Raw genomic sequence first — 121,896 nt, forward strand, 5'->3', positions numbered from 1 at the left:
GCAGCTGCACCCTCTTCCCAGCCAACCTGCCCCATATGCTCCAAGAGCTCCGAGCTGCCTTCAGCAGGGTGAAGACTTTCTTTGTGAGTATGATGCCCTCCTGTCCATCCTTCCTTCCTGAACCAGGCATTCTGCTAGAGCTGTAGGGACCCTCCTTCTTGCTCACCTCCATCCCCAGCATCTATTTCCCCAAACTTAAATTCTTAAGAGAGTCCCAAGTCAAGCCATGGGTTCAGTGAGTTAAGCTAAGCCAGGGTGATGCAGCAAATACTCAGGAAAAGCTGCCTAGAAGGTAAACGTACTCTCTCCTGTGCTCAGAAACTTTCTACAAGATTCTCTTGGAGCTTGGTATTTCCTTGGCTGGGAGAAATCCTGTAGGGTCTGATTGGATATGAAGACGTTCCCCATACCCTAAGCAGGGAAATGTAAATTGCCTCAGCTTAGAGGGCTTCCAGAACCTGAAAGACTCATGGTCTGGGGAAGCGCCATACAGGGGAAAACCTGCCTTAGGAAATGCTTCCCACTCCCAGAGACTTTCCAAGGCTGCAGCTGGATGTGGGCAGCAGGGAGAAAGAAAAGCACAGAGCCCCGGAGGGTTGACATGGGGGTCCTTCACGCATGATATGGCTCTGCAGAAAGAAGACCAGGACCGAGTCAAGCTTCTGCCTTGGCTTCAAAATCGGCCAGATTTTTAAAATCACTTGATCCCAAGAGGGAGGACCTGGTTTAACTAAGGGTCCCAGCCACGTTGAATGTCCTATTTTGAAAAGTCTCCTTGCCATTTTTGGGCCAGGACTGCATTGATTAAAAATCAAAAACTCTATAAATAAAAGGACATCAGAAAGACATTCATTTCAGGTATTTCTCCAAACTTCAAGCTCATTCTCCTTGTGTTCTTTACAGCAAATGAAGGACGAGCTGGACAACATGTTGTTGAATGGGTCCTTGCTGGAGGACTTTAAGGTGAGAGCCAGGGTGGGGAGTGGGGAGCGCAGCGTGACTAAGAGAAGGGAGGCTCTGCCGCAAGCCTGCGTCGTCGCTTTGAAAAGGAGAAGTGAGAAGATCTTAACTCAGCACGTAGCCAGCAGCCGAGGGTTACAAAGGGCTCAGTCCTAGGGGGAGGCGGCTGGTTAAGAAAGATCCCTGGGGACAAAGCTGTCCTCTCAAGCTAGCCCAGCAGCTCTGCCTCCCAGTCACCACCCCCTCTGGCTTCTGCCCTTAGGGTTACCTGGGTTGCCAAGCCTTGTCGGAGATGATCCAGTTTTACCTCGAGGAGGTGATGCCCCAGGCTGAGAACCACGGCCCAGACATCAAGGTGCACGTGAACTCTCTGGGGGAAAAGCTGAAGACCCTGAGGCTGAGGCTGCGGCAATGTGTGAGTAGGAGACCAGTCCTTTCCCTGGCAGCTCCTCTGTTCTTCCCGAAACACCATCTCCTAACACGATTCACACCAGAGACACACACCAGGCTGGCAGGAGCACTCTCGGGAAGGCGCTGGAGTTCCATCTTTTACTCATTTCTCTCTATGCAGGGGGTGGGGTGGCTGCTAGGCATTTACATGTGAAGATTTGCAACCAGCTTTCCTGTTATTTGTGAGTCATTTGTGGGTTATTAACTATTCCTCTCTCTCTTCATGAAAGGGGCCCAGAGCTTCAGTCAGGGCTCCCTTGTCCCTTTAGACCTAGGCCCTGGCACTGGCAGGAGGGGCCAGGAGGTGGGGGTCCTGGGAACAGGAAATGCTACTTACCTCTTATTCTCAATTTTTTGAAAGCAGAGCTCTAAGTGGGGCCCAACTGACTGACAGGTTTCCCCTAGTATTTAGAAGGTCCAGGGAGCTACTCACCCCCAGGCCATTATCTATGAATAATTCCCCAGGATAATTTATTTCTCCAATTAAAATGATGCCCTGGTTTCCTTTATTCTCTCACTGATACAGGGACATCGGTTGGTCTCTATCTGTGGGACAGGACAATGCAAAGCACTTGGTCTGCATGGCTGAGACTGTGTCTCTGTTCCTCAGGGACTTAGAAATGGCCCTAGTGGCTGGGACTGAAGGAGAGGGACAGGACAGAGAAGCAGGAAAGGACAGAATGTCTGGCTCAGCACTCTGGTCAGCACTGTGGGGTTCCGGCAGAGGAGGGTGGGGAGCTCCAAGACCTGGGTTTTCATGCAAGCCTTGCAAACATCTCAGAGTGGCTTCTAGAGAAACATATTTCATCTCCCTGGGCTGTTTCTTCTGTCTTGGAGGGAAGGATGAGGTAGGGCTCAGTTCTCCCCAGGAGCTATGTGGGGTGGGCATTCAAGATGAGTCTGGCCCCTTCTTCATGCTACCAGCTTGTCTCCCAAGTGCTACGGACACGGGAACTGGGAGCCAGTGTCGTGAACACTTTCTCTTTCCTTCCACAGCATCGCTTTCTGCCCTGTGAAAATAAGAGCAAGGCAGTGGAGCAGGTGAAGAGTGCCTTTAGTAAGGTGAGCTTGGATGGTGGCAGGGAGGGTTGGGGACCATGACCTCTGCCCGCTGCCCAAGGGGCGGAGGTTGGCAGGTGCTAAGCAGCCCGGTCCTTCGTTCGGAAGGAGTGTGGGAACTCGACAAATGGTGTGACCTCCTCAGCCAGCGAGGAGCCGCCGCCTTGGTTATATTTGTTTTCTGTGAAGTGTCTTTGGGGGTTTCTAAATGACTGCTCCCCGCCTTTGCAGGCCTGTGGGTTAGGCCAGCCAGTCAGGCTGTGAACACAGTGAGCTGGGTGCTGGGGAGAGTGACAAAGGAAACAGAAAGTAGCTTGTTGGGAATCTAGGCTGAAGCCACACGTGCAGGAAGCTGACACGTGAATGTGCACATACAAACACACCCAGGTGTTCAGCCCGGACTCCCTAAAACTCAGACCAGGGCAGGAGACAGAATCTCACTCACCTGCAGTTGGTCCATGCTCACTTCTCATCTGCCATTCACACCTCTCAAAGTGCCTGAGAATGTCAGCTCTCAAACCAAATGGGGTTTCACGCTTCCCACTGTCCGTGAACTCTTACACCCTGTTTCCCAAAAGCCATGTGGCCTATGTCCTCTTCGTGGGCTGGGGACAGCCACTGGGCAGGGTTCCAACATCAAGAAGCATTAAGCCTCTGACAGTAGGCCGGAGCAGCAGGGCAGGGCCGGCTCCATCCATTGGTGGGGGAGCATAAACATAAAAAAGGGCTCCCTTCTCTCCTTCTCTCCTGTCTTGCTTTCAAAGTGGTTCCTCTAATGTCTTTTCATCAAATTCTGAATAAGCATCATGTGAGCACATGACCTTTAAAATTGTTGAAAAGGCACCATTTTGAAGACGGTGCTTTGCAAAGTGAATGTTCCTCTTGCTACCCACTAGCCATGCTTCAGGTCAATGCACAGCCTTTCCCAAGGCAGCTGGGTATATCCTCAGGTTCCCAGGGTCCATCCTTCACCTCCCGACATGAGGGAGCAGGCGCAGCTTCTGGGTCCCAAGGTCATGCCTATCCAAGTGGGGAACCCACTTACTCGCTCAGATGGGGTTTTCACTAAACATTTCTTGTCTCTCTACACAGCTCCAAGGGAAAGGTGTCTACAAAGCCATGAGTGAGTTTGACATCTTCATCAACTACATAGAAGCCTATATGACGATGAAGATGAAAAACTGAAACACCCTAGGGAACAAAGCATCCAGGACAGCAACTCTACTAGACTCCAGGATGTAAATTGGAGATCTCCCAAATCTGATCCAGGGTTCTAGGAGAGCCCAACCAGCTCCTTGGAAAAACCTGTCATACCTCTCTCCTAGACTATTTATTACCCCTGATACCTCAACTCCCATTTCTATTTATTTACTGAGCTTCTCTGTGAACTATTTAGAAAGAAGCCCAATATTATAATTTTTTTCAATATTTATTATTTTCACCTATGTTTAAGCTGTTTCCATAGGGCGACTCCCTATGGTATTCGACTGTTTTAAGAGAAATTGTAAGTTATATAAGGAAAAAAAATGTTTTTTGGGGAGCCAACTGAAGCTTCCTTTCCAGGCCTGACCACACTTTATAGCTGTTGAGCTGTCTTTCCTGACCTCCTTCTAACTTCTCCTGTCCCTGGGCCTGGGGCTCCCAGAGTGTCGCAAAGACTCTCTCCCTCTTAGGAAAAGAAACTAGGGAGCCCCCTTGAGAATTAATAGTCCAGTGGCTCAGAGGGATTCTCCTGACCTCACTCCCCTACTGCTTCATGCTTGAAAGCTGTGGCCAGCTTGTTATTTATAACAACCTAAAGTTGGTTCTAATAGAACTCAGTTTTAACTAGAAGCAATTCAATTCCTCTGGGAATGTTACATTGTTTGTCTGTCTTCATAGCAGATTTTAATTTTGAATAAATAAATGGGTCTTATTAAAATCATGTTATGGTGTCAGTTGACTTCTGACTAAAATTATTCCCTCAAAGTTTTCAAGATAGCAGAGAGTAGATGAATGAATTCTTCATTCCAGAGAAAGCAAGCCAGCTAACCTCTCCCAGAGAGAGAGAAGCAAATCTGATCAGGAGAAAAAGCTATGCTCACTTCAAAAGCCAAGAGCCAAGACCACTGTAGTCTTCCCATAAACTCAATCCTTTAAGGAATTATCCTTAAATCCTTAAAGATCATGCTGATTTTCAAGGCTGAGGATGAGATTCTGTACATACCAAAATTAGAAAGACAGGCAAAGGAAGTTTTTTAGTGTTTTTTTGTTTCTTCAAGCTCCAAAGGTCCGGGGGTGAATACTAATTTGCCTGAATTATGAGGATTAAGACAAAGCGCTAACATGGCTCCACGAACTAGGAGATGGTCCCAGTGCACACAGTTAGTTGTTATCAGTATTCGCCACTAAAAACTCCTCCCAAATCCTCCTTGACCTGAGATGAGGGAGGCAACAGGTTGGACCCAATCAAGTAGAATGTAAGCAATTAGCCCACTTGATAGGATACCCAAGGATTCAAGTGCTGCTGCTCCTTCTATTTCCTCCTTGAGCCACCAGACAAATGTGAGACCGGCTTCTGACTGCGGTCTGCTGGGAGTGGCTGGGGAAGCCCTACTCAAAGCCCCGTGACTTGGAGGAGAGAGGAGGAAAGAAGGGCTGAGTAAACACTGATCCCCTCACACTCTGCCCAGGCAGCCCTGGTCGGGGGGAGGGTGGGAGCCGACCAGCTGTGGCCAGTTTTTCAGTAAGACCTGACTCACTTCGGTTAAAGTAACCATAGGAAGGAAGTGGGAAGCATCAAAGCTGAAATTCTGAGATGAAAGGTTAGGGTTAAGAATGGAGGCTAGCAAAAGACGAGGAGAGAAGAGTGAGGCTGTCTAGTCCCTCAGCCTGGAAGGTTTAGGCAGTTAAGGCTCTCTGCCAGGCAATGCACACTAACTTAAGTTTGAGGTTGGCACTGCATGTGAGGGAAGTGGGTATCTGAAACCAATAGAGACAGAAACTCACCTGGAGAAGCCACACAGCTGATAAGATGTTGACAGCACCACAATTTATTGGGCACTTATTTTGAGCTAGTCAGTACTAGATATATATGTATCAGGCATGCTGTATGGTATTATTGTTGCTATTTTCTATAAGAGGAAACCAATGCTCAGAAATGTTGGTATGGCTTGGCCACATGGGTAATGTGGAAAATGGAGAACTGAGAATAGCATAAACCGCCTTTTGCTTTGTATTAATTATCTGTTGCTGCCTCCAAAATTTAGCAGCTTACAACAACAAACATTTATTATCTCACAGTTTCTATAGGTCAGGAATCTGGGAGTGACAACTAGGGTCTGACTCAGGGTCTCTAATGAGGTTGCAGTCAACATGACAGCCAGGGCTGCAATCACTTGAAGGCTTGACTGCGGCTGGACAATTCACATCTGAGATGGCGCACTCACACAGCTGTGGGTAGGAGGCCTCAGTTCCTCACTGGCTATTGGCAGGGGTCCTTGGTTTCTCACTACATGGGCCTTTCCACAGGGCTTCTCGAGTGTCTTCACAACACAGCAGCTGTCCTCCCCAGAGCCAGTGATCTGAAAGAGAGCTAGGAGGAAGTCATGGTGTCTTTTAGGCCTAATCTCAGAAATCTTACAACATCACCTCTGCCACACTCTATTTGTCAGAAGTGAGTTGGTAAGTGTAGCCCATATTCAAAGAGAGAGGAATTAGATTCCACCTTTTGAAAGGAGGAGTATCAAAGAATTTGTGGACATATTTCTAAACGACTACACCCTTCTAAGAATTTAGAAGAAATAGCTCAGTGCTGGAATGGCGCATCAAGCTCCTGGGTTGGTAGGGGAAGGGGAAGAGTTGCGTAAGCATCCAGTGTGCATAGAGGGGTCAGTATCATGGACACTGCCCTCCTTCAGTCCTCTCTCTTTTGGCTCAGTCTAACATATTTACTTCTCTGTGCCTGTTTCTCGTTTGGAAAACTAACAAAAATTCTTTCCCAGGTGTTATGGACTGAATGTTTGTGTCTCCTCAAAATTCCTAACCCCCAATGGGATGGTATTTGGAGATGGGGCCTTTGGGAGGTAATTAGAGTTAGATGAGGTCATGAGGGTAGGGCCTTCGTGGTGGGATTAGTGCTTTTATAAGAAGAGACACCAGAAAGCTTGATCTCTCTTTCTCTCCACAAGCACATAGCAAGATGGTGGCACCTACAAGCCAAGAGAAGAGTCCTCATAATGAAACCTATCTTGGTGGCACCATGATCTTGAACTTGCAGCCTCCAGAATGGTGAGAAATAAATTTCTCTTGTTTAAGCCACCCAGTCTATGTATTTTGTTATGTCAGCGTGAGCTGCCTAAACGCACCAGGTTTGATATAAGGGTCAAATGAAATGTCAGATATGAAGGTATATATGTGTTCTGGATAGGAAGTATAGAGGTGAGGTTTAGATGGGGATGTTTTTCTTTTTCCCCAACAAGCCTTTACTCTCTAAGAAGAGCAATCACCTCATCTCCCCCCATATCCATCTGTCCTCGTACACCAGAGTTTGGATAACAGTAGAGAATGAAAATTTCTGTCTGTGGTCCCAGCTGCTGAGGGTGAGGAGGGTGGGACTGATGAGACAAGCTCCAAAAGTCTGTGATGACAATGTGGTCACCCTATCTAGACACTGACAGAAATCAGACAGATAAAAAGCAAACAGGTCCTTCCACCTTGGGAATGAGGCACAATCTGGAAGGAAGGGGATGAGATCAGAGATGGAAAGAAAGAGGAAAGAGGAGAACAGGCTTGACGGCAGATGCTGCCCATTCTGTGCAGGCTTCCCCCTCCAGACGCTTGTATGAGTGGGTTTAATTGTGGAACATAGGGACCAGTTTTAGGCCTGGGGTAATTTCAGAAAAAGCAGACATAACACTCCAAGGAAATAGGAGCTGGATCATAGGAATATACACTCAGAATTAAAAATGGCAGGAAGATCTTTGAACTTTCATAACCTGCAGAACTGGCTACAGAATGAACCAGCCAACTCTGTCTATTTCCCAGGTGACATATGTGTTTCATTATTTGAGACTCCTTTTACGCACTAACTCATTTGATGACTTTGGAAATTTTACTTACCCCATCTGGGTCTCGGTTTCCTCAATAATAAAATAAGGAAGCAGGTCTGAATCAATGGTCTCCAACTGGGGCCACTAGATTCATGTGGGTTCTTGAAGGCACTCATGGCAGGGAGAGGACTGTCTGAACAATTTCCAAAATTTGAAAAAGCCTAATGAAATTGTACATTTGCCACCCCCACCTTCCATATGTCTGCACAGGCTCATTAAAAACCACATCCAAGTGCTTGGCTGGAGTAACAACCACTGTGTGTAGAAAGGCAGGTTGCCTCATGCTGATCAGAAGCTCTATTTGGTAGTCATCTATTATATCTTTGATTAATAAAATCAGAAAATGAAATTATTTCCTTAAAAATTTTTTAACCAGTCAAAATATTTTAAAATAGAAAATCTCTGGGGAAAATTAATAGCAGCAGTCCTTTGTGGTCAAAAGCTTCAAAACCACTAAATTAGATGACCTCTAAGTTCTCTTCAAGCCCATAGTTCCTAATTCTAGTATCTGATTCCTTAGTCAGCCAGGCCCATTCCCACTTGAACCCTCCTCCGGGAGACATTCCTGTGTCTACAGAGTCTGCACTGGTAATTTTCCAGACGGCTTCCCAGTCGTCTGTGTATCACCCACAGCTCCCCTCTCCCAGCAAGTTTGAGCAGCCACAGAACCTTGAGCTTCCAGAAGCCTCCTTGAGACTCCGGCTGGAGGACACATGTAGGAGATGAAAGACCTGAGGAAAAGTCGCACAGCTCACCTCTCACTCCACAGCACAGGGCTGGCCAGCACAGCCTCTGGAGTCTGCTGAGCCTTGGCTCGAAGTCGCATGACCTCGAGTCATCACCTACCTCAGGATTCTCTGTAACATGGAGAGAACAATCCTGCCTTCAAGGTGTTGTCGTTGTAAGACATAGAAGTATGAATACATCCAAAACACAGAGCAAATACTTCATAAAAGCAGCTCTTTCCCTTAGACATTTGGAAAAATGCTCCTGTGGGACCAGATGTTCAGATCAACACTAACACTATGAAAAACAGCTGGACAAGCTTGCATGCCAGCCACTAGACCTGGACCTTTCCTTATAACACCTTCCGCCTCCCTACCTACCATTTCTGGGTGGAAAGAGAAAATGGACCATCCTGCACGTGAGAAGGAAAGAAGGAAGTAATAGTTTTTTGAGCACCTGAAGTTGGTCCCAGAAATATTTGGCTTGGTGAAGTAAAAAAATACATATATGAATGACAGGCACTAGAGTTGCATAAGTTCAGTGAACTGCTTAACAAAGATGCCTAATCGCCATTCAGGGCAATAATGGTTACACATAACGTTAAATTAGATTAGATTAACTATGTAGAAAGCTTTATTTGATTGCAACACTGGGCTTTGTTCACATGTGCTCATTATCCATCATTGTTGCTTATCTACTAACAACCTGAAAAATGAGACTGCCTACTACCCTGCCTTTTCCCTTACCATTATTCAATAGAAATATATATTTTCCAAGATCAAGAAGCCATTGCATAGAAGAGCCTATAGTTTGTCCAATAATCAACCCAGAATCTCATGCCTATTTGAAGAAGCCTTCCTGGAATATTTGGAGGAGGGGGATATTATTTCCCCAACCGGACCCTAGCGTACCTCTCCACCAGGGGCTGAATTAGTAACTGGTTAGTATGCAGCATAAATAGCTAATCTAGTCTCCTTACAAAATAACCTCTACATTCGTATCCGACCCAAATCAAAATAGAGGCAGACGGGCTTCTCCTTGGCCTTTGCCCTAAATCAGAGTTTTTATGAGATGCACATTTATTCACTCAGAACCTACTATGCTCTAGGAACATATGCTCTATGTTGGGTGCTGGGGAAAAGCTGTGAAAAAGACCGACATGGTCCCCACCTTCATGGGTGTAAAAGCTAGCGGCAGAAACAGACATTACAAAGTTAACTACACAATTTTATTATAAGTGTGATAACAACTAAATAGAAGTCGGAGCTTTTAACAGGGCAACTAAGCAAAACTCAGGGTTAGGGGAAGGTTCCCTGACAGGGTGACATGAAGGGTGTGTGGGAGCTGCCCAAATGAAGAGAGTGGTGGTGAGAACCTTAGGCAGAGAGAGCCGCGTATTTAAAGACCCCTTAGAACAGGGCATGATTTCACTCATATGTGGAAGGTAAACCAACACACGCACAGATAGAACTGTTTGGTGGTTACCAGGGGCTGGGGGGTGGGGAGTGGGCACAAGGGGTAGAGGGATGCACTTATGTGGTGACTGATAAACAATAATGTACAACAAAAATTTCACAATAAAAAAAAAAAAGAGTATACATAAAGACGCCTTAGGGGGCCGGCCCGGTGGCATAGTGGTTAAGTTTGCACGCTCCACGTCGGCAGCCTGGGGCTCACTGGTTCGGATCCCGGGCATGGACCTATGCACTGCTCATCAAGCCATGCTGTGGCAGGCGTCCCATATAAAGTAGAGGAAGATGGGCACAGATGTTAGCCCAGAGCCGATCTTCCTCAGGAAAAGAGGAAGATTGGCAACAGAAGTTAGCTCAGGGCTAATCTTCCTCACCAAAAAAAAAGCTAAAGATTCCTTAGAACTGCAAAGAATGGGAGGAGGGGGGTCTCTGAAGCAAGGGTACATTTGTCCTGATACTAATTTGTGCTGATAGCTGGACCCTGGGCCTCTCCAGGACCCTCTGCTTCTCCATCCCTTCTCACGCTCTGAGGCCCCGAAGTAGGAAGGAAATTAAACTGCTTCAGGAACTAAAAAGTAAAGCACAACAAGGGAGGGACATTGTGTGTGAGGGAGAGAGATTTAAAATGAGCTTAAAGAAATGGGTAGGGGTAAAAATTTTAGACTTTAACCTAAAAGCAAAGGGAAGCCATTGAAGGCTATTAAGTAGAGAGGAAAATATACATCTTCTGAATGAGAACACTTAGGGGCTATTTGCTTCCACTCCAGACAACAGAAAATTGTAGTCTGTACTAGGTGGTAACAAACACGAATTGAGAGAAGTGCAAGTGTTCAGAGAGTCAGCGACTACATAAATGAGAGTGCTGACAGCAGGCCGAGATGAACTTCAGATTTCTGGCCTGAGCAACTGGGTGGAGAAGAAGCAGGTTTGGAGGGGAAGGTGATACATTCTACAATGGCCTCACGGAGTTGGAGGTGCCTCTGAAACTTTGAGCAAATATGACACGAAGTGCGTGTTGTTGCTATCGAGATGGTACATGAAATCACAGGAGTGGAGAAAATCACCCAGTGAAAGAGTGTACAGTGAGAAGAGAGGAGAGCCCAGAACCAAGCCCGGGAGAACTCCGATATTTATAAGTCAGAGCAGGAGAAGCTGAGAAAGGATTTGTAAAGAGCGGCCTGAGTGGTAAAATGAAATACCAGGAGAGAGTGGCATCCCTGAGGAAAGGAAAGAAATTATTTCAAGGAAGAGGGAGTGGTCAATTGGATCAAATGCTATTGGGAACTTAAGTAAGATCAAGACAAAAGAGCCTCTACTGAATATAGCAAGTGGGGGCACTGGTGACTTTATCAAGAAAAGTGCAGGGGAGTCGCTGGAGATGGGAGATAGATGGAGTTATGCACTAAATGATAGGTGAAAATGTGGGATGACAAGAGTGGACAACTCTTTCAAGATGCTGGGCCAATAGAGGAGGAAAAGAAGATAGAGGGGTGAGATGGGAGAACCGGTGAAGACAGGCTCCTCAGAAAGCAGAAGTGGGTAGGATGCAGGTAGAGGAAAGGACACCCTTTGAAAGGAGGAGGAACACCTCCATTGAATAAGAACAGGAAGGAAGTAGGGACAGTGGGTTCAGAAGCAACTTGGCTTGAAGATTTGTTGGCAGGAAGTTGAGGTTGCTTCCATCAGGTGGTTTCTATTTTCTCTTAAAAGAGTGAATAATGAGGAGAGAACTCAAGGAGGTTTGAGGAGAGAAACAAAGGCTTGAAATGATGTTTGCAGAAATGTGGAAAGCAAACAACTCTAGAGAAACATGGTAGATTTCTAGGCAGTGTCGAGCCCAGTTGAGGTAGGTGATCACAAATTGAAGAGGTCTGCCAGATTGTATAATTTTTCTCAGGATTCTTTTGGCTGCCTGGGATGAACATATAGAAGGCAGAATTGTTTTGCCCCATGAGTATACCAAAAGGACAAGGGGGAGAGGAAGTTGAGAGTATAGGTAAGAGCCTGATTGGAAAGAGTGACCCAAGATTCAAAGTTGAATAATGAGGGAAGCAAAGACAAGAGAGAGCTGATACAAAGTGATAATGTAGATGAGCCAATGGACTGGAGGTTCTGATGAGATCAAGGAACAGTTGTGGTGGTAGGATCTGAATCATCAAGGAGAACAGGCATTGGCCAAAGACTGGAAAGACTGAGTGAAGAGATTCTGGAGGTGCGGCAGTTCTGAGGAATGACAAAGTCCAGGCTATAACCGTTAGAGCAGATGGCTGAGTAAAGGCAGAGGAAAAGGTCATTGGAAGTATGGAGGTCATGGAATTGAAAAGCCGCATTTCGGATTAGTCATCCACAAGGGCACTGAAGTCCGTCAGGCCCATGGCAGTAGAAGGCAGGTCAACAGAAGGCAGTGCAGGAAGAGTATGAGATAGGTGCTCAAATCGTTTGTGAAGGAAAGGGAGGGGTAGAGGATGTTTGAGTGTCCTAGAGCTTCTGGTGGATTCTAATTTCCACACGTAGAGTTCTCAGAGTGGAGACACGATATGCTGGACAAGTGATCATTTTAGATTTTCTAAATCTTAGAGGACAACAGATCTAGATTTCTTGGGAAGATTGCCTAATATAGACTCCTTGGAATTTCCTAATAAATAAAAGGACCTATATATTTATAAATATACCTACCAGATTGAAGTCATTTTTACGTCAGAAAAATAACAACTGTCCAAGTATTAACCACACGCAACTCTAGAGTCACTCAAATCAAGAAGTTTATTTTTTTTTTTGCCAAGATGAATCATCATCCAATGACACATCCAGTTGGAAACCTCCAGCAAATCCCCAAACACAGATCCGTCGTCTGGTGTGCAGGTTCTTTATCCCTGAGTCTGTTCCGTCTCACATATTACCATGTGCTCAATCTCCTTCCTGCGGAGCAGGAAAGTAGAAAATAACCACCAAGCAAGGGTTTCCAAAGTATAATATAAATCTTTTGATGAGAATAGAAGTCCCTGTGAAAACAGCCATGCAAAATCTAACCCCTGCTTCTGATGTTTGGCTCAACATTACAACCAGTAATTCCTCCACCCTCATCTCAGCTGAGGCATCCGAGCATCAAACTTCCTGAGTTGCAGCCTGAGGGGGAGGTTGGAGGCAGAAATCTGTCTAAATCAGTGCTGCTCAGTGTGGCCTGAAGACCAGTGCTGGTCCATGAACTGTGTGTTGCTAGTCTGCGGCAAGGGGAGTACAGAAATGAAAAGTAAGTGTTTAGAAAACTTGATAGCGGGCCGGCCCCGTGGCTTAGCGGTTAGGTTCGCACGCTCTGCTGCTGGCGGCCCAGGTTCGGATCCTGGGCGCGCACCAACGCACGGCTTCTCCGGCCATGCTGAGGCCGCGTCCCACATACAGCAACTAGAAGGATGTGCAACTATGACATACAACTACCTACTGGGGCTTTGGGGGAAATAAATAAATAAATAAATAAATAAATAAATAAATAAATAAATAAATAAAAAGAAAACTTGATAGCAATTTGACAGAGTATTTTTTTGTTTGTTAGACTGAATCATTGAAAATAGGGTTTGTATTTTGTATATCTTTATAATTTTCTTCATTTAATTTTCCTAATAGTTCTTTTTATTATATTTTATAAAAATACTGAGCCAGGGGGCCGGCCGTGGTGTAGTGGTTAAGTTTGCACGCTCCGCTTCTGGCGGTCCGGGGTTCGCAGGTTCAGATCCCAGGCGCAGACCTACGGACTGCTTACCAAGCCACGCTGTGGCGTGCATCCCACATAAAGTAGAGGAGGATGGGCACAGATGTTAGCCCAGGGCCAATCTTCCTCAGCAGAAAAGAGGAGGATTGGCAACTGGTGTTAGCTCAGGGCTAATCTTCCTCACACACAGACACAAAAATAATGCTAATCCATAATGGATGGGAATTTTTTTGAAATTTGGTTCTTAGCCAAAGATAGTTTGAGAAGCATGGTTCTAAATCACGCTCCCTGGCTTATTCCTAGACTCATGGAAACTCCAAGTTGGAAGAAAGAGTTAGTGAGATATAAATGGTAGAAATACATATGTTGTTCTTAGACTAACCCAATTTCAAATCCCCCTTCTACCACTTACTGTTGGCCTTGGGTAAATTACGTAATTTCAATTCCTTATCTGAAGGTAGGGATAATAGTCCTTGACTTGCAGATTTGAGATGAGGATTACATGGGATACTGTGCTACTGGCCTAGCACAATTCCAGGCCCACAGTGAGGACTGTGAATTGCCTTAAAGAGCATCCAGTTGAACCCACAACCTATTGCTCCAGTGAGAATCTCAGGCCCCACCAATGAACCAACCACAGGTACCCTAGCATAGGCAGCATATCCTGACAAGGACCTCCAGTTCAGGCAAGGTGCAGGGTACTGGTCAGGTCATCGCTCCCCATGTCTCCATCATACCTAAAGAACTTAGCAGCCTAACTAGGAAGGAAATGCGGTCGCCACTGTTGGCTGCATTCTCCCCTTCCCTCAGGATAAAGAACCTGATTTTGTTCAGGCACCAGGCATCCATGTGCTTCAGGAGAGCTGGGCCCTTCCCATGGCAATTCCGTTTTCCCGGTCCAGTGACTGACTTAGGAATGGGTTTGTGACGGACCCTGGTCAGTGAGACGTGAGGAGAGGTTGGCTGAGGGATAAATAGGAAATTTTTTTCTTACTCTTAAAAGCAAGGAAACTAGGCCTTTTTCTGCCTCTGGTTGTTGTCCACATTTGAAGCCTGGAATTGCTAAAGCCTTGAGATCATGAAGGGACTCAGCCTAACAGGATAAATCCACAGGTGGAAAATAACAAACAGAGTAATGGAAAGAACTAGGTCCTTGATGACTTTGTTAAACTCATGTTAAACCAATCCTAGATCAGAATTATTTCAGAATTTTCAATATGTGAGGTAATTTTCCTTTTGACTAAGTCACTGTTAATTGGTTTTAGGTTACTTAAAGCCAAAAGTATGTACAAATAATATATATGCATTCTCGGGTTGTAAACAGTCAGACAGTTTCAATCTTGGGGCTTCCCCTACTCCCTTCTTCCTTCTGAGCAGCTAAGTCACCTCTGACTCATCCACTGAACCCCAAGTATTGGAGGGAGTTCAGGATAGACAAAGAATTCATTCCCTTTCGCCACAGGGCATGACTCCTGAGTTTCAGCAAATTCTCAGGCCAGCCCCCACCCTATCTTCCTCACTGGTTTCATCTAAGGAAACCAGAGCTCTGCAGAGCGAAGCGCAGACTCGGATGCTGCAAATGAAAGGCGTGCGGAGCACCTGCTTACGTATCTGGCCCACGTCTGCCTTTCTCACAGGGCTCCACCATCTCGTCCCCTCCTCCTGAGGTGGACTCTCCTCTACAGCTCTTTCCCATCCTCTAAGGCCCTTTTCAAACTCCTCATCTACTGGGAAGCCTTCTACCACAATGGAAGACCACACTCTTATCTCCACTCGTTGACCAGACCACTCTTCCACACATTAGACAACTGATGATATTCTGAAAGGTTCTGCCTTCTGATTATTTCCTACAAGCTGACATTGTCCTTCAAATATGACTGTGCATCCCTGACTGTGCAGTCCTATATCTCCAATAGCGTCAGGCACAGAGAAGGCATTAAATAAATGTTTGAGTTCAACTAAAAAGAAAACGTTCCCTACAGTCATAAAATCACAGATGTTTTGAGTCAGACCCGCAAAGGCTCTCTTGTCCAACTGCTGCCCACAATAATCCTACCAGATGGGCCTCTACTTACACTTCAATGTTTGCAAAGAAGCAGAACTCATTACTTTGTGTGCCACCTGTTTCATTCCTGGGCAGCTCTCATTACGGGAAAGTTCTTTCAGTTTTATTATCAGGCCCAAATTTGTTTCCCTATTAACATGCCTTCAATTGTTTTACTTACACTTTCTGGGATAAAATAGGATACATATATTCCATTTTCACATGATAGCCCTTCAAATATTGAAGGCAGCTATTATATCTGTTCTGTCTTAATTTCTTCAAGCTATCTTCGGTTACTTAAACTATTTTGTAAAGGTATGGTTTCCTGAATCTTTTCCAGTCCCACATTTTTTCTTGTATGTACTCACTAAAAGAGTCATTTCTCTCTTAAACCTCATTTATTAATTCAACAGATATTGATTGAGTTCTTACTATGTGCCAGGCACACAGCAGAGAATCAGAGTAGAGCTTACAGTCCAGGAGGGAAGACAATTAAACAATGACAGTGAGGAACAAAGTGTCCCTGGTCACTGCATTGCACAACTTCAGGGGCTCTGTTCACACATAATACAATAAAAATTTCACCCTTTGGAGTTATGCAATGTGGTCGAGTTGTCACTGATGGTAACGAGCAAACTGTGGATCAAGAAAGGCCTCCCTAGAAGAAAGGACACTTGAACTGAGACCGGAAATATGAGTATCAGTTAATTAGGCAAAGAGAGAAAAGAACAGTGTGCTGGGCTGAGGGGACAGCAGGTATAACGATGTGGAGGAGAAGGGGGAGGGTGTGAGAGTAAGAGGAGGAAATAGAGAGAAATGAGTCCTGGGAAGTAAGCAGGAATCAGGCCATACAGTTTCTATTGGGCCATTTAGGGAGGTTGACTCATATCCTAAAGAGGGTGGGAATCCATTGAAGGGAATTAAGCAGGGAAGTAACATGATCATATTTGCATTCTGGCTGCTGTGTGGAAAGTGGATTAGAGGAGAATAAGACCAGAGGCTGGGAGACCAATTCAAAACCTGTTACAGTAATCCAAGCCAAAAAAAATCAGACAGTGGCCTGAACGAAGGTAGCAGCAGTGGAAATAAAAAGGAAATTACACAGACATATTTGTGCAATAGTTCAGACATAGTGTCAGTTAGATTTGATGGATGCCTGGATGTGGAGAGTGAAGAAAAGAGAGAAAGCAAGGATGTCAGACAAATGGGCAAACAGTGATGCCCTCCACTGAGACTAGAAACCCTGGAGAAGGCCTAGGTTTAAAAACAGGAGGAAGATGAAGAGCCCAATGTTGGGTATATTCAGTTGGGATATTTGAAGATATCTAAGTGGAAATGTCTAATTGGATTTCAGGAGACATCGCCACAAGATTCCAGAGTCATCAGTATAAAAATGGTAACTGAAATCACAGGAGAGGATGTCAACTCACTCAGAAAGAACATGTAGAATGAGAAGAGAAGGTTTAAAGTGCTGAGGAATACAATCGTTTAACGGGTGTGCTGAGGAAGAAGTATCAGCAATGGAGACCAAGGAGAAACAGCCAGAAAGATAACAGGAAAAATGGAGTATGATGCATGGAATCCAAGGGATTAGGAAGAGCAAAGTCCTGCCGAGAGTCCACTGGACGTGCCTGCTGAGGTGGGTTAGGACTTTCACCTCCTTCTCCGGGATTATCCACCATGATGCAGCCTCACCACATCATGCAGATCCTTTAACAGCAGCTGCACCAAACTGTTGGCCATGCTAGGTGTCATGGGTTTAATTGGGTCTCCCTGAAAGATATGTTCAAGTTCTAACCCCCTGGTACCTCTGAATGTGATCTTATTTGAAAATAGGGTCTGCCTAGTTGTAATCAAGTTAAGATAAGGTTATCCTGGAGCAATGACTCCAATGACTGTGTGTTCTTACAACAAAAGGGAAATTTGGATACAGAGACATAGACGCAGAGGGAAGATGGCCAGGTGAAGACGGCGGCAGAATTGGAGTTATGTGGCCACAAACCAAGGAACTCCAAAGATTGCTGTCAACCACCAGAAACTAGAAGAGGCAAGGAAGAGTCTTCCCTAGAGTCTTCAGAATGAGCATAGCCCTGCTGACACCTTGATTTTGAACTTCTAGCCCCCAGAACTTGAGAGAATACATTTCTGTTGTTTTAAGCCGCTCAGTTTGTGGTAGTTTTTTACTGTAGCCCTAGGAAACTAATACCCTGGGGTCAGCTAAAATCCCACGTCTTTTTTATTTGAACTATGACCAAGTTATCTCATTCTCATTCTGCATTGTACAATGAAGTTTTTTAAATTAAATTTACAATTTATGCTCATCCATGTCTGCTTTAGTCTTAGGTACTCGGGGCAATCAACATAACTTTTGATAAACTTGGCTTCTATACCTTTGTCCAGGTTGACAGAACATTAAACACGTTGGGTGAAGGCCATAGCACATCAGATATCAATCAAGGCCCTTCTCCCAGCTAGAAGTAATCGAGTTATATCTTATCCACAAATTGATCACATAAAACTTTCTCAGATGCCTTGATGGAATCCAGATACATCAAGTCTACCAAAAGTCCGTATCTACCAGTCCAGTGACCATATGAAACAAGTAGATTGTCTAGACCAGAATGACCCTGAATCTGCCCTCTCCACTCAAGACAGGCACCGTGCAAAATCATCTGTTCATTTTGTTGAGTGAACCTGAATTTCTCTACCCTAGACAATCTGACCTACTGACTATGCTACTTGTTCTGTCCTGCTTTAGCTTTTAGATTTGAGGTACGTTGTCTCCCAGGCCTGACTTTGAGGCTCCTCTGCACCCACACTTACAGTCTCCTCCTGATTCAGCCATCTCCCTAAGCACAATTCCGACAAGTGGCTTTCACAGCCTTAAAGGTGGGACCTAAACAGTGACACTTTACTGGATCCTGGTGACTGTTGCCCTCTCTTCTACTTGCTTGGACACCACTGGTTTAATAATCTGCATTCCACTCCACTCCTCAGGTAGAGAGGAGCAGCGGGGAGCCTTTCACGCAGACGCTGGGAGAGAGTGGGAGACTGAGAAAGAAGAGGCATGCATATCAGGAACAACATACGTCACAGGAGCTGAAGCTGGCTCAGTAGGAGATGGGACAAATGAAACTCCACGTTTACTGCCAGAAACCAAAGTTTTGTGTGAAATCTTGAATTCATAGAGAAGAGGAAGGGAGGGTGGGGAAGCTCCTAACCTACATCTCCCTTGGGATTTGGTGGCCCCATGACTGAGGTGTGTTTGACGGCTGATTTCGTTGTACCGTGTTCTTCCCTTCTCTCCTTTCTCTTACTGTTTCATAACACATGATAACCCCCTCCTCCCTTCCCTCTTTTTTCCAGGGGAAAATACTAAGAATAAATAAAGTCATATTAATACTGTGATGCAAACAAATAATCCGTCATTCCAGAATCACAGCATCGTTATTCCTGTATCCTGAATCAAATGGCTTTGCTAGCCACAATTTCTTTGCTAGATAAGGAGTCAGCACCTTCTTTCAAGCCAGCAAGAGAAACACCGAATGGTTTCTTTTCAGATTTCCCAAAAGTTACTTAGGATATTGGGTTAATTAGACAGAAATGATCAGAACTAGAGAGTCAGCTTTATCATAGAGTATGTTAGTTAAGGTAAGACTAGCTGCTGTAATAGATAAATCCTGAAACCTCAGTGACTTAACACAATGGAAGTTTATTTCTCACTCATGGAAGGAAGGTGTGTGGAGGGGAAATGCAGGCGAGACTCCTGCTCCTGCAGCCACTCAGCTGCCGGAAGCCCTGTCTGTGTCATAGTCACCCCTCAGAGACAGGATGGACCCCTACACCCAAAATATAGTTCAGATGTCGAGAATGATGATGTCTCCGCACACACCAAGAAGGCGTGGAGAGGTTTAACTCAAATAATGAGGCTTTCTGGGGGGAGCAGGGCAGCTTCCCAGGCAGGTCCAAAAATGGCTTGAGAGAGAGAGAGCAAGAAGGGGTAACTGGCTTGGGGTTTTATGAGAGTTAGGTGTTGGGGCTTGGGAAAGGATTCCCAGGCACAGGCTTAGATTACATAGTTTGAACTTCTTGCCTATGCCAAAGGAGAGCACACTCAAGCTTTCTTATCAGTTTGGTAAGGCAGAAGAAGAAAGGGGAGTAGTGGGCTTGAAAGCTGTCAGCAAACATCAAAAATGGAGTCAAACTCCTAATTAGACTTTGCTGTCCTCGACACGTGGCTTTCCTAGCTGTCCTGGATGTCAGCACGCAGCCAGAAGATAAGGAAAATGGAGGACCATCAGGGGGTTTCAATAGGCCAGGCCCAGGGACGGCGGGTATATCCCTTCCACCCACATTCCAGTGATTAGAACCCAGTCACCGAGGGGCTGGAAAATGTAGGCCCTGGCTGGGTAGTCACTTCCCGGAAACAACTACGAAGGGGTCAGGAATCTTCAGTGTACAGCTGGCCTTTTCTGCCGCAGTGGAACACAAGCAGCAATGGATCTAAGTTTTGTGGGGCCCAAAGCTTGAATAATTTGGAGACTGTCTTTAAGAAAAAATAAATTAAAAGTTACAGATACCAAATTAGAAAAGGGTCCATGCAAGTCAGGGCTCTGAGCTGAAGCCTCCTGAGCTTCATGGTAAAGGCCTCCCACCGAGTCATCCCAGGACGACTCCAGGGGGGCCACCACTCCACCCTTCAGGGTCACCGAGGACAAGCGTGTGGCTTCTGACATGGCTACAGAACTTCTTCCTGAGAGGGAGTAAACTCTGGGATTGGTGACTTAAGCTACAGAGTTCATGGAACTCTAGTCTAGAAACCTATGAAAACAATAGCAAATGTGTTATGAGAGTTGGGAAAAATTATATTGTTATATATTTTCTGTCAGTGAAAACAGAAAAAAATTCTACCTCTTTGCAACCACAATACCCAAAGAAATTACATCCCCTTGGTTTTTGTTATATACGTTGCTATTCAGTGGTCTAGGGCAGGGGTATTTTTAAGTAAAAGGTTCATAGAGGTGAAGCATGAAAAATGTTATTTGGTGTTCTTTGAGAAACACCAGAATCCCTTCATAGGCCTCCAGCCCTGAGGCTGTGTGATTCCGGGATGCCCCAGAATGTCCATTGCTCAACCTGCTCTCTGATGTGCCTGGGTGGGGGTATATAAGACAAACCAGAGGAGCTAGGACCCCATGTGAATTGTGATACCCCACTTTCCCTGTAGGCCATGGTGGGTCTGTGGCCCAGCGTTGCCCTCAGAATGGCTCATCTGAGCAGCAGTCAGACACGGCCTGGATAATAGGAGGGCTTCGGCTCCTGGGTAAGAGCTCTTGGGGCACATACTCCTCTCCTTTCCCATTTTTATTTTCTTTTTTCCTTGATTTTCTTATTTATTTTTATTCAGCTATGTTTTACCACATTAAATACAATTTTGGAAGCTTCTATTTGGGGAAAAGTGGCATAAAAATAAAATACTAAACAGAAATAAAAAAATAAAGTGAAATAACAACCAAAAATTTGTTTCGATGATGATGATGTCATCATCAAATGATGTCACTGCTGAGTCTAGACAGAAGCTAGGTCATTAAAAGGACTTCTCAGGGCATCTTTTTAGTCCTTAGCTTCATCCATCTACTCATCTGATATTTACTGAGCATCCTCTATGTGTTGGCTTTCTGACAGGTGACATGGTCCTTGAGTGTCATCATGTACATTCTGTAAGTGTGCCGAGAAGGGACGGGGAGGGAGCCACCGGGGCTGGGCTGGGGTGGGAGGTGGCCTGTACTTCTCCAGGACAAGAGGAAGAGGCAAAGTTTAGCATTGCCCTCTGGATGGGGGATTCCCTGGGAATCCCCTGCTCACAATGCCCTAGCTAAGTGGTGGGTACAAACTAGCTACTGGGCAGGAAAATGTGTCGTTTAGACACTTGGTAGATTGGATTCCTGGGCCCTGTCCTTGACTTTGTGTATGGTGCCTGAATCAACAAGTCCCAATTTCTCTGTGACCTGGACAAGAAGAAGCCTGTTTCTCACTCTGTTCCTGGTGCAGGGCCCCCAAATAACACCAGCTCTGTCCCTCTCTTCCTGCTTCCTCTCGGCTCAGGCTGTGTGGGTATCCCCCCTTCTATTCCAACCATGGCCTTGCCATCTCTCCGGGCATGAAGAGTCGCATCCGGATGGGCCAGTATGAGTTTCCCAACCCGGAATGGTCAGAAGTATCAGAGGAAGGTAATGAGCCCACATGAGCACGCGCGCGCGCGTGTGTGTGTGTGTGTGTGTGTGTGTGTGGACGCATGTGTCCCTGTGGGCATCCGTCTCACGTGGGAGATGTACTGTGCCTACATCTGCTGGGTATGTCCTGCCTGTGTGAAGGGCCTGCTGCAGGCCCAGGGGCATGAGGCTGTGTAGGGCCTACCAAGTGGTATAGCCATAATGGTCCTCAGGGCCAGCTCCTTAGGCAATCTGCCCCCGTGTGACCCCCGTTGGAACCTGGCTTCTCCCGGAATACTGTGGGAGGGAACAGGAGAGGAGAGCGGCCCCTGAGCTGTCTCTGTCCCCTGCCCCACCCCCACAGTGAAGATGCTCATCCGGAACCTGCTGAAAACAGAGCCCACTCAGAGAATGACCATCACGGAGTTCATGAACCACCCCTGGATCATGGTAAGCCTGGCGGGCTGGAGAGACCCGGCTCCGTGGGACTATCCCTCAGGACAAGGGCTTAGCCAGGGCTCTGCCCAGCCCCAGGCTTCACTTGGACCCCTTTTCTCTCCCCTCAGCAATCCACGAAGGTCCCTCAAACCCCACTGCACACCAGCCGGGTCCTGAAGGAGGACAAGGAGTGGTGGGAGGATGTCAAGGTGAGGGGAGCCCCTGGCACGGAGGGCTCGGGGAGGCAGCTCACGGGGCCGCCCAGCTGTGCGTGGTGCTGGCCGGGAGGGTTTGCTGCTGCATCCTCTCCCACAGGGAACGTCTGTTACACAGGAACGGCGACTCTGAGCCCCTTTCCGACCAGGTTGTGGGCGGAGGATTCTGTGTTCCTGTCTAAACGCGGCCATGGCTGTTTCCTACCATCCCTCTACTCCCTGGGTCTCTAGAGGGGCCTGAAAGGCCACCTGGTGCCACCTCCTCATATGGCAGATGAGGAAACCGAGGCTCAGAGAGGAGGAGTGACCTGTTGAAGGTCACGCAGGTAGCAACTGGCTGGGGCCGCCAGAATCCAGGTCTCCTGACTCCTAGCCCAGTGCCTCCAAGAGTTCACCTTACTCCAAAGGCAAAGTGTTTCGGCCTGCACCCCTGGGCTGCACAAGTCCGTGGGCGATCTGTCTGCGGCAGCCCCTGCCCGATCCTGAGACGTCGGGTTGAGGACTAAGATGGGTTGGAATGGTTGGCGCGGTTACTGCCACAGGCCCCACGGAGGGCAGGACAAGAGGAAACGGGACAGCAGCAAGAGGGGCTGGGGTTTGCCAGAGGGAGGGCTTCCCCTCTCTCAGGGAAGCAGGAGCTCTCTCGAGTGACAGGAGAGCGCAGAGTATTGGGGTGCCAGCTAACCTCCTCCAGGAGGCCTTCCTGGGTCTCACAGACCTCAGGGGATGGCTCCTGGCCTGAGCACGTGCTGCTGTCTCTGCCACACCCTTTGGCACTTCCTCATACAGCACCTGGTGTTCTCCGTGAAACTGTCAAGTCAGGGAGGCGGGGCACCATCTCGTGTACCTTCATTCTCTGCGAAGAGCACTGGATGCTACTAGGCGCCTGCCAACACTCAACAAATATTTGAGGGCCTACTGTGTGCCGGGTGCTGGGGATGCGTCAGCGAATAAAGCAGACACAAGTTCCTGCTTTTGTGCAGCGTACAGCCCAGTCATTATAAGTAAGTTACACAGACTGTTAAAGGTGATCAGATCTATGGGGCAAAAAAATAACTAGGGTAACTTTGTGTAGGTACATTATACTTCAGTAAAAAAGATTTCTAAAAATAAAGCCATGAAGGGGAATAGAGAGTGCCCAGAGTGAGGACTCAGAGGTGGGAGGAAGATTGCAGTTTTAAATAGTGCGATAAGGGTAGGCGTCACTGAAAAAGTGACACATGAACAAAACTTAAAGGAAATGAGCAGTGCAGATAGCTGAAGGAGGAGCGTTCCCTCTGGGGGACCTGGGGCGGGGGCACACAATGCCCTACACTGTGCCCTCCCAGCCCTTCAGGTCCGTGAATGCTATGGGCCCCTACACTGTGGCTTGGCCGCTGACGAGGGGTCTTGAACCTCTATGAGCACTTTCACTGCCTTCTCTTTGCCTTTGGGAGGTGTTCCAAGTAAGCTGTCAACTACTGAATATTAGGGTCCTGTACTACACAAGATTGTTACAATTGTGTAACAATGATTAGCTACACTGTGATACACTGATTAGCTATTTAATTCTCACAAAAACACTATGATGAAGATGCTCTTCTGTCGCTATTTTACTGATGGAAAATTGAGGCTTACAGAAGGTGAGGGCCTTGAACTGGCCAGCAGAAGAGCCAGAACGTGATCCAGATCTGCAGGTGGCCAGGGTTCCAGCCTGCACACACCACACAGCCTCTCCTCCACTGCCCACGCCACGTGTTCTTTGGTGGGGAGAACCCGGTTCTAAAACCCAGACCAGACACAGCTGCTCTCACATTTCCTCCCAACCAGCCCTGATCCCTGCAGCCTCCTTCACTGGGATATAATCCAGTGGTTTTCTTTGCCAAATTCTTACAAGAGAAGAGAACAATACCCCAAAGTCAGGGGCCTGATTAATTCTGGCAACTGTGGGAGGGGAGGGATGGGGACGCATTCTTAGAACAGGGCCAAGCTGGGGCTGGCAGCCTCCTCTTTCAGCTCATTCTGGAGACCACGTGCATGAGAGTTTTGAGAGAAACCCTGTGACTCACTCTCACTTCTCACGGCCCCTGTTTCACTGGAAGGTGCACTGTCTTCCCATCATCCTCCCTTGGCCTCCAACTCTGCCCAGCTACCAACGCCCCCCCCAGTGACCCACCCAGCTACTTACACTGCCTCTCAGCAAGTCCCTCTCCCTGCACGGGTGGGGTCCTCTCTGCTGGGCTGAAAAGCCAAAAATCCAGTGGCCTGAGCATCCCTGGAGCAGATCCTGCAGCAACCTCCTTTCTCACCCAGAGCCTCACAGTGCTCATCACCCTCACCCAGCAGAGAGCGACCCGGCCAGCCCAGGCTCCCGCAGGGACAATTATCGCCATCACACAAGGGCACGTGTGAGGGGCCCTGTGAGGGGCAGGGCAGTGGGAGACAGAAGACTTGTGAGAAAACCAAGCAGGGAAGGAGCAGGAAGCATGTCTTGATTTTTAAACCCAAACTCTCCTTTCTAGTTAAATCAACCTGTTCACACTGGTACAATAAGACTACCCACTGTGAAAATGATAATAGTGAGTGCTGACTGTGTGCCAGGCATTATGCTCAAGCTTTTACAGGATTTCTCACTTGTTCCTAGTAACAGCCCTATGAGGTGGGTGATATTATTGTGTTAGTCTGGGTCCTCTGAGAAGCAAATGCCAGAATAGGATTGAACGTGCAAGGATTTTATTAGAGGAAATGTCTTGATGAGAGAAAACGGAGGGAGCCATGTAGGCAGGGAGAGTCGCCAGACCTTGTCTGACCCCATTGAATGAGGATGGAAGACAAGGGCGGGTACAAGCGTCCTAGACTACTGTGCAGCCTAAGGAAGGTTCCGAAGAGTCGCCCAGGAGCCCTCGGGCCAAAGTCAGTAGTCACTGAGTCCTGGCTCCCCCAGGAACCACGTGCCTTAGCATCCCTGCTGTGCCCAAGCCCTGCTGGAGCAGGCAGAGAGAAGCCTGGCTTCAACCCAGATGCAGCAATGGATTTCAGAGCACAGCAGCTGGGGCCCTTGGATGATGACACAGTAATTGGAGGTCTATGAGGAACATTCTCATAATTAGTAATTATTACTATAAATATTATTATTAATTATTATGGGGTGCCACAATTATTATCCCCATTGTACTGGTTGATAAACTGAGGCTCAGGAGGTCAAGTCACCTGCCCATGGTTTGAACCCAGTGTACTGTAACTCCAAAGCTTTCTCTTGTGCAGGGTGCATCTGAGCTATTGACCACCACATCACAAGCCTGATTCCTCAGACTCAGTAATCAGCAGAGGGCTGGCATACAATCAGTGTCCCATCAAGGGTTCTTGGGGTAATGCGGTTGAGCTCCTGAATAGTAAGAAAAAGTGCTTGCAAGTCTCCTGTGTCCCCCACAACACCTAGGACTCTGAGCCAAAGCCACTTCCTCCACCACGCGCCTTTCTCTCACCAAGGGAGATCCCTCCCCTAACCTCCCGGCTTGGCACTCTGGGAAGCGTCTCACAGCTCCTGCAGTCGCCTGAGGTCAGGCACCTGCACACCTCATCTCCTTGGTGTTCCTCCCAGGGGCACTCACTCCCCAATCTGAGAAGCAGGTCAGGTAACCTGCTTGAGATCAAACACCAGTAGGAAGCTGAACAAGGCTGAACCCCAGATTTGTCTTTGAGCCGTTCTGCCTACACACCCAAAATATATGCAAATACCCATAATTGGGTGAACAGAGCCGCTGATGTGGGGAGAGGAAGGAATCCCCTTGTTCCCTCTAGATCTGATTTTTCCAGTCGCCCACGATGTGGCCAAGGGTATCCATCCATCAGTTTTGAGAAGTGCTTCAGACGCCCTCTTCGTCTCAGCTGACTTATCCAGTCTTCGGATTGCCCCCCTGCTGACAGAAATGGTTTCATGGACCTCTCATTCAGAAAGCAATATGCAAAGCGCATTCATTCATAAATTGATACTGGCTTTTTGGCAGTGCCTACCAAAACCTACAATGTATATACACTCTGATCTAGCTATTTCACTTCTAGTAATCTATCCCACAGAAATCCCTACCCATGTGCCCAAAGATATCGTACATGATGTTTGCAGAATTTATACTAATAGTAAAAAAAACGGAAACAAACAAAATGCGCTTCAATAGCAGACAGTTAAATTATGGCACATCCATACTACAGAATACTCTGTAGCTGTAAAAAAGAGCACGCTGGTTCTACGAGTTCAGTCATGGATGCTAAGACATGCTAAACTAAAAAAGCAAGTTGCACGGGTATGAAAAAGTTCTGGAGATTGGTTGCACAACAATGTGAATATACTTAACACTAATGAACTCTATACTTAAAAATGGTTAAGATGGTGAAACTTGATGTCATGTGTACTTCACCACAATTTTTTTAAAAAGCAAGTTGCAGAATATGCCCAACGAATCCATTTATACTTTAAAACCTTCAAACAAATTCCTCACCTGTGTTTATAAGCATACATGTATGTGGAAAAATTAACAGAAATTTTTTGCAAGGCTGGATAAAATCAAAATAAAATCCCACTTTAAAAGAAGTTATTTCTGGAGAGGCAGCTGGCGACACTCTGTATGTGTATGTAATGATACATGTATCTAACTTCCCCCCTCCCCCAAAGCCCCAGTAGATAGTCGTATGTCATAGCTGCACATCCTTCTAGTTGCTGTATGTGGGACGCGGCCTCAGCATGGCCGGAGAAGCAGTGCGTTGGTGCGCACCTGGGATCCGAACCCGGGCCGCCAGTAGTGGAGCGTGCGCACCCAACCGCTAAGCCACGGGGCCGGCCCTGTATCTAACTTCCTTGATGTCTGAGTTACTGAAATCACACGTGTTCACTGTTCTTTTGATGCACTTGTCCATCCAACGGGTACTGAGCACCCACACTGTGTCCGCTGCCATTTTCAGGACCTGGAACAAGCAGGTCAGACTGGATTTCTCGTCTACCCTCTTCCTCGCCGCCCGGCTCAGAGAATGGCCTGCCCTTCGCCTCCTGCCCTCGTCCCCACTGGGGTGGGGTTAGCGGTTAGAGTCTCACCATGAGGACCATTTCCTCAGCACAGGTTTCTGAGCAGAAAAGGAGACGGCTGAGTGCCAGAAAACCCCAGGCTCCTCTAGGTCTTACTACGAACACCAGAGATCTGCCTGCACCACAGGCTCCACTCACAGCCAACCAAGGTCTTGGTCTCAGACTCAGAGGAGATCGTGGTTTCTTTGAAAAATAAACCTCTGACTGGTGAATTCAGAACCACAGGTCTCCTAACCAGAGGGTGAGGGCAGGGAGTACTCAGCTCGTTCCTCACAGTCCCGCAGGCTCTAGCTATTTGAGGAACAAGACACCCGCAGCTGCCAGGACTGAGGAAGGACCGAGATCACGTTTCACATGGCTTCAGACAGCAGCGCCTGAACTCCAGACCGGCCTGGCCTGGGCCAGAGCCACCCTGACCGGGGCTCATTTGCATAACCTTTGCGGACAACTTTGCACTTCAGGGCCCCAGGAACACTGCTGCCCTAGGATCAGAGAGGTTAAGACCAGTATTTGGTCACACAGGGCCTGAGGAACAGAAACAAAACCCAGGGAGGAGGAGACGACTCATGAAGGGAGGGGGATGGCAAAGGGGGAAAGCCAGTCCGATATTTCACTTGCAAATCCTGGCAGGGGTGTCAGATGGGGTAGGAAACTTGACTGTCCCTTAGAGCAAGAAAGTCATGCAAACGAGTACATTTGCGTGGCAGCCCTGGCCCCTAAAAATGACTTACCACATCCAGGTTCCGTGCCCCTCAGCAGCAGCCCCACCTGAGGTACTGCAGGCTTGACAGCCAAGACTTCCTGGCCAGAGGCTCTGGGTAGTCACTTCCCTTCAGAGCAAGAATTCTTCCCTCCAGAGGGTGGATGTACATTCCAAGGTAACCCCAGGTCTGAGATGTCGGTGTGTGAAAAATACAGAGTGTGGAAGCTTAAATACATTAAAATTTGTACTTCATACAGGGAAGCTCCTAAGGGCTTCACGTTGAACATATTGACGAGCGGTGTGAGGACTGTGACGAGTAGGGGTAAGAAACACCGGCAAAGAGCTATGGCTTTTCAGCGACACTCACAGGGGAGAGGAGCAGGGAGGCCCTTAACAACCATTCACCCCAACTTTCCAGGACGATGCCTTTCAATTTCACGCAATGTGAGACTGTTCTATAATGATTTCCAAACTGTATAACTAAAAATGATCTCAGTTTAAGGTATAACTTTGTAAGGCTTCTTTAAAAATGAATGGCGGGGGGGTTCCTGCCAGGTGGCGTAGTGGTTAAGTGTGCGCGCTCCGCTTCTGGCGGCCCGGGGTTCGCAGGTTCAGATCTCGGGCGCAGACCTACGCACCGCTTATCAAGCCATGCTGTGGCGGCATCCCATATAGAGGAAGATGGGCACGGATGCTAACCCAGGGCTGATCTTCCTCAGCAAAAAAAAAAGACGAATGAATTGAAAATGGGGGGGGTGGGGAATAATCCCTGTCAGGCCATGTTCCCAAATTTTGGTTGTGGGGAAGCAAGCACGGTGAACAAGGGGAATCCATGTTGGAGGGGGTGACAAGAAAATGGACAGAAAACACCGAGGAGGCCCCCACTGGGGGTAAATCAGGTTTCCCATGGACAGACCAATGGGGTCGAAGGTCCAGCTGAAGCGATGAGCAGACAGCAGTTCAGACCAGAGACAGAAGGGTGAACCTAGACTCAAAGAAACCATCTGGCTCTTGCAGAAACCATGCAGAAATCTGTTGGGAAATCTCCACCATGCTGTTCCCTCATTTTCTCCCATCAAAATTGCCCTTGAGAGCCAGCTCCAAGGCTCCTCAGGAGGCGCTCCTGATCTCTGCCAGAATAGCCCCACCCTCCATATCTGCTCCATCCCTGCTTTATGAAAGCCCTGGTCCTCCCCACCTTCTGTCATGTTAATGTCTGGCTACTCCTCCAGACGGAGCCCCAGGAGGGCTACACTCCCTTCTTTTCCCTCTGTGTCTCCCCAGAGCCCGAGCACTGGGCACTGCAGAGTGGGTGCTCAAGATGAGCCGAATCCAAACGTGGCATTTTTATTCTTAGAGAGGGGCTGAAAGTCTTAAAGAGCAGCTGGGGAGAAGGAGGCCAAAGCACTAAGTGAGGGCCTATCGTTGCACACCCTGAATAGTGCTTCCCACCTCTCACAGTCCCGGCCTGGCCGCCTACTCCTCACATGCTTGCATGGGGGAGGACCGACATCAGCCCCAGCAAGGATGGACAGGAGGGTTCGTCCAACAAGGATCCAGGGTCCAGGATCTTCTGGCCTCACTCATCAGTCCAGTCTCAAAACCTCTAGGGCCCTAAGCAGCTGCCCTCAGGCACCTGGGCTTGCACGACACACGCTCACCATGCTCACCATCTGCAGCAGTTCCCAATGGATCAATTCAGACCACAATGTACACGCCCAGGCCTGTGGACGCAGAAGGAGGAAAGACACGGCCTCTCACGGTTGCAGAGCATTTTCTATCTCGCTAACTAGGCACTGGGTCTTACACTTGGTTTTTCCCAAAGCCATGATGCGTGTACTAAGTGCCTGGGTATTCGGTGAGTTAGTACGTGGGGTGGTCTCATGAGTGCAAGGAGACATAGACGAATCCACCAAAAGGCCCGCCAGAGCTGGAGCCTTCTGTCCCTTGCAAAGAGTGGCTACTCCACACTCCCCTGGGGTGGCTGGAGCCCCTAAATGTGGGCTTCAAGAGACGGAGCCAGGAAGGGGCTGTGTTCCGGGGCTGAAGGTGCAGAGGCTGCCCCCCAAAGCCGCCTCCACCCCCACTCTGGCCACCTGGAGAGTGCACACAGGTTTGTTTACATTCCCCGGGGGTGCGACAGCCACTTTCCCCAGCCTCACCAACCCCACCCTCCTCCCTTGAATAACTGAATTTCCTTCACACCTTGAGCAGGTCTGACCTACCCACTCTACCCACTCGTCGTTCACAGCCCTCCGCATTTCCTGCATTTCCTGTCTCCAACCCAGTCAAACGAAAACCCCAAATTTACTGTTATTGTTTACCAACCCAACTGCCTCCTCACCCCAGGGCACAGAGACACACCCTCAAGCTGAGGGCAGGAGCCGGCACCCAGCCTAGACCACTGACCCCCCCCTCCACACCCGGGTCTCCCTGTGCCCTCCTGGCAGGGCAGCCCACCATGGGGTGGGACTCTGATAGCAATAAAGGCCACCTGGCACCTAGCATCTTACAAGGCATTTAAATCCATGATCTATTGAACTCCTCACAATAGCTACAGGGCACAGGACTGTCACCCCCATTTCACAGAAAAGGAAACTCAGCTCTACTCAGCGCATGGGAATCCAGCTTGTCTCCCCTCTTGGCTCCCCCCCCCCCCCCCGCTTCCTTATCAAGAGGACTTTGGTGGTTTTTTTTTTAAGGAGCTCCAAACTTGGAAGGCAGAGAGCAGGTCAGACTCGCCTCTGCTTAGTTGTCAGGCCTTGGGAGAGTCATTTTATTTCTCTGAGGCCAAGTTTCCTCCTAGGAAGCAACTGGAGACTAGACTGACTACCCAGAGGGCTTTTATGACGGTGAAGAGACCAAGGGGATAACCCAGCACAGTATCGGTGCTTAGTAGGTGCCCGTAAGCACTCTTTACATCTCACACCGCTTGCGGGCGTTCAAGAATCACATCCTGTCACCTCTTGCACCCATGCAAGCTAGCATCTGCCTTTAGGTACAAAAGTTCCATCACCAGCCCATCTGGGAGTTTAGCAGAAGGAGGTTAAATTCTCCCTTGAGACAGGGAATCACAGGGCCATGCCAGCATGGAAGGTCAGGGGCATGGGGAAGAGTGGAAAGGCCTGGCAAGAACTGCTCACCAAGCTGGGCCCTCCTGGCCCTTCACCCCAGCCATCTTCCCTGAAAGCCAACTCCAGGCCGGATCCTCCCTGGCCGCAAAGGCACTCTGAGCTGGGCTGACCCAGACAGAGGACGAAGCAAAACACCAGTGTCAACACGTGGGGCAAGCTGATGAGAAGGCCGAGGGACAGACCTCAGCGGCAGAGCAGTGGCCCAACGATGCCCACACCCCAATCCCTGGACCCGTGAACATGTTCCCTTACATGGCAAAAGGGACTCTGCAGATGGGCTTACAGTGAAGGACCTCCTGGGTCATCTAGCTAGGCCCCATCTAATCACATGGGTCCTTAACAGCATACTCCTTCCTTCCTGGCCAGGTCAGAGGGATGTGACAAGAGAGGAAGGATCAGAGACACGCCATGTCCTGGCTTTGAAGATGGAGGAAGAGGGCCACTTTCTAGAAGTTGGAAAAGGCAAGGCAGTGGAATCTCCTAGAGCCTCCAAAAAGGAATACAGCTCTGCTGAGACCTTCATTTTAGCCAGTGAGACCCTATCAGAATTCTAACCTATAGAACTGTAAGATGTTAAATTTGTGCTGTTTTAAGCCACAAAACGTATTATGGCAGCAAGAGAAAACTAATACAGCCTCCAAAGACAGCGGACCACTGACAACTTCCCTCTCCCCTCCCACCCCAACCTCTTACCCAGGTTCTTATCACTTCTGAACCTTTGTAAATGCAGACAACATAACTGGATTTCTCTGAAAGCAAAACCTCATGCTGCTTCTTTTCAGCAGCGGTTTCTGGAGAGACGGATAGGGTTTCAGGATAGGAACCAACCACAGCAATCCACTCAGGAGGTATGAAGCAGAGGTCAGGGGGCCACAGGGCCACCCTGCCTGTGCCCCAGAGCCTGAATGGTGGAGCCGTGACCGGCTGATGACTGAGGGGATAGCAGGCCTCTCCTCCAGACAGGAGGCCCAGTCTGAGGATTGAGAACACCCAGGCCTTGGGATCCTGAGTTCTCGTCCAAACCAATTAGCTGTGTGACTTCCAGCACATTCCTTCACCGTCTCCATCGGTTTCCTCACTCATAAACCAGGGATAACCATCCTGCCTTGCCTCCCCCCCCCCCACCCCCGGCAGCTCTGAGGATCATGTGAGAAATTATTTAGGATGCACTACTTTTCCTTCTGACTGGGAGGGGGAGGAATGGGGTCAGGAGACCAATTCCTACTTTAGGCTCTACTGAAAACCTGTTCATTATGTATGATCTCAAACATCCCACCTTGGGCCTCAGTCTTTTCATCTGTGAATTGAACGGGTCACATGAACCCTGAGGCCTCTTCCAGGTCTGATGTAGAGAATTTTGGTTTCTGCCTGACTCCCATCGCCCCCTCCTGGAACTTTCAGGAACTACACCAGCTTGCTCCCCTGGTCTTGCTCCCAGGATTTGAACCAAATCACCACCTCCCTCTTCTCCCCAGACCCTCACACCAGCCGGCCCCTCCAGGCTGAGGGTGCCAGAGCCCAGCCGTGGCTAACAGGTCACAGAATCACATGCCAAGAAGCAGCTTGGCCCGATGCAGCATTTGGCAGAAGCACATGGGCTCCCCAGCCCTGTTGGTGCCCGCGCCCGGTCTGAGGAGAGCAGCATTCCCGCCCCACACCAGACGTGACCTGGCCAGGCCCTCCACAGGACAGGCACTGGCTCCCGCTCGCCTCTCCCCTCCCATGACACCCGGACTCTGCCCTCCCAATACATAAAACCACTCTCCACGTGTGGGAAGAGGAGAGGTGGGGATTGAGGAGCTGAGCCCGAGGAAGAAAGAGAAAGAAAACCTTTCAACTATTAAATCTGTTTAGTAAAGACAATTTCGCTTATACAAAACAACAACAGTTTACAACAATCTGAGTGCTGGACGCACCATCAGAGGCGGGAGGCGCCACAGGCATCGGAGCCCTTCCCCCACACCCAGAGAGGAGTACCCCCTGCCCCTGAGGGAGGTGAAAGCTGAAGCGTTACTGCCGCCCCCTGGCCCAAAGGGAGCAAGGCACAGAGGACATCCGCCCCTGCTGCTCCTCACTAACACTGGGGGGGCCCTCACCAACCCACCCTCCCCTCACTGGCCTGGACACATGAAGCTGAGTTGTGTGGGGTGGGGTGAAGTGGCTGGCAGGGAGGAGGCAGAGTCAGGACATCTTTGGTGCGAAGACTCCCCCACCCACCCACAGGCCACACGATGGCGATTGCGGGAGGACCACAGAAGTGGTGCTGCCTTTGCCCACAAGGGGCAGCTGGCCGATGCCCCCAGAGCCCAGAAGAGACACTTGAAATGCAGAAGCTTTGTGTCACTTATTATAAACTGGCCAGGCTCCCAGACGTGAGCTGAGAGGAGGCCTGTTGAGAAATGGCTAAAAACATAAGAACAATAAACAAGAATGGGTTAATAACCGGAGGAAGGGGAGGTAGAGAGGTTACTGTAGGTCAGCGCCTCAGTGGACTCGGACCAGCACTAAACAGGGAGTAGGGGTCCTAGGGGTGGGGGGGTCCAGTCTTCCTGATTGTTGTGCCAGTGCCTAAGTCACTCCTCTCCACCCCCTGGAACCAGCGAACAGAGGCAGGCCATGGAGGGCCTGGCTCAGAATCTGGACGGGCTTCCCAGGCACTTTGGCAGGCCCAACACGGGCAGGGCAAGCCCAAGGAGGGAGAAGGTTCTTGAACCATAGCAGGGCCCCCTCCATCTACAGCCAACCCTGCCTGCCCCTGACCCCTCAAATGCACAGTCCCAGGTACAGATCCAAGCACACGTGCACGGGCATACGTACACACACACTCACACTCACTCCTATCCATCTGACACACTGGTGATGTCTGAGGGCTCCAGTTGAGGAGGTGGGCGGCACCCTGGCGCCAGCCCTTCACGGCCTTGAGCTCCCGGAATGCCTCAGCCAGCGGGGACCTCAGGCTGTAGTGGGAAAACAGAGAGGGCAGATGGGACAACACAGGGACGCTCCCTTTAACAGCTTCCACAAATACCCTTTGACAAACCCCAAACCCTTGCAGTGTTCCAAGAGGAAAGGGCTTGCGGGAGAGGAGGAGAGGTGGGGGAAAGAACGATAAAAGAAGTTTCATAGAAATTCTAAGTCAAATTACTGATAAAATTGCAAAATGAGCACAGGTTCAAGAGCATCATGCTCCCTTCTCTCCACGCCCTCCCACCAGCCAGCCTCTCCCTCTCTGGGGTGGCCAGAACCAAAGGCAGAATTCAGCCACTGATGAGGTTCCAGGCTCCATGCAGCCAAGGAGTAGAGGAGGTGGAAGTGGACAGTTCTGTGTCTCTTCATTTAAAAAACATATTCAGGTCAAGAGTTATTGCTTGTCCTCCAGCGGAGCAGGACGGCTCAGCGGCTCAGTGAGCGAGGGCCGCGGCCTCCAGGGCCCGAGCTTTCTTCCGCCTCTTCAGAAGCAGTGGGTTGGACGCATCTTCAATCTTTTTTATCTTGATCTGCTCGTAGTCCACACGCATTGTGGCCAAGGCACTGGTCATCTCCTCCTGGGGGCGGGGCGGTGGCACCGAGAGAGACGTGAGACAAGAGCCACAAATGCGGGCAGGACAAGGGGAGGAGAATGGAGCAGAGAGAGGAGGACAGGCTGGTCAGTGGGTCCAGGGCTGAGGGCAGCCTCGGGCCGGCCCAAAGGCACCACCGCCGCTCTCCGAGGGCCTCCAGCCACCCCACAGGAAGGCAGCAAGAGCACTGGGCCAGGAGGCAGGAGACCTGGGTTCTGGCGGCCCCAGCCAGTCGCTACCTGCGTGACCTTGAACAGGTCACTCCTCCTCTCTGAGCCTCGGTTTCCTCATCTGCCATATGAGGAGGTGGCACCAGGTGGCCTTTCAGGCCCCTCTAGAGACCCAGGGAGTAGAGGGATGGTAGGAAACAGCCATGGCCGAGTTTAGACAGGAACACAGAATCCTCCGCCCACAACCTGGTCGGAAAGGGGCTCAGAGTCGCCGTTCCTGTGTAACAGACGTCCCCTGTGGGAGAGGATGCAGCAGCAAACCCTCCCGGCCAGCACCACGCACAGCTGGGCGGCCCCGTGAGCTGCCTCCCCGAGCCCTCCGTGCCAGGGGCTCCCCTCACCTTGACATCCTCCCACCGCTCCTTGTCCTCCTTCAGGACCCGGCTGGTGTGCAGTGGGGTTTGAGGGACCTTCGTGGATTGCTGAGGGGAGAGAAAAGGGGTCCAAGTGAAGCCTGGGGCTGGGCAGAGCCCTGGCTAAGCCCTTGTCCTGAGGGATAGTCCCACGGAGCCGGGTCTCTCCAGCCCGCCAGGCTTACCATGATCCAGGGGTGGTTCATGAACTCCGTGATGGTCATTCTCTGAGTGGGCTCTGTTTTCAGCAGGTTCCGGATGAGCATCTTCACTGTGGGGGTGGGGCAGGGGACAGAGACAGCTCAGGGGCCGCTCTCCTCTCCTGTTCCCTCCCACAGTATTCCGGGAGAAGCCGGGTTCCAACGGGGGTCACACGGGGGCAGATTGCCTAAGGAGCTGGCCCTGAGGACCATTATGGCTATACCACTTGGTAGGCCCTACACAGCCTCATGCCCCTGGGCCTGCAGCAGGCCCTTCACACAGGCAGGACATACCCAGCAGATGTAGGCACAGTACATCTCCCACGTGAGACGGATGCCCACAGGGACACATGCGTCCACACACACACACGCGCGTGCTCATGTGGGCTCATTACCTTCCTCTGATACTTCTGACCATTCCGGGTTGGGAAACTCATACTGGCCCATCCGGATGCGACTCTTCATGCCCGGAGAGATGGCAAGGCCATGGTTGGAATAGAAGGGGGGATACCCACACAGCCTGAGCCGAGAGGAAGCAGGAAGAGAGGGACAGAGCTGGTGTTATTTGGGGGCCCTGCACCAGGAACAGAGTGAGAAACAGGCTTCTTCTTGTCCAGGTCACAGAGAAATTGGGACTTGTTGATTCAGGCACCATACACAAAGTCAAGGACAGGGCCCAGGAATCCAATCTACCAAGTGTCTAAACGACACATTTTCCTGCCCAGTAGCTAGTTTGTACCCACCACTTAGCTAGGGCATTGTGAGCAGGGGATTCCCAGGGAATCCCCCATCCAGAGGGCAATGCTAAACTTTGCCTCTTCCTCTTGTCCTGGAGAAGTACAGGCCACCTCCCACCCCAGCCCAGCCCAGCCCAGCCCTGGTGGCTCCCTTCCCGTCCCTCCCCGGCACACTCACAGGATGTACATGATGACACCCAAGGACCACATGTCACAGGACTTGTCATACTTCTCTGGGCCCAGCACCTCTGGAGCTGCAAACCAAAGGACAACAGCGATAGGCCTGGCCCTCAGGACACTGAGGTCGACCAGTTTCTCTGTGGACGACGCCCCCAACCTGACCCTTCACCAGCGTGATGGGACCGTATCTAGGGGTGGGAAGGGGAAGAGCCGTCACCCAGCCCTGGCGTTAGATGGAGGAGGTCGGATGGAGGAGAGCAGAAGACCCTCCTCTTGGAGCCCTAGGCCCGGAATCGTAAGATGAAACAACTCCTGAACTGCAAGAGCCTTGCAGACCCACAGTGTCCACTTAATCTGACCACCATGTTTGGAGGATTTATTCTGCGCCAATCAGCAGAGGCTCCAGAACCAAATCTAAGCCCCGGACTCCACTGGGAATCTGATACAGTGGTGGCTCTTAGGAAAGTGCACGTGTGCAGGAAATCCTGCCATGATCTCAGGCAGGTAATTTCCTATAATGCCGCAATCCCAGTTCAACTCTGACGAGCCCCATTTCTGGTCAGGTTGCATCAGAACCAGCCCAGAAAGGGCCAGAGGACATGACTTTCCTAGGACCTGTGCCTCTGAGACCTCCAAGAGGGGGTCTGAGAAAAGCTCAGGGGAAAGACAAGCCCCTGGGCCTCCTCTGGACTTACCCACATAGTACGGTGTATAACAAGGAGTGGTCAAAGAGTTGTGGCTGGTGGTTTCCTTGGCAAAGCCAAAATCCGTGAGTTTCAGAATGGCGTTAGGCCTTTTGGAGGTGTACAAGAGATTCTCAGGCTACAGAAAGAGAGACAGAGAAGTAACACCCTGCCGACGCTGCGAGGCTCTCAGAAATCAGAAGGGTAACGAGGCCTGCCTGCCTGCCTGCCTTCACCCATTCAACAATCACTTGTCCAGCACCTATGGTCTGCACACCGTGAGGAACATCAGCTATATATGACCAGCTCCCTGCCTTCGGAGAGCTTACAGAGTGCTTGGAGACAAGAGACGAACGCAGAGAACCAGCAACAAACACCACAGGGGACATGGAAACCAAAGGTGCGACAGAGAGGTGCTGACTGAGGAGGACCACAGGGCTGAGTGCGGCCACAGAAGGCTTCACTCCTGGGTTTGGTGGTGTGCCCAGAGGGCAGGCCCTGTGGGGCAGAGAATGGCACCCTGCCCCATGCTGCCTCAGGAACCAGGTGGCAAGGATGCAGAACAACTCCAGCAACCCCTCCTAGGGTGGCCATGACCCCGCCCCTCAGCCTTCTGCAGCACCTGTGGTTGGTGGGGGGTAGTAGTAAACAGCTGGCACCTTGACATCCCGATGAGCAATGTTGATTGAGTGCAAATACTGGATGGCCTCCCCAATGCTCTTCATGATTTCTGATGCTTCTGTAGAGAAGAGAGGTAGGAGTGGGGAAGAAAGTCACAAGATGTGTCATTAGGTTTGAAAACCCGATATACCAGCTCCCACGCCATGCAGCCTAAGGCTCCCTATATCCACCACCCACCCCGGGAACCAAGAAACAAGGGGCTCCCTGGCTCGGCTGAGGATGACAGCCCTGGCAGCGAGATGGAGGAGGCAGCAGGCCTCAGCATCTTTCACAGGGAGCAAGCATTGTAGAGGGACCCCTTCAGACATCCGCTGCCCTGCCTGCCCAAGGCCCGTCCCCACAACAGACCCTTTCTACCTCTTTCTGTGAAGGCTTGGTCTCCTCGGTCCTGGATTCGGCTAAAGAGTTCTCCACCATCCAAACTGAAACAAAGCCACAGTGAGATCTGGCGAGCACGGCATCCCGCCACCCCTCTCCACTGCGCCCAGAAGAATCAAGCATTGACACTTGAAGCTTCAGTCCAGGCCCGGGCAGTCCTCAGAAGGTAGGGGTCTGAGCATGGAGTGGGGACAGGCTGGGTCAGGAACAGAACAGGCGGGGTTGCTCACCACTCCATGACGATCAGCAGGCACTTCCTCCCCGCATACAGATTCTCATAGACATCCACGATGCGCACGATGTGAGGGCACTGCGAGGCCCGCCAGTGCAGCTCTACCTCACGGCGGGCCTTGGGGCAGTCCTGAAGCATCTACAAGGCAAACAGCCTCCTGTGTACCTGTGCTGTCTCTGCAGGGGGACCGCTGGCCACTGCCCCACGGGCCTAACCCGAGGCCCTGGCCCACGCACCCACGGACATCCCCACTGATACACTACCCGTCCCCACGACCGCTGGTCCTCCAACAGCCCCCTGGCATTTTCCCTGGCCTCTCCTCCTCCTAAATCCTGATTTAGAGCTTTGCAGCTCCCTGATCTGCTCTAAAAGAAACTCAAGATGACCTCTCATGGGGCCTTGACAGCTACACTGAGATCAGCCCTTGCCCATTCTGTCCAGCTGGGCCCTTCCCCAGCTAAGGGCATGAAGTCTATTCTAAGAAGGCAGGCAGCAGTTGGGCACTGGAAGACAAGGGGTAAAGGAGGCATGGAGAGAAAGAAAGACTGAGGAACACCAATACAACAATGAAAAGGGGCCTAGAGAGAGGAGAGATTCCAGAATCAACAAGAAAAGTTACTGCCAACATCCCTCAAACCCAGCACACCAAATCCAGAGCAACATTCTTTCTCTCTCTGAGGTTTACTTCATTCAACCAACACTTAGCCTCGGGAGTCAGCCCGATGTGTTTTGAATCCCAGTTCTTACCAGGTTTGCAACCTTGAGCAAGTTACTTAACTCACAGGCCATGCTCACGTCCCTTCCTCTTGCATGGACCAGGTGGCCAAGGGCATTAAAGGAGCCTGGATCCCTCACCAGCCTCAGGGGCTGAATCTTGACTAGTTCAAGCCAGCCTCATTAATTCCAGGCCTTTATTAGTGACTAGCTTGGGAACAAGCCGAAGACCCAACACTGGCCAAGGACTTGGTAGGAAGTCTGCTGAGAGCCCTCTTAAAGGAGCACAAGGACCCTGCATCATCTCTCCGGCATAGGGCACCATAAGGGGGACCTGCCTAGGAAGATAAACCAATGCAACCAGGAGAGGTGGCAACTACCTGGATCAAGCATCCTTCATGACCTCTTTTTAGTAAGATAATGATCCTTCCTTACTATTTAAACTGCTTTTAGTAGAATTTTTTGTTGCTCAGAGCCAAAGCATTTGATATATCCCTTTGTAAAATGGGGATAGATTTGTTGTGAGGATTAAACGAAACAATTCTGCAAAGCGCCTAGCAGCGTGTGGGGCACGTGCTCCATGACAGCAATTGTCACTTTCATTACAGAATGTCTGCTAAGGGCACGGCACAGATGTCAAAATAATTAAGACACAAACCCTGACAGACTTACATCTCCATGGGGAGTCAAGATGAGCCACTACAGTACAGTTAGAGAGGCGGAGTGCACGGGGGACGGTCAGGCTGAGAGGGAAATGACAGAAGAGAAGGCGTCCAGGCAGGGAACACGGCGGGAATCGGGGCACTGACTGCCAGGGAGTGGAGCTGGAGTTGGGGGGTGGGGGGCACAACAGGCAGGGCTGAGAGACCTGCTGGAGCGTGCATGACGCTCGGTAAGTAAGATCCGACGGCCAGGTGTGAGCCAGATTTCACAGAGGGCAGTGAAAGGCAAACACAGGAACTGCCAACAGTAAAACTACGTTCATTTATGCTCTGGTCCATGATGCTGGGCCTTTTCTACCTGTACAACAATTGCCATTTTACGGGACGAGGAAACAGACTCAGAGGAGCAGTGTGTGCAGGGCTGAGTTCCTGGGGAAAGGCAAAGCCAGGGCGGAATCCAGGCCTGGAGGTTTCCAAAGCCCGAGCCTTCTCCACGACACCACGCAGCGTGTAGACGAGGGTGGAGGCCGGGATTTGTCAATCTCGGACCACCAACTGCAGCCTGACTTTGCAGAGGCAATCCCCAAACTAGTGTCCAGATAATTCAGTCTCCTAGGGAGCAGACAGGAGGTGAGGGCCCCATGGGGTGACACTGCCACCTGGTGGCCATCTGAGGACACTGCACAGGTCCTGAGTTCTGCCACCTTCAACTTCATTCATTTGGATGGAGCAGGGAACAGGTTTAGGTGCCGGCCACTTTCATTTGCCTGTAATTCAACTCAACAAGCATGCGTTGAGCTCCTCCCACGGGCCACACATTGTGCTGGATGTCAAGAGCAAAGAGAAGAGTCCTGATCTGAAAGAACTCTGATGGGGAGGGGGAGCTGGGCACGCGGGGAGGCAGACACACAGAAAATGCTTATAACGCAGTGAGATAACCTGCTGAAGACTGAGAAGTTCAAAGGCTCAGGAGCAAAAGTTCTCAGAGCAGCCAAACAGGAGAGACCTCTACCACCCACTACAGGTACACAAGAACTAACGCCCAGAGGAAGGATCAAGGTTGTCAAATTTACTCAAACACAGTCAGGAGAGACTTGGGCCCAGGTCTGGAATGCGTCAATTTCTGGTTGCACAGCCTTGGAGAGGTTTACCTTTCTGAGCCTGCTGTGCATCTCTAAGCTGGGGGTATAATACCTGCCTGGCCTCCTCCGTCACAGAGCCACTGCAAGATCTAATGGAATAATACGTCTAAGAGTGCTTTGCTATCAGACAGGCACTCATCACTGTAAACCAGCAGCATACCTGCCGCAGCACAGGGGCCCTCTCCATCACCTCTGAGTTGAGGCTAGAGTGTGCTGATGTAGACAGTACAAGTCGCCAGCAACACTGTGGGCTGGATTTCTGTCTGCAGCCTGGTGACCACCACCTGGGAACCAGCTCCACGCTCTACCAAACCAGAGCTGTGCTAAGCGAGGGCGCACCGAGGCCTAAACCCAAGTGCATGCCCCTCGGGCCCTCCTGAGCTCAGAGCATGCACTCCAGGTTCTGCTCTCTCTGTCTTAGACATGCTCAAGTGTGTGGCATTAGGCAAAAGAGAATGTGCAGTCAGAAAGCCTGGGTTCACATATCACCTCCAGACTTACACTCGATTCTTCACCTGGTAGAGGAGCCAGATGGTCCTAGGACAACACACCTTGCCTTGGGAATCACACACAACTCGCATCCCAGTTCTGCACTTCCTCCCTTGTGTCAGGCAAGCCAATCTACCTTTCAGAAAAGGGTTTCCTCATCTGTAACACTGGGTTCGACTTAGCAAAATAAGTCAATTGGAAAGTGTAGTAGTTTTAAATTCTGAGAGAAACACAGTAAGAATTTCCCACGAAGACTGGTAATTGACATCCAGGCGCATGTTCATCAGAAATCCCTGAATGGATGTGAAAACCAGCCCAAGCAATGAAAGCAAGACCTTCAAACGAGTCAAGCGGGCAGGCTGGCCGACGTCATGGGGGCAGAGCCATGAAGAGCTAAAGAGGCTTTGCAGACAGCTGCGGGGTGCAGAAAGCCAGGAGAGGGGAAATCAAGAATGTGCTAATCTGGACTACAGGGCTAAGTAAAGAACAGCAGGGGAGGTGCCTGAGCTCCAAGCCAGAGAAGAGCCTGGGAAAGACAACAGGACTCCCAGGGTGCTGCCCGGCTACTAGCAGAGGTATGGCAGGTCCAATCAGAAGCCAAGAGGGCCGACAGGAAAGCCTCCCACCTCTCTGGCATGGACAAGGACAGTGGAGGCCAAAGGGCCAAAGGGCCTGGGACCACAGCCCTGAGGACTCGAGTGTGAAGGAAGGAGGGGCCTTGCACTGAAAAACCACAGGCCCTTAGACAAGGAACGTCTATAAGGGATTGTGAAATATTTTCAGCCCATGCTAAGCCTGGAATGGATACTGTGACTTGCCTGGGACCCCCATAGTTTGCATCTGAAATTCCCTTGCACCCTGGAAAAGGTTAATTGTTGCATGTGCTAGACTGCAATGTAATAGGGAAGGCCATTGACCAAGTGTGGCAGGGGCCAGGGGTCAGGCCACAGAGCCCACCGCCTGGGAGGGGACCTCTAGGGTTACAGTGGCAACGAGGGAGATGTAGGAGCTCTCCCAAAATACTGTTCCATGCCTCTGTCTTTGCCAGAAGCTGGAGGGAAAAAGAATGGTTCCCCCCTATCTCCCCGCACCAAACCTTCCATCATGGGGCCACATGAAAAGACTCAGGAGTAGTCAGCATCCTCAGCCTCGCTGAGCCAGAGAAAACAAAAGAAACAGAGCCCAGGGCCTGAGGCACTGCTCACCAGCAAGTCAGACATGAGGACGGTAGGGAAGGAACAGGGGCCCCGGGCCCCAAGGGATCGTCCCCTTCACAATCTCCACCACTTAACAGGGTGTGAACACAGGGATGTTTTTAATCCCTTTGTGACTCAGTTTCCTATCTTGTTAAATACCATGAAATGAGTTAATACATTCACAGTCTGTAAATTACTAACAACAGTGCCTGGCACACCGTAAGCACTGCATTAGTGTCTGCTATTGTTACTCTGCCCCCCCCACCCCTCATGTGTCAGGGTGCCACTGGGGTGGGTAGCTGGAATCCCGTTCACACTCATCTCATTTAAGGTGTTATTAATAGCTCTAGGCACTGAGTAAGGGGGACCCAGAGCACTGGGAGAGAAGCAGGATTTGGCATCCTAGCCCTGGGCTCCCCCTCCCCCTCCCTACACCACGTAAACTGGACAGCTGGGGGCGGGGGTGCATGCGTGTGAGAGAAGGAAGCCATCCCTTCCCAAGACTGATGCACTGCCAAGAATGATGCAAAAGTCTGAGTCAGGCTGAGTATGTTGCCGGTGGGGGGGGTGTGTTGTTAAACAAGACCTCCTCTGCACCGGCAGCAGGAGGTCAAGGAGAAGGCCATGTGTCATGCACCAACCCCCAACCTGTGGACCAGGCCTGCTCACTCCCCACCCTCTCCCCTCCCTGGCCACATGGAGGGGGTCAGATCTGGGTGCTTCACGGGGTGGAAACAAAAGAGGAAGACTGCTGCCAGGAGTCCCAGCAACCTCCTCAGCACAGAGCCAGCCAGCAGCAGGCAGCCAGGACCCGGGGAGCCCCTGCTCCTGGGAGCACTCGTGTTAAATGGGTGCTAAGTACTTCCCACACGGAACCCTCACACCTGCCCCGGGAGGAAGCATCCTATTTTATAAACGAAAAAACTCAGGCTCAGAGAACCCAAGCCATTAGTTCAAGGCCTTTCAGCCAGCTGTCTGTGGCAGGGCTGGAATTTGAACCCCATCCTCTTTCTCTCAAAGCCTCTTTTCTACCACCCCATCGTAAGGCAAAGGGTACAAAATCTGCCCAAGACTGTCCATGACATCAACAGCCAAAAATGGGGGCTGAAATGTACATCTGCCTTCAAGTACAAACCCCTTGATCTTGAAATTCCTCTTTTAGAATTTTACCCTAAGGTACTAGCCCTAGTGGAGCTTTAAGGAGATATATATTCCATCATCATTTACCTTAACTGGAAACGGCTAGCACACTGAATGCCCAGCAATAAGCAACAGAGACTGCTTCTTTTACAAGTGCATTTATCTATACAATCTGTAATTATTAAAATCATGTTTCAGAAGTTCCCATATTCAATGGGAAATGGATTCCTAAGTGCCCATTATATTCTCATGGGTGTCACCGTCAGTGGTGGCACTGTTTTTTTCTTTTGCAGCACACATCCCAATCTTAGATACTTTCTAATAAATAAATTTAAAGAAACTGATAGAAATGAAAAAGCAGGTTACAAAGCCTTATGTACAGCACAGTTCTATATGTATATTTATTTATATCTGTGTGTGTATGTATATAACAGGAAGGCCATTCATATTCAGTCAAATGTTAATAGTAATTATTACATCTGAGAGATAGGATTATAGGCAACAATTTTCTTTATTATATCTTTACTTTCTAGGTGATTTACAATTAGTGTATATACTTTTTAAAGAGGCAAAGAAGCTTAGCTCTCCAAGTGTTAATGGGAGGCTGTCATCCACATGCCCAGGCCCTGCAGCCAGGGAGCAGCGCCTTGGGGCTGCCGGGCAGCTCTGCCAGGGGCTCTACCAGGCGGCTCAGACACCCCAAGTCCCTGGACCAGGGGCTGCCCTCTTGGAGTTTTGAACAGGAAAGCAGCTCACGCCCAGGGGTGCCTACACCTCTCTCCCTAAGAAAGGGAGAAGATAAAGAGAAGTGTAGTGAAACCTGTTCACTCATTCTCTGTCCTGCTCCCGCTCCCTGGGCCTGACCCAGCCCTCCTCAGCTCCCCAGCTCCACGGAGGGTATCTGTGTCTGGCTCAAAGATCTTTGGACCTCTCCTTTTAGACTGAACCTGGGGACCTGGGCCCCCCACAGCCCTATACTAGCGAAAAAGAAAGGTGTGAGGAGCTCATGAGGCTGCAGGACCAGGACCCATGGGCCTTACGTCATTTCTTTTTTCTTTTTTTTTTTTTTTTGAGGAAGATGGGCCCTGAGCTAACATCTGCCAATCCTCCTCTTTTTTTTTTTTTTTTTTTTTGCTGAGGAAGACTGGCCCTGGGCTAACATCCATGCCCATCTTCCTCCACTTTATATGGGACGCCGCCACAGCATGGCTTGCCAAACAGTGCGTTGGTGCACGCCCAGGATACGAACCAGCGAACCCTGGGCCGCGCAGCGGAGCACGCGCACTTAACCACTTGCGCCACCGGGCCGGCCCCTACATCATTTCTTATCTCCGCGCAGTCCCTCCAAAGCCCCCATCCCTGGATCTGAGCCAGGGAGGGAAAGAGGGAGGAGACACAGCCCTGAACCTCACCCGCCCACACTGCCCAACTCAGCAGAAGCCTGGAGCGCCCAGTATATGCCACACGTTGGTTTGGAGGGTGCTGGCACACAGCAGACAACACGACAAATAATGCTGTGCCCCACGGAACTCACATTTTAATGCAGGAGGTACACAATAAACAAGTTTTCTTTTTAATTTTTAATTACACATTGTGGTTTGTGCTGCAAAGGAAATGAATAGGGTGCTGCTACAGAAGCAGCAACGGTGGTGAGGGAGACTCGCTCACCCCCAAATTACAGGGAGCTGCTTAAGGCTGGAGAGATGTGTCACATTTCTCCTTTCATCTAGCCCAGCTCGGGAACATAAGAGATGACAAGTAGATAAGTCTTGGTTGAAATGATGCCTTTCCTCTACATCTATGGGGGAAAAAAAGAGTATATCCTCCTTCTAGAAGCCCTGCAAAGCTCAGTGAGGAGAAACTGATGCTCCTCCCCTCAAAAATTAACCTAAACACAAAGCTCACAGCAGATTTTAAAAATCTTAGAAGGTAGTCAAAATAAAAGATATACAGAAGTACATCATCGGGGTCCCTCATGTTGGCGCACACATTCCTAAACATTTGGTTGGGGGGTAAATGCGCTTCTCTATTTGTTACTGACCTCCATTAATGTGCTGGGGAAAAATCCCCACCCAAAACAAAGCTAAAACTTACGATGGGGCATCCAGTACCAAAAGCCTTAAAACAACTATGCCACACTGCCCAGAAGATGAGCGTGACCTCCCCGTGGTCCCACCCTCGCTCTCCAGGACCTTCCCAGAGCAGCCACCAAGGACAGATGGTCCACAAAAAGCAAGAGGCTTAAATGTCACACTGTAAATGACAGATTTTTTTACAATATTTGCAACACATGATGGATAAAAGGCTAACTTAAGTCTGGCAAATCAACTGTAAAAGATTAACAGTCCAATACAAAAATGGCCAAAGAATAAGGATAGGCAGTTCAAAGAAACAGAAACACAGATGCCAAATGAAAGACGCTTGCTGCAACTCATTAAAAGAGAAATGTTTACAAAAACAATGACGATAATTTCACCAGAATGGCAAAACTGTTTTTAACGTTTGACCAAAAACAAAACAAAATAAAACTCTTAGGTTTACTGCAAAGATTTGGGGGAAAGGCACTCTCTCATACACTCAGTAGGGACAGAAATTAGTATATTTTGGGAGGAATTTGGCCATATCTATCAAAATTGTAAATGTTCAAACCTTGGATCCACTAATCACCCAGCGAGAAAATCACCCTGCAAATACATTTTAAGGACAAAAAAACTGGTAAGAACCTCAATGTGGACCACTAAGGAGCTGCTCCGAGAAACGGCAGCACACCCACACAGCAGAGCACTGCACAGCCTCGTGAAGGAGCGAGGGGGCTGCACCGCCGCTGCGGGAGAAGTGGGTGTTAACAGACGGGGAGGCAGACAAGGAATAGGCTGATACTCTGGCTTTCTCATTAAGGTTCTAGTTCTTGTTAATGACACTGCATTGCATTGCTTAAGTAACTTTTAAAGTATATTCACAAAGACAAGAAGCAAAACATTGATTAGTGGTGAATTATAAATGGTGGTAATATAGGTAACATTTTCTTCTTCTGTGTATTTTTTTAATTTCCAAAAATAAAAAGTACTGTATAGAATGTAAAATACAATGCCAGTTGGGTGGTGGTGGTGGTGGTGTTTTGTTTTTTAAGGCAGAGGGGAGAAGATATAAGGATTTGTGGATGCTTAAAATTTTCTGAAGGTATTTACCCAAAAAAAATGTTAACAGTGTTGACCACTAGGGACTAGAAACTAGAGAGAAGCTTGTATTTTTCCTATTTTTTTTTCTTTTCTTTTTCCTTTTCATTTTATATCTTTCTGCATCGTTTGGATCTTTACCATCTGCATGTATTTCTTTTTAAAAATTAAATTGACGGGTTTAGATTTTGAGGTGCGGTCTACCTCAGGTCTTACAATCCCTGGCCTGAGACACTAATACGTTATCCATGCCCCAAAAGCAAGCCGACCTTCCTGTTAGAGCGGGAGGTGAGTGGAGACAGGGGATCCCCCTGCGGCCGCAGGAGGAAGAAGGGCCTGGTGTAACTAAGTGTGAGGGTAACCCAGCTGATGTAAAGGCCTGGCATCTTCCTGGAGAATACAACCGACACATGGCAAGGAACAGGCCCCAAATCAGCACTGCTAACCACTTCTGACTTATATGGAAACAAGCGCTGCACACAGCAGGCTGTCAACCACTCTGGAGTCTTGGGTAGGAAACTGAAAGACTAAGGGACACAGATATTTGTTTCTTCCAGTAGAGGATTATGACTTCGAAAGAGAAAGAGGAATATTCACATATACCGCATCAGCCATGTGTCAGGTGCACTTTATATATAGGAAATATGCTACATTTAAGCCTCCTAACAGCCGTCTGGAATACAGGCAATTGCTGACTCCATTTACAGGTGTGGCAACCAAGGCCCGGAGAAGTAACTTGCCCAAGGCCAGGTGGCTAGAAAATGATAGAGCCAAAATTCAGACCCAATTCAGACTCTAACCTACAGGTTCCTTTTTTTTCCCACTACAAATGAGGCTTTGGCAAACCAACCCCAAGCTGCTGATATTAGTTTACTGTTGCCCTGTCTCCTTCCTCCTAAACGGCTTCCTCTCCTGCTCTGTTCACAGCTCTGCCCATTTATCTCTGCATCCACCAGGCCCAACAGAGAGCTGAGTGCAGCAGAGCTGCAACACAGACTTAGTGATTAAATAGGCAGATTGTATATTACAGCAACTCCACAGGCCGTGGCCTACAGCAAGATCCAAGGCATCTTCCCTGAGACACAGGCACACAGCGGTACAAGGAAACACACTAAACTCTCCAAGTTGGCTTTAAGCTAAAATTTGAGTGACAGGAAGAAAAAGGCCACGTTCTTTGTAGTATCTAGGTATGACTTTAAAAAATCCACAGAGATGGACAAATTATCAAGAGAAATGAAGATGGAAAGAGGTCAGGAACACTGCTTCTGGCCTGTGCAGCCTCCGTCAATTGACCCTGTACAGCTGACAAAGCACATTCAAACCGTCAACTGGAAGCGACAAATGCAATCTTACCCTCATCATCCCAGTTCAGTGGAATGAGATTCACGGCATGTACACCTTAATCAACAGATCTAAGGGAGGTGGAGGGAGCTGAGAGAAAGTGGAGGAAGAGAAGGGTCCTACAAACGAAGAGGGCAGTACACACACACACACACACTCTACCCCTGACAATTCCTCACAGACAGACAGACACACACACACACACACACACACTCCACCCTGACAATTCCTCACACCTAAGACTGGAGAACAGCCGGGTGAGGAGAGAAGGAAAAAGGAAGCAGAAGTATTATTGTGGTAACACATGGAAGAATACCCCGTCAGAGGCAGAAGAGATGAACCACTCTTTCCTACACAGTTAGCACAAATGGCCCAGACACAAGACAGAGCTCCAGCCACCGAACGTGAACTCGAGGACATCTGAGAGGGAGATGAAGTCTTTCTCTGCTAAGAGCAGGGCACCTGATAAACCCTTGTCTTACCTTACTAACGAGTTCACCTCTCACACAGCCGAAGATGCAAGAAAGGGAACTGCTACCCTGACCTCAATTGTGATCAGGAAGCAAAGTCTAGTGAATTATGTTAAAAAGAAAAAAAACCTTAGTTAGCAAAAACAATAATAACAACAAGAATACCACATTGGGAGGAAGTAACCTTGTCATTCATTTCAGAGTTCAAAGGAGGAAGAAAAAACCTGGGGACAAAAACAGTTGTTTAGCCTAGACTTCCAGAAAACCAATATTTAGACGTTGGGACAAAGCACCATATGAGCAGGGATCCCAAAAGGCAATCCATTTTGAAAGATAGGGCCTGGTCTCCAACAAGTGGATTCTGATCATCTAAAACACAATAATCCCCAAAAAAGAAACCAAGAGGAGGGAGCCACAGATGGTAAAGCCACAGATGATAAGGCCACAGCACAGGGAGCTCTCTGATGAGCTCAGACAGGAAAGGATGTGTCCAAAGACACGAACGACTGCCCATACCAAAAGAGAGGGGTGTGGGCTCATAAAGCAGAGTGAGCAGGGCTGGTGAGAATCCAAGAACTACTAGAAGCATGTCTTGAGCCTCTATGCAAAGCTGTAAGACGAACCAGGGAGGAAGTGGCCCCACAAGGGGACAGAGGAGCTAATCTACAAAAGTGACAGAGAGTGGGGGAACGTTCATCTCCAATACATTCCATCTCTTCTATCAAGGAGAATGCTCTTCAGGCTGGAACAAGCTAAACACTGACACGCACATACTTAAGGGAAACCTCAAATCCAAGCTGGACCAAGAACCAACTTACAATCACCCAAGGATTCTGAGTTAACAGATGCCGACCTTCTTCTATCACACCCCAGGATGCAGCAAGGATCTGCGGGTGTGATTCCAGAACCACGGACGGTGTTCATTCAGGGGCACGAGGAAGAGGAGACAGGCAATGCTCTGCTTCTTGGCAGCAGACACTCCCTCGGCACCCACTATGCTTCAGGCCTAGACTAAACACTTGGGGATTCAAGGAGTTCACAGGCCAGTCAAGGAAAAGAAACAACATGCAAACAGAATTAAGAAGGACTGCTTAACTTCACAGCTGTTTCTGGCAAAGCTCTAGAACAGATCATGATTGGACCATCACAATCCAGCCTGAGTTCCCTGAGAAGCCATGGCAAACTGGTCTCATTTCCTTTTTTAGCAGGTTACTCAATTATAGACCAAAGGAACGCCAGACGCAGGGGCCTTGACTTCTATAAAGTACAATATGGACAAAGTCTCCTGCCAGACCTTTGGGATGACAAAGCACTTTGATAATATGTGCAATTGTTATAAATGACCAATTATAAAGTGTTAATGGATCTGGGACAGGCTAAACAACCACCAAATTGAACCCACTGCTCCCTCTGGCTTGCTCCCCAGCCTCAGTAAATGACAATGACATCACCATCTAGCCAGGCCCCCAGATAGAAATCTTTTCTTTTTTTTTTTTTTGTGTGAGGAAGATCAGCCCTGAGCTAACATCCATGCCAATCCTCCTCTTTTTTGCTGAGAAAGACCGGCTCTGAGCTAACATCTACTGCCAATCCTCCTCCTTTTTTTTTTTTCTTTTTCCCCAAAGCCCCAGTAGATAGTTTTAGGTCATAGTTGCACATCCTTCTAGTTGCTGTATGTGGGACGCAGCCTCAGCATGGCCGGAGAAGCGGTGCATCGGTGCACGCCCGGGATCCAAACCCGGGCCACCAGTAGCGAAGCGCACGCGCTTAACCTAAGCCACGGGGCCGGCCCCCAGATACAAATCTTGAAGTAGTCGCCCTCAGCCTCTCTCCCTCCCTCCCCCACACAACCATTCTGACTTTGTTTAGAAAGATCTCCCCAATCCATCTTCCCTTTTCTATTGCTGCCACGTGCTCGGTTCCCTTCTCTCTTTCGTGCTTTCTAACTGGTTTCTAGAGGGCAGACTTAATCTGTTCCAATACATCCTGCGTCAACCCCTGAAACGCAAATCTGAACGGGACATTTTCTTCCTTAAATACGTCCATTGGCTATAGGATAAAACCCAAACTCCTGAACTTGGTCTTTCCTAGTTCCTACCCATAATATTGCTGCCCTCACCTCCCAACAGTCTCTATACCTAAGCTACACTGAACTTGTGTCCTCAAACAAGCACGCCTTGTCATGACTCCAGGTCTTTGCACCCTTCAAGCATCAGTGCAATGTCACCTCCTCTGTGAAGCCTCCCTGACATCAGCCCCTTTCCTCTCTGCTCCCACAAGACTCGTGTTAAACTCCTACTTTAGCACTCACTGGTGTTATTTACAAGACTGCTCCTCCTCCTGCTGTATAGACCTTGTGCCTCTTGGAGGCTGGGACCATATCTCATTCACCTTTTGATTCCAAATCCTGCACCCAATACATGGCATTATGGATGGACTCAATAAATATTTGCTTGTTGATTAAACCTAGAGAACACCTCCAAGTGACAAACCAAGGAATGCCATCTTTGGCTTTGCCTAGTATTTTACCAACAAGCTGGTTGAAGACACAGTAGACAGCAAGTTCATCAGACTTGCAAGGGACCAAAAATCGGGCATGTGCTAGTTAACAGACTTTTTAAAAGGTACAGTAGGTGAACATATGGCCAAAACTAATCCAAAACAAAGCCATAAGTTAGGGTTCAAAAAACCATCTACAATAGCCTGTGACAAAAGAGAGCTTTCTCAAGTCAGATCCACATATAATTAGAGCCTCGCACGATGAGTGCGAGCTAAGGCTCTGAAGCCAGGCTGCCTGCTGAGTCCCAGTTCCTCCAGTAACTAGATGTGGGACCCTGGAAGATTCCTAACCGTCTCAGACCTCCAGTTTCCTTCAGTGTAATACAGAGATGATAACAATACCTACCCCTAGGGTTGCTGTTTAGTTAATAAAAACAACGTATTTGCAATTAGGATTGTGCTTAGGTCAACAAACTCTACTATTATTCCTTTGCTGCTGCTGCTGCTGTTGCTAAAAGCTACTTCTAAGAGAAGAGAAGAGAAGCTGTAAAGCCCTGTGGTTGAAAACAAGGGCACGGGAATTAGACTGGCCAAGGTCAAACGCCAGCTCTAAACTCAGCAGCTGCCTGGCCTGAGGCAGTCAGTTCACTTTCTAATCTCCATTGTCTTCATCCATTAAATGGGTTATGACAGTATCTGTCACAGATAGTCACTCCAGCGTTATTCCAAATGGGAAAAAACTGGAGATAAACTAAATGTCCATTAATAAAAAAACTGGTCAAATATTATGGTACATCCAGAATGGTGCATAAAATAATACACAATTGTCAAAAGAATGAGGTAGATCTAGATATGCTGAGATCAAAATTTCTCCGAAAAAGATATTCTTCCATGAAAAAAGCAAGCTGCAGATTGATACACATAGCCTGATCCTATTTTTGTAAAATTTTTGAAAAAGCAAAAGAAATGCTGTGTGTGTGTGTGTATTCACCTACACTTTTGTAAATATAGACAGCCTTTGCTTTGCACTGGAACCATACAAATGACCATGAAAAGAATCTTAATCACCAACGGGGAAAATTAAAGATTGTTCCGTGACCTTTAGAATTTGTCAAAACATTAAAAACCCTCTTACTGTCAGTTATAAATGAATAGAGAAATTAAAAAATAGTAAAACTAATATTTATTTAGTACACTGTAATAAAAAATATTAGAGACACTGAGAATGAGTGTTTTATTTCTTGGTAAAACTTATCCAGTGTAGTTTGAACAGTGCTTGCCTTCTCTTTGTTTAGCACACAACATGAAGAAAGCATCTATTCTAAGCCTTCGTAAATTGCCATACTCCTTTCTAAGTTTGGATCAGTTTCCAAAACTTTATCCTTTGGCTGTCAATGTCGCAAAATACCTCCAAGAGGGCCTTCAATGAGAAGTTTTTTCCCCAGCGTCGCTTCCTCTGAACTTCTTCTTCCTTCTCATCACAACCACTTATGGCAGTGACTTTGCCCTCACTGAGTGCCTCCGGCTGCATACTAGAGTCGTGAATGGTGACAACGTCGACATTCCTACAATCAGCTATGTATTCTACAATTCCATTTATGTTCAGCTCGAATTTCACTTCCCACATTACCACTCTTCATTTCTTTGCTGAAATTTCATCTTTGTTGGCCAATTCCCTCTTTCAATTATCTGTTTTTGTAAAATGGTGTGAGTTTATCACCAGGAGACAAGGAGGCAACACAACTGCACACTTGCCTGTCTCTGTGTGAACTCAATAGCGGAGGGGCAGTGACCACCACCGACAGACTCTGAAAGAAAGGATGTGATTGGTCACTGACCATAACAAACATCTGCTATGTACACAGTGATGTGTGGACTGAAGAGCTGGTAGCAAAGTTTGCACTCTATGCAATCACTCAGAGTTAATATACTACGGCAACTGGAATTTGAGCCATGCTGTTGGGGGACTGGTGCTATTTAACTAAACTGTGGTAAGTGAGATTCATGCATATTCATGCAAAACAAGGACTGTCTGTACAAAGGACATACTAATATGCAAGTATATACACTAAAGAGTAACAGGGTTACCCTTCAGGAAGAGCTACATTATTTAAATTTTTTTCAGTGACTAAGTTCTATACCTTGGGAATGGTTCTCAGTTCTATACCTTGGGAATGGTTCTCAACCTGAGATGATTTTCCCTCACAGGGGACATCTGAAAATGTCTGGAGACACTCTTGATTGTCGCAGCTTGGGGGGCATGGCGAGGGTTGCAACTGGATCTTTTGGGTAGAGGCCAGTGATGCTGCTGATTCCTACAAAGCATAGGACAATCCCCCACAACAAAGAAGTATCTGGTCCAAAAGGTCAATAGTGCCAAAGCTGACAAACTCTGTTTTAAACCAAACAGCCTTTTTTGCTTGTTTGTTTGTTTGTTTGTTTGTTTGTTTTTGTGAGGAAGACTAGCCCTGAGCTAACATCCATGCCAATCCTCCTCTTTTTGCTGAGGAAGATTGGCCCTGGGCTAACATCCGTGCCCATCTTCCTCTACTTTATATGGGACACCACCACAGGATGGCCTGCCAAGTGGTGCGTCGGTGCACGCCTGGGATCCGAACCGGTGAACCCCGGGCCACGGAAGGGGAGCGCACGAACTTAACTACTACGCCACCCAGCCAGCCCCTAAACCAAATAGTTTTTATTATTTTTTTTATTTAATTTTATTTATTTATTTATTTCCCCCCCAAAGCCCCAGTAGATAGTCGTATGTCATAGCTGCACATCCTTTTAGTTGCCGTATGTGGGACGCGGCCTTAGCATGGCCGGAGAAGCGGTGCGTCGCTGCGCGCCCGGGATCCGAACCCGGGCCGCCAGCAGCGGAGCGCGCGCACTTAACCGCTAAGCCATGGGGCCGGTCCCCAAATAGTTTTTAATAAGTTCTTTTTAATAGTACCTTTTTCATAAAGTAGTGGCAAAGATTAAATGAGATGATGGCAAGTAGAAAGTACAAAATAACTGCTATTAACATCAGAGGCTCTAAATGACTTCGAGCTGAATGAGCATCTTAATACCACCTTAGATTAGCGGTATTTTTTACAAACATTAACTCATCCGATCCATTGCCGTGATGTGGCTGCCAGACAGTTAACATCACCTTGAGCTCAATGACAGATCAAGACAGGAGTCCAGATCTAACCACACTCTGCACTTCTCAGACCACATCTAGAATCCAGTACTCACTTCTGGGCAAGACATTTGATAAAGAGTATTAAAATCCCAAAGGATGATGCCCAGGATGTAAAAGGTCTGAGAACCATGTCACATGAGAAACGTTCAATAAACCATGAGAATTAGCCTGAAGAAGAGAAACCCTGAAGGCTCAGTTGAGGGACTGGATGCAGTAAGAGTCCTAAAATTCTATAGGGCTGTCACAGAGAGGAGGGCTAAATTAGACTTGTCCTATGTGGTTTCCCCAAGGCAGAAGTCACAATGAGCTGTCGCACAATAGTAGGGGCCTGTACAGTAGTGAGCTCCCTATCCCTGGAAACATTCAAGCAGAGGCTGCCAGGAGGGGTCTCAGGGGATTCCTACATTGAGTAGGAGAAGAATCTAGATGAGCAATAAGGCACTTGATAACACTCACAATCTCAGGTGCAGAATACAATGAGAGGGCAGGAACAAGATGTAACAGCCTCCTTTGACCCAGCAACCCCACTCCTGGGTATTGACCCAAGAGAAATGAAAACATTATGTCCACAAAAAGACTTGTGCAAGAATGTTTATAGGAGCTTTATTCATCATAGTCAAAAACTGGAAACACTCCAAATGTCCATCAATAGGAGAATGGATAACAAATTACATCATATCCATACAACAAAATATTATTCCGCATAAAAAGGAGCAAACTACCTGTACATAGCAAACTACAGGTAACCATGTGGATGAACCTCACATAAAAGAGTTCATACTGTTTATTTCATTTATATGACATTCCAGAACAGGCAAAACTAGTCTATGGCAAAAAAACATCAGAACTGTGACCGTCTGGGATGGAACACGAGGGAACTTACTAGGGTAATAGAAGTTTTTGTTCTATATCTTGACAGAGGTTTGAGTTGCATGGCGGGAAGCATTTATCAAAACTCATCAAATGAGGAAACCATGAACAAAACAAAAAGCCCACCAACTGGGAGAAAATATTTGCAAATCATTTATCCAACAAGGGGTTGACTGACCTCCAGAATATATAAAGAACTCATGCAACTCAACAACAAAAAAACTAACAATCCAATCAAAAAATGGGCAGAAGATATGAACAGACATTTATCCAAAGAAGACATACTGATGGCCAACAGACACATGAAATGATGTTCAACATCACTAATTATTAGGGAAATGCAAATCAAAACTACAATGAGATATCACCTTACACCAGTTAGAATGGCTATAATTACCAAGACAAAAAACAACAAATCTTGGAGAGGATGTAGAGAAAGGGGAACCCTCATACACTGCTGGTGGGAATGCAAACTAGTGCAGCCACCATGGAAAACAGTACAGGGATTTCTCAAAATATTAAAAATAGAAATACCATACAGGGCCGGCCCCGTGGCTTAGCGGTTAAGTGCGTGCGCTCCGCTACTGGCAGCCCGGGTTCGGATCCCGGGTGCGCACCGACGCACCGCTTCTCCGGCCATGCTGAGGCCGCGTCCCACATACAGCAACTAGAAGGATGTGCAACTATGATACACAACTGTCTACTGGGGCTTTGGGGAAAAAAAAAAAAAAGGAGGAGGATTGGCAATGGATGTTAGCTCAGAGCTGGTCTTCTTCAGCAAAAAAGAGGAAGATTAGCATGGATGTTAGCTCAGGGCTGATCTTCCTCACAGACAAAAAAAAAGAAATACCATACAATCCAGGTATCCCACTACTGGGTAGTTATCCAAAGAACTTGAAATCAATGATCCAAAGAGATTTATGCACCCCTATGTTCATTGCAGCATTATTCAGAATAACCAAGACGTGGAACCAACCCAAGTGCCCTTCTACAGATGAATCGATAAAGACGATGTGGTATATATAAACAATGGAATACTCAGCCCTAAAAAAGACAAAATCGTCCCATTTGCAACAACACGGATGGACCTTGAGGGTATGATGTTAAGCGAAATAAGCCAGACAAAGACAAACACTGTGTGATTTCACTCATATGTGGAAGATAAACAAATACATGGATAAAGAGAACAGATTAGTGGTTACCAGAGAGGAAGGGGGTTGGGGGGTTGGCAAAAGGGGTAAAAGGGCATATATGTATAGTGACAGACAAAAATTAGACCACTGGTGGTGAGCACAATGAAGTCTATTCAGAAATTGATAAATAATAATGCTATTCAGAAATTGACAAATAATAATGTACACCCGAAATTACACAATGTTATAAACCATTATGATCTCAATAAAATTACAAAAAAAAGGGGGGGGGAATAAATAAATAAAGAGAACAGGAGGAAACTTTCCAGGTGATGGATATGTTTATGGCATTGATTATGGTGATGGTTTCATGAGTGTATGCTTATCTCCAAACTCATCAAGTTGCATACAGTAAATATGTACAGCTTTTGTATGTCAATCATACCTCAACAAAGTGTTTTAAAAAAAAAAAAACTTATCAAATGATACACTTAAAATGTGTGCATTTCACTGTCATATAAATTTTACCGCCAAAAAACAAAACAAAATAAATGCATGAACAAATACTGAACTCTAATGTTTACGTGTGCTGAAACGTTTAGGGGTGAAGTGTACTATGTCTGCAATAAGATAGGCTGATAAATGGATAGAGATGGAAAGATGGAGAAAGACAGGAGGAAGGAAGTAGAGTAAACGTTAATGGTAGAATCTAGGTGGATGGGTATACGGGTGTTCACCGTGCAGTTTTCAAGTTTGCTGCATATCTGCAGTGTTTCATAATAAAAAGTGGGGGAGGGGGAGGAAGTAACAGCCAGTAGGGAGCACAAGGGAAAGAAGAGGTGGCTGGGGGTCACAGGAGGAGAGCCACAAGGGGAAGAAGCAGGTCTGACTGAGCCAACACAGGGGCCTCTCAAGGGCAGAACTGCAAATGTCCAGCTGGCCTGGAAACAGGCAATCTTAGCCAAGATGGAACACACGTGAGGTTGGTGTTCAGACCTTTGCTGTCGTAAGTTCTTGTTCCCATGGGACCAGCTCCGTCACTACCTGACTCTGAGATCCGGGACAAGTCCCTGCCCCTCTCTGGCCTTGGTACCTTCCCATGGACACTGAAGGGACCAGTTGAGAGGATCCTTAATGTGCTTTCCAGCTCTGACAGGCTACTATTCACTGCATCTGCGCAAACCACGTTTCCAACAGGAGCCAAAGAATGCAGAGATGCAGTTACAGCTTCAGCAAGCTCCCCCCAGTGTCCTACAGGCAAAAGGCAAGGAGCTTGCTGTCATTATCAATGTGTCCTCAAAGAACGGGACTGGGTACAATTAGCTTTCAACTGTGTGCATATGGATTATCCGCTTTGTAGATCAGCCACAGCAAACACCGAATCAATGAGGAGGAACAACCCGCCCTCAACATACAGCAGGTTTCTGGGACACAGAACATTATGGAAGCCCAAGAGAATTAAGGAGATACATCTGCTAGAGGAAAAATAATTCACTGATATTTTGAAAAGTCCAATTTCAATAATTTTAAGATTATCTACTCTACTATCCCCCTCCCCCACCCCCAATGGCATGGATAATTTAAACCTGATTGCACAGAAGACTGTCGGACCGTCTGTGGTATGATGCATCTGCTCTGTGGCTCTCCACCCCAAGGACACACGTCCCCGAGTTTACCAAGTGATTAGGAGGGTATGCCAGAAAGCTGAATGACCTGCTTCCAGTCCCAGTTCTACAATTAAGTTGCTGAGTACCTGCAGACAGTCACGCTCACTCTGTCCCCTCCTCTGTAAAATCTAAGATACACCCAGCCTACCTAAGGACTAAGGTTTCTTCCAACTCTAAATTCTTTGACATGATTCTCTCTTCCTAGGCAAGTAATATAACCTTAAAATTTATTTAATTTTTATATATTTTATAGCCCTTCTGTGTATAAGAGCACTTTTAAAGTCACAATCCAGGTGGAGCTGACATGATCCTGATTTTAGGCATGTGGAAACCAAGGTTCAGAGAGTTGAAGCGTTTGCCAAGGTTCCACAGCTGGCTGGTGACAGACCTAAGGCTCCAACCCGGGGCCCTGAGTGGACTACACGGATGCCCCAGAAAACACAGGAGACCCCAGGAACCATCCCAGATTTCAGTACCCACCATCAGCCCCTTCTTTCTCTGCCTTACCCACTCTGGTTTCCCTGGAAACCGGAGAGTCTAGAGCTTCTGGCCTCAGATCTCAAAGGGTGGGGGACATGTATGTGTTTCTCAAACCAAAGACCGTTACCTCACAAACCAAAAAAAACAACTTCTGGCAGGACTTCCTCCCATCATTCTCCTTGGGGGGGGGGGGACAGATGCTTAGAGGGCAAGACTGGGAAATGGGACCTGGGAGCCTGGAGGAAGTCTCTGGAGTGCCCAGGGGTCAGGGAAATCCCACTCCTCCCCTGGAATAACTGTGGCCAGTCACTGAGGGGAAATCTGGGATCTTCATCATGCAGAACAGGACACCCTGTCTAGGCCCAGATGTGCCACAGCTGTAAGTGGGGCCATGACAGGAAATGGAGACCCAACAAGGCTGGACCTGCAGGAGAGAGGAAAGCGAGACGTGCAGTGCCATCCCCTCCCCCAGCTCCATGCCCACTGGTACCAGGCTAGAATCACAAAGGTCTGATCAGGTGCAGATGGAAGGACAGGTGAAGGGAGAGCAACAGGCAGTGGCCGCAGGAATGGTGGCTCCGACACTGCCCTGCCTTCTAGCCTTCAGGGAGCGACGGCTTAGTCGCTCACTGCCAGGACGGGGAAAGAGCACATCTGAAGATTCTTCTGACAAATAAAGCCCCACCCTGGAGTAAGAAAGAATTTCCGTAATGACCAATTTGTCTAGAAGTGGCCTGAATGCGTTCCCAGCAGTGGTGATGCATCCCCAGCTGATGGGGGAGGAGGGAGTCATCCCTGCTCCTCTCCTACTCCTCCATCCTCCTCTACCCTTACTCAACACCCACCTCGAGTGAGCTCAGAGGTTCCTGGCAAGAGCTCGCCTCCCTCCAGGGGCCACAGCAAGTCCACGAGGGTCAGAGCTGCTGGTCCCTCCGGGGACGCTGCAGCTTGGGAGTCTGCCAACACACCCCCATTGGCGGCAGCAGCTAATACTCCTGCTTTGCTTCCCACACCAAAGGCTGGCCCCCCAGGCTTCCTGGTCAGGGGGAACTGAGGGGCGGCATCTGCCCTTTCTCCACTAACACGGGCACCAATCAGAGGGATGGATTTGCTCCTCCCCCATCTGAGTGACGCCAGGCCGCTGTAGCTGCAGCTGAGGAAAGGCCGGGAGAAGGCCAGAGGAGCTGGGAGGTGAAGGACACCTCATCCTAGTTCCTGAGGACAGACTAACTCCCCTCCCCTTGGGAAGGTCAAAAGAGGAAAGTAGCATTAAAAATATAATACATACATACAAACATACATACATACAAACAGGAAATCCTGGGCCGGCCTAAAGTACACTGAGGTCTACCCACACTGGACATGTACAATCCCCAGGAAGAGTGACTGATTCCCACCCACATTCCCATTTTTTCTGAGTTGCCAATTTCCTTAGAAATAACCACGGCCTCCTAGCAAAGCTGCACTAGGAGGGTGCCGAGGCCTGCAACAGGCTCCAGACTCCCTGGGCCCGGGTTTGTCCCAAGGGAAGAACGCAGTGAGGCCTCCCAGGCCTTTCTCAGGGAGCCAGCGACCCGGGGGACCAATCGTTCATATTCACCTCCCATCTCCAATGGTCTGAACACAATTCTAGCCAGGACTCTCGAATTTCAAAACTCCAGAAACTTTAGTAAATCCATTCCACAATTCTGAACTCTTCCTTAAATTTAAACCAAAATGCTGTCATCTCAGGTCCCCTGGGTAATGGAGAGCCAAGTGCCTTTTGGCCCCGGCCCACCACCCAGATGCCCTTTGGTTGGTAGAGAGGGGAGGAACATCCAGCCACCTGCTTCTGCCGGGCTGCCATCTCAAGGTTCTGCTCCATCTCCCCCACCAGAGAAGCAGAACTCAGAGAGGTAAGGGAGCTAGGTCTTGCTCCCCTCCACTTCCAGGCTTAGCAGGCAGCTGCCTCCGAATCACCAGCCCCTCCTTTCTCTGATCCCAAGGAGCTCTCAGCAGACTGGGCCTCAAGCAGGGGTGTCTGCTCACTGCTTGTTCACCCCCCATGCTACAAACTGCCACTTCCCAGGCATGACAGATGCAGCTGCTATTCAGTATGTTCCAGCCAGGACAAAAGCCTTCTCCAGAAGCACAAAGCCAGCAGGGATGGAGACAGGGCCAACTTCAATAGAAGCCACCTGCCGAGGGCCCTTCTCTGCCACACCCCCCGGCCCAAGCGCATGCGCACACACGCACACACAGACACACCTTTTTTAAACCTCTCAAACCTGTGTTAATCTAGAGTCAGGTGAATTTTTCTCTGAATCACTAGACAGTTCTCTCAGAGCAGGGAGACTGTACTGCCATCTCTCAAATAGTATTCTGTAGGATGTTAATCCGTGATAAGTAAAAAGAGGGTCCTCTCTATGTCAAAAGCACCAGGTTATACACAAACAGATTCTTTTACTACAGAACTTCTCAGAGACTTTAAAAATGTTAATGTGCACTGCAGAATGTTTCCCAGATTTATTTGATCACAGAGCATCTCAGGATTGGCGTTCCACCAACACATTCCAAGACTGTCTGGTGCTTGGAGAAACGGGTGGCTCTTTCCACAACATCCACCCAGTCCCCTGAACATAGCTCTTCTACCATTTGGAGGATAAAAGAAATACTTTGCTTACATGTTTCTCCCACAGTAAGCTTCCAGTGAGCAGATGAATGAACAGATTAATGAGTGTACACGCGTTTGTGGTATCTTCACCATTCAGTTCCACTGGTGATGAAGCTGCTACAAGGACTATTAGAACTTCATCAAAGAGACCGAACCTCTGCACACACTCAAGCCAACCCGGGCTGTGAATCATCTGTGCTTATGTCACCAAGGACAAGGGTTCGACCCCAGCTGAGCCAGCTGGTTTTATTCCCTTACCAAGTCTCCCCCCAGGCTGCCCCAATTGTTTTGCATTTGGCTATATGGGCGACTGGGTAACTGAACTCAATGTACACCTGTGGTCAGTGAGCAGTCACCACCATAAGTCTCCCACATGGCCTGGGTGAGCTCAGCCACCAATACCACCAATTCCAACAGAGAAACCTGAAAGGAACAGCAGGCTGACCGAGCCTGACCAGCAAGGGTTCTGACCCAACCCTCCTCCCATCATGGGCCACATATCAACCAACAGGTAACAATGAGTGACAGATACTCAGGGCATAAATCATCGACATTTCCCAGAAAGTCCAATATTTTCATACTCAACTACGTACCTCAGATTGTCTCTCAGATCTCAAAGTAGTCCCCCCTCAAAAAAATTGTTTGTCAGACAGACTTTTACTTTGGGTTGGACAACAGAGGCTGTGCACTCTGGGGTGAACGTGTGGAAAAGACCCCCTCAGCAGCCTGTCTGGTTTCCTGGCGTGAGCGTTCTGCTCCATTCACAATGAAGCGAGCTCTGACAGGGCGTTTCCCACTGACCTCTGCAGCTGAGCACAGAGGCAGGTGCCCCCAATGACAGGTTGCAGGGCACTCCCAAGCCCCCCACCCCTCACACAGGAAGCCTCTGCCTCTTGAGCAGCTGCTCTTGCTCTGAAGCCACGGACTGTTCCTGGCATGCATAGTTCTTAGAACGCCTTCAGTGGAGATGGAGATTGTGGTTACTATCTGGGCACCATCAAGAGGCTGGGGAATTCCTCCTGCTCTGGTTCTGACCTAGGAAGGGAGGAGGCCCTAATGTCTGCTCTCCCTCCCAACCCGTTAGCATCAGAAGAAAGCAAGATGAGATAACATGAGGCAGTACTGAACCGTCTCTGTTTATCACTGAATACAAAAGTGTGTGCTTTATCACGTTAGGAAAAAATCCAGAGTTTATTCCTACCCTATTTTTCCAAATTTCTCTTCTTGCCTACCTGGCAAAATTAACCCAATCTATAGAAACTGGGAGTGAAAGGGAACATTGACAGTTCCCTCTAGTGAAGCACCCCCATTCTCCAAGCAGCCCCAGGCCCAACCCAGAGAGTAGAAACACATAAGTTCCTCTCAGGCTCCTGCCAGCACCCCCCCCAGGCCTCCCCCCACACCCGGGACTCCCTCAAGGCCACAGAGAATTCTTTGGCTCCACCCATCATTCCCCTTATCTTCTCTAACTGGACAGGCTGTGTTTGGATGTAGCTGCTTCTGAAGCCGACACTTTAATTCTTGACTTTAAAAACTTTATTGTTTAAATACCAGTTTTGCCTCTGCAGCAGCCGAGGCTCCATGCCCTGCTTGTTAATTACCAGCTGCTAAACAGCACTTTTCTCGTCAGAGCTGATGAGGCCCAAGGCCCCTGGGGTAAGGATGCTGGTGCTGGGAAAGGGGCCCCAACCCCGCCATGGCAGGCTTATCACAAGCCATAAGAAGACAGATGGCAAGAAACAAACCCGCTTCTATGGGTATGTACTGCACCTCAGCTAAGTGTCTGGCCCTGTGCTTGCACTGGGGGGTAACAAAGAAGGAGACACAGTCCTTATCCTCAAGGAGGTCCGAGTCTAGCAGGGGAGCACATGGGACTGCCCTAATTCAAATTCACAGCAGTCATACATCTAGTATGAACTACCACTAGTACAGGGAGGGAGTACTCTGCCTGGAATTGGAGATAATGGGCAGGTAAAATCTAGGCCTCAAAGGATAAATACAACTCTACCAGGACTTAAAAGGATGAACAAATGGAAGACCCAAAAGAAGATATGGAAGCATAAGGATGCACTGCAGAGCGGGAAGGAGTCATCTCCTGGAAGAGTGAGTGTTTGTGTGCTGGGAGTGGGAGTAGAAAGGAAGGTCAAAGCCAGCTTGCTGCATGCCATGCTGAGGAGTTTGAACGTGACACTGCAGGCAAGGCGAGGCTACCAGACAGAAGTGATGTTTGTGGTTATATCTGACTGGGAATGGATAGCTGAGTCTCTCAATGCCTCTGAGGAAAACCAGATCAGTGCCCTCAAAAAACGAGTGTTAACCATGCGGAGAAACAGGGACTCTCTCCTACGGAGCAGTACCCGGAGAGGTAGAGGGGGCACGTGGTCCACACCAGCGGGAGAACCCCTGGGACTCTCCATTGTCAAGGTCCACTGAGATGTGGACCTTTCCTCAATCTCTCAGCAAGGCCTGACAATCCAAGGATCCTGGGAATAATGTCACATCTCTGCATCTCTCTAGAGCCCTTGGCAGGTCGAGCTCTCTGAAAATGTGCCATGACACTGGGTGGCAGGGGAGCACACCACAGCTGTGCTCAAGTATCTGCAAAAGACTGAGTTCAGAAGAAGAAACTGATGCATTCTGTCAGGCTCTGGAGAACACAACCAGCACCAAGGGATACTACAAGTTCAGGGAACCAAATTTTGGACTCAATAAACATTGACAGAAAAATGTTTTTAAAGGCAAGGTTTTCTTGAAAAGGTGTAAGCTCCCCCATCACTGGAGGAATTGAAGTATAGGTTCAATAGGTCAGCGGCTGCCAAACCCAGATAATTACCACAGATAAAAACAAACATTCTGAATACCACCTCTGTAGAGTCTTGGACTCAATAAGATACAAGGAGTGAGGCCCAGGAATCGGATTTTCAAATGTTACCCACAGGTAATTCTGATAATCAACTTGGTTTGGGAGCCACTGGGCTAGATGACCATCTGCTGAGATATAGTCCTAAACAGACAAATGAAATACTATTTAAGGTCCCCTTCTAAGTGATTACCTTCTCTTTACCCTCTTGCCTGGGCCTCAAAAGCTCTGCTGGTGCTTTTCCACAAATCCCCATCCAACTCAGATACATCTTTGCCAGGGTATAGAATGATTGCCTCAGAGTCCAACGTTGTCTGAGAGAATGTTCTGTGACGATGGAAGGTTCTCTATCTGCACTGCCCAATACGGTAGCCACTAGCTATGCGACTTTTGAGTACCTGAAATGTGGCTAGTGCTACAGAGGAACTAATTTTTAATTTTATCTAATTATTTAAGTTTAAATAGACGCATGTAGCTAGTGGCTATCGTATTGGACAGCACAGCTTCCTATGAAAGACGGCTTATGTATTCAGTGTGGGATTCAGCCAAACAAGCAAATTCTGACTCTACTCCCTCCATCAGTACCTGTCTGAGCTCATTTCTGGCCTGAAGAGACCTATGTGATAACAGGGAGATTCAATTCAAAGAAAACAGTGGGACAGGAGGAGCTCTGTGTGGGCTATACCAGAGACAACAGGTACAGAGACACAGAGCCCGAAAAAAAACTCGCACTCCTAAGGACTCTGCCCTTCTCTGCCCAAGAAAGCAATTAATACCAGCAGCACCAGCAGCCATCACCCCACCCACCCCACCCGGGCCTATTGGCTGCTGCCATTTCTCAGCTTCCTCAGAGCAAGCAGACCTCATTCTAAGGGATGACCTAGAACATCCCTTAGCTGACTAAAGCTGGAATCTCAAAGCTGGTTTGTACTGGAACTTTTTGCTATATTGGGGTACAGAAATCCAAGGAACATGAAATGAATCTCACCAAAAAAAGTTCCACTACTTTTCCAGACCTCAAAAGTTTTCATCAGGAAAATACATCATCTGCACACTTCCTAATACAACTGGATTCCTGCCCAGGTGCAGCACAAAGGCCGACTTCAAACCTGACCAAGGACTCCAGACTAACATGTGTGGTCTTCCAGCCTGGATTTCTACCTCCCACATTTCGGGCCCCTTTTCCCAGCATCTGTCTAGACACATGCTCTGAATCTACCAAAAAGGGTGGTTATCTGAACTGAGAAACAAGTATCACCTCAACCTTCAGGGATACCAAATGAACACGGCAGCCAGACGGGCCAAGTGGGTATCAGGAACCACCTGTCATATTTAAACAGTTCTCACTGTGGAGGAGAGGCCACCAGGCAACCTTCCAGGCCTGAGCTGGTGCAGCGAACCTCCGTCCTGGAGGGCAATCAAGATGCTTTCTCAGGGCTCCCTCAGCTCAAGTCATCAACTACTTCCTCTTTGGAGACATAGCTAGCTTGCTGCAGAGACACAGTCCCTCAGAGAAGAGGGACATTGGAAGGTATGGATGGGGAGAAAGGATGGAAGAAAGACCACATACGAAAAGCACTGTGGGGGCAGGGTGCTTAACTTGGTTGTGCAGGGGGCATAACCATCCAAGACTAGATACGTTTTCTGAAGTTTACTGGAAGATGCTTTTTTTCCCCTCTTCTTGATCTATAAAAAGAAAGAAAAAAACCAAAAAACATGTTGCAACTTCCTTCGTCACTGCACATGCTCAGGAAAAAACAGACCAGACCCATTGCTTCACTTTCCCATCTGCACTAACCGTCGGCTCCATCCTGAGCCCTGACTTCTGCTGCCCAGCTCCTGAGAGGCAGGAAGCAAAGATGGCCAGAGTTTGGGGGCACAGAGCCTCTCTGTCACCCTGCATGCCGGCTGCCCCCTCCTGAGAGGCTGAACACATGAAGGATGTGAGTCTTCAGAGCAAGAGAGAAACCCTGTGAGGGCTCAAAAGAGGATAAAAACAACCTCTGCCACAGCTTCAGCCCAGCCATTCCTTTTTCATTACCCCTCCCTCCCTGGCTCTAGGCGATGGTCAGTCAACCCCCAATCCCAAGCATTTCCTACTACCAGAAAGATCCCTGGGGAGGCATCGTCTCTTCCCCCCTCAGCCAAACAGAAGATGACTCAGTGAAGCTCCTCACACTACCTTAGAAACTCTCCCATCGGCCAAACTGGTGTCTGCACCATCCCCTGGGTATGTCACGGGTGTGAGTCCATGAAGGGTCCTCTGCCCATGCCAGGCAAAAGTGACCCCACCCCAGAACCCCCTCCCGCTTTGAGGGGCCCATCCTGTGTTTCTGTACCCTTTGTGGCCACTCTGTTGCCCTGACTCCACCACCTCCCTGAACCTCCTTCCTCGTGTATAAAACCAGGAATCAGACCACCCAGCCTACCTCTGTCTGAGAGGCGGTGCTTATTCAGAGAGTGTCCAGAGGGAACGCGTGTGAAAGGCCAGAATCCGAAGGGGGGGGGCAGTCTTTTTTCATTTTTATACACACATAAGCATTCACTCCTCCTCTAAACTGTAAGTTCCCAAAGGCAGGGCCCACATCTTATCATTGTAGCAACTTGCACAAAATAAGCATTCCATAAATGTTTAATGATAAAACATAAATTGCTAGGTCTAGTTGACCCAGAACTGAATTATAACGGAGTCGTGAAAGAACTACAAGAGACGCAGTACTGTGCACCCTGGAAGGAGCTGGAAGGAGCTAGCCCGCCCATCACTGACAGCCTCAGGGCTTTGCCCTTGTCCCTTCTGCCTGGCACCCCTCCTCCTCCAAATATTTCCACAGCTCACTCGAATGTCATCTTCACAGCGAAGCCTCCCCTGAGCCCCTATTTGAAAGTGCGACACCATACACACACACACACACACACCCCGGCCAGCACTCCAGGGCCTCCTCTTTATTCTCTCTTTGATACCTATCGCCATCTGATAAGCTGAACCATTTAATTATGTTTGTCTGTCTCCCCAGCTAGAATGTAAGCTCCAGGCAGGCAGGATATTTTTGTTGTCTGTTTTGTACACTGATGCATCCCCAGAGCCTACAACAATCCTTAGCACTTAGGAGGCGCTTAATAAATCACTGCTAACGAATGCCTTGTTCTGAACATGCTTGAATATGTTTCCTCTTCTGTAAAATGGACACTTGCACTTTGCAATATTAAGGATTCACAAAAGTGTAAGTAAACACCTACCTAACACAATGCCTGATACATAGTATCTGCTCAATAAAGATTTGGTATTAACCTGAGAAACCTTCACAGTGTTGCTGAGCTTTCAACAGTGATCTGAATGAGGCAAAAGACAGAAGATTGTGATATGGATCAAAGTCAACCTGCTGTTCTGATCTATCCTTAGGAAGGCTGCAAAAGTCATTCTTGGCACCGCTAATTAATTTTCTTGAGTAGTAAGTCGCTTTGAATCTCAGGGGGGTAGAAGGCACCCTAAGGCAAATCCTGCTTAGAAAGGCAGGAGTCTAGTCTAAGCTGCCAGAAAGAATCAACCTTCATTGTTCTAAATTCCTCTCATCTCTGATAGCAGAGATATTAAAGGGATCTAAACTCAAGAGGATGACCCCAGCTAGTCTCCCATTCTAGGCTCATCCTGCCATCTGGGCCTCCTGATGGCCTGTCAGCAGGGAAGACAGGAGGCAGGCACGGAGGAGAATAAATGTTTATAAACACTGGTTGAATGGCTGAATGAATAAAAATACTACAGCCAGGAGAAGGGTGAAAGAACACTGGCCTGCCGAAACTGAGGACAGGGAGGATGGCTCCCAGCCGCAGGCTCCCTGGAACCTGGGCTGACCACCTCTTTCTCAGCAGAGGCTATTTCCCAGCAGTGGGGCTGCAGCAACAGTAATGCAGGAGTCCTTCGAAAGTCTGAGCCCTTTGATGTACAAATGAGGAAACAGTGAGGCCTAGACAGGTCCCAGGACTTGTGGAGGACCACGCAGCCAGGTCTCAGATGCCAGTCCAGTTCTGCTTCCCCTGCAAATCTGTGGCATGGAGTTAAGTGGCCCCACGAGGTTCAAACCTCTGACCTCACTCCCCTCAACCTGGTGCCCAGTGCTGGTCCTCTTGCAACACACTGGAGCAAGGCCAGCAGACAGATCACCTGGGACTGCATCTGCGTGTCTCTGCCGTGTCTGGAGCTAACTAGAAGATGCCAAAAGCTGTAGGAAAGCTGGCAAGCTCCACACCTGTTCCTCCCTCAGTTAAAGTTCTCCAAGAGGCAGAAGGGTCATCTCCGTAGCAGACCAGGAAAAGGAGGCGCTCTGGGACAGGCAGCAGAAGAGGATAGGTGTCAGTGGGAAACTGTGGTCAGGGCCCTTACAAGAATGAGAACTCCGTTAGCAGAAACAGAAGGTGCCAGCTTGAGTCAGCAGATCCAAGTGGGTGGAGGGAAGAAATGCCCAGCAGACTGTTCTGAGCGTGGCTTTTTGGCAGACAGGAGGAACAACAGGGACAGACACTTAGGGGGACCTTCACTCTACCCCAGCTCAGTCTCAGACAGCCCAGCCCAATATTATCCCTCACCCAGAGCCACCCCTCAACCCTGGGGATCACCGGTAGTACATTATATTTATGTTAGGTAGCACCCACTATTATTCAGTTATCACATCTTTAGTAGGCAGCTAGGTATAATGCTAGGTATAATGCACAATGCCAAACACTCTATGAATTTTTTTTTAATGATGGCATATAGTCACTACATGGAAATAAGAGCATACAAAAATAATGAAGATGTAGGTCTTCAAGGAACTTACAATCCAATATCTAGAGGTGCACCTTGCCTCTAGTAATATATTTAAAATGTGAAATAAAAGGTAAGAGAGTCTTGGCAGGTTTGACAGGGAGGGACGGGGGAGACTCGCTTCTGGTATGAAAGGCTTCACGGAAGTAGCAGCAAATGTACAGGGTAGAACAGGCAGATCCAGATGGGGTGGGGCAGGGAGGCAAAAAAGACATGGATGGACAGATGGGATACAGACCACGGGCAAAGGTAGCGGGGGAGAATCCTATAAGAAAACAGCATATATAAACTACTTAAGCTGAAACATAGCATGCATTCAGCAAAAAAACAGATGGGTGTCAGACCTGAGAAGGATCTGGAAATCCCCTGTATTCTACAGGGAAAGGCCCAAGGAAGGTTTCAGCTGGGACGCTACACAATCAGAGCTGGGCTTCAGGCAGACTAATCCCCCACGCACTCCCCGGAATTGAGGGGCAAGACCTTCATTCCACGGCTGAGGGTCTCAGAGTCGGCCACATGTCTCTCCTGCCCTTCCCACCCCACCATCACTCTCTATTCCTTCCCTCTCCAATTACACCTCAAACCCAATTTTATGTTCTTTTAAAAAATCTAAGGCAAGGTAACCAAAACAAGTCCATGAAATCAGGTGAGTCTGGATGCAGACGAAGGGGCACTCACACCCCTCTCCCTCCTCTCTAAGACCACAGGTGATTAGAGAACTGCCAGGGGAGGGGACCCAGGGTCTGAAGTCCCTGAGAATCCACACAGGCTCCAGTGGAAGGGATATGATGCTTGTGAGCCTGGCAGCCAGAGGACACAAGGAAACTCGGCATTTCTGTAAACGTGCGAATTTACCAAGTTTTGTCTCCGTGGCCTTTGGCCTCTCAGAGATCTGGGTACCTGCAAGGAGAGAGGCAGGACAAAAGGCACAAGATGACCCCTTGTTACCCAGGCCAACACAGCAGAGCAGCCAGACTGCTGCAAGCTCCAGGCACAAGTGGTCTCTTCACCAGTCCACCTGCATTCCTAGGATGCTCTAAGTTCCACACATGCGGCCTCAATGCCCAGGGCTGCCCCTTTTCCTCCCCTCCTCATCCCCCGCCCTCTGAGCTCTGAAGAAATCAGGCATGACGAGCAATCTGCAGGTTCTTCACTTAGAGAGACTTCCCTTCACCAGCTCCTGTGTAGCCTGGCCTTTAGAATCCTACTACGCTTCCTCCAAGAATTACAGAAGCCAGGGAAGGAGGCCAGGATAAGGAGAGAAGAGGGAGGATATGGCTACTCCAAGGACAGGGGCTCCTTCTGTCAGAGTTAAAAATAAACTCTTAGCAATTTACACCCAACTCCTCCCCTCCAGGGGCCAATGGGCCTTGGCAGATAAATCTCTCCCTGCAGAGGAAGTGAGGCCCAAGCAGGACAGACGGGAGAAGGCATGGAGACGTGGCCCGGGTATGTACCTCCAGCTAAGACAGAGGGTCCCCAAGTCTTACCTCAGCTCCTATCACTCTCCCCCACACACTCCTTCTCCCAAACAGACCCTAATCCCAGAAAACAGACACAGAACCCTCCTGTGCCATGATGAGTACCAACACCTGTTCAAGGATTAGAACAATCAGAAAGAGAATGCTCAAGTCAAACTAAAGGAGACACTGCCCAGTATCTCCCAGTTAAGCAGGTATCCCAGCCACCTGAGCCCCTTTCCTCACCTTGCTCTATAGGTCTCCAGGATCCCTGGGCAGTAGGGGAAGAGGCCACCTCAACAGATCTCAAGGGACACAGATCGCCAATACCCCTGGCCCCCACAGTCAGGAGGTAGAAGAGACCCATGCTTTCTGTGGCACCCTGCAGGTGGCTGAGCTGGGAGGGCCAGAGGGGCCAGGGCCTGACTCAGGAAGGAGGCCCAAGAGCAGGGCTCAGTTATTCTTGGAAGCCAATGAGATGAGGTCACACTTTTGAATGTGGTAACCTGAAGCCCCACACTGCAGAGGTAGAGAGTATAGCTTAGCAGCAGGGCAGGAGTCCTAGAGCAGGTAACACGCTCAGTCACTGGCAGTCAGGGTGAGGGCCTAGGACAGCCTCACGCGGGACTCTCCTACTCATCCCCACATACCTTCTGGCAGGGAGGCCTGCTCAAGGGTGGAGCTCGGCGGAAGCCAGAGCTGGAGGCAACGGAGCAGAAAGCCCACCTCTGGTGAAGTTGTTCACCCTCCTCCGTGTCCCACCCTTTCACTGAGGGGGTAGAAGCAAGGCAGCTCCACAGAGTCTTTGCACACATGAATCTTGATACCTGGAGAAGCACCAGCCACAGCTCACTCCCAGCACTCAGAAAAGTGAGTTGGCCCAAACTACCCACCAAGCTCAGGCTGGAAGAGAAGGGGGCAAATGGGGACGGCATGAGTGAAAAGAAAACCAGTTCAGCAGCGTGGCAGGAAGACCTGGGACAGATATCAGGGCCTGGCTGGAGGGGACACTGCAGCAGTGTCAGGTTTATTTTTAGCTGTTGGGACAGAGGGGCTGAGTAACAGTTCTGGGCCCTGGGCGGGAGGCCAGGTTGCAAATGTCCAGTGTGGGCTAGGAGCCTTGTAACAATATGGATAATCAAAATGGCGGCAAAGTGATCAACTCAACCATCCGCCTGGGAAGGGCCAGGAGGGAAAGGAGCCAGCAGATGGACTGTCAGCAGGTCTCCTCTTAGGCCCCTCCCCTTCCCCCGGACTAGAGAGATTTCACCTTTGTTCAGGTTCAAAAGGAGAATCATCATAGAGCTAAGCCAAACAGAGAGAAGCAGACAGCTCCCTTTGTTCCCCTCATCTTCTCTGAGACAGAAAGGGCTTCCAAAGGTAGCCCTGTAGCTTCCGCTTTTGGACACCACTCTTCATCTCCCAGACAAGTCCTGGACGGACACTGGCCGTGGAGATGCTTGGAAATGTCTCCCAAGAGTAAGATGCCCTTTCATATGACCCTTTTGATCATCTCAGGTTCCTAGTGGAATAAACACACAGCTTGGCTGTTTTTGGAGGAGAACATCAGTTACAGACAGAGGTTGACCTTGGGACCATGTGCCAGCCTCCACCACCTGCTGGCTGGCACTCAAAAGTGTTTACTGGACTAGAGAATAAAGACCCTAAGAACTCTACACTGCCAGAGGCTGAGCACAACCTTATACCCCTTCCCACTGTGTCTCTTCTTCCTCTACCCAAATCTGATGTTCTGGCACACAAAACCCCACATGCAAAGCTCCAAGGCTAAAACCACTGCTTTAGCCTTAAATGGGCAGGAAGAAGAGAAAAGAGAACTGACATCACTAGGCATCCCCCTCTCCTCTTGCTTCCTTGGACTCCTGATATCCCTTCTTACCCAGTCCTATAGGTAAGAAGTGGTACCTGGATGTAAATCCTAATTTTCCCATCAGCTCTGGGAACCTGCCCTCAACTCTCACCTCAGAACAGCCCCGAGACCATACTATATCTTTGGGTGAATTAGAAGAAGGCACCCATTTGGATGGACTCAGCCACACACCAAGGCGAAGCCTGACAAGGCGAGAGTGGGCCAGATTGCAGCCTTCACTCCCACTCTCAGCCAGGTGCCCCTGTGCGGGGCACAGCCTGCACAATCCCAGCGGCCATGTTTGGACCCACAACTTCGAACAGGGAGGGAGTTTCAGATGGGGAAAATAAAGAATTCCCCATCTCTACCTTGAGCCACCACTACACTAAGATTCTTCTGATTTCAAGGAAAGAGTAGACAGACGTCATACTGAGTTACATAGCCCATCCTCTCTGCCAAGGTGCTGCATGGAACTCGTTCCAAGTCTTCACACAGGAGAGGAGCAGCTGGCCAGTGATGATTATTAATTAACTTGACACAGGCCGTCCTAGAGGCCAGCATTAAGCCCATCAAAGGGGCATCCAAGCTGGCCCAGATACTGCTGACGGTCAGACATGGAGCAAGTCAGCAAGCTATCCTGCCTGCCCTTGGCCTCCTGCCTGCAGCACCACCTTCCACCATCCCACACCAACAGCACTCAAGGAGCCACTGGCAGCCTGACCCTCTGACATGTGCACGGAGGCCTGGAAAGTTGAACTGACCTACTCAAGGTTACACAACTGGTTAGCAGGGCACAAGAACTAGACAATTTTTTTCTGCTTTCTAATCTAGCACATAACCCAGAGTAACAGGCTCATCTCTAAATACTTATATCCATACGTATCTTAAAATGCAAAATATCAGTATTCCCCCAAAGACTAGAAAAGGTACCAAATCTGACTTGGGTCACATACCTGGTGTACATTAAGCTGCCCAGTGGCATGGCTCCTTCTCTTTACTAATGTCCCTGTTTATAAGGTGACCCATGTAGAAGGAGTCCAGTGACAAGTTAGTGGAGCTCAGTTTTGCACTGCCAGGCCTACAATCCCAGTACTACTACCTCTAGCAACCAAAAAACCAAAGGAACTCACCAAGAGCAGGGCCCAAGGAACCAAGTCCCAAGGCATGGCTCTGATGCTGACACCAGGTAAGACCCTGGACGTACCACTGAACCTTTCTGGACTGGCCCAGATGTCAAGAAAGATGACTAAGGAGTGTCGTCAGTTCTAAGGCGCTATAAGACATGGTTCCCTTTACCACGGGGCCTTAAATCCTTACCAAGAGCAGCTGCAGCCCCTTCAAACACAAAGAACAACTCTGCTCTGCCTGCCCCTCCCTCCAGGACCCTGAAGCACCTGGAAAGGTGCAGTACAGGGAGGAGGGGAAAAAAGAGACCCCACATGACCCTTGGAAGGGCCTGAAGCAGAGGAAAGGGAGGCAGGAAAGTAAGAATTCTGTGCCACAGACATCAAACCACCAGGGAGAATCCTGGATCAGAGCTCAGCAGGGCCGATTGGGAATTATGAAAAGACTCAGATGCCGATGCCCTGTCCTTCCCCGCCATGGCTGACATTCATCCTGGCACAGACTCCACACACCCCTGGGCTCTGCGGGTGACAGGAGCTTTGGTCCGCTTCCCAACTCCAGGATTTGGCCAGGGATTAAGTTTGCCTCCAACAGTCCTGAAGTTTGGCCTCCTCCAGGCCTCTCCCTGAATCTCCTGCACCTGCTTCTTAAGTAAAATCATCAACTGATGATGGCCCAACTCCTCAGATCCCAAGCAGTCAAAACACCTTAATCATGAATCCCAATCCTTCATCCTCCTGAAAAGGAGTCCCTTCATTTCCCAGACACCCACCAATATCTGGTCCCAAGGCCTGGGGCTGCTTTTCTCCCTGCTTGTTTCAGCTACTGATTCCAGATCTTAACTGGTGATTATTTTCAAGCTCTATCAAAGCCCAGAATTCACAAGTGAAAAAGGACCATTAGCCGACCCAGCTTCGATCCTCCCTTAATGGATGTCAGGCGCCTGCTGCAGTAGACAGGGGCCAGGGCCCCAAGAGAGGGACAGGGTCTCTGAAACCAGAAGCTAGACCTTCCCTCAAAAAACCGCAAGCCCCAACCTCAGCAATCTGTAACCTTTCTTTATAACATCCTGTTAGTTTACATCATGCCCCTCAAACACTTTAAAACCTGCTTTTAATACGAAGACGGGTTAGGTTCAATTCTGAGCCACCAGCCCCGCCTGCTCCTTACCAACCTGATCACTCTCCCCTCAGCTCTAGCCAGGGCCACATCCTGCAGATCTGCTCATTCCTCAGAGGCCAAGCAATGACAGCCTCAGCTCCTTCAGGCCTCACAGATCTCCCTCTTTCAAAGCTCCTCTATTCCCAACCACATAATTTAACCCCTGGACCAGCAAATCCAGGAGAACTTTCTACAGGGACGAAAATGTTCTTCTGCACTGTTCGATTCAGTAGCCATTAGCCAAATGTAGCTACTGAACACTTGAAATGTGGCTAACATCTAATTTTTAAATTTAATTTAGTTTAATTTAATTAATTTTAACTTAAATAGCCATGCATGGGTACTGGCTACCATATTGGGCAGTGCAGCCCTAGACTACAACTGTTAATTTCACCTTCTCCAAATAAGTTTCTTGACCCTGAAAATTTTAAGGCCACTTTAAATGTCTGTACCCTCCATAGAACTAAGCATATGGCAGGATGTTCAGTGCACTGTTAACTATCTGTAATCACAGGATAGAAAAGAAGCTGGTTTGGTCAACAAAACTTTTCAATGATTCCATCCAGCAAACCCCCATGTGGGACACTGGCCCTCACCCAGCCACACTACCTATCTTGCTCCCCGACAGGAACACAGCATGAGGTGTGCTGGATAGGATGTCGCCTGTACTGTGGGGATGCGGGAGTGCTGGCATCTCCCTCTAACAGCCCAGACCAACCATGAGAGGTTCCGATCTTCTCCCCTTCAGAACACCAAAGGAAGCCACATCACAGTGACACTGAGTGACCTGGGGAGGGAGGACCGCTGGAGAAAGGAAAGGAGCAGAAATCACAGCACCCTGTTTTCTCTAATCCACGCCATGGAAAGATAAACAGAGATACGTTATGACAATATTCTATATTCTGTAAAGCAATAACGTGCTTCACTTAATCAGAGTCGCACAGCAGAGAGGGACAACCGTGCCAGCTTTAATTAAATTTGTTCAGCTAATACCTAAGAGTCACCATGATACAATGAAGCAGAAAGCAGCTGAGGAGCCCCAGGGGAACACAACCAACACTACACAAGTGGGTTGAGACCAGGCGTCCCTACCAAAGAATCAGTTCATAGAATTCTCATGTTCTTGTACAAAAAATAATAATAATAAATAAGAGTTCTACCAAACACTCCTTAAAAAGGAAAGGGGGTGGTAAAAAGCTTCTTACCACAGATTCAGAACTCATGGAGCTGCTGAGTTGGTTTACAACTGCCCCTCCGACTTCGGGGGTTATTGCTGGGGAGGTGATAAATACCCGCCCAGCACCCCTCGCCAACAGTCCAGGAGAGCCTGCAGCGAGGAGCTCCTCAGACTGGTGGAGCTCTGGAGCAGCAGCCAGGCCCAGGGCCGAGCCTGATGATACCACTGCAGGGAGAAGTGGAAGAGGCCTAAAAGCAGGCGCCAGGCGCCCTGGGTTCTAATCCTGGCTCTGCCAAGAGCATGGCCCTATTCCCTCAAGCAAGTCTTTGCTCTGGGCCTTGCTTTTCTCATCTGCAAAATGAGGGGGTTTGATGAGATGACCTCTAAAGTCCCTTCCAACTCTGACTGAAGTATGCGTATGACTCAGAGCTTAGCAAAAGCCGCCAGGAGAGATGGTGAGGTGAAGTCATAGCACCCACCAGAAGCATCAAAATGGTAGATCTCTCAGGTGGAGGGAGAGAAGCAGCAGGGTGAGTTGGGACTATTTTTTTAAGCACTGATTTCACTTAATAGGGCTAAGAAGTCACCAGACTACAGACAGGGAGCAGGGCATCTGGGCAGGCACCACCTCCCATCAACTCTCATCGCTGTGAAGCAGCAGACACCAGAGCCCCTGTCAGAGCACCTGCTGCAGCCCTACAGCTCTCTGCCCCAATCCCGAGGAATGGCCTATCACACTGTGTAGAAGAGAAGTCTCCGCCCTTTTTCTCCAGGCACCTTCTGGAGGGGGCAATCCATCCTACCCCAACACATCTTCCTCCCTCACTTTATAATCAAAACACTCCTGGTTTTGAAAATCATTTCACTACTCAGCACCTAAGGTTCAGTTAATCAAGATTCAAGATCTAGAAATCTCTTTGGCATATGTCTCTGGAACAGAATTCTGCGAACCAGATTCCCCTACAGCTGTAATTATATCTTAGCCAATATTTGGATATGGAAGGGCTGTTGACACTGCTGTCAGTCTCTGAATGCCTCATCCCTTCTTTCTTCCTCTATTATTAAGTTTTTACACAAAGATGTGTGGGAAATCTACAATTTAACAGTTGAGTCAACTTCTAAGATCTGGGAGCAGGCTAGGCTGCCTGTCAAAACAGACTCTGACTTCAATCTTCACCACTTTTAACCTGAGAAAGATAAACTATGAGTGTTATTTAAAATATGCTGGATTTTTCCCTTCAAAGCTATTCAAAGGGGGAAAATATCCAAACCCCTCTCCTATTAATTATAAAAGAAATCTGAATTGCCACCCAAAAGCATTTTAGAGGGTGTTATGTGTCTATTAAATAGAATAAGGAACAGTTGAGAGCTTTTGTCCTCAAGTCTTTATACAATATTCCAACTAGCCAAGAGAATGAGCAGCCAGTGTCCCCAAACTGCTGGTGGGTGAAGGCAGATGTGTCTCAGAGGGGATAGAAAATTCTCCTGGAAAGAATGTCTGTCACTTCTTCAATGGTACAGGTTAACTGTGGTCAAACAATATTCACTCAACTCCACTACCCAGAGTCAGAGCCAAGTCACACAACCACCTCCTCCCTGCCCCCAGTTATGAGTATGGAAAGAGTGGTCTAAGGCACAAATATGAAAGTGTTTAAGAAACTGATATATTTCTTTTCCAACGGTCCACACTGAACAACAACCAAACCCCAAAGCAACAGCTTATAGAAGAAACCAAAGAAATCTGACAGTGATGGGCTAGGTGAAAGCTCTCCCCCAAAAGGGAGGACGAAAGCAGCAAGAAAATAATTTTAGAGGCCTTAAAATCTGGAAATGGGACATGCATGCCCTCTACAACCCTGAAGTATCAGGGTTTTATTACATCTAATTATTATTCCAACAATTCCACCCATAACCCATATCTGAGTTTTGCATTAATAGCTGAAATACAGCTAGCAGTGGGGGTTGAGGGGGAAGAGAAAAATATAACACAGGAAGTATTTTTTTCCTCCTCCAATCATTAAGACACCTCGGGGGAAATAGGCGTGATGTGTCACTTTTAGAGATGTGGTTGGGTCTGAAACCCCTCTGAGGGGAAAACCTTTCTAATGACCCTGAGCACTGGGGACCCACATCTCTTCAGACCTCCAAGTCCATTCTGTTTAACTTCCGAAGTAGGTATTCTCACTTAAATCCCCATTCTTCCCCTACCACACCCCCTTAAAAAAAAAAGAGGTCGGGTTTCCCCAGCCCTAGGATAACGCTCCCTCCTACTGTCCGCCAATCGCTCATGTCCAGGACTCAAGTGGCCATCTCCGATTTGCGGAATCAGCACGGGGCCAAGCCGTGGTTTACACACCCGGTTTACAATGATCAATGGAGCTATGGAAACAGCAGACACCGCCGGAGCCTGCTGGCCTCCCATCTGGAGCCTCGCAGGCACTGAAGGTAGGAGGGGGCCTGCTCGCGGATCAAAAGCATCCCTCCCCGGCGCCGGGGGCGGTGTCCCCGCGGAATCTCCAGCCTTGCACCTCCCGGGCCGGCGCGCCCCAAGGCGGCACGGCCGCACTCGCGAGGCCCGGGGAAGTGAAATCACACATTCCGGCTCCCAAATAAGGAGCGAGACTAAATAAACCTCTGAGATCCGACTTCTCCAAACCAACCGACCAACCAGCTCAATGAGTAATGGGCCTTTTGTGCCCACAGAAAGAAAGGAAGGAGGCAGGAGAGGATGGGGAACCACAACCTCCGAAAATCACTTCCTTGAGCCGGGGTGAAATTAGCAGAAGTGGTCCCGGAGCCAACCGTTGCGACTCGGCTGGATCCCGCTCAAACCCCAAAATGGCAGAGTCCTCACGAGTCCTCCGAGTCCCCACCACTCACCCCGGAGGTGACCGGAAACCCGGCCTCGGCGCCGCGCTCTGCCGGGACCGACCTTCCCCGCCGCCCCCGCCCCGGCCGCGCACCTGGCACCCCCCGGCGCCCGGGACGGACGGCCCGCGCGGCCGCTGCTCCGCGCCCGAGGACAGGGTCGGCGCGGTCACGCCGCGCGGCCGTGCGCTCCGCCGCCCCAGAGCGCGGGGGGCCGTCCCCGGGAGCCCCCTCGGCCCGCCGGCACCTCCCCCGGCCCCCGGACTTACTTTTAGGGCGAATTTCTCCTGGGTCCTCTTGTTGAAGATCTGCAAAACTTTCCCGTTGATGCCCAGTCCCAGGACCTGGGTGGTGACCTTGTAGTCGTCGATGATGGCGTTCTTCTTGATCTGCAGAGTCGACTTGACGTGGAACTGGGGAAACTGCTGCGGGGGCTGCGGCGGCGGCTGGGCCGGGGGGTGAGGCTGGGCCGGGGCGGGGGGCTGCGGCGGCGGCGGCGGCGGCGGATTGGGGAACAGCACCGGCGGCGTCTGGCCTTGGGAGTTGGACAGCATGGTGCCGGGAGACGCGGGAGCAGAGGCGGGAGGGCCCGCGGCCGCCCCCTCCTCCGGCTCCGGACGGGGTCCCCGCCACCCCCCGCCCGGCTGCGAAGTTTGCTCCGGGCTGGAGCCGGCTTCCCCGCCCCGGCCCGGCTCCAGGCTCGGCGGGTCGCGAGGCTCCGTGGGTCCCGCCGCGCGCCGCTGGCGCCCACCGGCCCTGCGCCCTCCCTCCCACCCTCCCCCCGGGGGCCTGGCGCTCGGTGGAACGCGGGACGGCGGGGGCCCGGCCGGGGGGAAGCCGCCGCGCGACAATGTACCCAGCCCGGGGGCCGGCGGCCGCGTCACAGCCTCGTCTGCGTCCGGGGCCCGTCCTTAAAGGGGAGGGTCGGAGGGGCAGGGCTTGGGGAGGCGAGGCGGGGCCGGGAGGCGTGGGTGTGGGGGAGGGGCTGGCCTTAAAGGGGAGGACGCGAGGCGTCGGAAGCTGGAGGGCCGGGGCTGGAGGCTGGGGGCCGGGGGACGGGGAGTGGGGACCGAGAAATCCTAGTTCTTAACCAGCCACGCAAAGGAAGGGGGGAGGCGTATGAAAGTAGCTGCATAATTCAGATAGAGAATCCACTTTTCTCCAATTGTCTAGATCTTTTAGACAGCAACAGCCGAGTGGGAGAGGGAGTATATTTTGATGGAGTGGGATGACTAGTGAGGATGAGCTGGGCGAGACCTCTGGGCTGAGCTGTGCAGAGGTCATTCATCCAGTTAGAGGTGTGAGGCAAATATTAAATGTTCTCTTCGTTTGAACATTTTACTCTGAGTTTTGCATTTCTTTTCTCATAATTTTTTTTGTTTTTCAGTAAAGATTTATATTGTGTAACTATGAACAATTTAGTAATTATACCTTTGAACATTTTTTCATGTAAATTGGCTTTAAAAGGTTACCGAATGGGAAGAGGATGGATACTTGGAGACTGCGTGAATTCGCAGAGTCTTTACCACTGCCCAGCTGTGTCATCCTGCGCAAGCCCTGGCACCCCTCGCACAGTGGGAAGAACAGCAATACATTTTCACAGGGTTGTGGAGAGAATTAGATAAGAAGATGTAACAAAAGGGAAGGTCTAGGGAGTAGGTTCTGATTTCCAATATGGAAAAGTTAGTCCCTGAACCTACAGCCATTTGGAGAAGTGGATATTTTTAAAGAAGCCAAGTCCTAGTCAAGGTTAACCTCCTGTCTCCGGGGAAGATATCAAGGATCTAGCTGGGCCTATAGCGTTGCCCAGATCAGGGGAGGGGGACTAGGGAGGCCCTAAATATAAGCTGCCAGAGGGCCTCTATACACATTCTGGTGGGGTTTGGGGGTGATCATCAAATACATCCCTGCTGACCTCTTCCCTCCTCTAACTAATAGAGCAGTTGAGAAGTAAGACAAAGGAACCAGACAGCTGAAGACAAAACCTCAGCCTAATTTATTGATAAAGTGGTCTTAGAGAATGGGGCTTGACCTACGGCCACATGAGGCCCATAATGTGTCCTTTCAACACTCCAGCGTCCCCTTGTCCAGGGACACCCAGCTTAGAGGGAAGGAGAGAAGGGAACATCCTGAGGATGGGGGCCCCTAGGGACTGAGCCCAGGCTGGGAAGGAGTGAGGGTGGCATGAAAGGCAGGAGCTACCCTGCCAGCACAGTGCCTTCCCCGGTGGGCAGGCAGAGCTCACTCCATGGGCCGAGGAGAGAAACAGCTCCCCTCACACGGATACTCGTTCTTTTCAAGCAGAGTTAATTTAGTGTACACCTTGCCTGTGTACAAGGTGCCACACTGGGCCCTGCATGGTGGATGGCGTCAGTCTGCAGGGAAGAAGACAGATGGGTACAAGCAGGCAGTATCACAAGAGTGGCACAGACACAGGTCTGGGACCGCAGCTTCCTCCCGTGGTGGAGGATGGATGTGGTTAGACGGTTCCCCCATTCCCCTGACCCCTCAAAGAGAAAGAGACTGCCTAAGGCCACAAAGATGGAAAACACCTTTACCTCACCAGCTCTATAGTATTGCTGTCACCTCCCGGAGGCACATGCAGGAGACGTGAGGGACACAGGGATGTGGAGGTGGAAAGTGCCAGTGGCTCCATTTCTTTCTCAGCTGACAGGAGGTCCCTGGGCCCGGCTGCTCAGGCCTCGGGGTCGGCCTTTTTCCTGGCAGAGGGTCACTGGGACCTCCTACTGCTTGGCACTGCGCATTCCCCTGCTTTTCTCCACAAGGCTAGAGAGACGGGGAGCTCTTTTTGGCCTTTTAGAGACCACAAGACAGTGGAACGAGAACAGAATTTAGAGACAAATGACCTGAATTCAAGTCTTTCCTCCTCAAGTTGAGTCACCTTGAGCAAGCCCTTTATCCTCTCTTTGTATCAGAAAAAATGAGAAAAATAATAAAATCGAATTTCAGGGCTGAGTGAGAATAAAATGAGGTAGTATTTATGAGAACTCTGTAAACTATAAATTATCATGAAATAGTAAAGATTATCATTACTGAGGCATTGCTGATTTAGCTCCTCCACTCTGTGCCCACTGCCTGGGGCTCTGTCCCTGATATCTAAGCTACCTTCCTATCTGGCTGGGGCTCTGGGGAGATGCTGAAGCCCAATGGCCTAGGAATAACAAGACAACTGAAACCCCAGCTGGGGACTCCTTCTGGAATTACAAGGGCCAATTAGGCCTAGGGGGCACACAAGGACTCTAAGGGCAGGTACACAGTGCACAGAGATTACATAAACTGCACAGGCGGCGCCCAGAAAACACACATATATGAACACAAACACATCAGCACAATGTGCCTGGCATGTAACAGACGTGGAATAAATGCCTAATGGATGAATAATAACTGGGCAGTGAGATGGGCTAAAGGAAGAAGCACCAGGCAAGAGAGCCCAAGTCTTAAATTCCATCCCAGCACTAACCAGCTACGTAACCTCACGAAAGTCTCTTGCCCTCTCAGTTCCCTCTTTCTCGTCTGTAAAATAATGATCATAACATCTGTCCTGCCTACCTTGTAGAGCTGTTGTGAGGATAAAATGAAATATTTTCTCTGAGGACACAGAAGTCCAAAGTCCTATTTGTATAACACCCAACTCTCAACCATCTGTAATGAACTACTTAAACAGTTTTTATGGATATGTAGAAGCACTTCAAAAGTTAAAAGTCTATGCAAACAGAAAGTACTATTTTTGTCTACTATTGACATGCAAACACATATGCCATGCGCTATTGTACAGAGAGACAATTTAAAGACCTCAGGTACACAGAATTGGATTAATTATCTCCTTGATTCATGATACACCCTCATTATTGGATCATTGGTTCTTGTATCTCTGCTTTTATTTAATTAGTTATTAGTTATTTGTTAATAGTGTAGTAGGCACCTGCGAATCCACTATCCAAAATAAAAACTAGGACTCTGATGATAATGTACATCTTTTTGGGGTTTTTTTTGTGCGTGTGTGAGGAAGATCAGCCCTGAGCTAACATCCATGCTAATCCTCCTCTTTTTGCTGAGGAAGACCCGCTCTGAGCCAACATCTATTGCCAATCCTCCTCCTTTTTTTTCCCCAAAGCCCCAGTAGATAGCTGCATGCCACAGCTGCACATCCCTCCAGCTGCTGTACGTGGCACGCGGCCTCAGCATGGCTGGAGAAGCGGTGCATTGGTGCATGCCCGGGTTCTGAACCCGGGCCGCCAGTAGCGGAGCGCGCGCACTTAACCGCCAAGCCACAGGGCCGCCCCTTTTTTGGTTTTTTTTTTGAGGAAGATTGGCCATGAGCTAACATCCGTTCCCAATCTTCCTCTTTTTTTTTTCTTTTTTCTCCCCAGAGCCCCAGTATGTAGTTGTGTATCATAGTTGTAGAGTTGTGGTTCTTCTATGTGGGATGCCTCCTCAGCATGGCGTGATGAGCGGTGAGTAGGTCTGTGCCCAGTACCCGAACCGGTGAACCCCGGGCCACTGAAGCCGAATGCGTGAACTTAACCGCTACACCACCAGGCCGGCCCCAATAATGTACATCTAACTAGGTGGTTCCTCCATTCCCCACAACCCATTTCTGTTTCCCCAGCCCAAGATAACCATTATCTTGAATCTTATGTTCACCATTCCCTTGCTTTCCTTTTATGTAGTTTCATTTCATAAGGACACATAAAAGGTATAGACGTCGGACCATAAAAGATAAAGCTCATAGTATCTTAAAAGGGATGTGGATAAGAGTGACTTGATCAGCAAGATGAGGTTAAAATAAGGAAACATCTTGTCATCGTTTCAAAGTATTCCTCACTTTCTCATGGTGATGATGGTGATGATGATGACGACAATGATTATCAAGTGCTTACTCTGTGCCCAACGCTGTGCTCAGCCCTCCACCTGCATCATCTCATTCAAATCTCATACAGATCTGTGGCAGAGATTGCTAGTTATTTGGGCCAATATCCATTTCCCCCCTCTTTGATAGTAAAGAATATTTAGCTAAGCACATGACTGCCTGGAATAAAAATTACATTTCCCAGACTCCATTACAGCCAGTTATGTTCATGAGATTAAGTTATAGCCAACAACTTGTAAATGGAAGTGGTTCAAGGGAAGAGGTGGGTCCTTCCCCTTCTCCTCCTCTTTTCTCCTTACTGCCGGCTGGAACGAAAATTCAACAGCTGGAACTTGAGCAGCCATCTCAGATCATGAAGAGGAGGCCACAGGTTGAAGACGACAGAGCAAAAGGATAGAAGCAGCCTAGGTCCTGGACAGTAGGGATCCATCATGTCAGCCCTAAACCACTTACCCAGACTTTTCTATGAAAGAGAAATAAATGTTCTTCTTGTTACAGTAACTTATGTTCTAAATCTTCTATCCCTCACAGCCAAACCCCATCCTAACTATTACACAGCCCTACGGGGTATATGCTGTTATCCTCATTTATCTATTTTATAAATGAGAAAACTGAGTCCTAGAGAAATTAAATAACTTTCCTAGGGTTACACAGCTAGCAGAGGACAGAACTCAGGTCTTTCTGACCCAAAGTCTGTTGTCATGGCCCCCACTCTAAATCCTGAGCAGAAATATACCCACATATCCTTCTTGATGTCAAAAACATGGTATCTGCCATTTGGGGCAGGAATGGCCTAAAGAGGTATGGGCTATACTTTTCATTTTAGATAAACTTGAAATCTCCCACACTCCAATTTCCTTCCATCTTGGCCTAATCTGTTTTAGAGTATAGGTCTGTGTTCATTTGAATGGCTGAGTTATATTATAGGGTAAATCATGAATCCACGACAATCTCTCTTCTTCAAGCTTCCCCCACCCTGCCTTCACACTATCAGAGAGTAAAAATTTCCTATTTTACTATGATGTGACATTATGAATGAATGACAGAGGGTAGAAATCTATAGAAGTGGATTCTTGGAAATTTTTAGATAACGTGCTCTTGATGATATAGGATCATCCACAGGCTGTTGGATATGCATATGCACACAGATAAAGTGGCCTTTGTATCTGTTGCTAATATGTACGAAAACAAATACTGCACAAAAGAGCATGATTCACAGGCAAAGGTCTGTCCACTGAAAACTCACCTTTGGAAAGGAAAATACCTTGAGGCCAGAGAGAGATAAACAGTCTTCATATCATAGGCTAGTATTTCTTTGATAAAATGAGAAATTCTCTAAAGCAAAAATGACAACTATATAAGAATCATGAGTCATAAAAATTTCTAAAATCTCTGAAAGTGCTAAGGGCTGATCCACAGAAAGAAATTCTACCCAAAGCAAGTGCTGTGGACAATGCCCCATGTGAGGACATCTCAGAGGGGAAGAAATGCTCTGCGCCCCCACCCCCAAGGCCCATCCTTGGACAATTTAATGCCACAGCAGAGAGCAGCTGGAGCAGAGGGGAAGAATGGGACTGGAAAGAGAAAGAAGGAAGTACCACAGGGGAACAGAAACTTAGCCTCTGCACATCAACAGACATAACATGGTCCAAAGGGACTGCAAATGGGACTAATTAGGACTCCAGGATGCCTGACTAACAATTCTGCAGCTTAGTATGGGAATGGAGGAAAAAGAGGTAAATAGTCCACCGCATTCAAGATGGCCCAAGACTGTTGTCCCTGTATTAAAAGCTTTGCCCCTCCAGGCTAGCCTGTATCCAGCACATCAGTTACAACTCAGATGGGTATTCAGCCTAGAGAGTGAATTGGGGAAGGGAGAGAAAAAAAGGGGATTTACCATCCAGGAACACAACCAGGCTGTGTCAACCCAAAGGGTCCTTCAGTCTTCGCCTGGTGACCCACTGACCCCTGGATTTTTTTCCCCCTCTCACTTAAGTAAATGGAAATGGAAGGGTAGGAAAAGTAGGGAGGAGATGTGCATATGTGTATGGTATGAGTAGTGATTTCCTAAGGATGTAAGGATAAATAGCTTCACATGAGAACATAATTTGGAGGCAGCAGAGCATGGTGGAATCAAATCCTGGGTTCAAATCCCACCTCCACCACTCACTACTATATTAACTGCACCTCAGCATTCTCTTTGTATAATGAAGAGGGTGACAATCTCCCCTAGAATAAATAGACATGCAACATTTTGGACTGTTACTGACACACAGTAATTGGCCTCTATAAATGTGAGCTGTTATTATGCAGCAGGTACTTTCATACCAATCATCTCCTTCAATCCTCTCAACAAGGCTGTACTTAGTGTTATTTCTGCTCTTTTGATCATTGAGAACACTGTGGCTCAGAAAGATTAGATAACCGGCCAAAGTCATCACACTAGAGCAGAAGAGCTGGAATTCAGACTCATGCTGTTTTCACACATGTCAGAGTCCATGTTCCTAAATGCTCCTGTCCAGCTACCTGACACCTGCCAGGCCACTCTGGGGAAGCCGTGCCAGCCTGCGTGCGTGGCTCAGGAGAGGGAAACACAGTCTGCAACCTGCGCAACACAGTCAGATTTCAAAGACTCTCCCTCTAAGACAGAGAGTTAAAGGCAACAAATAAAGTCATTTAAGCATTAATGAATTGGGGATCCTAGCATGTTGTAAGCTTTTGAGGAAGCACCTAAATCTATGAGGTACACGTGGGATAGCCTACATTTTATTTTGTTTTTGCTCATTCCATGACAGAGGTAGGAGCTCATTTTTTTCCCACATTTCTCATTAGGTTATGAAAACTATAATATCGTAGAGATGAAAAGGACCTATGGACATCACCCAATCTGTCTCCTTCTCAAAGACCACACCTACATCATTACATAGACAAGTAGGTGTGTGACTGTAAAAACTTTAGGCTCTCAGAGCTTCTGGTGCCTTGCCACACCACGAGAGGAAATTCCTTCTTTTGTGTGATCCATATAGCGTATGTTGCAAGCAAGTCCCTCTCATTCCTGGAAGCTCTCATTGATGCTGGCAAGGGGTCTACCTTGGTGCTGGGTAAACATCTAGAGCCCCCTCCATGGGAGCAATAGGTGTGGGGGAAAACTGGGTGTGCTGGAAGAGAGAAATTGGCATGTGGCCCAGCCTGAGACCTGCACCTGCCCCCCCATCAACTTGTACCCCCTTTCATATCCACAAACATTGACTGAGCACCAGTTAGTGCCAAGTATTGTGTTGGACATGGGAATGCCCAGAGGCCCCTGATGGGCCTTGAGTGCGTAGAGAGGTTATATATATGTAAATGGAGATGGTTATGTATATGCATAACATAAAATTTGTCATTTTAACCATTTTTAAGTGTACAGTTCAGTGGCATTAAGTACATTCACATTGTTGTGCAACCATCACCACCATCCATCTCCAGAACTTTTCATTTTCCCAAACTGATACTCTATACCCATTAAACAATGACTCCCCACTTCCACTCTCCCCCCTGGCCCCTGTCAACCACCATTCTACTTTCTGTCTCCATAGATTTTTTTTTTTAAAGATTTATTTATTTATTTTCCCCCCAAAGCCCCAGTAGATAGTTGTATGTCATAGTTGCACAGCCTTCTAGTTGCCGTATGTGGGATGCGGCCTCAGCATGGCCGGAGAAGCGGTGCGTCGGTGTGCGCCCGGGATCCGAACCCGGGCCGCCAGCATCAGAGAGCACGCACTTAACCACTAAGCCACGGGGCCGGTCCTTTTTTTTTTTTTTTTTTTTTTTTTTTTTTTTTAAAGAGCTCCATAGATTTGACTACTCTGGGAAACTCATAAAAGTGGAATCATACAGTATTGGTCCTTTTGTGACTGGCTTATTTCACTTAGCATAATGTCTTCAACGTTCATCCATATTGTAGCATGTGTCAGAATCTCCTTCTTCTTTTAAGGCTGTATTGCATGTATATTCCATTGCATGTATGTACCTCCTTTTGTTTATCCATTCATCCCTCCATGGACACTTGGGTTGCTTCCACTCTTTGGCTATTGTGAATAATGCAGCTATGATCATGGCTGTACAAATATCTGTTTGAGTCCCTGCTTTCAATTCTTTCAGGTTTATACCCAAAAGTTGAACTGCTGGATCATATGGTAATTCTATGTTTAATTTTTTTAAGAAATGCTATGCTGTTTTCTGTAGCAACTGCATCATTTTACATTCCCACTAACAACGCACAAGAGCTCCAATTTCTCCACATTTTAGCTAGCACTTGCTATTTTCTAGGTTTTTTCGTTTTTTGGTTTTGGTAATAGCCATCTTAATGAATGTGGCCTTGAGAGGGTTTAAGTGTGGTACTCCACGGCTCATAAACAGGAGAGATTCATCCAGAAAGTCCTCACTGAAAAGGTGACATTTGACCTAGGCATCTAAAGATAGGCAAGAATTCTCCAGGTGGAGGAGGAAAACCCCATAGGAGAAAGAAGTAACACTGAGCAATGGAATGGAGAGAGACGAGAAATCACACTGCCCATTTAGAAGTAGCTAGTGGAACGTAGGGTGTGTAGGGGAGAGTGTCAAGATAGCAGGTGAGAGGCAGATTTAAGGGCTAGAAATTTTCCACGAAGGCTTTGGACTTTTTGGGCAATAGGGAGCCATTGGTAATGTATGTGAAAGTGCTGTGCAAACTTCAACACATTATATAAATGTAAGAATTTATGGGCCGGCCCCGTGGCTTAGCGATTGGGTGCGCGCGCTCCGCTGCTGGAGGCCCTGGTTTGGATCCCGGGCACGCACCACCGTGCCACTTCTCCGGCCATGCTGAGGCCACGTCCCACGTGCGGCAACTAGAAGGATGTGCAACTATGACATACAACTATCTGCTGGGGCTTTGGGGAAAAAAAAAAAAGAATTTAGAACAAAAAGGAGAGAAATGTTTTTAAAGAAACAAATGTACTAAGACTAATACACAATACCTGGAAAATGGAGGCAGCTTCTGGCTTCTACCAGGGAAGACACTGGGTCCCCAAGGTGCTGGCACTGGCCTATCCCCTCCCTGTTGGCTCCCAAGTACAAAGGTGACAGAGCAGCACAAACAGCCTGCCCCTGTTGCCCTCTTGGCTGGAGAGGGGCTGCTGCTATCCATTAGACAAGAGAGTCGTGGCTTATGGGCCTGGGGGGATTATAGGAGGGCAGTGGGCCCATCCTACTCCCTCTGGGACCACTGCACTCAGCGATGCGTCCGCCTCTAGTGCAAGATTCTGAGTCGTTCACTCAGCCACCTGCCTCCGACAGCCCCCTTCTAAGCCTGAAGTCGGGCCCAGATGAGGCCTCCCCGATGCAGTAGTCTCACTGTCCCTTCTGCCATGAGGGCAGGGGCAAGGGACTCTTCTCTGTAATTTAACATACAAGCGATTTACAAAATCACAGAATTCTTTCTTTTTTTTGGAACCTTTAATACATTCCCATGGTACAAAATATAAAAGTCCAAAAGGACACACAGTAAGCTGCTCCCTCCCACCCTAACGCCACAGCCACCCAGTTCTCCACCCAGTTTCTCTGTATCCTTCTAGAGGTATTCGAGCCACTCCAACCATCCACCCAAGAACTAGCAGGGACTGGGTTTGGCCTAATCCTAAACTCAGAAGGCATGCTGTTAAGAGGAAAACCCTGGACCAGCCATGCCGCCGAAGTCAGAAGGCTTGGACAGCCCGTGGGCCAGCACCAACTTCCAGCGCGGCCTTCGCTCTTGGGTTCCTGGGCTCAAGCCATCCTCCCAAGAGTATGAGGCTTCTCCTGGCATGGGCGAGGGAAGCCTACAATTCCTTGTGGAGGGATAGGGAAGGGGGGACGACAGCCAAGGGTGGACGACAGCCAAGGGTGGGAGCTGGGTACCTGAGTGGGGAAGAGGGTGGGACAGATCCTGAAAAAGGAGAGATGGGGGCAGACGCTCCCTGGCTGTGAGTGTAAGCCAGGACCCCAAATCTGGGGCAGACTGGCTGTGCACTTCTGTCTGCAGAGCCGCTTGGTGCCATAGCCCCTGTAATTCAGGTGGAGAATGACTGGAAGAGTAGCAAAGAGGGGCACGCGGACAGCCTTGCCCTGGGCCTTCTCCAGACAGGTCAGGACTGAGCAGAGGTGTTTCTTCAAGTCCTGGTGTAATCACAGCTGCCTCGGCCACAGAGCTCCCGCCCGCGTCACTCCCCAGGAATCTGGTTCTTGTTTACCACGAAGAAGTGTGGTTATTACAGAGCCCAGTGGCCCTCCTCCAGCTTCCCCAGAGAGCGCGTGGAGGAGCCCAGGGTCTGGGAAGGGAGAGCTGCTGAGTGGGAAACCCAGCAGGCTTCCTGGGGGCCAGCCCCTGCCAGGGCTCCCTCTCCAAGACAAGTGGAGAGGGGCCTTCCTGGGCCGAGATACCTGGGACCTGTCTTCCTAAGGAGCTGGGAAAAGAAAGAGCAGAGAAGCAAATGAAGGCGAACAGGCAAGGAACAGGGTCAAGGAGCCAGGAAGAACTGGATTCAGTGCGACACCACCTATTGTGTGACCTACGCTTTGTTAAGAAATAACTGGAACCTGGGGAGGGAGTGAAGCTCCTGAGAGGATTTACATTCCGCAAACTTTGCGTCCATCCCTAGTGATGTGCCCACCGCCTGTCACAGAACATGGCACTTACACTGTTGCTGGCTGGATGGAATGGAGGACGGTGGACAGCACCAGAGAAAGACAAACAAAAATCACGCCAATAGCTCCCATTAACTGTTCCTTTCCACGTATTGACTCACCCAACACCCACAACAACCCTATAAGGTAGATGTTACTAACATTCTTTCGGGGCCCAGATGAGGAAACTGAGCCCAGTGAATTTAAGTGACTTTTTTTTTTTTTTGAGGAAGATTGGCCTTGCGCTAACATCCGTTGCCAATCTTCCTCTTTTTCTTTTTTCTCTCCAAAGCCCCAGTAGATAGATGTATGTCATAGTTGTACATCCTTCTAGTTGCTCTATGTGGGATGCCGCCTCAGCATGGCTTGATGAGTGGTGAGTAGGTCCGTGCTCAGGATCCGAACCTGCGAACCCCGGGCCAACAAAGCGGGGTGTGCGAACTTAACCACTACGCCACCAGGCCAGCCCCTTAAGTGACTTAAAGTACGGACTGGAGTGGGGATTTGAATGCAGGAAGCTAGGACCCAACACTGTCTTCTGAGGCACCATGCTCCCCTGAACAGGGAGCAGGGCCAGCCAGAAAGGGGCCCCCCAGAGACAGACAACTGCTGCAGCTTGGGGCATAAACCTCTATCCTAGAGTTTTTCTTCTTCCATCAATTACCCTGCTGTCACTCCCATCCCAATCGCTGGGTGGGCCCCACTGGACCCATCACATTCTAGGCTCAGAAAAAATTGTAATGTGACTAAGATGATTTTGTTTTTCCCAAACCACAATTCCAATAATCTATTATTTTGGCTTCAAATCTTAGTATGAAAGCCGTAAAAAGGCATGGGCCCCAGGGACTAGAACAAGAGCCCAACATCCTGCTCTCTCCTTCTCTGTCTTTGCTGCCTCTCCTTGATGCCTGTTTCTCTTCTGTTCCCTCTGCATGTTTCAGAATGGTGTCCAAATGAGGCGGTATTTCTGAAACACTAGCCTGCCTCATTTACTCCCCACACAGCTGCCTGCTCTTTTCTCCCTGGGAAGTGGAGCTAAAAAGGTAATATGAAAATCAGGTCATTTTCACTGTTTTTCAGAGTTCCCAGAGGTCACAGTGCTGCAAATGGAAATGTCAGCGTGGGATAATTACATTGGCCCTGACGCCCTGTTTTCCGACTACCATTTATCCATAATCGATGCCTAAAAAAGACAAAGGATGTGAATGATCAGCCCAGCAGACAGAGTGTCAGGCAGCCCAAAGAGAACACAGGACTCCCCTGAAGGGAGAGGGGAGACAGGCCTCCGGCCCAGGGAACGTCTCTGCCGTGGAGACGAAATGGGCCACAGAGAAATGCGCAGGGCTCAGACCTGGCCTCAGCAGATAAGGTGTGTATAGAGGAAGCAATTAATCACTGGACTGCCCTTTAACACCTCCTGACGGCCGTGGGCAGTTCTCTCTAGGAAATGGGGAAGGAAGCAGTATGGAAGGACCCTGAGGATATCACATGAAGGAGGAAGCACGGGCGTTAGAATAAGGTTGAAATATCACAAGTCCTGGAAGCCAGTTATTTAAAGACACTCCTTGTAACACACACAGTCACACACACACACACACACACACACACACTCTGGAGGGTGACAGAGCCTGTGATGGGCCCACAGTTTTCTTTGGCTGGCTTCTTTGCCCTTAGGTCTGGCTGAGGAAACGGGGCCAGGCATTTATCACTGGGCATTTTAGTCGGTTTCACTTCCTGTTTCTCAGGCTGGAAGCATAATAATCACCGTCATCATAATAATAATTCCACAGCCTTGCCTCTGCCTCCTATTTATCTAGGGCCTCCCAGAAGTGTGTGCATAAGTGGGAGGGGGAGAGTTCACTTATCTACTCCATCCGTCAACAGCTGGGGGTGGAGGCAGGCATGGAGGTGAGGGTGGGGGATAGGAATTAGCAATGGAAATTATTAAGCTCATTTTTTTTCAAGAGTAAGAATCTAAATGGGTTGGTAGTTCCCCAAACAGCTATTCTTACCATAGGGACATTTGTAAATCCCTTCTGCCAAGGTCCTCCAAAAATCAATCCTCCCCCAAACCTTTCCAATCTGCCCCAATCAAGGAAACCCTGTGATCTGAGGCCCAGAGAGTTTAAGCTAACTTCCTAGAGTCACACAGCAGGTCAGCAGGAAAGACAGGAGCAGGCCAGGCTTCTTCTGCATCCGTTAAGAGCTATAACCAAGAAGGGAATTTCCAACTCTATGGGGAACTTGCAAAGTTTTAGGAAAAACCACAACTATTTCTGCTAAGGAAAAAATATGCAGTCCCCGCAGGCTTGAAACCCTAGGACAAGAAGAGAGAGTTCTATCTTGCTGAGAATGTGTGGGGAACATCTAAGATTAGGAGGGGGTGGGAGGAGCATCCTCCAGACTTTGGTCGGGACAAGGGTTCATGGAATAGAGGTATCAGGCTGGAATTTTAATTTTTTACCCCCAGTAAAGAGCTACAGCTCTAAGGACAAAGGTTGAGCACTTTCCAGGCTCTGGGGACTCGAGGGGAGTGGAGGGGAGCAGAGGACGGAGACATTATCTGATGACAATGGTGACTAGTCCTCCTTTAGATCCTGCCCTCCCCTGGAGGGACCTGAAGAGAAGGGGAGGGAGGGAGGAAGCAGGTGGTTCAGAGTCCCTTCTACTGGAACAAAAAAGCAGGTAAATAAAAAAATAAAACCACCAGAGAGAGCCCCTAATTAATTGACTTAAAATTTCAAAAAAAAACAAAACACCTCCCTCTCAGACACAAACACAGACACACCCTGAAGCACTATCCAGCTCCACTAAGGATGAGAGCCTGTGATATCACAGGTTTATTTATTGTGCTATTTATTGGTGTGGATTTCTTTTCCCCAAAGGACAATCATAAGCCTGGGGCTGGATGGTGAGTGGCAGGTTAAAAATGGGAAAATGAAAAGTTAACTGTGACCCTATGAAGAATCACCCTCAGGCTGTCAGGTGTTGAGTCGGTGCAGGAAGGGAGTAATAGTAATATCAAACACTTCCACAGCATCACTATGTACCAGACGCTCTTCCAAGCGCTTTACGTTTATGTGCTCATCTAACACGCACAGCAACCCCATGAAACAGGCTTCTACTATGATGTCATTGTCATTCATTCTCATTTCTACCGCGGGCCGCCTTGGCCTCTCAGAGCCGTAGAAGGATTGGCTTATTTAGCCCCCCACCTCTGCCTCTCTTCCCAGCAGCAGCTATCATAGGCCCAGGACCAGCTACATAATTTGCAGGACCCAGTGCAGAATAAAAATGCAGGGCTGCTTGTTCAGAAATTTTTACAATTTCAAGACAGCGACAGCAGAGCATTAAACCCAATGGGGGGTCCTCTAAGCGCAGGTCCTTGTGTGACTGCACAGTCACACACCCACGAAGCTTGCCCTGCATAGAACCTCCCTGGATCCCTGCGCAGAACAATCGGGCGGGCTGTCCTCTGTTATCCCAGCCTGGTGCGAGCCCAGCACCTGAACGAGGAAAACACATCCTACCCCAGATACATTGGGCGCCTGTGTACAGCTTTGTTGAAGATTGTATTCCACAGCTAAAAGACAGTTGGGTTTTCGAACTGGATCTAGGTGATTTTTAAGATCTTTCTCAATGCTGTATCAGATTTGTCCTTTTATTCAGCCCCCTCCTCACATCCCACATCTAACGGGTTGGCAGTTCTTGCTGCATCTACCTCCTGTATCCTGCCCTCTTTTCCATTTCCCCTGCTACATCCTAGTTTCTCTCACCTAGAATATTCCAGGAACTGGCTAACTAGATTCCTTGCTTTCAACCCCATTATTCCCAATCCATCCTTCACTCTGCTTGTTACATTTTGGCTTTTATTGATTACTTTTTAGGACTTCCTCCCTGCCCCCCACCCCAGGTTGTAAATTTCTTCAGTGTGGGTACCCTCTTCCTAGTCACCTATGTGTTCCTCAGAAGCCCTGAGAAGAGCAGATCGTGCCTTCTGGGTACTTCCACAATGCCTCCTTTGCACATCTCTTCTTTTCCGTGGCCCATGTTCTGGACTACAGCTCAGCCTCTGGAACTCTCAATCAAGAGAACAGTGCTCTTCTGTCTAAATTGCAGAGGGAAGCATGAGATCGCAAGTCCTATCTTCTATTATAATCAAAATGTGGACAATTGGAAAGATTAGGAAGATCTGCCTCCCAAGGGATCAATAAGGAGCGGTAACGATGATGACAAGCCGTGGAGAGGGCTAATTGGTGTTTCTTCTTTGGAACTGTAGCTGTAGGCTTATTTGGCCTGGCTTCAACCAGAAAGGCAGAGAGACCTGACTTTCATAATCTTCAGTACCCAACACAAAGTAATTGGCAGGTCAGGATTGTTTCAAGTGATGGCCGGGGGTGGGGCCAGCCCCGTGGCCTAGTGGTTAAGTTCGGCGAGCTCCGCTTCTGTGGCCCGGGTTCAGTTCCCAGGCGTGGACCTACACCACTGGTCAGTCGGCCATGCTGTGGTGGCAACCCACATAAAAAATAGAGGAAGATTGGCACAGATGTTAGCTCAGGGCAAATCTTCCTCAAAAAAAAAACCAGAGTCATGGCCTTGACTACTACTTTAAGAAAGAAGCCCCAACCAAAGGCTTTAAACTTTGACATATTAAAAAGTCTTACTGGTACCTTGATCTCATTTTAAGACGAACCTAAGTTATTTTGCATCCAGAATATGACAACTTCTCTATATCAGTGAGCATGCATTCAGCTGGAAAGGTAAATAGCAGTGGCTTAAACCCCAAAGAAGCTAATAGTTTCTTAATAAGACTGAAGGGAGGTGATCTCAGGTTGTTCAGCAGCTCAACAAAGTCGACAAGTACCATCAAGGATCCAGCTCTTACCATCCTCCTGCTTTGCCATTCTCAGTGGACTGGACCTCACCCTCCAGCTCTGCTCATCCCTTCACTGTTGCAAGGAGGCTGCAGCAGCACTAAGCTTCACATCCCCAGATGATGCGGTTCAACAGAGCAAGGAAAGAGGCAAGGGTAAAACAAAGAACACAAATAAACTTAAAAATTTTAAAGGCTTGTTTTCTCCTGTGACTATCTTATTTATCAAGTGAAAATCTATTTCCCAGAGAACCTCAGCAGATTTCCCCTTACGTCTCATCGGCCAGAAGTGGGTCACATGCCCATCCTAAACCAATCACTAGGCAAAGGAACTGGAGTTCCCAGGACTCAGCCCCTGGGGTGGGGAAGAGCCTACCCCACAGGAAGAAAGAGGGAAACCAGTTTTTGAGTAGGTAACTGACAGTATCTATCTGCCTCACTCCCATTCAACTGACTCCTTCCCCAATCCTGTAACGATTTTAAGGATCCCTGGCCCTCAGTCCTTCCTCTCTCTGACACTTGCCCCGTTTCTCCTCTTCCTTTCCCTAGCAAACTCACCGCAGGGGCCGGAGGACTGCAGTGCCTGCCTCCACTTCCTTGTCTCCTCATCACTCCTCAACTCCACTTCAGTGGGGTTGCTCTGCCGCTCCTCCGTCTCCTTCTTGTCTTAGCTCACTCCCTCGGGGAGATCTCTTTGATTGGTTTGACACATTCAGCCATCCCTTCTTCCTCAAAACTCCCTCCTACCTTGATCCTCAGGACATCACACTCTGAATTCTATTTCTACATCCCGCCCACTTCTCAGTTTCCTTCAGTGACTCTTCTCCCCTGCCTGTCCCTAAAATGTTAGGGTTTTCTAGGGCTCCTTCTTTGACAATCTTTTCTAATCATTCTCTATTGCCTCTCAGGTTTCCACTACCAGCTAGCTCTATACCCGTGACTCCCAAATCCATAAACCAGCCCAAATATTTCCCTTGAATCCATACCCATAGTGGACTTCCATTACCAGGCATTCTCAGACACCTTAAATACATCATCTACAAGACTGACTTCATTATCTACGCATACACACACTGCTTCATTCCATCGCTCAGAGAAGGTACCCCTCTCCATCTGGTTGCCAAAGGCTGAAGGTGGTAGTCAACCTTGACTTCTCACTCTCTCGTCCCCAACACTCAGTCAATGACCAGTTCCTGCTAATCCCACCTCCCCACAATCTGCCTCCTTCCTCTCCATCCCTACACCACTGCCCTGCCTTAGTCATTCACCATCTTTCATCTGTATTATGGCACCAGCCTCCTAATTGGTTTCTGCTCTTCTCCTTTCCAATCCATTCTCCCAATGTTGTCCCAATAAATTTTTTAAGTGCAAATCTGATCATATTATTCCAGGGCTTCAAAATTTTTCATTATCAACCCAGAGCCTAGAGAAATGTGCCAAACTCCCTAGGACAGCACATGCGGCTCTTCACAGTCTTGGCCCCAAAGTCAGGAGCACTTTTTCTGGAAGCTTAATCTGTGAGTGTTGTGTAGGTTAGATTGAAGAGAGGATGAATGGTGACAGAGAAATAGTTAAGAGACTACTCTAAAATAGTTTTAAAATCTCTATGGTCAAGTTTGCAGATGTCGTAAGCCCACATTGCCTCCAGGTCCCTGAGTACACAGTGCCTAATGAATATTTATTGATTTGAAGTTGAAGTGTATTATTTTCCATTCGGTTTCAACTTTTCCAACTACCTAATTTAATATACAGAGTCATATATCCAACAGGCCATAGATCTTAGCTAGATCACTTAATTCCCACAAACTACTTACTCCGTGGCTTTATCTTAGAATTTGGAAGTGAGAGTAAATGTACCAAGGAACTGGAATGAAGGGATGGATGAAAGTGGCATTGTGGAGAATGATTGACAGGACCTGGTTACTATTAAAACCTGGTGCCCATAGTAAGCCCTCTGTCCTCTGTCCCAGGGGAATGCAGCCAAGTTCTTGGATTTGGAAACAGTAAAAGACACGACAGTGTCATTTAGAGGATCAGAGGAGTGGCCTGTGTGTGTGATTGTGTACGGGGGCGGGGGAGAACACATCACATTAATAAACAAATCATAACAACCACACCCAATAAAATAGAAATCCGGAGGCTCAATTTCACATAAAGCCAGAGTAATATTTCCCTTTCACATTTTCTGAGTATTAGAATCTCAACTTAGAAAAGCCGAGGTCAGGGGCCGGCCCGGTGGCGCAAGGGGTTAAGTGCGTGCGCTCCACTGCGGCAGCCCGGGGTTCGCCGGTTCGGATCCCGGGCATGCACCGACGCACCGCTTGTCAGGCCATACTGTGGCAGCGTCCCATATAAAGTAGAGGAAGGTGGGCATGGATGTTAGCCCAGGACCAGTCTTCCCCAGCAAAAAAAAAAAAAAAAAAAGAGGAGGATTGGCAGATGTTAGCACAGGTCCGATCTTCCTCACAAAAAAAGAAAGAAAGAAAGAAAAGCCGAGGTCAGAGCTCGGACAATGGGGAAGATTCTCTTTCTTAGGATCCGACAACATAGGAGCCAATGGGAAATGGAAGTGGACCTGACAAGGAGAAAGTTGTTTCTGGAAATGCACCTGTGGGATACTCTAGTAGGTGGAGGGGAGGGAGAACTAGCCCAATTGAGCTTCTGCTGTTCTAAGGTAAAGGACCTTGTCTACGTTGCCTCATTCCAGCCTCACACCATAAGGTAAGAATTATTATTCCTATTTCACGGCTTAACAAAGAAAAACCTAGCCACACACTTAGTAAGGGACAGAGCCAGCACTTGAACCCAGATCTTTCTGACCCCAAAGCACATAGCTTGCCATCTCCCTATGACAGTGAGCAGCCAGCCAGAAAGTCTTCTTTCCCAGGAGTAGGGATCTATTTGTCTAGATTCATTCATTCGTTAAACCAAGCTTAGTGGAGTGCCCATTGCATGTCAGGCACAGAGCTAGGCTACGGGTTAGCTGTGGTTCTGCTTTGGGGAGGGGTATTCAAAGGATCCCTAGAGGGCCCTTCTGGTACAGAGTTCAGCAACTGTAGGAAACCGAGGCAGCCACAGCCCCTTCTCTGCTGGTGTCAGTATCTGATGCATTCTTACTGGGGAAGGGGCCGGAACACAGTGGCCACTAATATTCTGCCCAGGCTAAGGAAAGCAGAAGAAGGGAAAGCCATCAGGAAGTCTCCCAGTCAAACTGGACTCCAGCAGTCTCTCATAGGGTCCTGTGTTAAAATTAGGCCCCACACAGAGTCTCTGTTGGGGATGATGAAAGAGTTCTGGAGACGGTTAGTGGTGATGTTTGCACAACTTTGTGAATGTACTTTAATGCCATGGAATTATACACTTGAAAACGGTTAACATGGTAAACTTCATATTGTATACATCTCACCGCAATAAAAAAATTTTTCAAGGTACACTTATCAAAACAAATTCTTGAAAACAATTTCGAAACACACTGTGCAACATTGCTCCCAAGAGGACACCTATCCAAAGAACTGACCGTTCAGACCATTCATACAATTCAGTTCATTTTAGTTTTAAGCTATCAGTATAAAAAAGAAAGGAAGGTGGGGCTGACCCCGTGGCGCAGCAGTTAAGTGTGCGCTCTCCGCTGCTGGCGGCCCAGGTTCGGATCCCGGGCGCGCACCGAGGCACCGCTTGTCCCATATAAAGTGGAGGAAGATGGGCACAGATGTTAGCCCAGGGCCAGTCTCCCTCAGCAAAAAGAGGAGGATTGGCATGGATGTTAGCTCAGGGCTGATCTTCCTCACAAAAAAAAAAAGGGGAAGGAAAGAGGGAAAGAAACTGTTGCAAAAGTTCCATTAATTTACCTGTAGAAAGAGTTGAAACCATAGACGAAGCATTTCCCTAAAGGAGAACAAGAATTCCTTCTTCTGGCCTGTTTCCCGCCAATAGCATCCGGCATCTGGCAGATAAAGAGTCACAGTGCACATAAAAGGAACATCCAGTAAGGTGCCTAAAAATAAATGCAAATCATAAAGACTGTTAAGTGACGGCAACAACAACAGACCCAGGACTATGTCTTTCCAGCCTGAGCGCCACAATCTCTAGGTCACTCTGACCTTCCCTCGCGGGGAGCCCTGGGCAGCTGGAAAAGGTGACTTCCTGATCAGGATGGAAGGAGCCTGGCAGCCTCGAGGGGCTGAACCATGTGGGCGTCTCAGGTCCAGGTATGAGTGACAGTGAACCCAGCTTCTGACAGGGAAGACCACCCAGCAATGGGACTAACTGGGTCCCAGGACCAGGAAGCACCCCCCTTTGCCATACATATGGGTTCTCCCCATTCCACACATCAGGGACTGCCCACCCACCACACTGTGACAGGCAGGCAGTGTCTCTGTCATCATCTCCACGTTACAGATATGGGAATGGCTAGGCCTCAATAAAGATATTCAAACAAGTAGTTACTTTTCCTCCATGAAGCAAAAAGGAAAAGTGACTCACTCAGTGTTCTCATTGGAACCAGGCTCCTATTCACGGCATAGCTCCAGCGCCTTTTCCATTGTAACATGTCAATTCATAAAACTGAAAGAAGCTCCTGGGGAGGGACCATAACTGCAATCAGGAGAAAGAGAGGGAAGCTAGAGGGGCTCAAGTCTGGACTCCCAGTCATCTTTTGTTGAGCTTTGAGGAAGAAACAGCCATGCACCAAGATAGGGGGTACAGAAGCTGCCCCTATAACTTTATCCCTACATTCACCACCAGAGGGAGTAGGCGCTCCACATCGGTGGTCTGTCTGCAGCTGAGAAGGTGCCTGCTAAGGGTGAAAGACCTCCTGAGGCCCTAAGGGCCATGTTAGCTCTCCACTGCGCAAGTGCTGCCTGCATTTACTTAGCAAACATCAGCCCATTTTAGATAAGGAAGGCACTGCTGGGATCATCTGGTCCCAGGCAGCTGGCTATTTCCCCTAAAGAGCTCCAGAAATAGACTCCAGCACCTTGCTTGGCTGCTGTCACAAGGCTGTCAGTTCAGGGGGCTGGCTACCCACAGCCCCTGAGACAGGAGTCAGGTGAGGGCAGATAGACCCCCTGGGCAACCTTGCATCAGCCCCTGCGGAGGGAGCAGGGATTCCTCCTGCTGCCCAGGAGACGGAGGCACCCACCTCCATCCTCTGGCCACCTCACAGCCCATGCCTGTCTTGCGACAGCTAGCTCCATGGCCCGTGAGCCCAAAGGCTGGGGCACCTTCGTCTGCCTCTTGAGCTCCTTGCTCTAAGAAGCACCTTTTGTGGAGATGAGTTTGGGCTCACAAGACAACCCCATTTAGAATCTACTCCCACCTCTCCTTGCCCCCAATGCATCTGTCTTTGCTTCATTCCATCTGGTGTCCTCAGAGGAATGGCTAATTAAATTGAAAAGAACTGGCCTATTTTTGGTGTTTTTCAGCTAAGACCTGGAGGAATAGCCACAAAGTTTGGAAAGAACCCCAGGGAGACTGAAAAGCTCTGGGGTTGGCTGGTTATTCTAGGATTGGCGTGTCTTAAGTCCCAGGTTGACTGTTCCAGTTAAGATTCTGTCCCATTCTCTGGGTTGTCAAATTTGTAGATGGGGTAAAAACTGGAGTAAGGGGAAATATCCTCCTGAGGGTTCTCGATCCATGTTGTCCTAGAAGAAGAAACAAGCTCATTTATTTGGTCTTATCTGTTGCAAAGTCAGAGCAGCAACAGTTTGCAAATAACCATTGTTCTCTGGAGAAAGATGGCAGGAGTGGGGGTGGGGGTGGGATGTGGGGTAGGGGCAGAGGTACCGACCCCTATCTCAGATTCCAATACTTGTTTTGGTTTTATTTTTTGTGAGGAAGATCAGCCCTGAGCTAACATCCATGCCAATCCTCCTCTTTTTTGCTGAGGAAGATCGGCCCTGGGCTAACACCCGTGCCAATCTTCCTCCACTTTACATGGGACGCCGCCACAGCATGGCCTGACAAGTGGTGCGTCGGTGCGCGCCTGGGATCCGAACATGGGCCACCACAGCGGAGCGTGCGCACTTAACCGCTACTCCACCGGGCCGGCCCCTCAGATTCCAATACTTGTGTTTGAACAAATATTGTTTCCTCCCAGAAAATTACTTTCTTTCCAAAACGAAAACTCATCATGTTGTTCCCCTGCATTAAAACATCCTTTGGTCCCTTATTTGTCTGCTTAACAGACAAAATCCTGACCTGGACCTATAATGTCCCTTTAAACCAGCCCAAACCTTTTTCACCCGGTTCAACTCCTGCCATCCTATGCTCTAGCCACCCTGAACTTTTCACCCTCCCTTTTCACCTCTTGCTGTCTCTACACATTTCAAGGCCTTTGCCAGGAATTCCCTTCTCTGTCTAGCAAATTCTACTCATTAATGGACTTGCAGTGCAAATATTACCTCTCTGAAGACTTTTTTAAACACCTCTAGGAATTAGTCACTCTCTCAGCTGTGCTTCCCCAAAACTTTGAGCATGGCTCCCTTACACCTCCCAGCAAACACATTTTAATAACTTTTTACATGTCTCTGTTCTCTGTACAACATGAGCTCCTTGAGAGCAAAGAGTGTGGTTTCTTCATCCATATAGCCCGAGTTCCGGGCATGGAGTCCAGGGAACTTTTATTAATGAATTGCTTGATGAATTAGGACATCACTCTTGGAGGTAGAAGAAATCTGTCCTCCAGAGACCCCAGTGGGGAAGACATGCAGTTTGGGAAATTGATCCTTCCCGGGTGAGGTGAGAAGTGATGCGTGGGGTCAGACAGCTACAATCAGATGGGTGTCTTGGCCGTGGCTATGATGTGAAGTCTCAGGGACAGAAGAGCTGAAACTTGACCTTGGGGTGGATCCAGTTGCTAAGTGGCATTCTGCTGCAGTTAAGGAAAGCACTCCCAGCCCTTTCTCACCTGTCCTCTGAGCCCCATCTCACATTCCCACTTTCTCCAAGAAGGCTTCCCTGAACCCTCCTGCTCCTGTCTCTCCAGCTGGAGTGCCAGGTTCTGGAATTTTTATCCTCAGTGGACAGCACAATGCTGGGTTATGTTTTGTGTTCAAAAAATGTTTATTGATGCTGATGAAATTGCCTGCTTAGGGTCACAGAGACTGTGCTGTACATATTCTGCTTCTCTGGATCTACTCTCCACCCTTCTCCACTGTGCTCTGTGCCCCAGAGGTTGGCATTTGGGGACTGCACCAACCAGACTCTCTTGTCCTCTGGCTTTCCGTTAGGTTTGGCCAATGGGAGACATGGGAGTAAGAAGAGATGGCAGCATATTATCCCCTTGGTTCCTTCCTGCTGGCTAGAGGTTGGCAGTGCCTGCCTTCCTCTAGCAAAGGCTGCAGCTTCTGTAGGGAGGCCCTCTCCTACAGCCTCACCCACAGCCATCCTCTCTGATTGCAGCAACCACTCCCTTCCCTTGTCGCAGCATGTGGCCATCCCTGCGTGCCTCACGGTCCCTTAATAGTTTCCTATAACCCTGCCCATATTTTGTAAATGGCCTCTTCATTAGACTCTCCCCAGTTACTCCGTTTTGAGTGGGGATTAGACACGCCATCCACGTGGACCTCTTTTACCCCCATGTCTAGCTCCACGTCTGTCAGGGTTCTCTAGATGCCTGCTCAATATTGGTGCTTGGGCCTAAGTTGGCTGAGAATCAAAATTATTGATTACAGTCCAGGAACTTAGATGCTTCTGCATATGCCCCAATCCCCAGTGATTTCATAAATTTTCCAGCCAGAGAAAACGGGCATTTGTCCCCAACCTTAGGATTAATCTCCATAGAGTTTGGAGTTCCAGAATAGTTCTTGAAATCGCAAATAATCCTGCTCCCTCTCTATATGTCCAGTGTTTTCCTGGATCAGATAGATATGCAAATTGGAGTGGGGTTTTTTTTGGGAAGTGGTCCCAATTTCTCCCTTGAACAATCAACCATCTAGTCAATAATAATCCCCAGACCTGTTGAGTGTGCCCTGCATTCCCACCCACCTGCCATCACCCTAGTTTATGCTTCTTGAGTTCAGGCTCCTTGAGGCCTACAACAGTACCTGTTCCCTTGGCCTCCCCATTCCACAGCACAGTATCTTCCTGCAGAGGGCAAGTTTTCCATCTCCTCGTGATCCCCAAACCACCATCCAGCCACCCCACTGCAAGGAACACGCTCTTGGAGTTACACACTTCCAACCATACTACGCGGGCATTTTTCTCACCAGAAGGATCTGAGATCTGCAAAGGAGTCTTCAGCTTGCTGAATCATCTCACCTAGTTCCAGGACTTCAGTGAAAAGATCAGTTCCAGAGTAAAACTCTCCTCCCAGGAGCTTCTCTCTGTGCGCTGCCCTAGACTGCCAAGAGGGCTCTGAGAGCCAGATCTGAAACATGCTGCCTAAAGAGAAACTGAGGCCTAGAGAGGAGAAGCTGCTGTCCTGAGTCACAGGAGAGGGTGGGTGGGAGAAGGGAGAGGGGTCAGGTGGACTGCTGAAGGTGGACAGATGTGACATTCAGAGCTGGGAGGGTTGGAGTTGGCACAGGAATGCTGCAGGAGGACAAAGCTATGGGAAAGAAAAGATATGCTGTGGGGGGTGCGTGTGTATGTATGTGTGTGCATGCACACACGCACAGGGGGTGGGGCGGGAGGGGGTGCTGGAAACAACGGCTTTAGCCAAACTAAGACTTGGTCATGGAAACTTTGCCAGGCTTTTCCTCCCTTCAACCCCTCTGCCCACACTGCCCTCCCAGAGTTCTCGCCCTTTCCCAGTGCCAGGACCTGGGGACTGATAGTTTTGTGGGGGGTAAAGTCCGACTGGCTAGCTCCCTCCCTGGCCCAAATTGCTCCTTCCCACTGCTCCTCCCTGTCCACCCAGGCCCCACTCGTGCCAGATGAGATACTTGAGCTGGGAGATTACCGGAGCTCTCTTTTTAACCAGCCTGGGCTCATGTGACTGGCTTTCGTCCAGGCAGACATATACAGGCCAGCCCTCCAGGCAGGGCACACAGCGCTGTTTATTTCCTGCTGGGTTCTCTTCAGGCAGAGCTGGCAGGGTGGAGCTTTCTCGTTGTATTCAAGCCTCAGCTGGCGCCACTGAATTGCCCCAGCCTCAGCCTTTGCCCCTTTCCCAAACCTGTAGGTAAAAATAACCCCCCCATTTTGGCACCTTTGGGGAGCTGGACGGGGCCAGGGGAAGGAGGGCTGCTGGGAATGCTGTGTAAATATTGTGTGGGGGAGGCTGTTGAATGGGGCATTTTTTTTCTTTTTTTTTTGATGTCAGCAGGGGAGAGTCTGGCTACAAACCTTGGCTCTGCTGCTAACCAAAGGGACAAGGGTGTTTGGCATCTCCAGTGTGGGCCTCAGTCCCCCACTTTTTCAGTTGAGAAGAGCCTATGTATCATTCACTCATGATCTCTGAGGCAGAAGGCTTTGTAGACAACGGGTGGTCAGTGGGGAAATGACCATGGCTAGCGACGGACAGGAGCAGTCACCACAAAAATCCTTTGCTGACCTCCACCCCAATCCCTTTGTGTTTTGTTTTTTTTTTTTGGACTGCTAGGGCACCTAGTCCATGTCTACCATCATATACATCTCATTGTATTTCTTTACTTGAGCTTTGTTTAACTTTCCACTGCATTTTGAGAGCAAAGACATGTGTCATATTCATGTTTGAATTGCCCAGCACTGCGCTTGGTGCACAGAAGACACTAGGCATTTACCGAAAGAATGAAGAGAAGGCAGGCAGACAAAGGTGGGCGGTGGGCTTGGTGCCCTCTGGGGGAGTCCCTGCAGAACCGCAGTTGGGGGTGGGGTGGGAGAGAGGACACTCCCAGAGCCCCAGGCTCAGCAGGTGTTCCCTACCCAGTTTCTTTCTTTTTTTTTTTTTGTGAGGAAGATCAGCCCTGAGCTAACATCTATTGCCAATCCTCCTCCTTTTTTTTTTCCCCTTTTTCTCCCCAAAGCCCCAGTAGATAGTTCTATGTCATAGTTGCACATTCTTCTAGTTGCTGTACGTGGGACTTGGCCTCAGCATGGCCGGAGAAGCGGTGCGTCGGTGCGCGCCCAGATCTGAACCCGGGCAACCAGTAGCGGAGCGCGTGCACTCAACCACCAAGCCACGGGGCCGGTCCCCCTACCCGGTTTCTAACTTGACACACTGTGACTCTGTGGTCTCGGAGACGTCACCTTGCCTCCTCCTGCAGCCCCAGCCCCACCCAGGCCCTCCCAGCCAGAGCTGCACCTTCCTCCTCTGGATGGAGTAGAATTTAAGGCTGAGAACAAATAAAGAACAGAGGGATTACTCTCTCTTTGAAATGCAGCTGCCTGGGGCCAGGTCGGGCTTGGAAGTGGTAGGAGGGGCGGCGTGTGTGACACAACAGCTGGGAAACAGTTGTCCCTGCAGGAAGACCCACCAACCGCGGAAGCGCCTGACCTGTTTTCCCAGGATTGAGGGGAAGCACCTGTGGTCCGTTCCTCCTCTCGGTCCCCAAGAGAAGTCTGAAGTCCCCTCCCTCTCACTCATGCTGCTTTGCCTGGACATCTCTCTGGCATTTTGGAGCAGACAGTGACTTTGGGTTCCAAGGAGAGGAAAGGGGCTCTTGAGTGAAGAGGTCGACCAAAAGGGGACTGGAAGCAGGACAATGTGGGACAGCTGCTCAAAGCTGCAGGAAGGGCTCTCGGGGATGAAGTTTCTGAACTCGTCCCACGTGTTCACCTTGGTCATGGGCTCTGCCTGGGTCTGACGACGGGGTAGAAATAACGTTGATTTAGCAACCAGTAAAAACAGCAACACAAGCCAGCTAGTTGTTGAGGGAAATAAAGGAGAGAGAAGGCAGAGGGGTGGGGAGCCTGGGGCCTGCTGCTCCCACTGCTTTGGATGGCCAATTGGGATAGAACTGGTGTGTGAGGAGGGGCAGCAAGAGGCAAACCCTGACCTGAAGTCACGTGGGAGAAGCCCCAAAGGTGACTCCGGCCCGCCTTCAAGGGCAGAAACAGAGGGAAGGGAGAGCCAAGTAGCTTGGGATAGCATGTCTTTCCCACCTTCCATCTCTGCCAGCGTTTCTTCTCCTCCTTCGGCTCAGAACACCAGCCTGGTACTGTTCGCATGACCCGAAACAGTCTCTTCTGAAACTTTCCCCTTCCCACCCCATTCACTTGCAGATTTATACAAATTCTAAAAGCAGATCAGCGTGTAGATAACTTGGCGTCATCTCTAAACGCACTGCCTGGCTTTTATGAAATTCTGCATGTAGGCTCTGCAGTGCTGTCCACGCTCCCCATCCCTGACAAACGCCCCTGCAGTGCTTTTCCCTGCAGTGCTTTTTCGTACACACAGCAGTTGCTCAATTAGTCCCTGTTGAAAGAATAAATGCACCAACAAAGGCCCTTATAGATATGATTCAGAAGGGCAGAGTTGAGCTTAGTTTGGGCCAGGGCTCCACCCAGGGAGTGATTAAGAATTCTCCACAGTGGTTCAGACTGGACATCCTAGGTCTGCTCCTCCTCAGGAGCTGTCAGCAGCCAGGCGCAAAGGCAGGGCTGGCCAGGCAGCTTCTGCAAAAGAAGGTGGAACTGTGCCCAGGCTCACGCCACAAAGGTCAAGATCAGGCCTGAGCATCAGCACCGCGGGGCCGCAGTCGCTTCAGGTTTCTGCCCCTGGACTGAAATTCCTTCCTGACCGTGAAAAGCAATGGACAGCACACCTGTAGCTCTCACTGACATTTCACTGCCTCGTCTACGCTCTGACAGCTTTTACTTTACCTGGTACAAAAAGCCATGGGTGTGTGCTGCCTTGGGGTGTACTCGATCGCCAGGAAATTTGAGCAGCTATGCTGAAGGCTGCTAATCTTTTAAATTCTGCCCGGCCTATAGTTTTTCTAACATGCAGCTGCTTCACGTAAGGGAAAGTCCTTTTCTTGCTTTAGGCCGGGCTCCCATAAGGCAGACTGCCTCTTCAAGAACCCAGGGGACAACTCAAGGGTGGCAGAAGGCAGTCCTTCAGCTCAATGTCTGCTTAGCTCCCGTTGCCAGGACGGTAATGGCGCAGGGCCAGATCAGAAGCAGGCAGGGGCAAAGTTGACCGAGGGCCCCTGAGAACATTGTTTCCCTTTCCTTCTCTGCTCAATTCCCTCAGGCTTTAAGTTATCCCATGTACTGAGGCCTGGGCCTGAGAAAACCACCCAAAACTTCCCAAATAAGCTGCCTTCCTTGAAGCTGCGTGTCAGGCTTCACCCTTAAGCTCAGCCTGGGCCCTAAGAGGGTCGATGTGACGACTCCTGAGGGGAGAGCTGACAGTAGGGCCCCTGGGGAGATGGCCAGCCCTGAGTACCAACAGGTTTCCCTCGTCCCTTCTTCACAGGCCAGGTTTATGGGCAGAAGCTCTGGGAACTAAAGAACATCATAGGCAGAAGCTCTGAAAGGCTGCTTCCCATCATACTCCTTTTCCCTTTCCAGATTTTCTTTTTCAAGCCTTTTCTTTCTCTGTCACGTCATCTAGTTAGGGAGGCTGCACCTGAAGCCCAGCCCAGAACCCGGTGACGGGCACGCCCCGCACTGGGAACCCGGCAGAGTACAGCACGGGGCCCGCCAGGAAGGAGCTCAGCCCTGGTGCTTTCAAACAGTGATGAGATGCTGAAAAACTCTCAAAGCAATTCATCTTTATTTTTTAAAAAACAAATACCCCCAAATAAAAAAACACTGACTCATCCATGCCAAAATGCCCTTTCCAGAGGAAGTGTGTCAGCAGATTCAAATAACAATGATAGAATCCCATGATACCACAATGATTCAAACCCGATGCTTTAGAGGCCGACATCCTGAACTGAAACGGCCACAGGCCCCCATCGGGCCTGATTTGGGGCAGTCCTTTCTTTTTAGTTTATTTGAGCGGTGGCAGAAAAGGTGAGAATCTTTCCAGTCAACAGTCAGGCAGGCTTCTGTTACAGAGAAATTAGGAGTCTAAGCTTGATTTAGTGGTTGGTGAGCTATATTAAGAATCATATCCTCTCCTTCAAAGTCTAGACGATATATTTGTAGCTCTGGTTTATCTCAGGGGTTATGGATTTCAGGGACAAGAGAGCTTTTAGTCCTTACATGGAGGGGTTCACTGTGACTCTTAAAAACTTGTCTCACTGAAATTAGCAGGCATAATTTCACAGACAATTGGAAAGGATTACCCCTAATCACATTATGGTTGAAGGTCAGGTGTGGAAGCAAATTCTTTTAAAATCTTGGGATTTAGGAAGTATACATTGAATATGAAAGTGGGACATATTGATAAGAGGATATTAAAAATATTATTTAAAACTGGGAGGCTGATCCCTGGCAGAGGACAACTCTTCCTTGCTTTGCCAATCCCTGGCCTTGTCTCTTTCCTTATTTGGAAGACTCGAGGTTGTTCATATCATGGCCATTTGCAGTGGCTCTACATATAGTAAATTACAGCACTCTACAGACTGGTCATCCCCAGCGAGACTGAAGAGACGGAGGAAGACACGTTATGGCAATTCCACCTGGTTCAAAGAGTAAGTACTTATCCTTAATTCTCAAAGGAGAAAAAGCAGTCTGGAACAATCATTGTCACCTTTCCAACTTCCGTGCTGATGACACCAAATAACAGATGCAAGAGAAATAAGTAAAAATAAATGAGAAAGAGTTTTTCATGATTCACTAAAGTAGTAGGAGTATTCTGTTAGTCAGAAAAGCTTAAAACCATTTATCAGCTGCTACCGAAAATTTAGCATTTAACTTTAATTATGCCTAGTTAGGAATTAAGCAAAACAGAAAGTATTTCAACACGACCAGCTGCTACAGATCCAAACTGTTTCACAGTTGAACTTTTTATTTAATCATTTGTTTTGTTCTGTTTTTTGATCACACAATAAATCTCATTCTTAATAGATTAAATGTCATGAAAACTAAAATATAATGACATTAGCCAGCTAACTTGTCTGTCCCAAACTTCCTTAAAACACCTAGGAATAAAGCATGCTACTATAGTCAGAAATCAATTTCCTTTGGGGAAGAAGATCCAGGCTAGACTCTCTCCTCTTTCACAGAGCCCCTGTGGGACACAAACAGAATCTTTATGTCATAGTTAGGTTATGGCTGCATGTTTCTTTCCACTATTATCAAAGCGTCAAATACTTGACCAGAGGAAGGTGGCCTCACACAACCCGTTCCCAGTTATCGTTTCTCAAAAAGAAGAGATCGGAGACTGACTGTGTGGATCAACTTACAGTAAGACAAGAGGTGAGCACACTCTTGCTACATGGTGGGAAATGAACCTCCATCATCTGTACATGATCAACAGCATCACAACCTTTCTGATGCTTTAGAGCATCATGAAGACATTGGCCCATTTGAAGCTTACATTCTAATATAAGGAGAAATCATGATAGTACATGATTGAGTGAACAGATCAATCCCTGTGAGGGCAAATGTAGGACCGAGTCTAATAAGATGAGCAAGTATTAGCTGGATTAGCCAATTTCCCATGTTGAAAAAAAATGATTTTAGAAATGAAATAAAACAAAAAATCCTACCCAACTCTCTTCACTGTGTCAATAACAATTTGGAAACTCAGTTGATTTTGTCAACTTAAAAATCAGTAAAAGAAGCCAACCAACATGACCTGTTTAATTGAAATGACCATAAGAACAAAAACAGCTAAGGAACAATCTGGTGACGGTGAGGAAGCCAGTCTGAGTCCCTGCACTAACTCTGATCCCATTCAGTCACTCACTGCTATGGCTGGGCAGGGATCCCAGCAAAAATTTAACAGTGGCTGAAAAAAGGGGGCACAGGGTGACAGCCTCTAAAAACCACAATTGTCCCTAACCTTGAAACCCACTCATAAACCTCCCCAAATCCATCTGGCACAACCACCACCATGTTTTAAAGCAGCCCACTCTTTCCAAACTTGAATCGGCCCGCAGAAGACAGGTGTGCCAACCTGAATGACTCTGCTCTGCGTCACTCTCTAGGTTGCCAAATTTAGGCAGAAACACATCCATTCAGTGTCCCAGAGCTTTCTAGAATTTATCTACAGTGTTACTGGGTTGTCTATGTCCTGTCACTCAGGCAAGTTTCAGTAACCTCACAGTTCACTCAGCACAGACAGACCGCATGCCAACCTCAGCCATAGCTCCCTTTTCTCTGAAGTCACACAGTGCTGCGGACACAGGAGACCTCACTAAAAACACAAACACCGGAATTCAGTGCTTGGCAGACGTGTTTGGGGTAGCAGTCCTTTCAACAGCTTGCTTAAGAGAGCAGGTCTTCCCCACTGATAACAACTGGCAAAACGACCTCAACATATGCTCTGCCTAGATAATGCGAGAGATTTTTAAACTTCTCCAGTTACAGGGACCTGTTCCACTGCCTTCTGTAAACCAGGAGTAAGGGAAATAATTAAGGTTTTAAACAGTCCAGCTGCTCAGTCACCAAAAGTACTAGGACATCCCCATTTTTAAGAGACCGAGGCTTCAGTATGAACTGTCCCTGCCATCTGGCCTTTGTGCCTGGGGGGCTGAGGCCACACTCGGGACATTTGCTCATTCCCATTTTTTATAGCCTGTGCCATAGCAATCAGGAATTCTTTTGGATAAGGCAAAAGTTCCTTAAATAAAATGCCCACGGCATTTTTCTTCTTCTTTTCTTTTTGTGAGGAAGATTAGCCCTGAGCTAACATCTGATGCCAATCCCTCCTCTTTTTGCTGAGGAAGATTGGCCCAGGGCTAACATCCGTGCTCATCTTCTTCTACTTTATATGTGACACCACAGCATAGCTTGATAAGCAGTGAGTAGGTCCGTGCCCAGGATCCGAACCTGCGAACCCTGGGCCAACGAAGTGGAGCACAGGAACTTAACCAATAAGCCACTGGGCATTTTTCTTCTTTTTGTTACTGTGTTGCCCAATGAAAAGAGCCTCCTTCTGATCTTATGGAATTTACAGAGACTAAATTCTCTAAAGTAGAGGAAGGGCAGGAAAGAAAATAAAAGATAGCAGTGACTTATTTAGTTTTCATTCCTTCTCCACTTCTCGGAGGAAAACACTTGGCTAGTAAGTAGTTTCATTACCAGCCCTCACTGCTAAAATCTTAGCAGAGAAAAAGGATGAAATGAAGGAAAATGAAACGGATTTCCAGTAGTTTCTGGATTTTCTTCTTCTAACTGAAGTTCACTCAGAATCTAGGGAATAGTCTTGGGTTTAAATTGAAAGTGGGAAAACTGTGGCACATTAGGGTGGCAGAGAGCTAGAAAGAGAGGGAACCCAATGAAACTGTAGTTAGGTTCACCTGATCGCGATGACTTTCATAAGAGAGTCTGTGAAAATGCAACAGTAGGCTGGTCCCCAGGGTTCCAAGAAACTGGGGAACCGCATTTGCATGCTGATTCTGCCTTTAACGTTCTGGGTTATTTGGGGCAAAAGAGATGCTTTATCTTCCTTGGAAGAGTGGCAGAGGGACGGATACGACTCCATTTTAAAATCAGTACTTGGTGAGGTGACAAGATGTCTGCAAAATGCTCTGAGTGCCCAGGAAACAAATCACAGGCAAAACAATAATAAAATAATAACAATAACATAAATACATCACGCGTCACAGAATCGAAGGGAGGAGAAATGAGTCACTGAGAAGCAGTGACACCACTTCCCCAGGTGACCAACAGCTTCCTGGAGCTTTCCTGCCCATAGTCTGTTGTGAGCCCTTTCACCTAGAACCACCTAGAACGAGCCCTCAGGATGGCCTGCGGTGGCAAGAGACCTAGCTTTGGCCCTCATCCATCACTACGGCCACGACTCAAACTACCCCCCAGAACAGATGCTGAGGGAAACGAGAAGCGAGGCGTGGTCAGGATATACTTCTTGGTATACCTTCTATCTTGAGAGGAAGGGATTCAAGTCAACAGAATACACAGGCTGATGTTCATCTGACGATAATAACAAAGATGCACTGACCTACAAAAAGTCATTTAATGTATATTCCAGGATGGCCAATACAAGCTGGTTGGATAATTAGCCCTTGAAGAGTTTCTTGTACAGTCATATAAAAATGTTTTGCCTTGTTAAAAAAAGAAGTCTAGTCTAACAAAAGCATATCCACCAATGGGCTTGTATTTTTTCCATTTTCAGGTTTGCGAGATAATTAAAAACACACACACACGCATCTCTGAGCATATGGCTGTTCACTGGCTTACCAGTTTTGGCAGCACACGGCACAGAGGCAGACCACCACTGGCTTCCGACATTAAATTGGCTTTAAGCTTGTTAGCTATTCCAACAACTGGAGGCAACTTGCAACCCAGTCCCTGGAAAGCATTTGCAGGATTTACTACCCGTTTCCCTGACACCTTTTCAATAGTCAAAGGTCTGGGTGCAGACTTGCTAATCCAACGGTGTCTCAATGCTTGAGCTGGGGTCAGGCGGGCAGAGGGGTCCCAGTGAAGACACCTTTTCAAAAACTCTATAAACAAGAAGTCATCACACCCTTTCAGTGCTGTCACCCAGTCTTTGCTGCCTGGGGGACCTCGCTTTTTACCCCTACGTGAGCGACCCCCGACAAGCACAACCCTCCCATCTGCCTGAGTAGTCACAGAACAGTATCGAGGCAGGCCCTTGGAGTTAATGAAGTACTTGGCACGTTTAGACTGCTCCAGAAGTTTTGGCGGTGGCATCCCTAGAAGCTCCATCATACAGGCCAACTGGTCTCCTTCATCCTCTCCAGGGAAGAGAGGCTGTCCTGTTAAGAGTTCTGCAAGGATGCAGCCAAAACTCCATATGTCAATAGGCGTGCTGTAGCGGCTTCCCAAAATGATCTCTGGAGCTCTGTAGAAGCGAGACTGGATATATGTGTAAAGCTTCTGGTACTCAAAACAGCTGGACCCAAAGTCAATGACCTTGGTCGCACTGCACCCATGGTGTTTCAGGAGAATGTTTTCTGGCTTCAGGTCACAGTGAATGATCTTATTTTTGTGGAGAGCATCCAAGGATTGCAAGATGGATTGAGCAAACTTGCGTACTAGCTGGATGCTAAAACCCTGAAACTTGTTTTTTTTAATTAGCTCATACAGGTCTATGCTCAGCAATTCAAAGGCCATACAAACATGGTTCCGGAAGGTGAAACTTTCCAGCATGTGGATAACATTCATGCTACCAGTTTTATCCTGCTTTTTAAGATGCTCCAAAATCCGGATCTCCTCAGCTGCTTGACGATGGAAGCGCTTTTCATTGCGCACCATCTTTAGGGCCACATACTGTCGAAGTTTGTGATCATAGACCCGGGCTACTTGCCCAAAACTCCCCTTGCCAATAATTTTCAGCACCTCATATCTATAAGCTAGATGGTCTCGAGGTACATGAATATAGGCCCCATCTGCATCATCATACCCCCCATTATTGGGACCACCGATAACTCCATGTCTTTTTTTGGCATTTGGACCCACAAAGTAAATTTCTGGATAATTGGTGATTTCCAGCTTCTCGTAAGCAGTGAGGTGGTGTTTATATTGCTTCAGGGCTTGTTCTGGAGTCAGAGGCACCACTTTGCATGCTTTGGATGAACTGCTGGATTTTACCATATTCAAGCTATCTGAACCTGTACCCTGAGAAACAGTAGGAGAGCATTTTTCACAGTCGTTGATGCCATCTGACAGGAAAGTATCGGATCTTCTGTTGCCAAATTCTTGGAACAGCTGTTCTACCTTCATCTCACCTTCATTCAGAAAGCGCTGAGTATGATCTCTTGTTAACTGCTCAGTGGTGATCTATGGAAAAGAAAAATGAATATAACGTTAAAGTCACTAAAAATAGTGGAAGGATGAAAGAATCCTCCCCCTGACTGAACAACAAAACACGTCCAGTTGTGTAGGTTAAAATGACCCAGAGGTGATACGAGAAAAGCAGGAGTACCTAGAAACTTGTGTTACATTACTTCTCAGACTCGCTGAGCGCTACGGCCACCCCAACCCCACTATACGCCTGCTTTGCTCAAGACAAGATGGTCTTCTCCCCATACACCAAACATGCGGTTCCTTCTAACAGGTATCTTTCTACCGAGACTCTTTTCACCCCATCCACTCAAATCCTACACTCTTTCAAGGCCCAACTCAGGTCCTCTCTCTTTCACTTCGAACTACTCCAAGCCCTAATTAACCTCATATCTTAGCTGCAGCTTTTCGAGTTTGTACCACATAATCTGGCACTTGATTGATATATATATATATATATATATATATATATATATATATATATATACTATCTTATATTGTTTACTAATTATTTCAAGTATCTCCCCAAATCTTAAGGGCATATAGCAGGATCAAAATAATGCATATTGCAGTGTTCTGTAAATGATGAAGTACTATTAAGAACAGAGGCAGAATATGAACCCAGGTCTTCTGTCAGTCCGGGGGCAGCAGGTCCTTCTAGTGCCTGTAGCACCCTCCAAAAGGGCTGAATGCTGATTGCAGCCTAGAATCAACCAACACCCCGTCATCCACTCCCAGGTCCCCATATAAATTATTGCAGCCTTCTAGCTCAGTTCACAGAAGTTCTAAGCCAGAGAACTCTTGAGACCATCTAGGCCAATTCTTTATATATCTGATGAATAACAGTGAGAATCCAAGGCCCCCAGGGTGCTTCTTGTAAAACTCTCCTAAAGAGATAAGAGTCTGTCTCTCATATACACAGACACCTACTCTTCACAGCAGGAGCCTACAGGATAAAGGAGTACTGCTCTTTTTACTCGATTTTGCTTAACCTTCTCCTACAAGGAACAGTAACCCACAGAAGAAAGCTCTACTTATTCCTCTGAAATGAAACAAGATTCTTTGAAATTAGATGGGGAAAAGGAAAAGCAAAAAAGCCAAACACTAAAAAAAATACTAAGAAAAATGTAAGAAGGTGCTAGAAGGAAAAAAAAAAAGAGGTTAAATCCATCGTCACAAAAACAAATTCTGGGATACTTCAAAGAACATCTACTTTTCTTAGTGGACACTGAAGAATTGTACCCTGATCTGTCTGACAGAGAGCCTCTACAATCAGAGGTAGATAATTCCAGAGAAGCTCTGACCACAGTTATAATCTCTAAAAATAGGATAAAAATTAACAAGTAATTATCCAAAGTGGCCAAACCTTTAAAAAACAGAATTTTAATACAACCTAAGTAAACAATACCTAGCCTATTACCTAAATAAATAATAATATAAAAGATGAAAATACAAACAACAAAAAAAGGATGAAAAAATTTAAGTGTTGGCATACTTTAGACAGCTCCTAATCTAGTTATAAATGCAGAAAATCAAGGTACACATTTACAGAGTACTATAGTAACAAAAATGAGGTATCACACAATCTTACACAAAGTGAGGCAGCCAGTACAACTGCAGCCACATTTTGGCACCAGTTTTTTTGTTTTGTTGTTTTTTGTGAGGAAGATCAGCCCTGAGCTAACATCCATGCCAATCCTCTTCTTTTTGCTGAGGAAGACTGGCCCTGGGCTAACATCCGTGCCCATCTTCCTCCACTTTATATGGGACGCCGCCACAGCATGGCCCGACAAGCGGTGTGTCCGTGCACGCCCGCGATCCGAACCCGGGCCGCCAGCAGCTCAGAGTGCACTTAACCACTATGCCACGGGGCAGGCCCCTGACATTTAGTTTTTTAAATAAACAGGTGAGACATGGACGAGGAAAAATCTCTGATACCAAAATAGAGAACTATCACCAGTCAAGAAAACAAAATAGGCCTGCTGATAGAATCTAAATACCTTGCTACAATGTAAATATAATGCAACATTTTTCTTATCAGTAATTAAGTCAAATAACTATTCCTGTTTTTAGGGATAAAAAAAGAAGAGGGTCCCATCCACACAACATTCACATGAACACTTATTGTTCACTATTATAATAAGTGTTAAAAACAGGTGTTCTCAAGGTATTACAATCTATCAGGAGATACATTTGGCTGAACTAGGAAATTATAATTGTTTTGTTTTAGGTATATTTACATAACAAAACCAAACATTTGCATGCATCTCAGCCAGTTTTCCTTAAATTTTTTACTACCTAACTTAAATGCACCTAAATATTTACTGCTACAGCCTTGGGGACACATTCTGAACTAATGTGGAGTCAGGAGGCCTGGGCTGGGGTCCTGGCTATACTGCTTAAAAGCCATTGGTCCCCAGGCAGGTTGCTTGACCTTTAGCCCAGCTTCTCAGCCTCAGTTTCTTTATTTGTAAAATGTGGACAATAATATCTACTTGCATGATGTTGTGTGAATCAAATTATAATTAATAATATATACGTGAAAGACCCTCCAAACTATAAAACATTTTTAAAACACTGGTAACAGGCAAAATTCTCAACATATTAAGGTTTAAACTCCTATACACCCTCTTTCCCCTTTCAGTTTATCTCTTCTCTCTGTGGTGCCTTCCTCCGTATCTCCAGAGTCTCTCTCCACCAGACATTTGGCACTAAATATGCCTTCTGCTCCACGAAGGCCCCGGCAACAGGCCTTCCCTTAGGATGCATGGAAACACCTCACCCACTCTCTCCCCCACATAAAACCTGCTTTCAACTTGCTATATGATTTAACGTGTTACCTCTCCAGAGATATCTGAACTTTAACAGAAGATCAATGCCTTAACCCAAAGGAACGACTCTCTACAAACTGCAGTCATCAACGACAAGTTGATAGGAAAGGGATGTGTGATCCAGGTCATCCCTAGGTATTTCACCTACTCTGCCTACACGCAGCCCTGCGCTGGCTCTGGAGGTCTTCATTTCTGTTTGTGATAAACAGAGGGTCTCAGGTACATAACATCACTACAAACATATACAACAGAAATCTAATTTTCTTAGAACTATTACGATAAGATTAAAGATGTCATTTGATTTTCTGGCTGTGGTTTTTCCTTAAAGTGAGCCTAAATCTCTCTCCCTGCAAATTAAGTCTCATTTTGCCCTCTGGAACTACACACAAGTGTCCAAATTTCATGTAAAACCCCTTCAGATATCTAAAAGGGCCTGTCCCGTGCCCACCATTTTTCTCTAGGTCCATCACCCCCATTACATCCTCGGCCTCCCCTAACTTGTGGCAGACTGCCTTTACTCTCATATTCACCTTCTCAGCACGGGCTGTTCTCGAGGTCTCTCCTGAAGTGTGGCTCCCAGAACAGAATGCAACACTTCAGGTATAGTCCACTATGGATTATCAAGGTTCAAATCTCCAGTGAATCGGAAGAATTCCAGGAAGGAATTTTTCCACACAGGGAGGGGTTCTCTCTTTAGCTTTCTTTCCTTTCCTGTAAATATCTCAAATACTGGCCTAAATCAATTATGTATCAAGTCTGCCATGTTATAAATAAAATCTTCCTTCCATTGTTCTAGGAGAATCTTTAATTTTCACACATGTTAAAGTATAATAGTATAGATATTTCTAGTCTAAGGTTATAATCACAATAACCCAGCAATGTTCACGATCAACTATACCAAATATTTTATCTATGTTATCACATCCAGAGACAGATCATGCCGGATTCATCATGTTTCATTTAAGATGCTCCACACACACTGTTAACTCGGAGGGGTCCTGACATTTCAAATAGAATCTTCCACTGTGTTAATCAAGTCTTAAAGATCTTGTTGAGAAATTCAAAAAGGAATATCCTTCTCATCCAGATATAAAACACTATGCTTTCCTAGCTCTCGACCCTAAATCTCTGCAACACAAAAGCTTAACCCAATAAAAGCTCATGAGCAGATGATTTACAGTTTATGGTGAGCATGTATGAGCACCTTGGATAAATAAGGGAGCTAAAACACTGTGAAAAGAGTAGTAGGGCCTTGGATGGAGTCACGGCATAACGAACTCTAAGTGTGACTAAAAGGTCAAAAAGCATTTTTTTCAACGAAGTTTGCAAAGACACCACTGGGCTAAAATCTAAAATCTTGTGTTTCTCAAAAGTGTTACTCTGAATACCATAGAGTAAGAAATTCATTTTTGATCCTGAAACACACAATTTAATGGACCTACTGGAAGGTGACTAGCACTGGCCAACTCTGAATTAAAGGTAAAATGAACTGTAAGTCATATATTAATGTACCAGCCCAATTGCAAAGAGTCTCCTATAGAGATGTGCTAATTGGCAGCAAGTAACCAAGAAATCCCATGGTCAACACAAGGAGTATGTTGTTCTGGAGTTCTTAGAGGTGTTTATATTTTAAAGAAATAAACTTGCAGAGAATGAAAAGGAAACCTACCATATTCCAGAGAGGAGATTAAAAACAGGGTGACTAGCCTTCCAAATATATTTAGCTCACAGTACTCTGTAATATCATTGCCCTTTGAAAGTAGTGAAAAGGATGATTTTAACAGCAAAAGCTGACAAAAAGTTGGGAAGGGCTATGAAAAATGCAAGTAATTTTTTAAATATAGAAACAACTGTAGCTCCTAAACACAGAAATATGAAGGAGAAATACTACAAATTGATCTATTCAATTATTCAATTTGTTCATTAGATGATATATGCAGCAAATTCTAAAGTCACAGGCGAGCTTCTTCCTGTCATGGAACTTGTCCAAACCCTGCTCTCCCTACTACTCTGTGTATGCTGAGGGAATGTGAATTAATTTTTTTATTATCTTAAGTAAAGCAGAGTCAAAAGCTAAATGTCTGCAAGCTCCAAAATGATTAAATGCATCAAAAACCAAGCTGTACCATTCAGGTCTTATTCATCATCTATAAAATGGTTCTCTTTAGCATATTAATAAGCTAGGACTGCATTTCTATCTTGCAGGAAAAAAATCTACAGATCTATGAATTCAGGGGTATTTTCTATTCCTTGTTTTTGTTAAAATGAGTCTTTGTAATACACTGTATATATCGCTGTATAAAAAATAAACATTACCTAGATAAAGGTAGCACATTATTTCTTTACTGATGCCATGTATTTATCCCCGTGACTGAAAGGAAGAGGTGGACTCCAAACCCAAATCATGCTGAAAAGCTAACCTTGGACCACAGAAATGATTACTCCAAAGTCAAGAGAAACCAAAAGGAAGCAAAGAGAGTATGGGTTGCCAGCGAGATGTAACTGTACATCTTTAATAGATACATTAAGTAGCACTTCCTCCTTTCCAAGACAATTAGAGCGCAAAGAATTACTTCATTTACTTACATTTAGTCTTCTGGGTAGAGGTGGTTCAGAAGGATTGCAGAGGACATTTGAACAGGGTGGGCATTTGGTTTCATCTATCATCATAAAGGCATCATAGACACCATCACCCAATCTAGTTGAAAGGATTATAGATAAAAATCTGTCAGTAACTGAAGTACATAAATTGGTATTTCCAAAACATCCTGTGCCTTAACTGCTTCATATCTGCTACAAAGAATAATTAATACAAATAAATGTCTACACTGTATTTTGGCACTGAATACAAACAACTAGGGTATTTGGCAGAGGAACAGAGGAAACTCTTTTATTCCTTTTATTAAAAGAAAGCATAGCATTTCTAGGTTTGTATTTCGAAATAGTTAAAACAAATCTTACTTTCTGAATGTTGTTAAAAATAGGGACTATCAAAAGGATCTCACTTAATTTATTACTCGAAAATGAAGCCTACTTTGAATCTGAAGCCTAAAAGCTAAAAAAAAAAAAGGCAGAGGTAACTGTATTTTCAAAGTCAGAGACCTGGATTCTAATCTCAGCTCTACCACTGGCTGTACCACCCTCCTCTCTGAGCCCGTTTTCCACATGTCACGATGGGAAGAACAGTTCCATCCACACACTTCTGGGTCTTACAGGCAAGAAATAAAAGGCCTTCTCAGGGCTGTCTTCTTTTTATTTATTTACTTACCTACCTAACTTGTAGAAAAATACAGTAAACATTACAGCAAAAGGGATTATACTACACAATATTACACTAAAGAGATTCTCTAAATTACAAAATGTACTGAATTTCACTTCTTTATCCACTTCATTTTCTGGCAGATGGTGGGAGCTAAATGATTAAGGATCATTTCTCTGTTAACACTGTGCCTCCACCAAAGCAAGGGAACACAAAAGATGGAGAGGATTTATTTAATCCACAAGATGGCCCTGAATAATATATTTCATCTGCCACCAAGAATACGGATTTCCCCAGTTACACACATCAGCATTTGTCTGTATCACTGTGTTCACTGTATACTATGACTACAACGCCGATGCTGGGTTGCACAGAGGAATAATTTTTTAAAAATCTTTTAAAATATGCTGGAATATTTTAGTTGCCTTTAAAAATTGTTTTGCAAAATTAGTTACAGAGTTTTCTTAACTGATGTGTTATAGAAATACCAACAGTAAAAAAAAAAAAAAAAAAACCCACTGCAAATACTTTTGGAATGTTCTCGTTTTTAAAACATGCTCACATTCTGATAAAATTATTTATATCTTCAACGGGAACTGCTTCACTGACAACCAAAAATTCTGGATGCGACTGACTCTTTGCCAACAGCATGAATCAAAAAAGCAAACAAAATAGGACAGGCATCCACGTTTACAGAAAAAAGATATGCACTGAAGACCCACAAGATTTCCTATAAATAGCCAGAGGAAATTACTCAAAGGAAGTCTCCATGCAAATGAAGCGGAGAGGGGTCCCTTCTCTCCATTTAGGTGTAAAATACAATGTAAGGTGGAGACTCTCAAAATAGGATCCACGGACAGCCCTCCTCAGTGGAGCCCCTCATCTGCAGATCCGAAGCCAGACCGCACCCCTCAAGGCAAAGCCCCAAGAGTTCAGCTCTCGGTTATCTCCTCTGAGCAACAGGGCGTCTTTGAAGGGTATCGCTCCCCGTCTCCCTCAGTTTGCTAAAAAGTCCCAGCTTCTCAGAGTTCCTTACCATATACCCCCGATCTGGGCTTCAGAGATAATCCCGAGGGTGGGAATTCCTCCCCTAACTCCTCTCTGGCCCCCATCCCCGCTCACGGTGGGCTGAGAGGAGGGGAGCTGATGGAGAGGGACAGGGTGGGCCAGTTCCCGGAGGGGGTCAGATCCCTTCCCTCGTCCCTCCTGCTGGGGGCTCGCTCAACCTCCAGCCCAGGCCTTCCCCGCCCCCGACATCGCCAGCCAGCGCCAGCCTCTCGCTCGGGCGCCCCCAGCCCGTTACCCCCGCGGCGCCGTTACCTCCGCTGCTGGGGCGGGAGTCCGGCTGCCGGCGGCCCCGCATCCTTCCGCCCGGGCCCGCGAGCCGTACCTCCCATCCGCTAGCTCGGGACCCCCGCGGGAGGGGCGGCGGTTGGAGAGTCCGGCGCGCAGCGTCCACCTGCGCCGGGCGACTGCCTCCGGGCCGCGACACCTCCCCGGCTACTCGCGTCGAGACACTGCAGCTCCGGGCGCCTTCGCTCGCGACTGCCCGGGCCGGGAGGGGGCGAGGAGCGGCAGGGCGGGAGGGGGAGCGTGTGGTCGCCTAGCAACCGCGGCACGCCCGGGAAACGCCTCTGCGCAACTACGCGGTGACGCACAGGGGCGGGGCCCGAGGCCTCCCGCACCGCCCCGCGCTTGTCTGGGGCCCTGGCGCCGGCTCCTGGGGGGTTCGAGGCGGGCCTTTGCCGTCCTGGCGGCCGCCGTTGTGGGGTGGCGAGCTGAAGCCGGGGGGCCGCGGCTGGGGGAGGGAGAGAGGCAGGCCCTGCGGAGGAGTTGTGAAAGTTGCAATAGACCCCGATTTCTACCTCAGAAGTGCGACCCGTCCCGCACGGTCTGCTGTCCCTTAGCTCGTTGCTGCTTGAGTTCTAAAACCTCCCGTGAATATGAGTAAAAATGAATTTAAAAATGCGT

At 48.1% G+C, this 121,896-nt stretch overlaps 4 protein-coding genes across 4 annotated transcripts in view; 2 read left to right on the forward strand and 2 right to left on the reverse strand.

Moving 5' to 3' along the window:
• IL10 (interleukin 10) overlaps window positions 1–3,839 on the forward strand; it is a 3,921-nt gene extending 82 nt beyond the window's left edge. Inside the window, exons 1-5 of the mRNA XM_058538155.1 lie at window positions 1–83; window positions 904–963; window positions 1,223–1,375; window positions 2,407–2,472; window positions 3,562–3,839. The exon at window positions 1–83 is cut by the window's left edge and continues 82 nt beyond it. Of these exons, the coding sequence (XP_058394138.1) occupies window positions 1–83; window positions 904–963; window positions 1,223–1,375; window positions 2,407–2,472; window positions 3,562–3,654 (455 nt within the window). The 3' untranslated portion in view covers window positions 3,655–3,839. The remainder of the gene's footprint in view (window positions 84–903; window positions 964–1,222; window positions 1,376–2,406; window positions 2,473–3,561) is intronic.
• A 17,488-nt stretch (window positions 3,840–21,327) lies between these two features.
• Window positions 21,328–22,690, forward strand: LOC131404952 (MAP kinase-activated protein kinase 2-like). The gene is made up of 3 exons (XM_058540180.1): window positions 21,328–21,737; window positions 22,084–22,169; window positions 22,286–22,690. The coding sequence occupies exons 1-3, from the start codon at window positions 21,668–21,670 to the stop codon at window positions 22,601–22,603; spliced, it is 474 nt and encodes a 157-aa protein (XP_058396163.1). The 5' UTR covers window positions 21,328–21,667; the 3' UTR covers window positions 22,604–22,690.
• A 10,406-nt stretch (window positions 22,691–33,096) lies between these two features.
• LOC131404954 (MAP kinase-activated protein kinase 2) lies at window positions 33,097–79,352 on the reverse strand. The gene is made up of 10 exons (XM_058540181.1): window positions 78,904–79,352; window positions 38,498–38,637; window positions 38,247–38,311; window positions 37,868–37,947; window positions 37,221–37,347; window positions 36,524–36,599; window positions 36,004–36,128; window positions 35,594–35,679; window positions 35,397–35,477; window positions 33,097–34,810 (listed from the first exon to the last, which is right to left on the reverse strand). Exons 1-10 carry the CDS (start codon window positions 79,186–79,188, stop codon window positions 34,667–34,669), a joined length of 1,209 nt encoding a protein of 402 aa, XP_058396164.1. The 5' UTR covers window positions 79,189–79,352; the 3' UTR covers window positions 33,097–34,666.
• A 30,319-nt stretch (window positions 79,353–109,671) lies between these two features.
• On the reverse strand, window positions 109,672–121,441 carry DYRK3 (dual specificity tyrosine phosphorylation regulated kinase 3). The gene is made up of 3 exons (XM_058540182.1): window positions 121,246–121,441; window positions 119,253–119,364; window positions 109,672–113,832 (listed from the first exon to the last, which is right to left on the reverse strand). Exons 1-3 carry the CDS (start codon window positions 121,320–121,322, stop codon window positions 112,255–112,257), a joined length of 1,767 nt encoding a protein of 588 aa, XP_058396165.1. The 5' UTR covers window positions 121,323–121,441; the 3' UTR covers window positions 109,672–112,254.
• Between the last annotated feature and the right edge of the window lie 455 nt (window positions 121,442–121,896).

Source organism: Diceros bicornis, chromosome 4, assembly GCF_020826845.1.
Source record: "Diceros bicornis minor isolate mBicDic1 chromosome 4, mDicBic1.mat.cur, whole genome shotgun sequence".
Taxonomy (NCBI): Eukaryota; Metazoa; Chordata; class Mammalia; order Perissodactyla; family Rhinocerotidae; genus Diceros; species Diceros bicornis.

Excerpts from the sequence above, each read along its gene's own strand:
- LOC131404952 (XM_058540180.1), top strand. The coding sequence starts at position 21,668 with ATGAAGAGTCGCATCCGGATGGGCCAGTATGAGTTTCCCAACCCGGAA. Across the intron at positions 21,738-22,083 it reads GTCAGAAGTATCAGAGGAAG|TGAAGATGCTCATCCGGAAC; the intron begins GTAATGAGCCCA and ends CCACCCCCACAG. Across the intron at positions 22,170-22,285 it reads TGAACCACCCCTGGATCATG|CAATCCACGAAGGTCCCTCA; the intron begins GTAAGCCTGGCG and ends CTCTCCCCTCAG.
- LOC131404954 (XM_058540181.1), bottom strand. The coding sequence starts at position 79,188 with ATGCTGTCCAACTCCCAAGGCCAGACGCCGCCGGTGCTGTTCCCCAAT. Across the intron at positions 36,600-37,220 it reads TTATACACCGTACTATGTGG|CTCCAGAGGTGCTGGGCCCA; the intron begins GTAAGTCCAGAG and ends TTTGGTTTGCAG. Across the intron at positions 36,129-36,523 it reads GGTGTCATCATGTACATCCT|GCTGTGTGGGTATCCCCCCT; the intron begins GTGAGTGTGCCG and ends CTCTCGGCTCAG.
- DYRK3 (XM_058540182.1), bottom strand. The coding sequence starts at position 121,322 with ATGGGAGGTACGGCTCGCGGGCCCGGGCGGAAGGATGCGGGGCCGCCG. Across the intron at positions 119,365-121,245 it reads CTCCCGCCCCAGCAGCGGAG|ATTGGGTGATGGTGTCTATG; the intron begins GTAACGGCGCCG and ends CCTTTCAACTAG. Across the intron at positions 113,833-119,252 it reads CTCTACCCAGAAGACTAAAT|ATCACCACTGAGCAGTTAAC; the intron begins GTAAGTAAATGA and ends TCTTTTCCATAG.